Source organism: Melospiza georgiana, chromosome 17 (genome assembly GCF_028018845.1).
Source record: "Melospiza georgiana isolate bMelGeo1 chromosome 17, bMelGeo1.pri, whole genome shotgun sequence".
Taxonomy (NCBI): domain Eukaryota; kingdom Metazoa; phylum Chordata; class Aves; order Passeriformes; family Passerellidae; genus Melospiza; species Melospiza georgiana.
Genome location: NC_080446.1, coordinates 8802500 through 8937528, shown reverse-complemented (window position 1 = coordinate 8937528; position 135029 = coordinate 8802500). Strand labels below are relative to the sequence as shown.

Below are 135029 nucleotides of genomic sequence, written 5' to 3'. Positions count from 1 at the left end.
CTGGTTGTCAGAGGACTGATGTTGTGGTCCTTCATAACACATCCCTTCCCTTCAGTGCCTCTTTATCTGCCCACTTCTCTTTCTCTGGCCAAGCCTCTGTGCTCTTCTCTTCACATATATCTAAATAAAGAAAGAAATCAGAAGAAACAGTGGAGCAGCAGTGATGCCACTATTCCCGTGATCATCATTATTTGTCATATCTACCCTCAGTTATGGTTTGTTTGTGCTGGGTTTTATCCAAAAGCATGGGAATAAGATATTCCTCACCAGAGGGAACACAGAGTGCAGTTTAGGATGTGATGCAACAGGTGGGGGTGTTTCAGGCTGGCAGGGACCATCTCTCCCTGCTTGGCTGGGTGGCAAATCTCTCTGGCCCTGGGCAGGAGGCAGCCAGGGAGCCTCTCACCTGCAAGGAAGCAAAGGCAAAGCGTTTGGTGTCAGTTCAGCCCGGTGACAAGGACAGGAGCACTCCTCAGAAGTGCAGGAGTGGCTTTGCCAGGAAGCTGAACTCCTGGGTGGTGGGACACGGCTGTCAGGAAGCCCGGCCAAATGTCTCAGAGAGCCTGTGACGTGGCACTGCCTCTCCACCACACACACACCATCTGCCACCAGCCGTCCCCAGGCACAGCCTCAACGTGTGCCTGCTCGCAAAGCAAGGCTGCAATTAGCTCAGGGAGAAGTAGGCTGGTACCAAATGCCACCCCACACGAGCTCTGAACTGAGGTGGGGGCACTGCACGGTGCCCTGGCCACCAGTCTGCCCAGTTCACACAACCACCATGTCCATGGGGCAAAATTGCTTCCTCATCAGTGGCTTCCTCACTAAAGTCTGAAGAAACTTCCCTAAAGAGAGAGAGAGGAGAGAGCTCACAGTGATAGGTTGACTCTGGGCTGTGTTGGGGTGGTGGAACACGTGCACGTGCAGCCCATTGCACCTTGGTTTGTTTGAGTAGATTTGGAGCTCAACTCCCCACCCAGAACAGGGTGCATCAAACTGCTGATTCCTCTGCCAGCCTCATTCCTCTTCTGCAGCTCAGGCACTCCTGATTTCCCCATGAGATGCTGCAGGGATGGGTCTGCCTTCCATCCACACCGTGGCTGTGGAATGCACAGCCCAGCATTCCCTCTGGTCCCTGCCATGGGTGCACAAGGTAGGCTGGAACTGGTGTTTGCTTTCTATAGGGCCTGTCTCCCACATGTCCTTTACTTTCTTGATGGTAGAACTCCCCCTGAACTAGAAGAATTTGCCATTTTAATTGAAAACTATTATTGATGAGGGTGTCATAGATTTTACTGTTCTCTACCCTCTCCCTTTCCTCTCTTAATTTTCTTGCTGTTGGAGACAGCCATCTGCTCTTCCTGCCCCAGGGCTCAGCCCTTGGGATTATAATATCTCCAAGCAGTCCTGAGTACAGGAAAGCTATGAGCCAGTAGACTTTGTGAGCACCAGAGTGAGGAAGCCTCATGGGAACAGAGTGAGAAAATAGCAGGCCCAGCCTAATCATCATCTTGGAGCTCTCCCCTCACTTGGGAAGCTGAGACCGGCGGCAGAGAGAAGCTGCTCTGTGTAATCACTGCTGCACATGGAAAACCTGTGCCAGTCATCTTTCTTGGTTCCCAGGCTGCTTGGCACCTGTCTGCCACCCAGCTCAAATCCAGAAACTTTGCAAAGCAAAAGAATGCCAACCTTCTGAACTGCTTAGTAGTGAGTTCCTTCCCAAGAAGGAAAATGTGGCTTTCAATGCAGCTCCTGTTCTCCAGGGGTTTATGGTGATCAGCTGCAGCCTGACAGTGCTGTGAGGACTCCAGCAAAGCCCAGATCTGTGGCACAGTCAGCAGAGGCTGGACAGAAAGAGCTGGAAGCTTAGGATTGCCCCTTGCCTGTCCTTCTGCAGACTGGGGCTCTGGTGCAGCTTCATGGGGCTGATAACTGGTGATAAGGACAGGCTCCAAATCTGCTCAGTCAGCATGGACCTGCTGCAGCTCACAGAGCTGAGGGATGGGGCTGATAACCTGCTGCTCTGCTTCATGGGCACCTCACAGAGCTGAGAGATGGGGCTGATAACCTGCTGCACAGTGAGGGATGGAGCTGATAACCTGCTGCACAGTGAGGGATGGGGCTGATTACTGCTGCACTGCTTCATGGGCACCTCACAGAGCTGGAAGGACTGAGCCCCAGGACTCTTCATCAAAAGGGTGGAATGTCAAGTCCAGCCTGGCCAGGAAAATCAATTCCTTCCTGCCCAAAGGCGGGGTGAGTTCAGCAGGCTGTGCAGTGGACAGTCAGCTGTTTTGGACAGTCAGCTCTTTCTTGGAGAGTAGGGTTGAGCTCCACCATCCAGGGCATTTTCCCTCCTCCCTCAGGAAACAGAACTGTGCTCCACTTTTTCCTCTAAGAACTTTCTTTTCTCCCTGCAGTCTTTAGTTAATGAGACTTCCCCGCTCCAGAAACTCTGAAAAAAAAGGTAAATTGTTGCCAACTTTCTTCAAGATTCCGTTACAAGGAGTCCAATAAAGCACAGGAATAGACCTGATTTGCTAGAAAGTAGGACTTTTTTTCCCCCTAGAGCTTGTTCCTATTGCCACAGAGAAAGCTCCAACACAGTGATCCACCTGCACCTGGGAGTGTGGTAGGAACAAGCCCAGAGGCAGGTGGTGGATCCCTGGCTCAGCAGAGCTCCTGGAGTGCTGGCAAAGGGCTCCATGCTGCTGCTCTGCTCACAATCACCTGGTGGGATTTTCAAGTAGGGCAGATGTACATGAACTCCATTTCTCTGACCCTCCTGTCAGGTATTAGATGCACATGCTGGAGATTGTGTCTGTAAAGGATTGATGTAAACAGAAACTTTATATCAAACAAGAAGAGGTGACAAGGAATGAGCCACAACCTTCCAAAGAGGGAGCTGGGTGTCTGGGAGTTTTCAGGTCCCGGCAGAGTGTTGTACTACTGAGGTGGAAATATGGAAGTTCCACAGCTCCACACCCGGTCAGGTCGCTGTGTCCAGTCCAGGAGGAGCTAGAGCCCACCTGGACTCCCTGGGGAGGGCATCCACACAATCCCTTGTTTACAAAATGCCCATGTAGTGCTGGAGCTGGACACACTGGGATGAGTGCCTGTGCCAGGGAAATGCACTCCCTCAGGGTGACAGGCTGCCTGCAGCCCTGCACAGGTGTGTAGGACAGGAAACCAAGGAGAACAAATATCCTGTTCAAATACTGGAAGACAGTGTGTAAATACCTGAGCTGGGAGCTGGCCAGGATTCTGGGAGCCATAGTGCTGCAAGAGCAAAAGATGAAACACGTGAGGGAGTGATGGATGGGGGAGATGGGTACCAGAGAACCAGGCACAGATTTTTACTCTCTTTAGGAAGGCAGCATCTCTGCACTGTGCCCATTGCTGGAGCTTTGACCCAGCAAGGATGGAGAGAGAGATGTGTGTGCCTGCTGCACCCTTCCCAGCCCCTCCATTGCCCTGCAGAGCTGGGGATGTGCCCAGGGGATGCTCTGGCCCAGGTATCCCTTGTACCATCCCTCACTGCTGTGTCCCAGCCACAGCCCCTCACACAGAGCCCTCAGCAGCTCCACAGGACTCTGTGCACTGGGCATGTCACACCCTGTGCCAGGCCCAAGGTGCATCCACACCTGGACACGGCTGGAATGGCACAAAGCATTTCAGCCAAAGCAATCCCAGAATCTGGTGAGGAATGCAGATGGGTTGGAGCAATGCATCACAAAACCCTTTGGGGCAGAGCAGGGAGTCAGAGCCTTCAGTTGATTGTGGGAAACCCCTGTCCCAGGCCTGTGGTGCTTGCAGAGACCAGCCCACAGTTCCCTCTGTGGAGAAGTGTCAGCCTCCACCATCTCTTCCTTCCCATCCACATCTCCACATATCCCATCACACTTTTCAAGAACCATTTTTCTCCTTAATCACCAGCCCCAAGTTTCAAAGTTAATTGGGGCTGGTGAGGTATAAATAGATGCTGGACCAGATGGAAACTCTGTCGTGATTTATAGCTCACTGAGCCATCACATGTTCCACTTGTACTCTGAGCAAGGGCACCATTAATTATGACACTGCCCAGGCAGATCACAGGGGAGGTTACAACAATGATTTTCAAGCTGAGCACTTAAATATAACCAGGTTGTGACGTTTTGCTGAGTGTGTGAGATGCAGACAGGACCTGCTTGTTGCAGTGGCACCATTTCCAGAGCATTTCTGCAGTGAGCCCCAGGGGAGCTCATGAAGCAGCTATTTTGGTGACTTTTGCATGGACAGAGCCAACACAGCCAGTCCTTTGCAGGGTTTTGTCTTTGTCCAGGCAAACTGCAATAAAGCTGAGGGATATTTTCTAAGTCCTGTGAAGGGAGAAGGGAGAACTGTGCACTCCTGGCCTGAGGAAACCAGAAAAAGAAAGGAGATGTGGGCACCCCATGCTACAAGCTCTGTGTCCTTGCCTCCATGGACCATCATACACCACCCCAGGGCTGCAGTCCAGGCTGATGAGAGCAGAGGAGAGGGACATCTCCTGAGCAGTGTTTTCAGGGGGATGCAAGGATCAAAGGACTTGCTGGAGCTCATCTGGGAGGGTCTGGTGCTGCACCAGTTCTCCTGAGTTTTTCAGGCCTCTTTTTATCACTGCCTGTTTCTCCTTGTAGCCCACGCTTAAAACTTCTATTCAGTTATCCATTGTGAATTGGGATTTTGCTAATTACTGGAAGAAAGGGAAGCTCAGGGCAGAGGGGGTGACAAGTCCTGCCTTTCCCCAAACCCATTCTGCCTCAGGAGCACACTCCCCATCACTTGTGAAGCACCCAGTTCAACAAGAGTGTGCAGTTGTCCTGATTTTCCTGGAACCTGCTGCTCAGAGGTAAAATGAGAACACAAGCCCCAGCCTGCTCTTGCTTTTCAAAAGTATTGACCTCTTGCATTCCCTGCACAGTGCAGCTTCAAAATTCAGACGTGTCACACCCTGCTGCCAGATAGAGAAATCTTTACGAAATCTTCCTTGGGAACTCTTTGCATGACAAACTGAATAAGATGTGCAATTACAGAGCCATGATTTAAGAACTTAAAACCCAGCTAAGCTCAATAGAAGGTATCAGACTTAAAAACAATACGTAGGGAGAATTTAATCTTGCAGGGACTGCAGTTATTTGAGGGGAGAGATTCTGTTTGGGATTAAGAGTCAAATTACTCCACAAGTTTTTATTAAACCTTTATATTTTCAGCTCTACCTTCTTACAGCTGTTTTGGGACAGGAGCTTGATTTTATGATGGGCATAAATCCCCCTGAAATAGTTTGGATTCTCTGAAACAGGCAAAACATGAACAAAATGGATTTGGACTTTATCTGGGCTGCTGACGACTTAGAGCCCACACAAGCATTTCATTAAGGCATGCAATTTTCCAGAAAGCAAAAAGAGATCTAAAAAAAATATCTAATTTCCCTAGTGTTCCTTAAAACCCCAGAGAAGCCTTGAGCACATACACACACCCCTTGCTGTTCTGCATGCACACTCCTGCTGGGAAGTGCATGTCTGAGCATCCTTGTTTTGAATGGATCCCAGCTGACACACCACAGAAACATTCACTTGGGGAAGCAACCTCCTGATTGTCTTAGAGCTCCAGGCAACACAGCCCAGCTCCTCTGGGGGGATGCTGGGTGGGGTGGATGCACAGACAGGGCTCTGTCAGTGCCTGGATCTCAGGATCTCTGCTGGTCACAGTGACTCTGAGATATGTTCGAGTCTCTTTTCCCAGCCCAGCTGTCGAAGAAGGAGTCAGAATTCTTTTGTTCTCATTCTTAAGGTTGTTTATTATTTCTTATCCATAATATTCTTTCTCTGACCTGCTGAGATCTGTCTGGCAGGTCAGGTTGAGGCACACTGGTGTCATCTTTTTATAATAAAAACTACATGTACATTATTTACTATAACTTCCCAACATGTATCACCTATGTTAGACAATGGCTTCTACCCTAAACAAATCTAAAAATACTAACATCACCCAGAAGATGGAGGCTAGGAAGAAGAAGGAAAACGGACAAGAATGCCCAAATTCCTCAATCTTGGGACCCTGAGCCCCCATTCTAAAAACCCCCAAATCTAATTTTCACCCTGTGATAAATTCACTACCAATCTACTTAAATTTTCATGGCTTGTAAATCCTCATATAAGGTTGGTAATTTTTCCCATGGGTCAAGATCAAAGGCACAGGGGTCTTGGTCTCTGTGCCAAGGTCTTTGAGACCCCTGGGCAGGGGCTGGAGCCCTCCAGGGCAGCCAGAGGAATTTCCTGGGTTCCAACACCTGGATGGCCACAGCCCTGGCTGGACACAGGATATGTATCAAATACAGGCTGACCCCAGTGTCTGGGGATGATGGGCATCTGACTCCATTAATTGAATACTGAATAATTGCTTTATTTAAACTATATTATATTATATTATATTATATTATATTATATTATATTATATTATATTATATTATATTAATACTATATTGTAACTATACTATATTAAAGAGATACTATACAAAAGATACTAAATAAAAACCTGTGACTGTCTCCAGACAGCCAGGACACAGCTTGGACCAACTGGCCAAGGAAACAAAACAATCCTCCGCAGAATCCAATTCACAAATCACTTCAGGTAAACAATCTTCCTAACACGTTCCACAGGTGCAAAAACAACAGGAGCAGAGAATACAGATAAGAATTGTTTTCTCTTCTCTGAGGCTTCTCGCTGACTTTCCCAAAAAATATCCTTGTGAAAAGTTGTGCCTGCTTGCTCTCTGTGGAGAGAGCTGTGGTTGCAGATGTGGTTTTATGGTGGTGGGAGGCTGGGGGCTCAGGGGCTCACACCTGTGATTGTATCTACAAATTTCCATCTTCCACCTGACAAATTAATCCAAGCACACAGACATCATGTCCTGGTGTGCAGTGGATGTATCTGTGCAAGACAAATGTTTGGTTTTGAGTGAGCATCATTGCTGTAGCAGAGAGGGCAGGAGCTGGGACAAATGCTTTTCCTCATTGATGCCTCTGATTCAATGGGGTTTTATTCAGCTGGCAGCCAACTCGGGGACTGGGAGCTGAGCTCAGAGCTGAATGGAGCTGGCTGTCCCCAGCTGCAGGGTGGCATCCCTCTCCAGCTGTATGGAGGGTAATGTCATGCTATCAAAACATCCCTGCCTGCAAAAATACCTGGGAAAGGAAAAAATGAGTGTCTGTGGTTTGATGCAGGCAGTGCTGGCCTGGAGGTCCCTGTGCAGCAGCTCCCTGCAGCTCATCCTTGGTGCCATCACCCAGCAGCAAGTGCTCTTCTTGCCAGTGATACTGAACAAACACGCTCCTCTCTCTGCATCTCTGCAAGTGGGGTGACAAATGCAAAGTGCTTTAAGGCCCTCTGTGGGAAATAACTCACTCCTGTTGCCAGGCCTGAGTGTGTGAACATCATTTTGTCTACAGGGACTGCAGGTCCATGCCAGGTGAACATGGGTATAGACCACATGTTATTAAATGAAACACAGAGGCTGGGAGAAGGAAGGAGCAGTCTGAGATGGGGAGCAAAACACCAAACACACACTGAGGTGTTTGCAGGTCTGATCCACGGCACAGAAACCCTTCTCTGCTGTGTCTCTGCAGTGGATCTGTGCCAGCTCCCCACAGGCAGGGCTCCTGTGCAGGCTGTGAGTCCCTGACAGGCCAGGCACTGTCACAGCTGACATGGCAGGAGGAGGAATGCTTCTGTCCCCTTCTGCTCTGCTCCCTATCCCCTCCTGCTCTGCTCCCTGTCCCCTTCTGCTCTGCTCCCTATCCCCTCTTGCTCTGCTCCCTGTCCCCTCCTGCTGCCATGCTGCTGTCTCACCCACTGCTCCATAATGGCTCCTCTTCCCAGCTCTGTTTGCTCCTTTGCTCCTTCCAACCCAGCTCAGCTGCTTTATTCCTGTGGGGATTCTCATGGTGTCCTTAATTTTCTGAGTCTGGCCAATTCCAGCTTGTGCCAGGTCCCAAGGACCTTTTCACCTTTGCACTTTTCATTTGAAAAGGATGAGGCAAAGTGGGGCAGCATTGTGCACCAGGGAGGCTGAGGTGGGTACCAGGGAGCTGCACCTCTGAAATCATCCTGGGTACATGGATTGTTATTATTATTAAATGTTATTTGAGGAGTAGTGTGGTAACACACTGCCATGAAATTGTCCTTGTCACCATGGCTGTGTCACCTGCCATCACAGGCTGATCCAGGCAAAGGCCCCTTTCTGTCCAACAGCTGTGCAAATGCTGTTTGCAATCCCTGGCCTGCAGCACCATCCTCCCTGCCCATCCCTGCTTTTGTGCTGGGCAGCAGAGAGGCAAAGGGCAGGGAAATATTCACCAGGTTCAGGGCTGGCTTCATACCTGGTTCTCTCAGCAGGATGAGCACTTCTCATTTATGACAGAGGGAAGTAATTTGATGTTATCTGCTGACTGCACTCTTCTATCAGCCTGACCCTAACCCTGGTGGTGTGAAGCACTGGCTCTGTGGAGGCAGCTGGCAGGAAAGGAAGACAAGGGCCCTTCCTTGCAGCCCCTTTGCCCAAGCAGCACCATCCTGGTGCAGGGCTGCTCCCTCCTCCCCAAGCCAGCTCCTTGCCAGTGACCCTGGCTCACTCCCACTGCAGTGCTGCTGCTCTGGGTGATTAATTCACTGTGAGTAATTTTGGAGCAGATGATCTCATTCACGTGGTTCCTGCTATTTCCCTGGCAGAGTGGAGAGAAGGGGGAGAGGAGAGGAGAGGAGAGGAGAGGAGAGGAGAGGAGAGGAGAGGAGAGGAGAGGAGAGGAGAGGAGAGGAGAGGAGAGGAGAGGAGAGGAGAGGAGAGGAGAGGAGAGGAGAGGAGAGGAGAGGAGAGGAGAGGAGAGGAGAGGAGAGGAGAGGAGAGGAGAGGAGAGGAGAGGAGAGGAGAGGAGAGGAGAGGAGAGGAGAGGAGAGGAGAGGAGAGGAGAGGAGAGGAGAGGAGAGGAGAGGAACATGATGTCCATGGGAGCTGTCCCTCTGTACATGCTCAGGAAGCCCAGCTCCAGTTTGATGACCACTTAGTGGTACAGTGCTACAGGCAGAGCGGAAGAAAATTTGCTGGCAAATTGGTTTCTCCCAATAGAGAGCAATTTGATCATTTAGCACGATAGGAGCTCACTTATGGCTTTGTAACAAGGCCAGCATTTGGGGCAGCAAGTGGCTCCTGTGGCTGAGGAGCAGCCTGTCTTGCTGGGCTCCTGGGGGGCTGGGGAGGGCCCCCAATGTAGGATGTGGCACTGGAACTCTGGGCCCTTGGGGACTGCCAAGTTCTGCCCCTCCAGGGGCTGGGGAAGCTTTGTGAGGAGCTGCAGGGACTCCCTGCAGTCCACAGTTACCAGTAGGAAGCCCAGTGGATTTAGAAGCCTCCAGCTGCCTGCTGAGAGAGTCAGAGATGTTAAAGAAACCTTTAAAGTGAGGCCATGTTTGGACCTGCACTGAGGTGGCTGCTCCTCACTGGCAGCATGGTGGGTGAAGGGAGAGCGAGGGCAGCAGCACTGCCCTGTCCCGGGGTGCACCACGAGCAAACTGGAGTGAACCCTCTGAAATGGGATGAGATTAACAAAGCAGCTGAATTATTCTAAGCTAATAAACTACCAAGTCCAGATGGCTCCCACTATGAATACTATTAAACAGAAAAACTCAGGGTAAATTAGGAGATTTGAAGCGAAGGCTTTTCTTGTACAGAAGATGCTCTGTGGGGTGAGCAACAGTCTCCTCTCCCTGGCTACCTCCAGGGACAGAGATTTGGTGCTGTTTTTCAGCCCTGGATAAAAAGAACATGTGCTCCTTTTAACTCAATTTCTGCTGTCTTTCCCTTGGAAACCATGCCTGTTGCCTCCTGGCAGTGCCAGGCTCAGAGCCAGGGGGGCATTTTCCTGCCACACACATGCCCCAGCTGCCTGGGATCCATGGGCAAAATTATTTCCCATCCCCAGGAGTGATGTGAGCCCCCAGCCATTTCTGTGTTGGCCCCCTCCCACTGCCTGATAGGATCCCACTCAAAGACTTTCAGCTAAGGGAGCAGAAAACATGAATTTGGTGCCTGAAATCAGCACCAGCAGCCCTGTGCTGTGTTTGCCGTGGGAAGGGCTGGGCTGTATCCCTGCGTGGAGAGGCTCAGCAGGAGGCTGCATTTGAGGGCCAGATCCAAACCACAGCGTGCCAAGGGCTGTTTGTCCATCCCTCAGCCTGGGAAGTGGATCCAGAGGCAGTGAGTGGCGGCAGAGCTGGGGCAGCCCCAGCCCTGAGCTGCTGCAGGCAGTGAGGCAGTGCTAACCAGGGTTCAGGGCACCTGGGACATCTGTGCCATGCAGAGAGGAGTGACAGCTTGTGACATGGGGCTGGCACCTGCCAGAGCAGCTCAGGGCAGGGCAGCAGAGCAGGCAGGACCCAGTGGGTGCTTAGAGACACAACATTTCCTGCCCACTGTGGGGTCTGGCTGAGGATGGACATTTAAAGCACATCCTTGTCCCAAGAGGGAGAAGAAACCACAGCAGGGAGAGAAGGAGCTGGTTTTGCTCCATCCACAGTGCCTGGGGCAAGAGATGGCTGATGTGTTTAGTGTCTGAATTACCCTGATGAGATGTATAAGCTTGTTATTTGTTTTAATTAATGAGAAGGAAACTGTTAGAGTGCCAGAAAGTGTGAAGAGAGGGGGAGCAGAGAGGGGAGATGGGGACATTTGGAAGGGAAGGATCCTATTAATATCTCTGCTGTTGAATGAAAGGTCATTAATGATCCAAAGAAAAATGAGAGTGGAGAAAAACAAGAGAACCAAATCCCTCCCTGCCTCCCATCACCCACGTTGTTAACAGAACATCTTCCAAGCCCTGCTGCAGTCCTGCTGCCCCTTGTTCTCTGCTTTTTTTCTGCTGCCTTTAATCTGCCACCCTCCCCTTGGTGCTGGATGGGGTGGGAGGGTTTCAGGGAAGATGAGAGCTGGTGCCTCACAACACTGACTCCTCAAAACTGCATCCTCCTGCTGAGATCCACAGCAATGTCTCCTGCCTTTGTCCCAGGACCTCACCTGGACACAGCAAGTCTTGATTTCTGCTGAAAGTATTGAAATACCAGCTTTGGAGTGATGTTTGACAGGCGACGGTGCTGCAGCAGGCAGAGAAACCTTCCTTGGTTTATTTCCCTAATTTTTTCTGCTTTTTTCAAGGTTTCCATGACCAGTGTGTGTTCCCAGCCCTGTGCTTGCCCAGGAATTGGTTTGTCACGCCTGAGGTGGAAGCAAACACAGATTAAATTTAAGCTATTTGTTCAGTACCTCAGTTACGCAATTGGACATCACAGATTAGGGAAGGTGACCTCCTGTAGCACAGGGGGGATTTAGTGAGATGTTTGAGCAAATATTACACTTCCTGGGATCCAGCACAGCTCAGGATAAAGCACAAAAAGGGACTGGCTGGCTGCCTCCCTGCACAAGCACCTGAACCCCAGTGATCTCTGCCTTCCCTCAGAGCCTCAGGCTGGAGGAGCCAGGATCTCCAAAGCACGGCCAGCCCTGGCTCTTTTTGCAAGGAGGAAAAGGAGAAAAGAAAAGATAAATGGAAGGAGAAGGGGGGGAATGAGCCTTTGCAGGGTCTCAACCACCTGCTAAACATGACCAGCCCAGGAGATACAGGGTTTTGTTCCAGTCACCATCACCCTGAGACCTTCATGGTGTTGGTAAATCCAAGGCGTGAGGCTCTTGCTTGCTGCAGGGAGGCTCCCAGGGACAGGGCTGGTCTGAGGGCTGTGGCAGTGGGTGGGGAGCAGGCAGAGCAGAGGACACAGCTCGAAGGACCACAGAAAGGTTCATTTGCTCAAGAGGCTACCAATGGACCAGCACTTTAAAATTTCAATCCGTGTGCTTAAAAAAAGAACAGAAAGGAAAGGAGCCAGCCAGGCTTGGTGGTTGCACTGCAAACTGTCAGTGTGTGTTTGTGGAAAGGCTTTTGACTGACAGCAAAGTTGTCAGAGGCCCCTGACGTCAGAGCAGCACAGCGAGGTGCCGAGGGAGCCGAGGGCACCATTGCCAACGGCAACAGCAGCATCAGCTCCTCTGGGTAGCTCTGAGCCCTCCTCCTCCTCCTCCTCCTCCTCCTCCTGGGCTTGGTTTTGGAGCAGACAAGCAGGCTGCCCCAGCACTGATGTGTACCTGCTGCCTGAGGAGCTCCCAGGTGGAGGAGGGAAGGGGAGATGCTCCCTGGATGCTGCACGGCTCTGTGGCCATGGATGTTTGAGAGGGTGACATCCTGGCACAGGCAGGGCAATGCCCAGTGCCACCTCCTTGTCCCTGAGCCCTGATCCCCATGGGCTGGGACAGGCTGGGCTCAGCCTGCACCTGCAAAGGGAGAGGGAAGGGGAGCTGGGATCTCACACAGCACCGAGCCAGAACAGGGCCTGCCTTGCACTTCCCACAGCCCTCCCACTCCTCCAAACCTCACCCAGGGTTTTGCCCACCCAAGTGCTCCACAGCCCCTTCTGTGGCATCAGAAAATTCCTGAATGTGCCAAGTGCCAGAGTGTAACACTAACCCAGGGCCTTCCCACTCTCCTTGCCTGGTTCTGTGCCACCTCCCACACGACCTGAACAAAACCAGGGCTCTACCTGAACAAACCAGGCAAACCAGATGGAGACCAAACCTGTTTCTGCATGCTTTGGCACTGAAAAAATTACAGTCTCTGTGGCCATGGCAAGAGCAGGGCAGAGCTGGGATGGAGGGGGAGGCTGGGGCGAAGGCAGCACGAATGGCTCATGTTTGCTCTCTTGATGTGAGGTCTTGCAAATGGAAATGATTCTCCAGGAGCATCTGTTCCTCAGGCAGGGGCTGTACCATTGCAGGCATCCTCCAGAGACCCCCCTGGCACACTGTGCAGATAAATAAATCAATAAAAGCAGTGGCTGCAGGAAGGGATTTGGCCTTCTTGTCTTGGAAACACCTGGGTCACTCAGAATAATCACCCTGTGGCCGTGGCTGGGTGGGTTTTCAGAGCCCTGAGACACCTGCTTGCTGCTGAAGTGGTTCAGCCCATCTGTTTAATGCTGTGCTAGCTGCAAAATTGTTTCTCTGCTTCAGCTTTAAGTGATGAATTGTTGCCTGAAAGATTATCCTTTGTTTATCTCTGTTCCAGTGACCCCCTTTGCTGCCTCTCCTCTCCCCTCTGCCTGGGCATTGCAGCAGCCAGGGCAGAGGAGCAGGAGAAGTGAGCATTCCCAGGCTGCTGATCTTTCCTCTGAGCCATCTCCATTTCCAGACACAATTCTGCCTCTTGTCCAGGTCATGATTTCTCCAGAACACACAGAGACTGGAAAGGAGTGCCTGAAATATGGAATAGCTGGGAGGAGAAGGGTGGGGAGGAGAAGGGCCCTGTGTGGGCACAGCCTGTGTCACTGCAGCACCTCAGTGCCAGCACTAAGGGCACCTCTGTGGCCCAGCTCAGAGGATTTCCAGCTTTCCCTGTGCCACAGAATGGTCTCTAGAGCAGGAATTTGCCTGCTTGATTTGCATTTGAGATTAATTCCCTTAGAAACATCCTTGGGCCATAACTCTCTCAGAAGGGCCTCCTGGGTTGCTGTTGATATTTGCTGCCCCAAGATGTGCAGGATGTCTCTGCTTCGGCCCATGCAGCTGAAGAACGAGTCTGGACTCTTCAGTTTTCAGTCTTGAGGTCATTTATTAGTTCTTATCTATAAAATTTTCTTCCTGCCCAGCCGAGATCTGCTCAGCAGGGCAGCCACAGGCACTCTGACCACCCCCAAGGCGGTGTTGTCCTTTTATACTACAAACTACAGATATCATATTTACACTTAATTCCCAATACCCATCACCTGTGTTAGACAGTGCACTTCTACTCTAAACCAATCCCAAAGTGCCAACATCACTGCAAAGAATGGAGACCAAGAAGAAGAAGGAGAAAGGCTGGACACGCCCAGATTCCTCCATCTTGTCCCCATAACCCCCATACTAAAAATCCTAAAATCTACATTTTCACCCTGTGATCATTTTGTTATTACACCATTCAAACCTGTGACTTTCATGTCCTCATACAAAGCTGGTTGATTGCTCCAGGGGTCACAATCAAATCCCCAAGTGTTCTGGGCTGTGTGCCAGGGTCTCCGAGCCCCCGGTGGGGTCCTCAGCAACTCTGGGCACCCGGAGGGATGTGCTGAGTTCTGACAAGGGCCAAGTGTTTTCTCTCTGGAATCTGGCATGGCCTGCTGCTCCATCAGTGCAGGTGTGAAACTGTTAAACATCCAAAGCCAGCTGGGTCTCTGACCCCAAACTGAAGGGAGCAGCAACCCCAAGTCCCAAAACCACCTGTGGGAGCCCCCACTTCATTTGTGTGCTCCTGAGAACTGCAGCCTCAATCCCTCTCTATATTCCTGACTCAGGAACCAGGTTTTCATGCAAATAAATTCAGAGAGGAAACGGAGCCATTACAGAAAGGATTGAATCTCACTGAGGAAGCTTTTTGCAAGAATAAAGCGATGAAGTGACAGGATGGATTAGTCTTTAATTTGGTTAAAGCTGGGGTGGCAAATCTGCAGAAGGTCACAGTGACACTAAACAAGTGTCTTGTATTAAACCCAGCTCAAGTTTTCATGTCTTGGTAAAAGAGCTGGAGCATCTATAACTAGTAACAGGTTATTTTTGGCATCCCAACCTATTTTGTAGCTCCCAGGAGGACAAAACTGCTTCTCTTTGACTTTGCAAAGCCTGGATTTCTTTTTGTGTCGGCAGGATGCTGGGATCTGCATTTAAATTCTTCTGACACTGCCTGTCTTAACAAAAACTCCCAGGTCCAGGCAATTACTGCTCTTGCTTGCTTTGCCTGTCCAGTCTAGATGAGGGCTGTGTTCAAAATAACAACACAAAAGCTTTGTTGAGTGACCAGCTCTGAGGGGATTTGAAAGACATGTAGATGTGGTGTTGTCACAGACATATTTTACGAAAAATCCTTTTGTTAGGATCTTTTCTCCTGAGAAGCTGAGAAGCTGCTTTGGAATGTGATTTTGCTGCTTTGGAATGTGATTTGGAGAATTGTTTACCCAGCATGTGAAATTGTTTTTACTTGATGACCAATGACATCCACCTGTGTCAAGGCTGTGAGCAGTCACAAGATTTTATTTTTATTCCATTCTTTGCTTTGCTAGCCTTCTGATGAAATCTTTTCTTCTATTCTTTTAGTATAGTTTTAATATATCATTTTCTTTTAATATAATATATATAAAATAAAATAATAAATCAGCTTTCTGAAACATGGAGTCAAGATTCTCATCTCTTCCCTCATCCTGGGACCCCTGTGAACATCATTCCATGGTTCGTCTTGGAACATGGATTAGTGATGGTGTGGGCAGTGCTGGGTTAAACTGGGCTCAATGATTTTATGGGTCTCTTGAGTGATTCTGTGATTCAATTAAAAGGTGCCACAGCTCTAAAAAGCCTCAATCTTTGGTAGGCACAGTGCTACAAGAGGTTTTTGCCTCCTCACAGGTCTCAGGGGCTCAGACATTTGTTCAAGGGAATCAGCTCTGCTGCCAGAGCTGGGCCATCAGTTGTTACTGCCCTGTTATCAGACAGGTTTCCATGGCTCTCCCCCTTCCTGTGCTGTCCCTTCCTGTGGCCCAGCTGCACCCACACCATGTTCCCACTCTTCCTGAGGCTGTTTGCCAGATGGGTGCCAGATCCCCAGCTCTGCAATGCACAGTGTGACATCTGCTCTGCCTTCCCTCCTGCTTCTCCCAAGTGGGGATAGCCAGAAAAACACTGAAGCCAGCACACACAGAGCCATCAAAATCAAAGTACTTCACAAAATTTACTGCTTTTCACTGGAATTTTTGTTTTGAAACAAAACAAACAAACAAAAAATCTGGCAGAATCAAAACATCTTGTTTCAGTGTTTTCAGAAGAAAGAAAACCTTCCTGTTCTATTCTGAAAAGGCTTTTCACTGCTGAGATTGTTTCAGAAAAGAGCTAAATCAAGCAGAAAGCAAATTAAAAAATCAAAGTCTCTTGGAGATGGATCCAATTTCCAGATTTTTCCCTAACTGGCAGCCAAGAGGAGCAGTGCCCCTTGGGCATCCCAAGGTGCTGGTACAGCCCTGCTCTCCTCTGGCTCCCTGGGTGTTCAGGGAGGGCACAGGGAAGAGCAGGGATGTGACCCAGGGCTAAAACCTGGGAAAACCAGGCAAAATCAGGGAAACCCTACTATTGGTGAGGAGCTTCTTCTCCTCCTCTCATCAAGGACAAACCTCCAGAATAAAGCTGTGCACTGATGAGAGATAAAGAGGACTCAAGATGTGACAAGATCAGATGTCCTAGAGGTGTTCAGATAGCTCCTGCCTCTGCTTGAGGAGGAACTGAGTGGATTTTTCATTGCATCAATGCCCAAAACACTCACAGAACAGAGGTGGGGACAGGAGTGTTCTCACACTGTGAGTCCTGTGCCAGCAAGGTGGGGACAGCAGAGCTGGTGCTGCAGCATCCTGCATCCCAGGTGATGGGAGGAGACCCTTCAGAGCTGGGGCACAGCTCACAGGCTGCTGCTGCAAAATCCATTATGGGAGAATTTGCATGGAATTCAGGGCTCTGGCTCAACCCTGGTTACCCATTACCCAAACATCTCATCTCTTCCTATGTCCATTTCACATTTCCTTCACATATTTGGATGTGTAGGCCCCTCTAACACTCGGTGGCACTATGGAAAGCAGCTTTATTGGGAAGCAGAGCCCCTGGCACAGGGAAGATGGGCAGATGCCTGCAGAGCCGTCAGCTGGAGGTGGGGAAGGTGTGCGTGGGGGGAGCAGCTCCTGCTGGCTGCCCAGGGCTCCACATTGCGTGCATTTTGCCTTGGAAAACAAAAATCAGCATCTGCTCCAATGAGTGATTTGCCCAGGGCAGCAATGCATCTGCTGGAGCAGGAGCACATCTGTGCTCAAGGTAAAAGTGGAGCAGGCAGTGGAGCTGCACAGGAGCAGAGCACAGTCCCAATGGCCCTGGGAAACAGGACATCTCCTGGGGTTACTCACCCAGGCACAGCTCTGCAGGAACTGACACACACAGGTTGAATTTGGCCCTTTGTTCAAGGAAAATGAAAGTGGATTCGAGCCCCTGAACCCCACAGTGAGCTGCCACAGATGCTGAGCAGTGTGTCATCTGCCCATTAAGACCTTGGGCAGGTGCTGCTGGATAAACAAAATCCTCATCTCCTATGGTGCTGTGAATTTTAGAGACACAGGAGAGAAAGAAACAAACAAGGTGTTTACAAAATTTAAAAAACCCAAACAAACCAAAACTAAACCTAGATCTCCAGGGAATGGATTGTGCTGTCCCCTCAGTCCATCAGGGATCCAGCCAGGAGCTGGAACAATCTGTGCTGATGCATCAGGAGCAGTGAATCCCCCCTGCCCATATTTCTACATCCCCCACAGTTTTACTGATATAAACCAAAAGCAATCTCAGACCTTGTAAGACAAGGTAGTTATCTCTACAGCCAGCCAGCAGCAGATTTATTGACCTCTAGGATGCATTCAAACCATATTTGCTTTCATATGACAAGTGTCCTGTTTTATTGAAGCAGCTTTTCAGCAGCCCTGAATCACTGCTGCAACTCCATTTTGTCAGAGGCAAACTGAAGACGTTTTCCACTAGAGTCAAGGCAACTCAGCACAATATCTTTGTGAAATGGGGGATATCAAACCATTAATGATAAGAATTGATGTTAAAAAAGGGCAGATTTTTGGGCAATGATGATAAACACTTCAATAGCTGAACTCTAAAGTGAGGGAGTATTTTTGGCAGCAAAAGCAAAATATGGTAAACTGTTTTACAGTACTTTTACTAAGTATTTGAATGAGTAGGACTAATATTTTGAAGATTGGAAGCAATCTGAATGAACTTGAAAATTTTTCCTTGTGAAAAGTGTGAAATGCAGCCTGAATTGCATTAGGAATGCTGGCAACCATGCCCTGAAACAGACTGAAAAAAAGGGTGAATGATTTGATGAGACTGCAAATGTAAAAAAGAGTTGAAATTAAATGTGAAGAGGGGAATAAAAACAAGACGGGTGAGATAAGAAATGGAGTGATATATTCCAGTACTTGGGGTGAAATATAGTGTCTGTAAAAACATGAAAACATTATCTGGATTTTCACTGGTGCTACCAGTGTATCTTTATAGGCAGATGATAAGAAATATAATAACTCTGAAAGTACTAAAACAATCAATGTAAAAATATATTTCCAAGACATGCTTGTAGTGAATTTCATAGTGTGCTGCTTTAATTTTAAGCTTTCAGAAGATACACATTCTGCCCAGTACAGAATCCCCTACATTTCCTTCTATATTTCCTTCTATAGTTTTCTATACTTAGAGACTTAAGAGAGGAGTTACAACACTTGAAGGAGCAGTCTGTTGATGGCATATATAGATAAGGCATTTTGAAAGGTAGAGCACTTTTTTCACTTTTTTTTTTTATTTTTTTTGGGACTGTCAGAAGACAGAGTTGAGTTGTGAAGCTAAATGTGAGCTTGCTGGTGATAACTACAACAGGTCATTAAGATCTCTGTTTATTTTCAAGCAGATGCAATGTTTTAGGGTATTATGATCAAACATGTGTTGTCACTTGGTTGATCAGCACTGGCCTTGCTTTCAGTTTGTAGTTCCACAGTTTGAGTCACAGCTTTGAACTATTTGTCTTGTGTAGTGTTCTATAGACAATCTGTTAGGGGCTTCTTATGTAACATTATTCCTCTCAAGTTCAAGCAAGAAATGCTGCATCGTGAAGAATGTGCATAATGTATAACAAATTTAGCCCCTCTGCTAACTGCAGACAAGTGAATCTTCCTTTCCTTTGGGGACACAGTTATCACAGCCTGGAGGAAGGAGGAGGGAAAAGGCAAGGAAACAAGAGAAAGGGTTAAAGCAGCTTCTGTGGCAGAGCTATAAACATGGAAACACGTTTCACCAAGCTGTTGTTAGCACCTGAGGTGAAGAAAAGGAATTTTCTCCCTTCTCCATTGGCTCCTAGTGCCTTGCCCAGCACTGTGGGGCACAAAAACGCTTTAGGCTGACACCACCTCCAGTCCAGGTGCAGGCACAGGATGGGAACACATCTGAAATACCCTCAAGTGCTTGCAGGGATTTGTCCCCACAAATTCCAGTTGTGCTGCACCTGCATCACCTCATTCCATAAATCTGCCAATGTCCATCCAATCCCGGAGCAAATCCGTTTGTTACAACATTTACAGGTACTAAAACCCATCTGTAGGAAGCCTCACAGAGGATTATTTCTGTCCTCTTACTAGAAACAGCAGACCCATTTAAAAGAGATATTTCACAGACTGGTTGCCTCCCAGGCTGGGAACTGTGTGCAAAGGAGCTGCAGTCCAAAAGCCACCAACTTCAGCAGCATCCATGGCCCTGGTGGGCCCCTCCTGCAGGGGAGCAGAAATGCTGGGATGAGGCAGGTGGCAGTGAGGAACATTTTGCCTCCACATGGTTATATGTTCTGGCAACTGAAGGGCCCAAATCCTCACATTAAAACTAAATTAAATGACCATTCATTGGGCTGCTGAGAGGTCTCTGCTCTAAGGGATGGTTATGGCAGGGATTGCAGCAAAATCAGGAGGTTGGGGGTGGTTCTCTACCTCTGCTCTGCTCTGGTGAGACCACACCTGCAGAACTGCATCCTATAGTGTCAAGGCATCCCCAAATGAGCAATAATTAGCAGAGACTCCATGATTCACAGAAGGCTGATCAATAATAATCTTTATTAAGAAACCCATTTTTCCTTTATGGACAGTTATCATACAGGTTGACCTAATTGGTCCTCCAATCCAAACACCATCACCATGGGCTAATTAAGAAACCACCTTTTGGTGAACAAATCTCAGTAACACAGTCCCCATGTTCACAATACCAGGTGCTGTGAGTTAATACAAGAATTGTTTCTCATTCTTTTCTCTGATCTTCTCACAGCCTTACCCAGCACAATGCCTGGGAAAGTTGTGTTTCTCTCTGTGGCCAGAGAGCTGCTGCCAGAGCATCCAGCTCTGGGGAACACAACACAAGGACATGGAGCTGCTGGAGTGACACCTGAGAAGGTCCCAAAGATGCTCCAAGGGCTGGAGCCCCTTTGCTCTGGAGACAGGCTGGGAGAGCTGGGGCTATTCAGCCTGGAGGAGAGAAGGCTCTGGGGAGCCCTCAAACCCCTTCCAGTGCCTAAAGGGGCTACAGGGAGCTGGAGAGGGGCTTGGGACAAGGATTTGCATGGATTGACAGGACAAGGAGAGATGGCTTCAAACAGCCAGAGGGCAGGATTAGACTAGATATTAGGAAGAAAGCCTTACCAATGAAAAGTCTTACCTGGCACAGGTTCCCCAGAGAAGCTGTGGCTGCCCCACCTCTGGAAATGTCCAAGGCCAGGCTGGATGGGGCCCAACTTGGTCAAGTGGAAGGTGTCCCTGCCCACAGCAGGGAGATGGAACAAGATGATCTTCAGGCTGCCTCCCAACCCAAAATATTCTGTAATTTCATAAAACCCAAACAAAACCAGCTCCAGGAGCACACTGGACACAGAGCTCATTGGCTGTGTTTCTCCAATGATGTCTGAGCTGGTTTAGTGCTGTCCAGGGCATGGGCAGATCCTGCTATGGAATGCTTTCCAGAGTGGCTGGGAGCTGTTCAGCTCTGAGAGTTTCTGAATGCCAGGTGTGGCAGTAGCTCACAAATGCATTCTTAGCTAAAAAGCTAAATTCACAAACTCAGAACACCAGAAAGATGAAATGTCTGTGATGTTACGATTCTGTTTTCTGTATTCCTTCCAAGAAATGCTGTAGCTGCACAGGTAGCAGAACTTCCCAGTCTTGGCTCTGAATGTTGTTGCTACAACAGTATTTAAATATTTCCTCTCCTTTCCTCGGTGCCTGTGTGAGTGCACAGGGGAATCAGATAGAGACACAGCCCCTGAAGTGCCAGTGAGAGAGGCCAGCCTGAGTCTCTCTAAGCCTGGCCTGGGATGGCTGCCATTCTATTAATATGTAATTTGGCTGGGTAGTTCTGAGCCATCTTAATTCTCCAGCCATCATTACTTTGCTTGGTTATCATTCATACATTTCTATGTGCTAGTTTGCTTGGAGGGAAGAGATTGGACATTTAAAGTGGATGAGTCTATATTTTTGGAATTGGAGCTAAATTACCCACCAGTTGAAGCATCATTGTGTTTTACAATAATTGCTGATTAAAATCCAAATGCACTAAATTCCACCTGTCATTCCCAGCATTGCCTCTGTTGTGACAATGCCAACACCACGAGCCGATATGAATGAAAGGACTGAAGGAAATGGTTTGTCTGCACATTTCCATCCTTTCATTCTGCCACAATCTGCCAAACTCCTCTCCCAAACCCCTGGGAAATTTGCCACAAAATGTCTGCTCTGTCAGATGCTTCATAGAATGAAACCCCTGTGGTTCAGGTTTCCACAGCAGCCTCTGTGGATTTACAGCCACACAGAACAGGCACCCACCTGCCTGAGCTGCACCCCTCTCTCATGTGTGGTCAGTCAGCCAGGTGCTCTAAAACACTGACTATTCATGGAGTTTCCAGACGGGCTTCTCTCTTTTTGGAGGAGTTACACGGGCTGTTTGTGTACATGAGCTCCTGCTCAGTGTCTCTTTTTCTCCCAGCCATGGGATGCGCCCAAGTCCATTTCTTCAGATCTCTTGAACTTGCCTCTGGCTGCAAAACTTTTCTGGACTGGCTAAACTCCCCAGTCCTCTCCTTCTCCTCTTGTGCCTCCCACACTTCTGCATTTTTGGCCTCCTTCTTGCTTTTGATCTTCCATTCTCTTTTTCCTAGATCTCAAGCTTTTCCTCACTGTGCCTAGCCATTTCCCAGCCTGGAGAGCTGGGGAATAGCACAGCCCCCGGGGGAGATGGTTTGTTTATTATAAATCAGGGAAGTGGATAAGCAAGTACTTGCTCTTAACAGTACTTTCTACATGCAGGTGCTTCCTCTTCCCTTTCACATGTGAGTGAATATTGCAACAGACAATGTGTCTGCACATCACCACTACCCTGCACTTCATCAGGCTGGATGCGCATTTTAGTCATCAGAAGAGAATCAGCCTGATTTAACAGCCTTTTACTCATTCTGGCTGGCTGAACCAAATAAAAGCCTGACCCACATCCCAGCATTGAGAAGAACGCAGCGAAGCAGAAGATGGTCTGCTGAGTTATACCCCATGGGAGTGTCCAGCCCATCCAAACTCCTGCTGCCAGGGCTTGGAAGTCACTGAATGGGCTGAACCCATTCAGTTTTAGTAGATACCAACAGTAAGAACAGAGCAGAGCACGTGCTGTGCAGCCTTGAGCTCTCTTGCCTCAGGAAAACCCTGGCTAGACAAACGTGAGAAGCAGCAGGGCTAGCAAGGGACCCGAGGCTGACGGCTCAGCCTCTCATTACTCATCCTCTGGGCTCTGCCTCACCAGTCACTTAGCGCCTTTGTGGGCTTGTTTTTGATAGCTAGAGAGGGCGTGAGAGAGATGTGACTAAAACAACAGGATCTGTGCTCTTAGATGGGCTGTCAGCATTGTGAAAGGCTCCACACAGGTAGCAGCCTGGCTGCTCTTTAGGGCATTATGTGGTTCAGCTGTGACAAACCAGAGCACTCCTGGCTTGCCTGGATCCCAGCCAACAAAGGATGTTGTAAAAACCTGTCTGGCTTATAATTTAATTTTGCTAAGGTTAGAACATTGCTTCTATTAGTGAAAAGCAGGAGGTAGTTTTGAGATTATGGCAGAAAATCTACAGTCAGTTCCTAGCTCCAACAGAGATTTTCCTTATACAGTGTTGGGCAAGCCAAGCAAAACCCACATGCTTTGTACCCTGAACTTGAATTTTAAAAAAATTATATTTCCTTCTGTTCTTTGCCTTGGCTTCTTGGACAGTGAGCACTTGGGGAAGAGCAAGGCTTTCACTCTGTATTTATAAAGGCTTTCACTCTGTATTTATACTATGCCTGGTTCTTTGAGCCATCAGCCTGCAGTATTCCCTCTACACACACAGCAAGAAAGAATAAATAAGTTAAAATATGTATTGTTATGTAAGTGTACAACAACCAAGCCCAGTGAAGCTGTGGCACCTGAGCCAGTAGCTCAGGGCATCCCCCTGCACTGCTGCCATGCCATGGCACCCCAGGCCCTTCTCTGGTGTTCAGTCCCTGGTTCTGGGTATCCATGCTCAGCACATCCCACCCCCTGCCCCCCAGCCTGCCCAGAAGAGCCAAGAGGAACTCCTAAGTGGAATCAATTAGAGCCCTGAAGAGCAGGGATGGTCAAGTCTGTGTTTGTCTTTGGGTGCTGGAGAACATGGTGTGCTGCCAACCATGAGCTGCCTGGCTCCAGCATCAGCTGTGCTCAGAGCAGGGAAGGGGTAGCACCAGACAAGGAGGAGCCCAACCCTCCTCACCCTGAGGAATGCTGTATTTACTCTGAGCAGATTTATGCATGTGTTTTCACTAGCAGGGCTTGTTTCTGTGCTGCATTTGGGCTCCCAGCATGTGGACTACTTTTTGAGCAAGCAGTGGGCAGAGAGAGCAGAAAGAGCAAACATACACAAATCAGAGAGTTTGGTTTTATTTCCAAACAGGCATACACAAAACCATAGGGAGTACAAGAGGGAGAGGGCAGCATATCCTCTTGCTTCAGTATAAAAATGAACTTCCTAGGCTGACCTAGACACCTAAGAGTAAAGGCAAAAATATAAGCTACGTGACTAGTGGGAAGAGAAAGAGCCAGCAGGAAAAATCTATCAGAGCTTTCCATGGTTCAATCAGTCAGAGCCTGCTTCACTGGGGAAACAATCAATTAAGCACTTCCACTGGGGCAGCCACAGACGTGCTGCTCTGGAGGCAGTAAATCTTGGAGTTCATTTGTTCCCGCCTGCACTCTCAGCTTATTTACAGCATCACAGGAATCTTCCCCCCTGTTTATCCTCATTTCTGCAAGTCCCTCCCAAGGATCTTGCAGTCCATGTCGATCAATGAAGAAGAACTCTTAGAGATTAACAATTTCCAGCTTCATTGCAAATCCCCATTTCCCTTAAACAGGCAGCCAAAACAAACAGTTTCCTCCAGGCATCCGGAGGGCATTACTCCTTTAACTGTCCATCCCATTTCCAGCTGTCAGTGCATTTTGGCTCACTTTAAGGCAGATGGTTTTGGTTTAGGAAGTTTTGGCTCAGCCAATAATCAAAGAGCCCTGCAGGACACATATTTGCCCTGGCTCTGAGGAGCAAAATGTAGCAGTGAAATGAGAAGCAGATGACACCAAAGCTAAGGGATGATGTTTAGAGCACTCAGCCCAAGCCACTCTGAGGCAGACAGGAGCAGGGAAGGACTTGAGCATGGCTGGTCCCACAGATATAGAAAAGAGGGAGGTGGAAGATAGCCTGGAAAAATGCACAAAAGGAGCATTTAGAGAGTGACCCAGTGGTGCTGAGTTGTGCAGGTGCAAGGGGTTCAGGCTGTGTCTCTGGCAGATGGATGAGCATGGAGAAAGGTGCACAGAGGTGGGGGGGGGATGATGATGGTCCCCATTAGCACCTCAAAAGGAGGTCTCAAAGCACAAAAGCAGAAGGGTGTTCAGTCCTAGTATGCTGGTGAAGGAAACAGAGTGTTGGAGACAGAGATTAACTCTCCATGCCTGTGTCTGCCATCTCTGTGCTTCCAGGATGTAGTGAAGCAAGCAATTTAGATGGACACAGCATAAAGCTGAGATTAAACTTCTATTCCCCATTTAAATTTTTTATTGCAGTCTTAAATGAAAAAAAAAAAAAAAACAGCTGTCAGCACTTTTAGGTAACTTCTGTGCCTGGCAACCTGGAAGCAAATTTTGATTCACAGATGCCTCTTGCTCCTCTGATCAAATGTGCTGGCAGGACTGGTAGACAGGAGCTGTCTTAACAGTTTTAATGCACCTAAATTTGTGCCTGTAGCTGCTCTTAATGCCTTGATTGGTGCTATTGAAATCTCTTCTTAAACATATGGTAATACATTCCTCACTGATTCCTTTGCCTTTCAAAACTCAGACCTGGAGATATCATTGTCTGTAATAAGTTCATTCTGTTCCTTCTGCTTTACTGCCTGCCTAGCCTAGCTTTGATGAAGTAATTCATATAACTCACCAACTCCAGAGCAAGTTTTGATTAGTTTTTGAATTAAATAGCATGTTTTCTTTTAGGAAGTCCTGCAAACTCATCTTGGCATCTGATATTCAGACGACCTCTGCCATTCTGGATGCATCACCAGTAATGAAGAACCTGGATGTCAGGGCTGAGTACAGTTGGCTGTAATTACCCCAAAACCCTTCATTTGGGCCTCACATTTACCCTCTCTGTCAGCAGCTCCATTTAATCTCCAAGCCTGGGGGGCTTCTAGCTCTTGCCTAGGCTGTAGGTGAGACTGTCTCAGACCTGATCCTGAACTGTTGTTTGGCTTTCCACGCATGACTTTGGAGCTGGTGTGTTGACAGGAGGCACTGCCATCCCCTCCTGCTCTGCCTCCCATGGCAGGGGACTCTGCCTGGCCATAGGTTTGTCCCTGGCACCCCTTCCCTGGGAGCAGCCCTGCTCCTGCTGCTTCTGGGCACCAGCAGCCACAAACACAATTTAGCTCTGATAGGACTTTCAGTAGACAGAAAACTTTTAATGGATTGATGAATTAACTGTTTGAGAATGGAGAATACAGGCTGTTTAGCCACACTTTTCCTAAGGGAGATATCGGACTCTCAATATGCATTTTTGGAGTAGAACAAGCAGGCCTGTCATCTCAGTGGGATGACATTTAGTTATCAGGATGGGGGGACAGACCAAGCATGAGGAACATCTTCCTTTGTTCCCTGAGGGAACAGCAACCTTTTTGTGCAGACAACTAAAACACTCTGTCTAATACCATCCCAGGGTTTTGTTGCACTGAATAAATAAGGCTACTGCTTTCCTTCCCCAAGGCAGGACTGGGAGATGCTGTGATGCCTCTGCCATAGGCAGCACCTGTGGACAGCTGGCAGCCTTGAGCCGCTAATTCTCCTCAAAGCTTGTTGGAAAAAAATGAGACATGGGGAAGGATCTAAAATTCGCTCATTTCACAGAGCACAGCAGCTTCTATCCCACAGGGTGCCGCAGAATGGGCTCAATGCTGAGCCACAACAGGCACCAGCCTTCCTATTTAATGTAACACACCAAGGAAAACCTCCCAGTTTGTGTGCTTTCTGCCTGGGAGCTTGTATACAACCAAATAGTGGCTTTTATATTTTGGGAAGGGGTTTTTTGTGTGTCTAAAGAGAGGTACGTGGGAGAAGGCTGGGAGCCGGGCTGCTCCTCCATTCACACCGGGGTCACTTATATCCCCTCTCTTTCGGAAGAAACCTTCAAGGTTCTGCACCTGAAATCTTCAAGGTTGTTTTCTGCCGTTGCACTCAGTGAGATTAAAGCCAGGACCACGCTCTTCCTCCTGCATCTCCCCCTCTGTCAATTACACTTTCTCGGTGAATAACTGAGAAATAAATACATTTCTGTCTATTTCAGAAATAAATAAATAAATAAAATTCTATTTCAAAAATATAAATACATTTCTATTTAATAAATAAATACATTTCTGCCTATTTCATAAATAAATAAATAAATTTCTGTCAATTTCAGAAATAAATCAATTTCTGTCAATTTCACTTTCCCAGATCAATTCACACGCAAATCTACACCTGCGTTATCCCAATGCGAAGGACCTTCCCGGCCCGGGGAAGGCGAGAACACAACCGGGGCTGCCCCGGGCCGGGCTCGGGGCAGGCGCAGCGCGGAGCCGGGGCCGCTCGGGGCTGAGGGAGCCGGGGCCGCTCAAGGCAGGGGCAGCGCGGAGCCGGGGCCGCCCGGGGCTGAGAGAGCCGGGGCCGCTCAAGGCAGGGGCAGCGCGGAGCCGGGGCCGCCCGGGGCTGAGGGAGCCGGGGCCGCTCAGGGCGGGGGCAGCGCGGAGCCGGGGCCGCCCGGGGCTGAGGGGATTGCGGAGCCGGGGCCGCTCAGGGCGGGGGGATCGCGGAGCCGGGGCCGCCCGGGGCTGAGGGGACCGGGGCCGCTCAGGGCGGGGGCAGCGCGGCCGCGCCGGGCCCGTCCCGCCCCCGGTTCGCGATTGGCGGCGCTGCGGCGGGGCGGGGGCGGGCGGCGCGCAGGGCCGGCCGGGCGGCAGCAGGTGGCTGCGCTCCGCTCCGCGCCGCTCCGTGCTCCCGCTTGCCTTGCCTCGCCTCGCCTCGCCTGCCTCTCCTCTCCTCTCCCCGCCGCCTCAGCGCGGCCCCGCCGCCGCCAAGACGCCGCGGGCCGTGCTTCGAGTGAAGAATGGGGCGGCCAAGCTCGCCAAGCCGCCCGCGGCCGCGGGCGAGACCCCCGGCGGCGCCCCCGGAGCTGGGCTCTTCATGGAGCGGTCGCAAAGCCGCCTCAGCCTCTCCGCCTCCTTCGAGGCCCTGGCCATCTACTTCCCCTGCATGAACAGCTTCGACGAGGAGGACGCGGGTACGGGGGGCCGGGGAGCACCGGGGGGCGGTGGTTCCCGGGGCTGTGTGTCTGGGCAGGCCAGGGTGGGTGTGCTCCGTGTCAGCGCCATCCCCGACCCCGCCGGGCGTTCATCCGTGCGGATGTGCGAGGGATGCTGGGGACCGCTGGATGCGGATGCCTGTGGAGGTTAGAACTGGGGATGTGCTCCAGCGGTGGAACACGCTCCGGCTGCCGATCGATAGGAAACACGGGTTATTTGCAAATGGAGCGGCTCCCGCTCCATCCTCCTTCTGTGAGAATGAAGGGCAGAGCTCAGGGAGGAGGCGTCCATCCTGCCGGGTGGTGTGTCCGCTCTGATTTATACACCATCAACTCTCGGGCTGATTGTTCCCAGGGGTTGTTAGCGCCGTACACCGTGCTGCTTTTGGAGAGACGAATAATGGGATTCCGTTTAAATGAGGGCAGAGTAAATCCCAAAACAATAAGCCTTTCAGAATGGATGCAGTGATTTTTTTTTTTGCCGGCATCAGAAAAACCTTTCTGGCCTCAGTTGGCGGTGGTCATAAAATGCGACCAAGCTTAAAAAAGAGGGGCACTGGTAGGAAAAAGTAGGGAAGGCATTGGGTTGAAGGGGCGAGGAAGGGTGGTGGGAGCTGGGGAAGGTGCGGGGAGTAGAGGGCAGCACAGCCGCTGCGTGGGTAGGGACAGAGGGAGGGAGGGCGTGCGCGGGAGTGGATGGAGAGCGGTCGGTCTGAGAGCCCTCTGTCCATTCCCGGCGCATCCCTGTTAACGGAGGGGTGTTTTTCCCAGAGCACACTGTACTAGGGACTGAACCTGTGAGTCTTGTGAGTGGCAAATAATAAAAAGTTGGTAACTAAGGCGTATTTTAACGCTGACTGTCATGGTTGCATCCCTCAAAATGCCGGCATGCTCCTTTGTCTAGTGGCTCATCCCAAGATGTGCAGATGCCAGCAGGAATACATCAGCCCGCCAGCTGCTACACCTGTAACGATGTTGTTTTTAAAGGAGTTGACGTAAGAATCAATTCATCATCTGTGTGATTAACCTAGACTTGTCATCAGCATCATGCAGGGGTGGCAGGCAGAGGATTGTCTCCTCCAACAGATGTAGTTTAAAAAATTTTTATCTAAAAATTTTGCTGATGATTTATTTGCACTTCAGATTTGGCTGGAATGCCGAGGAGCGTACAAGACAATAACGGGAGCTTTGGGAAGTCTCAGCGCTGTTGCTTCAGGAATGATTGATAGTGAGACATGCTCAAGTATGAGAACCCAGCACAATGCCTGGGACAGCATTTCATTCCCTGGTGTCCAGCCCCTCCTGCCCTGAGCAAGGTGATAGTTTAGCTGAATGCTTCCTCTTCCAGCGCTTAAAAAACAATTTTTGCGCTCAATTTTATTTATTCACGCTTAGTGAATGTTCATGATTGAATGTTAATAAGCTGCTCTTGATACAACACAAGTACTTGTCTCTGAATTAAATAAATCTCCAATTAAAACCTCATTCTCCAGCAGCTTATGGGCAGATCCTGCCTGTGTGAGTTGTCTGGTCAGTGAAGCTGCTGAGGGTGGATTCAGTGCGATGGGGATGTTGCAGTGCTGCTCCTGTATTTCCTGCCTGTGAGTGTATGCTCAGACATGTATGAGCTACCAGCCAGGAGGAACGTGTGCTGCTTTTTATTTTTGGTCTTAAAACTACAAGTGTGTAATTTTCTCAAGCAAGTAGATTACATGGAAGAGAAATTATAAGAGAAATGCTGAAATTGTGCCAGATAAGATTCTGTATTATTCATACCCATGCATGCTTCTGAAATAGTGAGAGATTCTGATCAGTTTGGGTTGCAGCATGATTTCTGTCAAAAAAATGGATCTCGATAGCTCATTCAGGGAGATGAATACTGCACTTGGCAAGATGTTCTCTATAGGAGGAGGCAGAAAAAAAATGAAATTGATCCCAGGGGCATTGACAAAGTAAACAATCCTATTTCAAACAGACACATCATCCATTTTGTCTGAAGCTGAGAACCACATCTTTAAGAGAATAGCCGTCCTACAGAAAAAGGAGAAGAGCTGATAAATGACCACGCTTAAGGGAAATGTGACGTTTTCCTCTGGAAGGAGAAAACAGCCTAATGATTGTTTAAATCTGCAAACAAGAAAAATTCTTGAGGTGTTTCATTTAAGTTACTATGAGTGGGTAATATCAAAGGAGCCTAAAAGGAAATTTACAGATGTGCTGAGAGCCGTGGCTGCATTTGGGCAGTGGTAACAACACCTCTGGCTTCCAGTGTTTCACCCTTTTAGTCTGGAAAAGTGACACTGCTTTTGAAAAATACAGAATATACTTTTACTTATACACTATTTCCCTTCCTGCCATGGCTCTTCTTTGCTGTCTACCTTGTGGACATAGGGTGAGAAGACTCTCCTCATCTTCCACAATTCCTTTGCCTGGTAGACCTGCAGTGTGTCTGGACAGGGTTCTGAGCTGTGAATCTGGGTGCAGATGATCTCTTCATGTGCAGAAACAGGCAGCCAGTGGAGGCAGGAAGGCAACAGAGCAAGAGACAGATATTTGAGTGGTTTCAGAGCATGAGGGTGATGAAGTTTCAGATATTTCATGTCCACATGTCTCTCCAAAGAGGTGGATGTAGACTTCAGGGTTCCAATACCCTTTTCATTCCTCAGCTGCATCTACAAAAGAAGATGCTCTGAGCAAATGCGGAGCTTTTTTTGCCAGGAAGTTGCAGTGGGGCTTTGAAATAGCCAAAATGCACTCAGCAGATCAAGGACTCGGGGTTAATAACTCTTTTGATCTCAGCATGGTAATGTTGCTGGCTTTCCTGCTGGCTGAGTGCCACTGTCTTCGCTCCACTGAGGTCCCCAGCAATGTCAGTGAAGTTTAAGGATTTTTAAACTCCAGTCATTAGCAGAATAATTGTTGGTTTAACTTATGCAAATGTCTATCCTACATTTCAGTTATGGAGCAGTAGAGTAAGAGGAGGTAAAAGTCAGTCATGCACTCTTTGTGGGCACATTTCTAGAATGCCTGTTTCTGACACAAATCTTGTGAACACAAATCTGAGCTGTTCTGACGATCTGCCATACGTTTGGTCTTGGCTGGAATCAGCTGTTTGGAATGCTGATATCCCTGTGGGAACATGTCAGAAGGAGCCAAACTGCTGAGGACTGAACTGCCAAGTGGCAAGGGCGTGTAGGTTAATAACAGGATCCATGATGGCTGTGAGCACCTGCCTTGTAGGCAGCTTATGGTGCACCTGGGTGCAGCTCATAATGAAAGCTGAGGGAATGGGGTGTACGAAATCCCTCTTTGACTGATGGTGGCCTTAGCACAGCCCTCCCCAGTTCAGGATGAAGGTCATCCGTAAGGCTAATGGTGTGGAGGAGAACCATTTTTGTGGGGCATGAGGTTTGGAAATGTAGCTGAAGCAGAACAGAAAGTAAGGATTTTGAAGAGAGTACCAATAACCGACTTAGAGCTGCACATGCAGATCAGGCAGGCTTTGAGCAGGGGAGAGGAGGTGGTTTGAGTAGCTGGGACAGTTGATGTGGCAGTGCTGAACCCGCTGGGAGTTGGGAAATCAGAAGCAGGGCTCAGCTCTGGAGGGGTGACAGCTTCCAGACCAGGACCCTGTGTACTACAGAGGACAGGAACTACACCTAAAGAAAGACAGGTAGGTAAATGCAAAAAAACACTGGAAGGGATGGGTTTCCTTTCTTGTGCAGGATCCAGCAGCGCTGTTCAGGTCTGGGTGTGTGCTCCAGCTGTGCTGTGGCCCAGGTGGGTGAGACCCTGCAGTGCATCAGCTCCTTTCATCCTACACCCTGGTTTTCTATGGAAGGACACCTGCTTGCACTGACAGAAGGCATTTGTAGCATGCCCTGACAAGGATGGAGATTTGGATGTCTGGAATTGTAGCCATGGGTCACACTGCACATGCAGCTCCCCTGGAATCCAGATCCAGCTTGAGCATCTACACCAGGTTCCTTGCACACACAAGTGTGAGGAGCAGGGCTGCTCTGTCAGGCAGCAGGGGAAGGCACAGAGCAGCTCTGAGGGACTGGCAAGTGTCCCTTCCCTGGTCAGGACCTCAGCACAGGGACTGTCCAGCTTGGCAGACCCCTGTCCTTGCTGCAAGACAGGAGAATCAAATCATGTCTCAGCCAGCTGGAACCAAGTGTCTGGCAGAGAGAAAATGGTTTCCAAAGTCAAAATGTCTCCTAGATACTGACAGTAAGCCTTCCTTGTGTCAGCTGCTCATTCAGAAAAGAGTTGAATTAGAGATAAAATTCAGCCCAGGCTGCTGCTTTCACACATTATAAAGTACTGGCAGAGGCACTGTGTTACGATCAATTGCTTTGAAGAGAAACTATGTGAAATACAAATTTAATGGATTGATAAAAAACATTTAAACTATTGGGGTGTAAGAAGGGGCTGTGGATATTTAGGTTAGTTTAGGATATTCTTTTGTTTGGGTTTTATGCATTGAACTTCCTCATAATTTTAAACATTGACCTGCTCTATAATTTCAAACATTAAGTGTTACAAAGCTATTAAATAGAGAGAGCCCCTATGTGTGTTTTCATGTTGCCATGGATATATCTCAGTTGCAGCACTGTATTGGGGTACATATGGTTTAAAAGAAAATTATGATTCAAGACTTAACTAGTCCATTTTTTTTATTTTTTAATATAGCCCAAGTGTGTTAAGTCCTTTTTGTGCTTACTTTGGGTTTGCTTCATCCAGAGTTAATTTTTGGAGCTCTGGAAGCCTCTAACCAGTTTTGTTAGTTGTTTGTAAGATAGGTAGCCGGGCTCATGTGGCAGACACGTAGGGAACAGGGGAAATTATACATCCATCTGGAATGTTAGCTATTTTTTAATCAATGTTTTATAAATGATTGGACAGTTCATTCCTGCAAAGATAGCCCCTAGAGCTCACCTGGGCATGCATTGCCAGCTCTCTGGGTTGGTGCGGGAGGCAGTAAAATCCAGGGGTGCCAGCTCTTTTGGTTGGTACAGGAGGCAGTAAAATCCAGGGCTTTTCCCTGTTCTTGCACAGTAAGGAGTGTATCCTTGGCTGTAGGTTATCCTGGTGATTGTAAGAAATGCCTCTCTCCCTGCTGGGCACATTCTAGCTCTAGGTAAACATGTTTATTTCATAAATGGATTAAGTTGAAATAAAAAAAATGAGAACAGTTCTGGAAGAGCTGCTGTCAAATCAGTCTTCCATCAGAGGAAATTGTATGAAAGGGACCAGCAGCCTGGAAGAGGAGGCTGTGGGTACGACCTGCAGAGGCTGGTGATCCAGATCTGGTTATGAGTTAATCCCAATCCTAAATACAGCGACCGATTCTTTACCTGGTCAGGCAGAGCTGAGCAATCTTTGCTGTCCCTTCCCTGCCCTGAGCACTGGAGCAGCTTTCTGCTCTCAGGCCCTGCTGCTGCTGCACGTGTGCTCAGGGGAGCGCAGGTACAGACAACAGGTTTTGTCTTCAGTGGCCATGGGAGGCTGAGAATGAGTCAGCACGAGGAGCAAGCGATTGGAAACCTTGTCCTTGTTTGTGTTGCTCTCGGTGCTGTGGCTGCACGTGAGAGCCGTGGTGCTGGGCCAGGTTCTTGCTGTGCCTGTGGAAAGGCAAAGCAGGATGTCAGCGTCAGTCGCAGGGCGCTCGCGGTCCGTGGCAGAACCCGGCAGATGGGGACGGGGGGACAGATGGGCGAGCGCGGGGAAGGGTGACGTGGCATCGGCCAGGGCTCAGCGTGCCAGCCTGCCTTCCTGGCCCACCAGCTGCTCCCCACTGCTGTCCCCCATGGGGCATCCTGCAGAGCACCCCCCGACCAGCAGCATCCGCCTGTGCCGTGTTGGGAATTGTTAGAAATGCTGATGTAAGGTGGAGGAAGAGCAGCAGCTGCTAACCCAGGGAGCTCAAGCACTTGTGCCACAAGGTGCTGCCTAGAAGTTTCCTTGGTGGTCAGCTGGGTGTGGGTTTACAGGGGAGAGGGATGTGGATGGGTCATGGGCCGTGATGGTGGCTCTGCTGTCCCCTGAGCTTTTGCAGCACACACGTGCAGCCATGGGGAGCACAGCGTTGTGTCTCCTTCCCTGGAAGGTGGCCTGATGTACTTCTGGATATTCAGAGGATGATGCTGAGTTCAGCTGTGTGTGCAGGAGTTGTTGAGGGTGGGTTAGATGTGACCCCTGCCAGCCACAGGAAAAGGATGTCTCTTTCTCTTGTTCTGCTGTCAGCTGGTTTCCAAGTAGAAGAATCTGTCCCTAGAAAGCTTTCTGTCTAGGAGACACTGTTTTTTTACTGGTTCTATTTCATGTGCAGTTAATTCTAATGCAACATTTATTAATTCAAAAGCACTCTGTTCTCCAGGCAAAAAAAAAAAAAAAATTATCTTTGCTCTGTCAGATTCTTGCATCAGGACAAGTTGTGAAACGCTGTAGCTACTTTGCTTCAACATTCCTGTTTGACAGAATGTGTGGATCTGCTTTGTGTAGGGAAGAATTAAGTTTGATTGGAGTAGTTGTCTCGAGGAATAATTTATCTGTGCAATTGTTTTCTGAAGCACTATTTGCTTATATTTGAATGCCTTCAGTTAGATTAGAAATGTGAACAATTTAATTTAGGAAATGGTCTGTAAGTCATTGATGGTTTTAGTGGGGCAGTGAGACCTGACTCACTCAAGGCTCTCAGCCCTGCCGTCTCCTCCTCTCTCCCACAGACATCTGTTGAGAAGCACCATTAGCATATTTGAATAAGGATTTCTGCTCCTCTGCGGAAGTGTTCAACACATTTTGAATATCCCATCTATCCAGATGATGTTCCTTGGGGTTTGGTTTTATTTTCTGGGAGGTTGCTATACTGTATGGTAACACGTGTCACGACTGGGGTTCTGCAACACAATGATCCATCAGTTGTGCCATTGCTTAAGTCATCTGCTGATGACACACAAATTAGGCACACTCTGCTGTCTGTCAAACCATGCCTTGAAATCTGCATTTAAGTTTTGTCCTTGGCTTGGCTTTTGCAAAACAGCACACGTGTAAAGGCTGAGTAGCCCTGATACAGCCTCCCCACACGGGGGTACAGCAAGCTCTGTAGCCTGACCTTATATTCAGATCCAGCCACAGTTAAATCACTGAGATGGATAATGTTCCACCTTCATGCCATCCGGGTGTTCTATTAGCTTTGTCCAAAACACAGAGCACTCATACAGACTTGCAGAAACCAGTCTAAAATGTCTGAGTGCTCAACAATTTGGAGAGTACACTGTGTACAGAGGTAAATGACACATTTTTCTCAAAACTGTTTTGTGACTAAGAGAAATTTAAGCTATTGTCTGTGTCCTTATTCTTGCAAATGTAGAGGTAGAGGGGTCACTTATATCTGTTCCCTAAGTAACTAATCTACTCCTAATCAGAAGAATAGTTTATCCTAAAATTTAGCTTAAATTTGAATAAAAATAGCGGATTGCTGTTGCATTGCTCCCAGCAACATGGCAAGCAATTGATCACTGCTCTTCAAAGCAACTCTTCACATCACAAAGCTGTTCCTTCTTGTGCCAGTAATTCGAAGCCAAGAAATGGCTGTAATGACAGCTAGTGCTGCCTGGCATCCCTCTCCCTCCTTTTGCTGTTTGGACCAAAGAAAGCTGATGGATGGTTTTGTTTTCATCAGGTGTTTTGGTTTTTTGTTGGTCTTCTTTTTTGTTGTTGTAGGGTGTTCTCTTTTTTTTTTTTAATAAAGCAGTTTTCCAAATGTTGGCCTTCTTGCTGGGCTTGGGATTGTGCAGGAGGAGCAAAATGACTGGTTTTTACATGTGCCTTTAGTGATTTTCTTTGTGTTGATTTGGAGGGCTGAGCTATTTCATCCCATGGATATTGGTCTGAATTCAAAATCTGTTGTTTAGAGAGACCCATGCTTATGGAATATTTGTGGGACTGGGAGGTGGGGTAAATGTCTGTAATGAGATGCTTTATCCTCTGGGCTCCAGGAATGCAGCAATGTTTGTGGATGAATTTGGGCGCTGGAGGAGATGCTCTGTAACTGAGATGAAATGCAGCATCCTTGAAGACCTTTGCATTCAGAGTGGGCTGTTTTGTCAGGCACCTTCTCATCACTTCACTCTGTGATGCTCAGGTCAAGGGACTGCCAGGCTGTCATTCCCATTTAGCAGCTGCAATGAGGATAATCGTGGTTCTTACTGTGCTTCACATTGGTGACATCTGATTGAAGAGGCTACAGTCTCTGTGCCCAAGGAACACGTGGTTGTGTCCCTCTCTGGAGCTGCCCATCCTCTGAGGAGCAGCAGCTCAGCTCTTGGTAGGCTCAGACTTGCAGAATGATCCAGCAGCAGTGTCACCAAGGGACAGGAGTGTGGGGACAGGCTGCCCCTCGCTCAGCTCCCTGGGCAGTGTGGATGAGGCTGACATTTCCCAGTGGTGACAGTTTCCCAGTGGTGTGGGACTTTTGCCAGCTGCCCACCAGCAGTATGCATATTTACAGTTAGCAGGGAATGTATCCTGCCACGTGGATGGAAAACATGTTAATTGTGTTGCAGCCAAGATGTCTAAGAAGATTAAGATTTTTTTTTACCCCTGTTGTAAATCCAGCTCCTTGTTTAGCACTTTTCAGCATCCTGGGAGGATTGTGTGGGTGGGTTTTTCTTTTTTTCTTTTATTGTTACTATTCACCTTTCTTTTCTTGTATTTCATGCATGTTATCACAGCTCCAGTGGAAAGTTAGTAAACCTTCACTCAAGATTGTAAGGTGGCTGCTTTATATCCATATTTGTGTTTTAATCAGATTGTCAGAAGAAAAAAAGAGAAGGCTTTTCCTTTCTAATGCCTGTTGGATTTCCAGCTGCTGTAATTGATTTATTCCTGAAAGTATCATAACAACTCAGACCCAGTAACTTTCCCTGTCCCTTAGGTTTAGGATGTGCTGCTGTCCCTCTGCTGAAGCTCTGCTGCCTCCTGCCCTGAGACCTCTCCAGTAGCCTGTGGGATTAGAGCAACTGCTCTGCACAGCCCTTCCACCTTTATAGCAGTTTGAATTAAATTCACAATAAGGGTAGACAGTGCTCCAGACTAACTTTTGAAGCTTGTCAGTATTCTGCTTTTCCCCAGATCCCTCCAAAGCAGAAGGAATTGCAGGAATTGCTGTCACAACCCACTGTTGCATTACAGTGGTGAATTTGGTATGTTTGCCAAAAACCCAGACATTTTTGTGTGGGTTGGTCCCCACACATCTGCCTTTGTGGATCATGTAGTCCACAGTACATCCCCTCCAGATACAGGATTTTTGTTGTAATGTAAGTAAAGAGGAAAGGCTTAGATCGCGTTATCTAGTGTACCTTGAGATAAAACCAAGCATTCTGCCATGGGCAGTTTCTACTAGAGTCATGCTTGTTTTAAATATTAAATGTGCAAAGTTGGGCTTTTTCAAAAATGCCTATGAGTTTTGGTCTCTGGTATTTGTTGAAAGTGAGTGGGATTTGGCGCTGTGTCTGCTTTTGGCAGTTCAGAAGATCACCCCACTGCTCTGCAAGTGTGGGGCTGAGGCTGCTGCCCTGGCTGTGCAAAGCCAGCTGGAGCAGAGGAGCAGACCCTCTCTGGACCCTGCAGTTCAAGAAGTTGAACTTGGATGGGGGAGTGTAGCATTCACATTCTCTGAAAAAAATCCCTTCACCCAGGACTTTTCTCCTGGGAAGCTGAGAAGCCTCAGAGAAAAGGAAAACGATTCTTATCTCATTTGCTTCTCCTGTGTTGTGCTCACATGTGGAATGTGTTTGGAGGTTGTTTTCCTGCTGGTGATTGTTTCATTGGATTCTGGTGTGAGTTGTTTTGACTCTCTGGCCAATTGGGGCCAGGCTGTGTCAAGACTCTGGAAAGAGTCACAAGTTTTCATTATTAGCTTTTTAGCATTTAAGTAAGTATCCTTTCTGTATTCTTTAGTATAGTACAGTATTGTTTAATATAATATAGTATCATAAAGTAATAAATTGTCCTTCTGAGAACATGGGGTCAGATTCATCATTCCTTCCTGCCTTGGTGGGGACATTCCCAGCAGATACAATAGGGGAGCATTGAGAACACTGGTGTGGAAAGCAGGGCAGGCAGCGCTGGAAGTGGGCGTGCAGGCCAGCGCTCAGCCTGGCAGACAGAGCCTGTTAAATCAGGGTGATTTATGGAGCAGTGGCTGTTAAAAGCTTCCTCGTGCACTTTAGGAAGCGGAGCTGCCAGATTGGTCAAACTCCAATGCCCAGACAGTTTGAATTGGCTGCCGGCTGTGGGAACAAGCGTGGCGAACTCGCACAGCCGCTTCCTCCTGCCTTTGCAGGCTGCCACATCGCCGCTGCTGCTCGCCAAACAGACAGTGTCAAAATGTTACGTGCTATGAGGACATTGCCATGGCAACCTTAGCATCCCATGACACCCGTTCTCCTGCTGTGGTGTCAGCGCAGACTGTGTCGATGCACTTTCCTCCTCCGTCTGGGGCCTTGAGGAGGGCTGTGGTATGGGATCATGTGGATTTCTTCAGTTGTGGGGCTGAGGGTGGAAGAGAGGCTCTCTCTGGGCTTTTGGGTGTCTTAAGTAAGGCAATGATTCCTTCTTTTAGCATAGCAGTGCTCTCATGATCATGGTTGGGCTCAAAAGCACCTGGATCTGCTTTCTGCTGCGCTGAGGAAGCGGCTTTCCCTCCATCAGATGGGCACAGCTGCAGTAGCCGTGTCCTACCTGGCATCAGAGCACCACACTCCTGTCAGGCAGCTCTGAGATCACTCAGTTTGGACAGACACTCTTTGGGACAGTCCTTTGGTCTTGCTTTGGGACGTCCTTTCAGCCCAGAGAAAGCCTGTTGCTGATGTCTGTCTGCAGCCTGCTGGTCTTCTCCCTCCTCCCCTTGCTTAGCAGGAGCCATCAGCTGCCCTGGGCTGGTTTTGGACACCTGCCTCACACCTTTTGGTGGAGTTTCCTCCATGGCTACCTGGAGGTTTCATCATATCTTGATCAATGTTTTGAACTCCCCTAAAAAATATTTCAGTTTTTGCTGCTACCTCTGTGTCCCGCCAGGATTTTCAGTATTCCCCAAGGTTTGTTTTCTCCTTGTCTTCCTATATTTCTGTATTTCTGCCAGGTATTCCAAAATTAGCATCATGGTTTTTTTCCACACGTGTTTATTGGCTCTTTTCCCTTGACATAGGGAAAGCTGTTCTCAATATAAGCTAGAGCTTTGGCAAGAAATAACAAAGGTGGAGATGTTTCCTGTATGGCAGCCTGTAGACCTTCCACCAGTGCACGTTCCTCATTTCTACTTGGTATTTTATTAGAACAAGAGAGAGATCTGGGGTTAGTTATTGTGCATGTGAAGATTCTGCAAATGGCAAGGACAAAGAGATATTTAAATAAGGATTTGCCTGCCCAATGTGTACAGGCTGTGGATGTGCAATTCAAGGAATGTGGGTACACAACAAAGCTGTTTTTCACACAGTGGTGCTACAGCATAAAGGGATCATCTCTGATGGAACCCAGAGCTTGTGATCTTCACATCTGGTCTAAAGGGTCTGAGAGGGTAAATGTGAGGTGTGAGAAAGTACCTGTTGAGGCTAGGGGAAGGAGCAGGACTTGATTTTTCAATAATTTTTGTTTGTCCAGACCACTTCTGAACTGTTTCACAACAATAATTCTCAGCTCTCCTGTCTTGCCCAGTGCTCTGCTTTGAGTCGTGCCAGAGTCCCAAGTTAATAATTCTGTAAACTTGTTTTTCATCTGTTTCCACTGAATTCCTGGCATCTGCCTAGTAACAGGAGTAGGTCTGTTCCTGTGACCTGGCTGCCTAGTCTCTGCAGAAACACTTTTACTGCTCCTGCACAGGAGACACTGCTATGTCCTAAACTCAGTTTTTCCCAAGACCCAATCCAAGCCAAGTGCCTCTAAACCTGGCATCGTGTGGGCGCTATTTCAATATTTTTCTATTTCTGTCTCAGTACTGCCTGGCTTACCTACTAAAACACACTATGAAATATTGCATGGTCGGTTAAGGCAAAATCTGGCTTGTTGCTCTAGGAATAATACCAGGCAAATTATCCACAGTCCATTTTATTTGGTGAATTTGACTGTTTTTCACAGCCTGTTCACTGCAGCTGTCTGCTGCAGAATGGCAGCAAGCTTGTTGGACAGAATGACTGTAAAAATCAGGAAGTCTTATTTCAGGACATAATTTTGTTTAATTTCCTGAAATCTAGAAAGCTGTATATTTTCTAAAACATCTTTGCTCTGGAGCTCTAAGGCTGGGTTTCCAAAGATTACCCATACAGGGTATGCATACCTGCATGAAGAATGTTGGTGAGAGGTTGAATCCTGAAGCAGGGACAAAATGATGGTCTGAAAATGCTTCACTGAGCAAAATATTAATAACTTCACAGGCTTGTGCCAGTTTTGTTAAGAATGTGCTTTTTTATATACAAGCTGACCAAGACAGGAGTGTTCTGTGAATATCAGTTATGCAGATTAAAGCAGCATTTGGCATCTAATACTCAGTTAATGGTTTGAAAACTGGATTTTGCCTGCTTTAATGCTAAACTACTATGTCAGGAAAGATTATCAGCCTGTTATTTCAGTTTGCAAAGGGGGGGAAAAAAAAGCTTAACATTTTGATATAAATACATCTTGGAGGGTTTAGACATCATGAAAGGTTTGGTGACCTGTTCTTTTAACTCCTTATAGTCTTCAAATTTGAGAGGAAATTGCGGTCAAAAGTGAACATTTTATAACCTGCTGGTCTGAAGAGTCAACCTGCTTTTTCCTCTTGACATTCCTCTGCTTAGTCCACTAAGGCTGCAGTGCAGGAAGGGGGAAAAGAGCTGCAGAACTAGGACAGACTTGGGGTATATTTAACAATGTTCTATTTCGATGTGACAACAGCTATCGAACACCTACAAGATTGCAAACTGTGATTCACTCGGAAGCTGATATAACTGATGTCACGTTGTATTAATAGCTACAGAATTGTAACTGCTTTTAGCACTGAGATTCATTAACAGCCTCTACAAACACTCTTGACAATCAGTTGAAAACCTGAAAATATTAGGTGTATGTAAAAATGGATTATGCCATAAAGGAACCTCCCTGTGCTGCCAAATGTGTTTACAGCAAGTTCTTGAGGGTGTTATGCATAATGATTCCTCTTCATCACTTTCAGGAGGTCTTAGTGATAGCAAAAGGTGTTTGAGAACTGATCCACATGCTAAATTAATTAGGAGCTGCTGATCTAATGGGGTTGCATGATGTGAGTGCATTTGCGGATTATGGTGTCCGTGGCATTTTTCTTGGCATGTGGGAGCTGCACAACCTTCCTGCATAGTGCTGATGATGCCTTGTTCCTTCACCTGTTTTAGCTGCACATTTTGGCTTCAATGGGTGTGGCAAACCATGCCTGGACAGAACTCTCCTAGGGATACCAAGTGCAGGGTCTTCTGCTCCCCTCTGAGCTGAGAGCCATGTCTGAGGGGATGGAAGAGAAGGAAATGGCTGTGGAAGAGAAGGAAATGTTCAGTTCTTCCTATCCTTGGAGATACTGAATTAGTAGCTGACAATGGTGGCACATAATGGCCCTCTCTGGCCTCTGTTGGCTCTCCTCTGGGCTGAATGAGCTGGCTGCTCTTCCAGGCTCTTCATGAACTCATCTCTTCATTACACACATGTGGTTTTAAGCTTTGCATCCCCTGCATGACAGGTCGGGACACGGTTGCAGAAGTGAAATGAAGACTGAGGTGCAGGAGAGGAAGTGTTCAGGGTGACATTTGCTCTGTGTCAAGTTGTGTAGTCAAGCTTGTCACTGGGAGTGAATGTGTGGACGTGTAAAGCTGGGCTGACATTTCCATTTCTCTGGGTGTTTCTGAGAGTTGTTCCATCACGATTGGCCACCTACTTTGCTCAGTTCCTTCTTTCCCATATATCACAGTACTTCTCTTCCTTTTGGCCATGAATAATTGCCTTTTCTTTAAGTTTTCAGGTGATATCTGCTGTGTCTCATTAATTTGTCATCAGGTTTTGGCATCTCTCATTTGGATGTGACCTTACTTTTGGTGGCCTGTGACTCTTAGGCTGTGGTGTGCTGACTTCTGGAGATGGAGTCTTCTGAGACTGGTAGGAAAGGTTGGCTCAGGATGCAGCAAAATTGCAAATAACAGTACTTTGAAACCAGTACTGTCTGCCAAGCATGCAAAGCTCTGTATTTGGAGAAGATGGAAACCCTAAGCCTTTTTTTTCCTTTTTCATTGTTCTTTTTTACAAGATTGGAAATCTTGGTTTTGAGTACATTGTTAAATGGTCATTTGCCCTTCCTCTCTAGAGTTACAGGAAGTTGTTCAGATAATTAAGTACAGTTGATAATCTTCCAATAGCATTGTTTATATTTTAAATATCTCAATAGCAAGGGATTCATTGGGCACATAAAACAGCAAGTGATCAAACCACGTCTGGCTCAACATGTCTGTTGAAACAGCCTATGACAGTTAAGGAGTGTAATTAGCAAGACACATAGAATGGGATTGAAAAAAGATGTGAAAATAAGCAGAAGGATTTGAAAAGGATTAAGAATGTTAATGACAAACCAGTAGTTAAATGGTGCATGATTAATGACTGTAGAAGTAAAAGGTTGACTAAATATTGTGACTCTATAATGGCTGCCCCAAAGTTACAGAAGAATACACTGTTCAGAAGAATCCAGACCTGGATTTATATTGACACATATACTGACTCTGGATTTAGACCTGTTTCTTAGACTTGGTTTAGGTGAGCATCCCCTGAGATGCCTTTCATGGTTGACTTGATGACCTGAGATTACTCTTCCATCTTCAATATTGATGATCAGGATCAATATCTCACCACCCCACTGAAATGCTGAATCCCCTTCTGAACTGTGTTACAGGTAGACTGGACAGGCAGTTTGCAGTGTTTCAGTAAAGCTGTTCTGAGGAACATCAGGCTCTGTGCTCAGTAGCTCCCAGCTTACAGAGTTTAGTTTTGTCCCTGAGCACTAAGTTGCTTTGATTTCAATAATTCATCTCCATCCAACTGTTTTATTGTCACTTGATTTATTAATGAGTTGACTCGACACTGTCCTAGTGCTTTCTCACAGCTGAGTGAAACCAAGGGTTGTGCTAAGCACAGATTGTGTGGAAAACACACCATTTCAGCTGGCCCCTGAGGGGCAGCATGGTTAGACTGATGTGCAAGTGCTGTAACTCCCAAACTACAACCTTGTTATCAGTAGCCCTTCCCAGCACTCATTCTCTCTCTCTCTTGTTGTAGAAGAACTTCAGATCATGCTTTCTTTTTTCTAGGAGTGGATTGTTATGGTTAATTGGATAATGTTTGTAGAACAGTGTACAAAACCTGCCAAGGGTCACTGTCCTCGCTGGTATTATTAGAGCTGGAGGAAGACTGCCAGAAGGTATTGATTACTTGGTAAAAATAAACTCTTCAAACTTCTTTGGGTTTTATTCATTGCTGCTTTTTATCTCAGCATCCTGCAAACATTTCAGAGGGTGGATTTGTTTGCCAGAAGATCAAAACAAAATATTGACAACTACTGGTGCCAATTTGTAGCCTCCCGTGTGGGTGGCATCAGAGGAATTTGTGCAGTGCTCTGGGAAGTCTTTCGAGGCTCTGAATCCCCTTGGATCCTGGAAGTGTTGTTTGAGCAAAGCTTCCAAGTGTCCAGGTGGGATAGCCCATTGAGAACCAAGCACAAGAGGATCTCTTTGGGGCTTGTGAAACTCTATTGTGTATAGAAGCTTGTAAAAACTTCCTGAAGCTGACATTTTGATTTCTTTAGTGAAGTCTGTCAATTAACTGAGTAAAGCTGAGCCTTGCAAGGTGCAGTGGGTGCTGCTGAGAGTGCTGTGTCTGGCTGGTGGGAAGGGCTCAGTGCCCTCTGTGTTTTCTAGTTCATCTCTCAGCCATGGTTTACACTTCTCACACACCTCACCGTGGAAAACAAAATGTCACACTTTGAATTCATTAAGCAGCTGTGACTGTTGAAAGGGAAAGCTGTTCCATATGACAGTAAAATACGGGGAGAAGTCACGGATCTGTAGCAGAAAATACATGGGAAAGACAAATACTGTGTAATGTTCAGAAGGGCCAAGTCATGCTTCATAAAGGGAAGTTTCTAAGGAGAATGGATACAACAGGAGGACAATTCAATCAGGAATATGGCTTATGTGATAGGAGGAGGATGCATTAGTCAGTCATGGATCCAGAGGAATAGAATTCCGGAGTGACTTCAAATCAAGTGTGGCCTTGTGGTTTCTCTGATGAAAATATGCAGTTGGAGCAGAAGCAAGATGTTACATCCTTCTCCAAAACAGGCCAAGGACAAAGCACAGACCTCCAAACATCTGCATGTGTTCTGACCTAAAAATTGCTTCAGCAGGGAGACTAAACCAGGCTTTGGTGGAGACTGCAAAGTGCTTTCTGTGCATGTGTCAGACTTGCAAATGGGTTCACTTTGATTATCACAAGTCCCCTTCATGTTCATTCTGAGACACTAAGCTTCTTTGAATGAATATTTGGTGAATGAGAAGTTTTTAAGTGGACAGACTGTCATCCAGCAATCTTAAGAACTGACTTGTCATGGAGCAAAGGGCAGGACTTGTCAAAGCAGACCAGTGGTGCTTGAAGGTCCAGTGCTGGCCTGGCCTGCCAGTCTGCTTCCTCAGGCACAGAGCACCTGCTGGGGCTGCACTGACCAGTCACACTTTGGTAATCTTGAACAGGTACCAGCTGCTTTTCTTTTAAAATTCAGGACAATTCATGAGCAAAGGAAGAGCAAGAACCACCAGCACATGCTGTCAACTCACTCCCTCAGTGCTAGTTGCTCAGGTTTGTTCCAGAAGTAACTGAGATGTGAGCAAGTCTTCCAGCTGCCTGCTGCATAAAGAACGAGTCAAAATGGTTTAAAAAAAAAAGGCAGATGACAGAATTAACATCTGTCTGTTTGGGTACATGGCTGGCGAAAGGGAAGAATGGTGCTAGTGCTGAGAAGTGGCAAAGAGGTTTCTGTTATTGAGATTTTTATTATTTCAATATGTCACAACCCATCAGTAACTGAAAGATGGAGAAAGAGCCATGGGAAATGGGACAGTAAATACCTGCCAGCACAATTTTAATGCTCTTTCAGTTGAGCTGAATGAGTTTAAATGTAGTTGCTTGTTTGAGGAAATCACTGAATTTCAATTTTAATGTTTTTGCTGTTTGGTAGGTTCTCTTGTGGGTATTGCAAAATCATCCCTGATGGTCCAGGCACAGGTGGAGTTACACATGAGCATGGGAGAGGAGTGGCAGATTCTCTGCAGGTGTGATGGGGCTTGCAGAGACCATAGAGGGCACTCAGTTTGCACAAACTAGAGAGCAGGAGAACCTGAAAGCAGCTTAGGAAATGGTTGGGGAACTACTGCAGTCTGAGGACTGATCTCATTTCTCTGCTGTGGCAAAAGGGAAGGAGTAAGAGATCTTTGTGTCTGTCAAGGTAACTGGAGAAAGTCAGGCAAAATTTCTTAGGATGCTTCTTCAGGATGCTCTCCCACCTTCCACTGATTCATGGCTTAGGGACTTTCTCTACTCTTGAATTTTTTCCTCATTGATTTAATCCAGTTTCTTTTTGACCCCTCATAAATGTCCATGAGCACCCCAAAGTCCTGCAGTGAGGAGATGCCCAGCAGTGCCACTGCCCCTGTTGCCTCATAAGAATGTCTGATAAAGTTGGCATGATGAGTTCTTGGCTGTGGGTTGCCACAGAGCCGTGGCAGGGCAGACCCTAATTATAGCACATTATGCTGGTTTAATGACAGTAATAGAAAGTCAATTTATAGGCAAGAGCAAATTGCCTTTTTATATGGGGAGGAGGATAATTCCTCCCATGTGTTGCATTATTAAATTTGTAATCTTCATTTCTAATGCTTTTCAAAAGTGAATATTAACAGAATCTAAAATGCAGCTCATAAATTTATGAGCTGCATTTTTTTTCCCCAAACTCTTCAAGTTCTATAATTTGTCTTAAAAGGTGAACTTCAGCAAGGTTAGGGTTTTTTTTCCTTTCTTTACTTAATAAATTAAAATCCCTTACTTACTACCTACCTCTGGACAAGCTTAAAGGCTCCAAAGATACTGCATTTTAAATAGCAGTAATGGATATCTATTTCCATTCTTGCTGAGTGGAAAGTTCTGAATTCAGGCTTATTCCCTGGTGATGAAAGACACTGGAGAGAAAAAAAAAGTGACACGTTTTCATATGTCATTTGCTAGCAAGGAGGCTGTTATGATGCTCTTTTTTGTTGCCAGGGAAACAGAGCCTTGAACTCTTGTCTCTGCAGGAGGAGGAGGAAAGGATTATTTCACTCCTGAGCTCGATTTGTAATTGTGACTTGTGATCAGAGGCTGTGAATGGGCTGGGACTGAGGGTCTCACCTTCAAGCTCATTTTCAAAACTGTGTGTCCTACCTCCTTCTGTGTGTTTCCCTGTTGGAATGAGTGTGAAGGGTGGGGCCTGGTGGGGTGGGTGGCTGGCACAGGTCGCTGGCACAGTTGCTGTACAGCTGAGTGAAACAGAGTGCTGCGAGCCCAGGTGGTGATGGAAGGGGATTGTACTTCTCTGACCTTGCCAGTAACATCTTGAGAAATCCCAAGGCTTCCTTATGTCTGCCCAGAACAGAAACATGAAAGTTACCTGCAGGTATCAGAAGGGAGGAAGTGACAGTGATGCAGGTGCTTCGTAAGCACGGTGTCCTCTCCTGACCTTCTTCCATTACTGTGGGGAAGTCGTTGCTGGCACATTTTATAAAAATATTGCCATTAAACTTTTTTTTTTTTTTTGTGGTTACATTAAAACTATTTTTTCACTCACACACTGCCCTTTAATGCGTATTTGATCTCACTGAACTGTCAGTGTTGCCTGCGAGGCTGATGCTCTCTGTATCACAATTGCTTCTTCATCTGCTCTCTTTTCTGCTCTCGTAGTAGAGAGAGATAAGCAGGGCACTCTAAAGCATTTTGTTCGTCCTTGCTCCTTCTACAAAATTTGTTCAGAAATATTTGGGACAGATCATGGGATTTTGGTGAACTTTCTGCCAGGTACATGTCATGGAGTAGCTGCAAACAGGCATTGCTTCTCAGGATGCTGTGCTGGTGTGTGGCTGTTGTTCACTGTGTGTGATTAATGCAAATTCAGTTCAATAAGATATTGAACACTGATGTGCCTCTTCTTCACAAGGGACTGATTCTTACTACATCTAGTTGCTGATAATTGAGAAGACGAGATTTTGGTATTGTTCCTAAAGTGTATTAATTAATCTATATTAATCTGATGATTTTTTGCTTCCATCCTCAGTAATCTACATCGAGACATGATATTTTGGTTGGTTTCCCACATTCTGCAGCATCTTTCAGCAGAGATGAACACATCGTGTTTATTTTCCAGCTCTGGCCAAAAGGCTTTTTCTCCTCTATTGAAAGCTCAATACACTGCATAGACAAACAGTGAACTGAATTTCCCAAAGGACTTCAAATAATCTGGGATGTTTTTCTCTCTGAGTGCTGCTTTTGTGCATGCAGCAGGCAGATGTAGGAGGCAGCTATGTGTCTGCCATGTTCATCTGTGGGAGAGTGTGTCACTCCTGTGAGAGCTTGCATGTGTCTCTTCAGGGTTTGGGCTGTGAAATTTTTGCTTGAATGTTTTTTCTTAGGTGTCTGCTAGTTAAATTCCAGTGCCTCTGTTTTTGGTATTGGATGGTGTTTTCCATGTGTGACGGCCTGACTTGTCCCCAGTTGGAGATATCTGTGATGGATGATTGGCAGAGCTGTTTGCAGTGATACAAACTCACTTTGATTTCTTAGTCACCCTGAATGACTTGGCAGCGTAAAGAACCATGGCTCCTGTCCTGCTTCTGGGTATTGAAGCCTGACCTTCCCTTCCAGCTGTCATGAGATATCTGCAATGAGATTACTGCAGTCATGAAGGGCTGGGTGCTCTGCTTTCACTCCACCCCAGCAGAACCTGGCACTTGATCCAGAACCTTGATCCTGAAAGGGATCTGTGTGAGAGAAGCACTGTGAGTGCACTGGATCCATTTGCAGGCTTTTGGGAAATGCAGTCACTCTCTGAGCTCTCCCTTCAGCACCACAGGTGTGCTATAAACAGAGGATTTGTGCAGTTCTTGGTACCATTTGGGAAGAAAAGGGTTCCCTTTCGTGCCCCTGTGGTGTGCTGTGGTGCTTGCCTGGCACAACAGGCACTCCATAGCCATGGACCTGTCATGGGATGTCCCTGTGGGAGTCAAAACAACATGTAGAGTTAGAGAGGAAGAGCATGCTCCTGTAGCATTTGCTACAGGTATTCCATGAAAGCACCTTTGGTGAAGCCCAACACAAGTAGTTGTAGTATCTGGTGAGATTGTCTGCAGTTAGGAACTCAATGCCTGAAGTTGTTTAACTTCTTTGGAAACCAGACCATTGGCTCCCCCCTCTCTGCTTCCATAGTGCATCAAATAATTGCTTCCAAACGGACACAAGTTATTAAGCAGTGTGTATAATTAAAGTTTCACTCCTTGTGAATTTGAGCATTCATTTCCTTAAGGAAAATATGATGGAGTAATTATTACCCAAGCTAAACACAAATCAAATGCTGTTCTAAACACAATTCTGCACGAGGATTCTAGTTTATGAATGACTCCAGGGTTCTGTGTGGCTTTGTGCCTGTTAAGGAAATGGGGCTGTGTTTTTAATTGTATTTATAACGAGTGAACAAAAGGTTGCATGACTCATGCATTGTGCCAAGACTGTTGCTCTCTGCACTCACACACACGTGGTCTTGACAAAGCTGCTCGCTCCTAAAAGAGCATCAGTAGGACAGAAGAAAAGGCAAGAAATCTCATTAATAAATATGGCCTTGTCAGCTGCTTCCTCTGAATTTTGTCTGTCAAAACTAAACTTTACCTGCTGTGTAGTAGCTGTGATTTTGAGGGAGGCAAGTATTTCTTCAATGCTTAAGCTGCTGTCTCGACTTTCTTCCCATCATTACTATGTAGCAGACACTTTCTAGTTTCAGCTAAATTTGGGGGAGACATCCAAGATATGCAGACTTTAGAAATGCTGGAAAAGATGGCTCTGGGTAGAGAGAGAGAGAGAGAGACATAAGCTAGTGCCTCTGGGAGAAAAGGCCTGACACCTAATCTCAGTTTAAAATTCACCTTGTGGATGGAAGCAGACTGCTGGTGCTGAGCATCCAGTGGGACAGAAAGGTGTGTCAGCACCTCTGGCAGGTTTTGGTGGCTTCAGGAGGCTCATGACCTGAGTTCTCTTCTGCAGCAGGGAAGCACAGCTTGCAAACAGGCTGCTGAAGTTACTTTGCCCCTGTTTGCTTCCCAAAATTGAAGAGCCAGATGCTGGGCTCTGCCAGGAGGGGCACTTGGTGAGCAGGCAGGCCCAGCAGGCTCAGGAATGGCACAGCAGCCTCATGCAAAATTTCCTGGCTCGGTGAAGTGTAGGCAGAGCAGCTCTTTCATCTCATGCCATCTTTCTCTACAATGGCTCTTTCTAGTAGCTTTATTTTCATGAATTCACCTCATTTTTGTGATCCTTTTCTAAATCAAGAGGTTTTCTGCAGCTCAGGCTCATTCATATTTCAGAACCTGGACTTAGGCAACATCCTCAGTTATTAATAGTGTGAGATGGATGGCAGAATTAGGACATCAGGGTGCTCTGGTTCAACTCTCTTGTAATTAAGCAGAGAACCTCACCTGGCCTTCACAACTTATGTCGGTTAGCTGGAAGACTTCCAGCCTTGGGGACATAAATTGGCTCAACCTCTAATTCTCCTTGTGAATTAAAACAAGAAGAAAGCCCTGAGATGGTGTTGGCACACTAACCAGCCACTTGTCTTTCTACTTTGATGTTTTCCTGATACCCACATCTTGACAGCTGGCAAAGTTCCAAGAGTTTGGGACTGAGAACATGGAGAGCACCGCTGGTTGATGTTTGTATGTACGGCACTTCCCTCAGCTTTCTAGGGAGTAAATATTACAGTGTTGTAGTTTAAGTAAATCAGTTAAGTTAATTACCTGTGCCAAATGTACTTATTCTCTGAGCCCATTGGGTAAATTTTCCTGGACTTGGGCTGAAGACCCTCTGGGGTTCCCAGATGGGCTGATGTCAGAGGGGAGTTTAACTCTTGGTGAGGCTTAAAACCCAAAATGCAAGAAGTGGAAAGATTGAATCCCCCAGCTGCCATGCAGTGGGAGAGTGTGTGCGTATCTGTGGTTTATTGCACTCCAAGTATCATGGTAAAATTACGTTTTGAAGCCATCACCCCTTGCCCAAGCACAAAAGCAGCAGATGAAGAAGGGTCTGGGATGTGGGATGTCTGTCCCAGATGTGTTCCAGACAACATCAGCAGTTCTGTGCTTGTCTTTCCCTGGAGACCTGGGCTACAGACAGAGCAATGTTCAGGTTTCATTGCTGCAGAAATATTAGAGCAGTGAATTTTCTGGGTGGCTATGGACGTTTCATTTAATCAGACTCTACTGCAAAGCCTGGCAGATGGGGGGAAGAGAAGGGGGCAGTGTGTTCCATTTTCTTATAAAAATAAAAATGCAAAAGCATCCATCAGATAAAGCTATTTGGATCCTGCTGCTGCAAACAAAATAGAGACATGGAAAGAATTCTGAAGAGCTGGATCTAGCTGCAAAGTGGTTCCCATGAAGTACTCTGAAAGAACCAAACATTTTTGTTAGTGTTATGATACTGCAGCTTTTTTGTAGTGAAAAGTGAAACAATTTTTATGGTAGTCACAAACTCTATTTGAAAGTCATTGACAGTGAACATATGTGTTTACCTTTTTGACTGTTGGCTTTCTCTCTTTTGACAGGAAAGGAAAAAATCTCCAAAGGATTTTCCTGGCTGTGTGTTTGCTGCAGAACTTTTTCTTTAGACACTTCTAAATGAAAATTTTGGCCGTTAAATTTTTTATATAGATGAATTATCAAAAAGGTCACAATTAAAAATAGCATCATGGGAACTATTTGGTTTTAACCTCAAAAGGAGGAGAAAAAAATATGTTTAAAATAAGAAAATGGAGCTTTTGAAGAAAGGGGGAGAAATTGATACTCTACCCATGCCCCAGACAAGCTGTAAGAGATAATATCATCTACTGGGGTGGAGACTTGCTTAACTACAGGCACAGCTGGATTTAAACCAAACTGCAGCTCAGACCAGCCTGAAGGAAAAAATGCTGCTTTAAGTGTCTGAGGAGTTGGGGTTTGGGCTGGGTTGTGGGGGACCTGGGGAAGGCAGCCTCAGAGGCTGGTCTTGAAAATAACCCTGTGAATGATTTTCAGTTGTCTTCTAATGGTGATTATGGTCCTTGATCATATTTATTCTGGGTTTCAGCAAAGCAAGCCTTCCAATGCTGTGTGGAACACCTTTGGGAATGATTTTTGGTCATCTTCTAATGGGGGAAGAACAGAAACCTCTGGGTTCAGGGGGAGTTGGTTTGACATCCCCACATCTGAGTGAGGACAGGCCAGTGTGAGCGCTAGGATGAGAAAAAGCTTTTCTGTGCTGAAATATCTGAAATACCCTTGTGGATCAGGAGCAGTGGAGTTGGAGCTGTGCTGCAGTGGGAATTTGGAGGTGTCTCATTGGCATCTCCAGAGGTTTCCCAGGCAGGCAGGGTGTCCTGGCCCTGCTCTGCATTCAGCTGGAGTTGGTAGCTCTAACAGCAATGCAAATAGTTGCTAATTTTACTATTTTTCTGGCTCTCACAAGAAGAGTTGATTGAACTTTCCTAACCCTGTGAATGTACCTAACCTCCACAGATTAGAATTAACATGCTGATTTTTTTTTCTATCTCACAAAGATTCTGTGCTTAATTTGGAAAGAAAGAGTGTGATTTTGTTGGTGTCTGAAACTAGGACAAGGGGAACGAAGCATGCAGCCTGATTAGTGCCCCTGCTTATCCCCAGCCATTTTCTGTCATTCTGGTGGATTACTCAGGCTGTGATGATAGCCTGGCATGTTCTGGAGCACAGTACAAACTGCCTCTCTTTAGGTGCTCATAATTCACACTCCATTAGGATGTTGATGTAGGGAATGCTTGGCAGGATGTCAGGGCTTGCCAGGCATGATGAGATTGAGTTCATCTCGTTAAACTGCATTCTGAAGTGACAATCCAGTATTTATATATATATATATATATTTTCCCTCAGCAGAAGCAGCCTCTTAGGAGAGCACCAGGGCTTGCTCTGAACAGAGCAGCCCTGCAGAGGGGCCCACCCTGTGCTGCCCACCCTGGCAGCCAGCAGCTCAGTGTGTGCCAGGCTGTCACAGGTGTTGGGTATTCATGCAAGGCAGTGGGAAGGCTTCTCTTTCTCTCCTCTGAAGCTGAACAATGGAATTTTTATTCATCTCAGAACTGATTCATGGCACACAAGTCTTAGTACGTGTCACAGGGAGTCAGCGTCTGACTAAACAGGAAAATTTTTTTTTAAACAGTTCAGGAGCAACAATGCAGTGACAAAGTTTCAAGTGGAGAAGTTAATGTGCTGACTCTTTTCTCAGAGTAGCTGAAAGTAGGTAGGAGGTGGAATGGTCAGTGCTTTAGCAGTCTGATGGGGAGCTGAGCTGAGACTCCCACTGCTGCATTTTGCCCACAGACATCCCAAATTGTTGGACTTGGGGACCTCCCTCACCTCAGCAGGTGATATTATCCAGGCAGGTGCTTCATGGGTTTTCTTAATTTATAGCCCCAAACTGTTTCATTTATTCTCAGGGGCAGATCTCCATGGGGAGGAAAGCTAGAAAAACCTCCTGGGGTCAAAACCAAAGAGTGAAGTTAGTGACTGCATAAAATGGAAGGGCTTGTGAGCCTGTGTTTGAGCCAAGGATGGAACAGGCAGATGAACTGAAAGGAGATAGCTCCAGGCAAATCTCCTCTGCAGGCAGCCAGGTCCTGTCCTGGCTCTGCTCTGCCTGATCTACTGCATGCTCTGAAGGCTTCCTTGACTCTGCCAGATGGGTTTTTCTGTGGTCCCTTGCTGGAGCTGTCAGTTCTTCATGCTTCATAAGCTCAGGTTTGTGTTTTGGGGCAAAGCAGGCGATTCATGTGCTGAGGAACCCAGGTGTGAATCCAGGGAGCAGAGTCTGCCCAGGCTGATGCCCTGCAGCATGTTTGGATGGGAATTGTTCCATACTGCTGCACCTGGATAAGAAGAGCAGTGGGGATGCAGTCTCTTTGCTCAAGCTTGGACTGACTTTCTTGGAAAATACAAAATATTATATTTTCCAGAGCTTTGCAACAGGAGCAAACAAAAGTAAGCATCCAAGTGATTTCCCTTCCTGATTTTCCCCCTGGCTCCTCAAGCTGAAGTTTGGGAAAGGATAACAGCTACTTGGTGTCTTGGGTGGCCCATGTTGGTGCTGTATGTCCCTATGCTTTGGGTGCCACTGTGCTCTGTGCTTGGAAGTGGGTGAGTAATTTAGGAGTCAGGCTGATTGAGTTGAAAGTCAGTCAATGCCTAATCTCAGGGCTAAATCAATACCAATTAATTCTAAAGTACAGGAGGGTCTGTAGCACATGCATCATGCTGGGTTCTTTTTGTGATGGTGGCAAGCTGCAATGGAGGAGAAAATTGAAAACAAAGTGGAAAACAGAAGGATTGTAAGAAGTACCTGGGTGGAGGAAAAGGAAATGCTGAGATTAGACAGTGTAGGGATAACAGTGAGAGACACTTCTGTCTCTCAGAAGTGCCATCAATAAACACCTATTGTAGAGTAATAATTATATAATCATGACCTTGTGATGAGTTATTGCCAGACTCACAGATTTTTCAAGACTTGCTGGCCTCTGAGCATGGAGAGGCCTGTCAGCAGCAGAGAGGAAGAGCTTCAAAGAGTTGTGTGTGGGAGTGATGTCAAAGAGGACACGAGGAGTGGTTACTCTTTCCTTGGGGGAGAGAAGGGAGCAGCACTGTTCTTATTTTTCCCACCCCATAATTTCAGGCAAATCCAGTTCTTGGTGGCAACTCTTGCACAGGAGTGGCACCATCCTTGAGAAGAATTGCCTCTTGGTTGGCAGTTGAAAGTTTAGTTAAGAGAGCTCTCCAGAAGAGGCTCTGCTCTGCACAGGGCATCTCCACGGTCACCTTGCTCCTCTTCATTTGTTACTGGGCTGCCTGGAAGGAATTTCTGGTTGGCTGGTCTGGCTTCACTCAAAGATGAGAGGAAACATGATAATGAGATCTAATTCATAATGAATAAAATGATGGGATATAATTAATATCAATCAAGAAGAATGTAGGGAAAATGGGTCTTGTGAGAAATTATTTTTTCGCCAAGTTTTAGAAGACACAGATACTGGGTAAGTGTGGTAAGTATGTTAGGGTTTTGTCCTAGAACAACATGGCCCTAAAAATGTGATTGTGATAAGTGGATTAAAACCTTGCTTCATGTATCAAAAAGCAATTGTCAAGGAAAATCCTCAAAGACTGGAGGGCTCTCTTGAAGGCCTGGTGGTGCTCAGTGTTTTCATTTGATTTGGAGCAAGCATGAGTTTAAACCTCACTTAATTCACAGGTGATGTGGACATCAGATAGAGAGTAAATAGTATTGAGGGTGGGAGAGCTCTATAAAACTGTCTGGAGTTTTGCTTGCTTTCTCTTCAAATAAAATTCCTTTTGTTACGTATTTTTTATTATAATGTTCTGCAAGGTCTTGCCAACAGGACAGGCAAGGGACTGCAGAGCCTCCAGATGAGATGTCTCCTGCAGGAGCTTGCTGTGGTCTTGGGAGATGCCAGCAGAAGTAGTGAAGATGAGAGTACAAGCTGATTTTTACCTCTGTATGCGTTTCTGCACTTAAATGCAGACTTCAGTTCTGTTCTCAAAAGGGCGTTTAAAACCTGGGGAGGTTGTTAGAAAGATTCAAGGCCAGGAGAAAAAAAAATGCCAGAGCATGAGAGACATAGAGTTCTCAGTCTGTTTAACTTGTCAAAATAAGATTGAGAGATAACTCATCTGCACTGCAGAAAAGTCTGTATAGTGAGAACACAAAGCAGCTCTTGGGGTGGAGAAGGGCACTAAAAAAACCTGATGTGTGAAAGCTGAAACCAGGCAAACTTAAGCCACATCTCTAAATGTCAGGTAGTAAAATAAACTGTGCAGGCAAATGGCAGATTCTGCATCTCTTGATATTCTTCACACCCAGAGTGGATAGTGCTTTAGAAGATATTCTTTAGCCAAACATAAATTGTTTGGCTGAGCAGAGCAAAATCAAAGCACCTGTCAGCACTGAGAGCTTGGCAGAGCGACTCCTGGGCTCTTCTGGTTGTTGGCATCAGCGAGGTGCTGTGTATCTTCATCCTGGATATTTGACCAAAAAATTTCTTCTCCCCAAGGTCATCCCAAACTGAAATCCTCTTTTAGTGAGGTGTTGCACTGCAGGCTTGGCTGACTGCTTAACCTCTCTTGTTTGCTGCTTAATTGGAAGAGGTGCAGGGAATAAATCTGGTGACGCTGCAGAAAATGTCGATACTGCTCTTACTCGTTTCAGATACCACTGACAAATTAAGACAAATGATTTTGCCAGGCAACACCCACATAGATGCATTTCATTTACCTTCTGATTGGCAAAGGTGTCAAAGCACAAAGATTTCAGGAAGGGGAGGAGGCACAGCCCCTATGCCATGCTTCACACTGACCAGAGAAGGTTGAGGGTCAGTGACCGTTGCTTGTGAAATATTTTTGGCTCACAGATGAGAAGTGCAGTGTCATCCATATTTATTTCTTTTCCAGGTGTGCTATCCCTGATCTGTCCTACTCTTCCAGCTGATGGGGATAGTTTAGGAACCTGTGCCTCCTTTCTGATGGCATTTCTAGTGCATATGGTGATCTCTTACCCTCTTTCAGTCATGCCTCTGGCTACTGTGGTTTGGGAGCTTGCCTTTTTGACAAAAAAAAACCATTCTCCTTCTGTTTAAAGAAAACTTTCAGCAAAAAGAAACTGTAGGGGGAGAAAGGTTTCTCCAACCTTTCTCTCCAGAATAACAAGAGATCATTTGTAAGATGCAGGAGTTTCTGTGCATCCCTGTCTGGAAGAAGAGGGAGGAACAAAGGATTTTTCCTTTATTTCCATTGTCTTGTTTTACAGAGATTCTCAATTAAACTTTTGCCATTTTTTCCCTCTTTTTTCCCCAATCTGCAAAAGCAATCAGGACTACTAGAAGATGACCCAGCCAGCAGTGGAAAGCTGTGCATGTGGTGGTCTACAGCTGAACTTGCCCTGTGCCAGCTAGATCTCTAGTATAGTGCCCTGGTGCTCCCACAGTGCTGCCTTTCCTTGCCTTTGGGCCCTTCTGCTTTATTTCCCTAGCTTTCAATCAGAAGATAGAATAGAGCAAGCACTTTGTGTTGCTCCAAACCCTTGCTCTGTCCCAAGCCTCTCATTTGCTGCCAGCTGTGGATGAATAGTCTTTTAATTCTGAGTGTCTCCAGGCACATCTTGTTAGATTGGGGAAATAGGAGATTTTTTTTTAAGCAGATGTTGTGTGGCTGGGCAATGGGGCATTTTTAATTTGTTTCCTACATTTATGTCATTTGATGCTTTGACTGTGGCTGCCAGCAGAGCTCTTGTGAGGAGTAACCTAAAGGGCAGGAGGATGAGTGCTCTGAGTGCACACGTGGGGGAAGGATGGGCGCTGGTGCATGTGGGTGACTCAGAGATTGTTTGTGGAGGTGAATGCAAGACAAGTGAAATGGACCATCAAGCCTGCCCACATGGCTGTGGGATGTGCCCTCAGAGGAACCTGCAAACCCCATCAGAGGCTCCAGTGAGCTGCACAAGGCTAAGGAGGGCGAATCAAAGGGAGCTGCTCTGCACTGATTGGGAGAACAAGCATGGCCATTTCACAAAGCTTCGCTTTTGTTGATGCCCATATTGATATTCTTGCCTGAAGGTTTGGGTTTTGAAAGCACATGAGAAATATGTTTTACATTTGTGTGATTTCCTGATTTATACAATGTGCTTCATGCATTGCTCTAGGCACACAAACAGCACAAACTGTAGTTGATGTTAACCCAGAATGTGCAAATTCGATCCCCTCAGCTCACAGGGATGTGTGTACACAGGCTGCACCATATGTGGGGACAGCAGCTGGTACAGAGCCCTGGGGCCAGCACATTTACCCAGTTGGAAACCTCATGATAGTAGAGGAAAAGGTACTTTGCAGCTGTATTGATAGGAAAATTTTGTCTTTGCATTTCCATGTAGATATAATTGGAGAAGTGAGATAGGAAGCATTTCTGGTATCTTACGGAATTTTTTTTCCAAAGTCCCTCTTCCCACCAAGATCTAAAGAAAAGTATTTTAGGTCAAGCAGCCTGCTACAAATAACAGTGTATTTTAGGCAGGTTATTACAGATACCCTCATATTTCCAAAGTAGTTCAGAAAGTGATTCACCAGAAGTTCCACCTGAATATGAGGAAGAACTTCTTTACTGTGTGGGTGCACCGGAACAGGTTGACCAGAAAGTTGTGGAGTCTCCCTCACTGGAGATATTCAAGAACTGTCTTGACGTAATCCTGTGCAGTGTGCTCTAGCATGACCCTGTTCCAGCAGGGAGGATGCATCAGATGACCCACTGTGGTCCCTTCCAACCTCACCCATCCTGTGATTCTTTGAAAGATTTGCTTTCTTTAATATTTGGCAATCCTGAGTTCTCCAGACTCAATAGCTGGGTCATTTCTCCTCTGGAGGTGGTACTCAAAAAAGTTGGAAGGTTTCTGAGAGCACTGTGGGTCAGAGGTTTGTTGCCTGAATCCAGTGTAATGACTGAGCATCTTTAGAGGATTGAGATAATTTTTGCTTTGTTCAGAAAACTTGTAGCAGATGTGTTTCAGGATGAGTGCTTTATGTGGGATGAAATCTGGAGCTTCCTAACACCAGCTACAGCAATTAATAGTAATGGTATTCATTACATATTCATTGCATAACATGGTTTGTTCTGAGAAACAGACTGCTTGAGATGGAGGATGAAAATAGCAGCTGTTAATTTCAGAGGGCTGAGCCTCTGAAGACTGCACCCAGGAGGAACCAGAACCTACTTAATTCCCTCTACGCTGTGGCTGAGGGCGTCTGTCAAGGGGAATAGTCCTCTCCAGGGTTTTCCACTGCTGGTTCCTTTCTGGTGTCACCAGGGAACATTTTGGCTGTGCCCAACCATTCCCCTGTGGCAGGTCTGGGAGGGGGCTCCTGCTTTGACAGCACCTCTGGTGCTGCCTGATCTTTTCCTCCCCTTGATGCCCACCAGGACCTGCCACTCTTTGTGCTGTTCCACACAACCTGAGGCAGCAACATGGGATTTGGGAAAGGCTTGGAGGCATCAGCTGTGCCCGTGGTTGTTGCTGCTGTGTTCCCTGACTGGGTAGCTCTGGGTGTAGCCAGCTGGTGTGGCTGCCTTCTCAATGGGTAATTAATTGGTGTAAATGGTTGGAGCAGGTAGGGGGGGTGTGCATGCTCTAATTATCTGCTGGGCCTGACATGGTGGAGCAGTGAGTGTGTTCCAGAGGTGACTCAGGAGCTGATGATGAAGCAGGGCTGGGTAAGGGAAATGTTATTTCCTTTGTAATAAAGGAATTTTATAATAAAGGAATTTATTATAATTTTTATATATTTATATGTAGATATAAAATATATAAATATAAATATATTATAAATTTTATATATTTATATTTTTATATATTTATAATAATTTATAATATAATAAATGTATAATTTATTATAAAATTTTCTATTTTATAATAAAGGAATACAGAAATATATTTCCTATATAATAAAGGCATTTATTATATAAAAATGCCTTTTACAGATATATATCTCCTACAATAAAGGAATTTATTATAATTTATATATTAATAATATATATGTAATATAATAAATATATAATTTATTATAAAATTTTCTATTTTATAATAAAGAAATATATTTTCTGTATAATAAAGACTGGTCTTCCAAAAGACCTCCTCTGCTTCTCCTTGGCTCTGTGAGTGCAGAGGCTGTGGGAGCAGAGGCTGACAGCGTTCCTCCCGTGTGTTCCCAGATGGTGATGGTCGGAGGCTGAAGGGAGCCATCCAGAGGAGCACAGAGACCGGCCTGGCCGTGGAAATGCCCAGCAGGACCGTGCGCCAGGCCAGCCACGAGTCCATCGAGGACAGCATGAACAGCTATGGATCAGAGGGAAAGTAAGTCATCAAAAAGGAGCTGCCTATTCACTCGTGGGATGCACTGTCCCTGAACCTATTAATTTTCCTGCAGCATGATGGACGATGTGTTTTTCTGACTTGCTGTGCTGCAGGTGTGCTGCCCATGCAATAAGAGCAGATCTCTCTGTCTGCATAGCTGGCACATACTTGACTGTTTATATTCTTCTTTTAGTGTCCTCATTACTCTGAGCTGAAGCAGATACTCATTACTTTTAACCACTTTGCCTTTGGATGAGTAATTCAGGGTCAGTAGCAGAGGCTCATTACTGCTCGTAAATTATAAGCCAGTAGTTTTTAATGTTGCACAATAGTTTCCCATTTCCCCTGTTTCAAAATAGCCCTTTGGTTTGGAGCAGGCAGAAGTTTCAAGGTGCTGAAAAGGGTGGAAGTAATAAAATACATGATAGTGCAGCAAAATTCTCATATCAAGATATATATTCTGGAGCCTGTGTGTACTTCGGTAAAAAACTTAATTTTGTTTCATCTCAGTTATAGTGTCCTAAAAGAATGGGTTTCAGAAAAGATTTTTGACTCCAAGAGAAGTTACAACATGCTTACATTTAGACTTTTTACCAGAGTGCAAAGCAGGGGATATTTAGGCCAGGACTTTGAGACCTGACTTGTCTCCAGTTCTGGTTTTTGTATTTCCATTACTTGAAGCCATATATGGAAATTTAATTATTTTACTAAGATGACTATTCATGGGAATCTTTGGAAGCAAAAAACCCACAGTGTTTAGAGAGGAAGGCAGTACATACCATCTGATTTTGTGCTTTCTAGGTGTGTGGCCACAATGTTTCTATACCTGAAAGGTGTCCTGTTCAAGCCAAGGACTACACTTGGCATCACTGTATGCTCTCTCGAGTCCTGTGTGGTATTCCAAGTACACTGTACAGCTAAAATGCTGAGATAGGCCAAAAGCACTCTCAATTAATGTAATTCTGGTGTTAAATAAGTAACAAGCTGTAAATTAAGGGAGACTTTCTTTAGCTTTAGAAGTAGGCTAATCCTGGAAAGGCATCATAGATCTGTGCTGGAGGTTCAAAATAGTAATGAGGCACAGACTGCGATAGCAATCTTGTCACTCCAAAGCTGTGATGTACCTTATCTCTTCTGTGAGCTGCTGTCTCCAGGGAAATTTTCCTGCTACACCAGCACAGTCCTGTGGCTTGGAGTTCTGCCTCCGCTACTAGATGCAGAGGATTAGTGATTAAGTTCATTCCCTGGGCAATGAGGAGTAAGAATCTGCTTTCATGCAGGGCAAAATTCTTTCTTTTTCATATTTACATAGCTTATCCTCCTGGGAAGGGGTGTAGTTCCCTGGATGGTTTGTGTCCTCTCACTGCTTCCATCAGCTGCTTTCGTGGAAGGGGAGTATTTCTGCCAACAAAATACTGCACCCCTGCAAGTGCTGTCTCACCCTGAAGGCAGGTGACCAGCTGGACAGAAAAAGGAAAAGCCTGTCTTGCAATGCAATTGTCTTTATTAGAACAAGCCTGAGGTTTGGTATTCCAGCCTTGAACCCTGCCAGACCATCCTTGCCAGCACCTCAGCCAGGGATGGGGTGGTTTCTTCCCTTCTCTGAAAAGTGTGATTAAGTGGTTCCTGGATGCTTTGTTCCTGGGTGGGATAATTAATCTCTTCTGGGAACCCGGTGGGAATTGCAGCTATCTGTCTGAGCCACAAGTGATAAGCAAACAGGGCTGAGAGTACAAAGAGCTAAGAGGACTCAATTCTCTTGAAACATGGTGGGAGGGGAGTTTCTCTGCTTTCTTTTCCTGCAGCAAAGAATGGAATTGTTTGGGGAATAGCCTCGAGGAACAGAAATGTGTTCTCCTAAATCAGATTTCTCTTGACCTCTCTCATTTGCTGTAGCTGTCTTCCCAGGGAGGCAGAATGAAGATTCATATGTCTCAGTTAGCTGTGGCAAGTTGATTTTCTTTCTAATAAAAGCTGGGTTTGTGACTGGTGCACATTCTCCCAGGTCAGAGAGTTTTCAGCAGTGACTGTCAAGCCCCTGGTTTTCACCAAGGCAGTGCTATTCTAGCTCATTCCACCATGGATCCCTTTGGTGTGTCCACACCTGGAAAAAGATGGATTCACCTCTCAACTTCCATGTATTCTTATGATCCTTATCAATTTAAGGACTGACAGGACAACTTCCAAAGGTGGCATGCTGAAGTGATCAAAGATTTGTTGAAACTTTGCTGCAGCAGACCTAAATACCTGCCCTCAGCCATACAAACTGCTTTTAGAATGTGTTGCTCACTGACTGCTTTTTGTTGCAGGGAGCTGCTCTGTGCTAGTGCAAGGTATGACAGTTTAAGAATGTTCTGAAGTGCATGATTTTGAGCAATGCTGCTTTCATGTGAACACCAGCATGCATAAAATCCAGATTTTTTTTTCATGGAGAGGCTTATTATGTAGGGATATACCTCTGAGGTATGCTAGGCCTTCTTTTGAATATTCCCTTTACCTGAAAATGAAGTATACTGGAGACTTAACTGGGCTAAATGATGATAAATCTCCTGGAATTAAAGCTCATATAGCATGCCAGGAAACGCTGACATTGTGAACACACTGCTTGGTGTAAATTTTTGCCAGACAAGAAGTCCTCCAACCTTCTTATCCAGAATTTCCATTGCACACTGGTTGTGCACTAGTATAGGAAATGAATATAATAAAACTCAATATGAGACTTTGTAGAAGGAGAAGTAGATATTTACCATGAACAAAGCTGTTTTCAGTCATTCCCATGTCCAGGTTTCATTCCCTCATGCTCTCCCCACCCCTTGTGGGCACCAAGCCTCATGAATCCAGGTGCTGGAGCCAGGCTGGGTTGTGTGCTGCAGGGAGGACAGGGGACACCATCTGTCAAGCCCTCACTGTGTCTGCTGAGTGGTTCTTCACAGCAGACTGGCTCTTAGACTGTGTTTTTCTTTCACTTTCTAGGACTTACCTGCTATTTTGGAGTGATATTTCACCTCAGGGTCTTGCACTTTTTCATCTCTGTGGATCTCAAGCAGCACTGCCACCTTTTAGTTCCCTTTTTGGGGGGGTCTTTATGGCTACAATCTGCCCTCAAACAGGGTATGGAAGTGATGTTCTTCCCCTTTCATTGAAGAACAGATCTGCTGCAGCCAGGTTGGTTGTGCTTTCACGTACACAGATGTTTCCATTCATAATTCATCCTGGAACAATCTTAGCACTGGTTACAAATCCTGCAGCAGGGAATATTTTCTTCTATGTCTATTCTTAAAGATTCGCTTGAGGAAACAGTTGCCCACTGTAGTAAGTGCCTGTGGGGTAGTCTCAGGACACCAGGATTGCTGCAAGGATACAATTCCCAATATAGGAATAACTCACAAACAGCCCTGTGAGATTCAGCAGAATCTCAGCTCCATCCTGGCTCTTGCACCATCTGCATCTTGTTTTGGCTGGATTTTGCTGCAGCTGCACGAGACCATGTACAGCATTCAAAAAGCAGTAGATTCTGGACTTGTATGTAACTTGTTCCTGCCAAACACTTTTCTTCCTGAAAATGGAGCAGAAAGATAAAAATGGACCTGGAACAAAAGCCTGCTAGCTGCCATAGTGCCTAGTGAGTGGTACTCATAGGGCTTTTGTTCTTGCTGGCTACTGCTGAGATGATTAAGTTCTGGAGAGATCAGGTGATTTTTACCTTAGAAAAGCACAGCAGGTAGTGACTAACAAAGACTTGAAGGATTGTTCTCATATTATCTGAGATGAGTGTGCAGGTCCAGTGAGGAAACATCTTGTGGTTTCCATCTCAGCTCCCTTCTCCTTGGTGAGGGCAGTGCTGCCTGAGCCCTGCCCTGTTGTGTCCTGGGCAGGAGCAGGACACAGCCTGGCACAAGTGCCACCTGCAAGGGCATCTCACACCTCTTGGCTTCCTTCTCTCTCTGGTACCAGCTCTGCCCCTGGGCTGGTGTGAGCCAGCCCTGGGACTTAGGCTGGGGGAGCTGCTGCCCTTCTCTGCTTCACTGTGGGATAATAATTAACAGGAAGCAGGAGAAAATACTGGCCTGGGTTGTGACCACATGAAAATTCACTTCCCTTCACCAGAAATTCACATTGCAGCTATTCCCTGAATGTTTCTTGTTTGATTTCCAAAGCCAGGAGACTTCAAGACTCTTTTATAACAGATTATCTTCAGGCCTCTTTTTATCCAAGCCCTTTAAAGAAATGTAATGAAACATACTAATATCAGTTCAGGCTGCAAGAAATCTATGTCTTTTGAGATGGAAACCAGGAAAGGCATGGAGATTATTTCTGTAATATATCAAGAAATTCCTTAGCCTGTTCAGCAGCAGCACATCCTTTTGTGCAGGCAAAGCTTGACCAGAACAGCTTGGAAAGGATGTGACCTTGAGAGCTGTAGTTCCAGCAGGAAATACAGTGAATCCCACCTTCAGCAACCCCTTGGGAGCAGACAGAATTGCTCACTGAAGACAGGTAGCTATCTTTTATTCAGTGCATCTAGATGACTAGTGATTGCTAAAAATGGAGCTAGCCTGGCAAGGTGGGGAAGGGAGTGGGGGAGGTCTTTGTGCAGAATTCACTGCATAGTTTTTATAGCACTGTTTCAGTGGCAGAATTCATAGAGCAGAGCAGAAGGAGCGGGATACGCGAGCGGAGTACAATGTGTTACAGCACAGAAGACAGCACGTCACAGTGCTAAAAATGCTACAGAAACTGGAGTGGCCCAGGGAGAAACAGAGCTTGTTGAGAGGCAGAGTTGGAGATCTTGCCTGGCACAGGAGGGGTGTGCAGTTGGTGGGGTTAGGGTGGGTTTGGGTCATGGAAAACCTTCCCAGCCAAAGTGAAGGCTCCTGCAGCGCTCACATCGGCTTTGACAGGGGCTCTGTGCCCAGTCCCTGGACAGTGTAGCTGCATGCATATTGCTCCTGCACACCATAAATATTTGAAAGATGGGGTAATAGACATTGGCAAGTTCTGCCTTCCTCCTTTCTGATAGATTCTGCTTGGCTCCTGCCTGGGAGATGCAATTTAAAAGACGTTAACATGCAATATGGATGAGTGTGATTGTTACACAGAACATTACTGCTCCCTGAAATTGGAGTTCTGATGGAGTTTTTTTAATGCTCAAATAAAATAACTGTCAAATATGTTATCAGTTTCAGAGGAGACTTCCCTCTCCCCATTTCTTCTGGTTGAAGGAATCTGTTGCTGCCCCTGTTTTAAAGATAGAGCTGGAGAGTTTAGCTCTGTATTAGATGTAGATGTGTGATGTATCAGTTAGCTGTGCAAGTCAAACCACTGAGATGCATGGCTGTGTTTAGGCAACTTGCTTATTAATTTTGGCAAGTTTGTGCCATGAGAGGATAAAGAAAAAGAGGCTTTTTTATTTACAAGAACAGAACAATAATTTCTGAACCCTGGGCCCAGACACATCCCATGCACATACCAGACACAGTGGAGCAGCTCTTTAAGAATGTATCACCTCTAGAGACTTGAGATGATGGCAAATAGGTGTTTGTGTGGATGGTGTAAACGATTCCATGAAAAGAACAAGGCAAAATGTTATCTTCTGAAAATAGCTGTTGTCTGGGTGTGCCAGGGGGTGGCTGTGTTGAAGCTGTCTGGCCTCACCACCTCGCTGAACCCAAAGCAGTGGAGTTCTGTGGGAGCCAAGGTGTGCAATGTGTGAAACAGAGAGACAGGAATGGGGATTTGGTCCAAGGGAAGGACACAAAATTCTCTTCTCCTGAGAGAGCTCCTGGACAAAAGGGTGTTACACCCAGCCTGTGAAGGGAGATGAATGCCTTGCTCTGTATTTCCTCTGCACAGGCACAGCAGTGAGTGTGTGGCCATTACATGTTAGTACAATCAAGACCACTCTCAAAGTCATGTAAGACTTATAAAAAAGTGTGATAGCAAGAGGAATAGAAAGGAGTATGTGGTCTGTTTTTCAAACTGATAATTCACAAATGATGTTTAGGACTGATGTGTAAAGAGGAAAAACTGGGAAAAGATTTGGAAGGAAAAAGTAAAATAATGCACAGGAATAAACTCTCAGGGAAGGATTTTAAGAACAGGTTAGAAAAGCAGCTGTCCTAGATGGTGTAAATAAGGCTGCTCTGGCCCTGGGACCTGGGTGTGACTGGCTGACCTGTGGAGATGCATTCTGACCATATTTCCTGTGAGTATTACAAGATTTTGACAAGCTGATTCTGCAAACGCTCTCAACAGCATAATGGGATACCTGGCATACAGAGTCCCAGGAGCAATTTAAAAATAGATTTAGAAAAGAGGTCGGACAAACTCTGCACGGACAGGAAAAGAAATTAATGATACATTTTCCCTAAAAGTGTCTGCCTCTGCACGCTCTGCATGCTAATCTGCAGCCACCAGCAGGCAGGAGTGTGGAAGGGACTGAGCAGAGCCACATATGCTGTGTGAGAGGGATCAGCACAGCTGCTCTGCATTTTCCTCATGGCATTTTGCATTGAAATCAGTGTTGTCCATCTAAGCATTCAAATCCTGATCAGTTTACAAGCAAACTCTGAAAAGCTGGTTCTCCATCCAGTCATATATAAGGAGCAGCTGCTGTGCCATGAAGGGAGTGACTGCATGATTTGCCCACAGATCTTTGCAAGGAGCAGGTCAGGAAATGCTGCTACCCTGAAGGAGCAGAGAAGCAAGCAGCTGGCAAGGAGCCTTTAAGCCACTCTTTAATTACTCTATAGAGGACAGATCTCATACTCCCTGACCTACAGCATGCAGCACGAGAGCACAGTCTTCAGAGGCTGCACAGATTTTGTAAATAATCAGGATTAGGAATGTTGTGTTTAAAAGAAGGAGGTCTGGGCAGTTTCAGCCCCAGTTTGAGCACACAGCTTCTAAGATCCATAGAATGTAGAATATGCTGAGTTGGAAGGGACCCACGAGGATCCTCGAGTCCAACTCCTGGCCCTGCACAGGACACCCCAGGAATCCACCCTGTGCCTGAGAGCGGTGTCCAAACGCCTCTAGAACTCAGACAGGCTCAGGGCTGTGACCACTGCCCTGGGGAGCCTGCTCCAGTGCCCAACCACCCTCAGGGTGAAAATCCTTTCCCAATATCCAGTCTAACCCTGCCCTGACTCAGCTCTAAACCATTTCTTCAGGATCTGTCACAGGTCATCAGAAGGAAAAGATCACTACCTGCCCCTCTGCTTCCTTCCTGTCATGGGGACGTTGAAAACCACAATGAAGTCTCCCCTCAGTCTCCTCCAGAATGAGCAAGCCATGTTACCTCCAGTGTTTCCCCTCCAGTCCCATCAGCATCCTCGTGGCCTCTTTTGAATAATGTTCTCTAATAGTTCAATGTATTTTTTGTATTGTGGTGCCAAAACTGCCCCCAGGACTTGAGGTGAGGCTGCAGCAGAGCAGGGCAGGACAATCCTCTCCCTTGCTGGCAATGCTGTGTCTGATGCCCAGGACAGGACTGACCCTCCTGGCTGCCAGGGCACTGCTGATCATGTTCAACTTGCCATCAACCAGGACCCCCGGGTCCCTTTCCACGGTGCTGCTATCCAGCTTCTTGTTCCCCTGTCTGTATATACAGCCAGTCTTATTCTGCATATAAACATGTCACAAAAAGACAGAAGGGCTTTATGGCTCTGTCCTCTGTGCCATAAAGCCGGGCCGGTGGTTGGTGCCTGCTCTGCACGGCCCCGCAGGAGTGCGGGAACTGCGGCGCTGCCGTGGGCTGGTGTCTCCCTCTCGCGGCTGGCCCGGCTCCCTCCGTCGCTCGGTGTGTCCCTGCTGTCGCTAGGCGTGTCTCTGATGTCCCTGGCTCCGTCTGTCACTGGCTGTGTCCCTGCTGTCCCCGGCTCCCTGCTGTCCCCAGGTGTGTCCCTGCTGTCCTCGGCTCCCTGCTGTCCCCAGGTGTGTCCCTGCTGTCCCTAGGTGTGTCCCTGCTGTCCTTGGCTCTCTGGTGTCCCCAGGTGTGTCCCTGCTGTCCCCAGGTGTGTCCCCACTGCCATGCCTGCTCTTGTGCCGGGACAGTTCAGGCACAGCAATGGTTATTTGATGCTGGCTTGGTGTTTGCAGCCTGTGCTGAGCCTCGGTGGGAGCTGGTGCCTATGCAGCCAGGGTTAATCTTGCTGCAGGTTTCTGCTGTGTTGGTGGGCTCAGAGATCCCAGGATCAATAGTATCCAGTAATATTATTATTGCTAATATCCAGTGTTATCTTTCTGCTGTCCCTGCTCTGCCTCCTTGCCTACAGCTGAAGACTGTGGTCTGAGCATCCTCCAGCAAAATGTCCTTCATTTGTCCTTGACACGCAGGAGGCATTGCTGACCTCCCTGTGCTCTCCCTCTGCCTTCTGGCCAACAACAGCATTACATTCAACTTAGGACCAATTCCACAGCAAACCCATCATCTTTAACTCTGTTAAAATCATCCCCATTTGGCTGTGGCAGAGCAGAGCCTGTAAATCATGATTAGTGAAAGCAAAGGGCCAGGGAAGAGATAATTAATTTCACTTTGCTGTTCAAAGGCTGCGCTGCCCTTGCTCAGTGGAGGATTTGTGCCCTTTAGACAAAAGGCTGACAAGTGTCACCTGTTAATCTTCTCTGTGTGCAGCTCTTTGCAGCGTGAGATGGTCCTGTCACAGGGCCCTGCTGGCTCTGGCAGCTGCTATTTGCAAGTCAGCTGCAATGCTCTCCCTCTTTATTCCTCTGGCTATTTTTAGCATTTCTCTTTAGATGTAATGAAAAAAAGACATCTCATATCAGTGATAACCAGGTTGTGTGATTGTTCCCCTTAAGGGACAGACGTGTTGGGCAATGGGAGGGGCAGGGCTTTCCAGGATTGCTCCAGTGTGTGTGAAACATCTGCTGGCTGTCACCCAGGGTGGAGACACCGCTGTCACCTGCGGCAGATCCCTTCAGGAGCCTGTCTCCAGCACATCCAGCATGTAGTGGTTCTGCTGGAGAGCTGGTTTCTGCATCAAGGGCAGGTCAGAACAGCTTGATATGTGCAAAGGGCAGGCAGGAAAAGCCTGCTGAGCCTGCAGCATGTTCCAGAGTGGCAGGGAAGGGCTCTTGGGAGCATCAGGGCTGCATTTAAGGAGTTAAAAGAAGTCACAGTGCTCCCTAGAGCTCTTTTCCTCCCTGCTTTAACTGCAGGAAAAACAATTGAGGGAATGGGGAGAGCCTGTCTCAGCGATCTCACCATACATGTCCCCCTCACCTCACCATCCCAGCTTCTCTGAGCGTTTGACAGACAGCTCACCAAGCTGAATTTGAGCATCTGAAATTTAGTCTATTCGGCTGAATCTTTCCGCTTGGGTTTGATCCACATTCATACTAAATTTCTGCCGTTTTATTTTCCCCTTCCCTCTCCCCTCAAGGGAGAAGCAGTAGCTTTCTTGGAGATAGCTTATGATTTTTCCAGAGAGAAATTGTTTCCATTCCAGGGTTATTGGCAATACCCAAATATATGTCCAGGAATTGGTCAAAGCCAAGATTTAGAGCTGCTGCTTCTAGTGTCTAATAAAGCAGGACTGCAAAAGGTCAGCCTCTGTGCAACATAGCAGCCAGTTCCACCAGCTAATGGCATAATCCATTATAGAAGTAATTCCTATGTCTTCCCTTCCCAGTCAAATGTAACAACAGTGGGGAACATTAACTGTCTAATTTAATACTGAGTTTCTTATAGTGCTAGTAAACCCATTAACTAGGGCTGTTATCCAGACTGATTGAGTCTTGACCTTGCCCTGTGTTTTTAAGTGAGCTTTGCCATTCCCTTGGGATCAGCAGCTCCATTCAAGCAGCAGCTCCACTGCCCTCCTTGCAAGGCTCTGTGCTGGTGGCCCAGCCTGGGTGGCCCTGCAGCACTGTCCTGCCCTCTTGCTGTGGATTGCACTGCAGAGCATTCATCATTGCAAGGTCATCCAGAGCTCTGACTCCTGAATTTATGGAGGGTAACAGCAGCCTTTGCTTTGCTGTAAGCACTTCCAGTTGCCATTGGTTCACCTTTACCCCAACAGTCCTTGTTCTTGTGCTTTTTAACACTGTCCTTCATACTCTGCTGCTTTTTTCCTCTATATCATCGATGCAGGCTGCAGCATCAGCTGCTCTGTTAGCAGGTATTTTTGCTTTTTCCTGAGCTTCCCCAGCTGCTGGGCAGAGCCTTTGCTAGCAGCATTCATAGTTAGCATCACATAACAGCTTGGAAGGGACCTTAAATATCATCTGGTTCCAGCCCTGCTGCCATGGGCAGGGACATCTGCTAGAGCAGAGGAGGGATGGGCTGGTGTGAGAGCACAGGTGCCTCCTCTCACACAGGAATAGTGCAGAGCAGTGCTTGGCATCGGCCTTTGATGTGATTCTCCCTGGCAAGTAAGAGGAAATGGTTTATTGAATTGTTTTGAGTGTTCAGGGGCCAGAGGGGTTTCTGTGGGTGGTTTTCTCCCCCCTTTGTGTGTCCTCTGCAATAACATGGCTGAGTTTCCCCTAGAGAGGAATTGCTCCAAGACCTGGTTCTGGGTGTGCTGAGAACTCTCATAGCCCTCAGCTTCGCTCAATCCTGGGCTTCCCCTCCTCTGTCCTGGTCCTCAGCATCTTGCTAATTAGCCCAAGCATCTGTTCTGAGCACAGCAGTGAACATTTCCCTGAACAGCCATGAGTTGTCTTACCAGATTGTTATTTACGTGCTGGTTCAGGTCACACACTCCCCAGGGCAGGAGTGAGACCCGAGTTTGGCCCATTTGTCTTCCATGAGCTGAAGAGAATAAAGAAAACATTTACCTTCTGGCTGATGGTCCATTCATCTTGTGCTGCATCTTACGTCTTTGTCTGTCAGATCTTTCTTTTTCCTGCACTATTTTGAGTTCTCTAGGCACTAGTTTTCATCCTTTTTTGACTGTCTGTGTGCAGCCCAAAATGCCTGAGCCAGCAGGGTCACGGAGTCTCGCTGGTCCTCATGTGCACAGAACTCACTTCTTCCCTCCTTGTATGGGCAAATCACGAGCCTGATAAAGCCTGTCTGGCTCTGGGCTCCCTCTTCTCTGCTTCCCCCATGCCATGTCCCTGCAGATTTTCCAGCCCTGGGGCTCTCTCTCTCTCTCTGTGTGTGCACAGTTTATCCTGGGGAGCCACAAATCAGCAACTCTGCCCTGGTCCCAGGGATGGCTGCCATGGGGGGCTGACAGATGCCAGGTGGGTGGTGGGGCAGGAATTGTGTGCCCACAGGGAGCAGAGTGTGGTCCTGGACATTGAGGATGCACCTTGTGCTGGTAGGGAGTTGGTGTCACAGGAAGCTGAGAAAAATGCTAAGCCTTCTCTGCAACAAATGCCAAATAAATGCTGTTTCTGTTGTATCTCAAAATATCACCTGGAGTGTTTGGTGCAAACAGTGGATGCAGGGTGAAAGAAACACTGAACAGAGGAAAATACACCCAAGCAGAGCCCCTCCCAAGCCTGTCACCCAGGATGCTGAGACTCCCTCATCCCTTTGCACAAAGGTGACATTCGTGAAGAGCTCAAGGGCAGGTTTTTTCATGCTGATGGCTCAGCAGCTCTGCCTGCCCAGCAGCAATAACCAGGTTTCTCAAAGAGCCAGGTCAGACTAGAGGGGAGGTGCAGTATTCTGTGGAAAAGTTGGGCCATTTAATGCAGTGCCCCTGCCACAGGGAGCAAAGCCACCCCATGAACCCATGCTAGTGACATGTCCTCTTCAGTCCCCACGAGTGGTGAGCTGCTGAGGTGTGTGTGCTGGCATCCTCCTTCCCTGTCAGAATAAATAAATACTCCCATGGGGCTGAGAGCAGGTCTGCAAATAGCTGAAATCCCAACCTGAAATTAACACACTGCTGCTTGAATGGGGTTGGAAAATAATTCCTTTTCTTTTTAATGTCTTTTAAATGTAACTGGCTAGCAGGGGGGCACCAGCAAGGCTTTGTGGCTGACTCAGCTGTGTGACAGCCTGCCCACCCCGCAGGCAGGGCTGCTCTCTGCCGTCACTTGTACCCAACCTGCAGCCTCCTCACAGCTTCATTGTGAGAAAGGGATTTGGGGGACGGGGGCTGCATCACTCCCTGGCTAATTGCCCCCATTCAGGGAAGTTTGGAGAAGTGGAGGAGGTTTGTCATTGTGCCTGGCTTTGGCACGCAGCAGGCAGAGAGCAGCGCCCGGCACGGCAGCGTGGGTATCCCAGCACACAGCTCCTGACGTGGCTCAGCAGCTGTGTCATGGCTTGGCAGATGCCTGTGGGACAAATGTAGGTGTCAAATGCTGGCCTCAAGCCTCCTCCTTACCATTTCCAGCAGGTTCTTCTACAACCTCCGAAACAGCTGCGTAAATCAGGGTACAGCTGGGTAAATCTTCATTTGTATCAGTGTACCACCGAGTTTGACTCTTTTGTGTGGCTACACGCACATCCCAGTGCAGTGACCAGTACCTGTAGCTTGCCATGGGCCAACCTCAGTGCCTGGAGATGAGTTTTGGAGGCTCTGTCCTCCCAACAGCTTTTGTTTTGCTGTGGTGGCTGTGGCAGAGACACTGCTGGTGTTTGAGGATGTTGTCCTATTGCCACCCGTGTTCAGATCCTCTTTGTGGCTACAGTTGTGGAAGCAGATATGAAAACCACAGTGTGGGTAGGGTGGATGCTTCTGGTGTTGAGCAGGAGGAAATGAGACCCTCTAATCAAAAAGGAGATGTATTGCTCTGTGTGTGTGATAAATGGATGGGGAATTGAGTCCCAAGGGGATTGATGCTTGCCCTGCTCATCTCACTTTTAACTGCTGCTCTAGATGGATTATTTCCTCTGCAGAAATGAGGATTGGGAAGGAATGGCTACCAAGAGACATCCTATAAGCTATTCTAGCAATCTGTTACCTGGAGAGGTGACAGCCACATATGAGCCTGAGATAGCAGAGATTTTCCTTAGAGACAATTAGTTATAACTAAAGAAATATTGACCAGCTGGTGACTGCAGCCTTTATTGGGGTTTTGAACGAGGAAAGAGATTTTAAATGCATTCCATCTAACCAAACTGTGTGGAAACCATCGAGTTTTGCTCAAAAAAGACTCCATAGACGTCATTCATTTAGAAGATAAATCTGGTTCTTTAGTTACTGAGTTGCTTTAAAATGCAGATTAACCACTAGCCAAAATAATTTTCTCTTGCAGCTTGAATTTCAGTGGAGTCCATCTGGCATCTGCTGGGCAGTTTAGTGACTTCCTGGGGAGCATGGGCCCTGCACAGTTTGTTGGCCGTCAGACCTTGGCCACCACCTCGATGGGTAAGGAGCACAAAGGAGTTGGGTGGCTTTAACTGAGCCTTGAGCAGACAGCTCCTACAAAGCCACCTAATAATGTGTCCAGCATCTGCTGATCTAACACTGTCCTGCTCCATTTCTCTGTTAAATTGAGTGAGCTTGGCTGAAAGGTTTTGCTGACTGCAGCAAATGTGGCATTAGGAGGAGAGCAGCAGCTTTATGCTTTTCTCCCTGAGCTCTGAAAGGCACAGACTGAGTAAAATGCAGCTAAAATCCTGAAAATGCATCTTGTGGGGTTTTTCTTTCTCTAAGACCCATCAGGCTCTGTAAGAATTTTGTTATGGTCCACTATAATTGCATTTTCCAAAGCAGCTTGCAGTCCTAGGTTCTTCCGTTTGGGAGAGATGAGAAGCTTGCTGCCACAAAGAGTAGGAGGCAGAGCCACCAAAGCCATTTTAGAGGGCTCCCAGTGAAGTTTGCTGTAAAAAATGTGGCCTGGAATCGCTGTGGAGCTGCTCCAGAGTAATACAGGAGGAAATCAGGCACATACATGTGCAGGAGGGACATGAAGATTCTTTTTTAAAGATTTTTGTAACCCAAAGAGTATTATTTTGAAAGTCTTCTATATATTTTGACATTTTGGTTTAGGGGATGTGGAAATTGGCTTGCAAGAGCGAAATGGACAGCTTGAAGTGGATATCATTCAGGCTCGAGGACTGACACCAAAACCCGGCTCCAAAACACTGCCAGGTAGGATGTTTTGATCTCCTACAGCACCTCCCTGAGCCCCACCCTCCCACAATGCTTGTGAACCGGGAAAATTTGAATTTTTACTTGGCAGGACTAAGCAGCATATGCGTGGTACTGCAAACGAGGCTGCTTGGGCAAATCTTTTCCCTTCTGTAACTGCCTTCTTTAGAAACACCTGAGACATGCCACACTGTCTTTTCTAAAGTGAGCATGAAGATTTTCTTCATATTTGACCATGTTCTTTGTTCCAGCTGCTTACATCAAGGCTTACCTGCTAGAGAATGGCGTGTGCATTGCGAAAAAGAAGACAAAAGTGGCTCGCAAGTCACTGGACCCTTTGTACAATCAGGTGTTGCTGTTTGCTGAGAGTCCCCAGGGCAAAGTATTACAGGTAAGATGAGCAAGTCTCAGGTCTGCCCCTCTCTCTCTTCCACCTCTCATGGAAGGTACTGAGTCCTGTCATGCTGGTTAATTAACATAGATGAGAAAAAGCCAATGTTTGCATTGAACCAAATGCATTCATTATGAACTTAATAAAGGGAAAGGAATCCCTCTTTCTTCATACTCAAGCTGATGATTATTTGACACCTTGCCAGGTACCATGACTGCCTACCAGGAAATTATTGATTTTTAATTTTTTTTAATTCATTTTTTCCCACCCACTTAGGATGCAAAAATGATCTTGCAGCATGGGTTGCCTTCTATGCTCATACACATTCAGGGCACTCTGCTTTGCCATCACCCAATTACATATCTTACCTTTTTATACCTTTTCTGTTACTGCCATGTGTTTTCTGTCATACTCATATTTTCAACTCTGTACCTATGTTTCCAGAGCAAAGAGTGATTTGCATTGTTAAATCTTATAAAAATAATTTCCATCCAATAAAGCCTGGCTAAAATCTGTTTGTAATACTAATGTAATTAATCCTTGAGTTTCTATTCTTTACCTCCACTGGTGTCTAAATTGCCAGCTAACCTGCTGGACCCTTTTCTTCAGTAACTTCTACCTCATTTACCTTGATTAGGAGCATTTTCCCCTGATGCAACAAAACTGCATTTTTATGACTGGGAAATGGAGTGGGACCTGGCTTGGTCTGCTCTTGCCTTTCATGGGTTTCCTTACCTGCTGCCTTGCTGCCAGGAAAGGCACTTACTCCAAGAATAAATTGAGGAGCTTGGCTTTTTTTGCTAATGGACATGTCACCAAACCCTCTTTGTGCAGTGCCTTGCTCCATCTCCTGCTGAGATGTGAACTTTTGGTTTTTGATTGACATTCATTGTCTCTCCTACCTCATTTTACAGAAAACTGCAGTGTTATGGTTGTAAGGAGCTTAGGGAAAGAAGCTGTCAGGATTATCCAGAGATCACTAATTGTCATCATGACCCATCCTATTCATCCTCTCCTCCTCAGAGCACGGACTCACTCTGCAGTCAGTCGTCACCTTTGTCACGACAGGGCCACCTGGCCAGACCTCCAGCATGCCTAAGCCCATGACCCTCACTGCATTTGTTCTTCCACCCACTGGTCTCCATTGTGTCGTAAGTGTGACTCAGCTTTCCCTGCTCCTCTGCCAGCTCTGTCATTGCTCTTCCCCTGTGTCTGTGAGCTGTTCTTGGCCCTCTGTCCTGCTTGCCCTGCATGTCACTCACGTGTGCCCCTCGTGTCGTGTCGTGTCCCTGGCTCCTGCCCTTCTCCAGGTGAGTGGCCATGCCTCATCTCCATCTGCCCCATGGCACAAGCTCTGTATGCAGAAGTTAAAACATGCTCTTCTCCTCAAACTGTTGGCTTTTGCCCCAAGTTGTTGCCCACCTTTTTTTTTGTTGGTTTATTTTTCCAGATCAGGAGCTCCTCCTCCCCTTATCCTCCAGGCCACCTTTTGGTGTCCAAGGCCTGTTATATGGCAGGACCAGATTTTACCTGCAGGTGTTGGACTGCAGCCCTGAGGAGACTTCTTGCAGGTGCTGCCCCTGCCCAGCAGAATGGTGTCTTATCCACATCCACATTCACATTCACCTCTGCTCCATGGGAGAAAAAAAATCCAATAACATTAGGATTTGTAAACATGCTTAAAATAAAAAAGTAGTATCATCAGGCAGAGCTTTACGTTGCCTGTTGGTAGAGTAAATATTTCTGGTCATCTCAGGCTGTAGCAAAGCTCCAGAAAGTTGGATGAGTCGAAGGATTGGTCAGACTTGTGCTTCCCAAGGAAGTGTGAAAGTTGGAGGATTAACTGTGCTCCCCCTTCTTGTCCCTAAGGTGATAGTCTGGGGAAACTATGGACGCATGGAGCGCAAGCACTTCATGGGAGTGGCCAGGGTTCTCCTGGAAGAACTGGATTTGTCAACTTTAGCAATCGGCTGGTACAAGCTCTTCCCAACCTCCTCGATGGTAGATCCCACCACAGGCCCGCTCCTGCGCCAGTCCTCCCAGCTTTCCCTGGAGAGCACAGTGGGACCCTGCTGTGACAGGTCTTAGTGAGTAAGGAAGGGGGAACTGCTTTTGTTTTTTAAACATGCTGTCAAGGTTTTGTTTGCTGGAACTCTGACCTCAAGCGCAATGCATGTTCAATCAGTTCTTGTGGAGCTGGAAGAGGAGGATAACCCAGTGACCTTAGACAGAAGACGAGGGGGAGGGCACTGTGCCCTCTCCGTCCGAGGAGGAGGTGCCATGGGGCATGAGTCCTAGTTGTCAAATTAGACATACACCTCTTGTTTCACTTCTCTCGCTGTCATTCTTGGACCCTTGTTTCAGATCAATATTAACCCTGGAAAAGTTGCAGCATTCGAAAGAATTTGGGGGGAGTAAGGAATTGATTTCTCTTAGCTGTGCGTGTTAGAAATTTCTAATATGAATTCTTTCACAAGAAAGTACCTGAAAAATTTTGAGGTCATCATCTGGCCTAAAAAAGAGCAGGAACGGAAAGTTTAAGAGGAAGCGTTAGGTCTTTTTATAATGTCTTTCTTTCTGAGAGGAAGAAGAAGAAAAAAACCTGCAACTCTTTCTTTAGAATCAGTTCCCTGTCACTGAGTCATGTTAGCTGTAACACTGTCGTTGCTGTGTTTTCAAACTGTGCCAAATTACCAGCAAGTGTCTTTACTGCATTACGTGTCTAACACTGCTGATGAAGCATACTTGGTGGGAGAACAAGTAGCACCCACTTAGAGCAGACAGTTTAAACAGAGTTCGAGTTTAGCAGGCTAATTAACCACAATTTTGCTCACAAAAAAACCCCAAAACACTAGAAGTGGGAGCTGAACATCACACTTGCAGCTTGAGGTGTTTTGTATTGTCAGATAAGACATTCTGCAGTTTGCTGACTCCCTTACTTGTTGCTGTGCATCTTTCAGTCATGATGTCTTCTATCTCCTGCCTTTTTCCTTCATCTCCTTGGTACTGGTACATATCTGCTGGAGATGCTGCCCTTCCTTCCCAGACCTGAAACAGGACTGTTTGTTTTATTCTGCCATGGGAGAGGAAATGGGGGGTTCTGGGGGTGCACAAGAACAGAATCTCAGTTTGCCATCTGAGATAAAGGTGCTGGAGAGCCCACAACCTTCCCTGTGGAGAGAGGGGAGCTTTAGGCAGTCCTGGCACTACACAGGCATTGACAATTGTCCTGCAGGAGGAGACGTGATCCCCAAAGTACAGAGAGGAATGAGGAGAGTGAGGAATGTGATGGCACAGTGGTCACAGCACGCGTGTTCTGTTCATTAAATGAGTAAAGCACATTTGCTGAGCTGTGGCAGCTGCTGCCAGCAGAGCCATGTGCTGGAGGAAGTGCTCTGGAGCCTTCAGACACTTAAATTATCCAGAATCACAGAGAATCTCCAAAGATTTTCTGTTGATAGCTCTGTTTTGGCTAGGTTTTGTCTTAGTTCCTGAATGAGGATTTGATGACTGCTGTCCCAGAATAAACTTTTAGAGATGTTTTGCTTTGTGGTTTAAAAGTGAAGGTCCCGTGTCCCATGTAGGAATGAGCAGATTCTTGGCCTGTCATAGAGCATTTATTTCTGCATGTGGACCTCAGCTTTTTTAGAGTAAAAGCATGAGTGTTGAGTGGATGGTAAAAGCAGTTGCTTTTGGTCCTAGCTTGTCTATGGCATTTTAAATTATTTTGAGATAAATTACAGGATAGATGCAAAAATTATATAGGCCTTACAATAATCTGTAAAAAAATATATAATATAAAGGAGAGGGAAGGAGGACAAGGGACATAGAATGACTAATTTTTTGAGTCTTCAGTGGCAAAAGCCTCAACATTTCAGATAAATCTCTTAATTTCCTTGATCAAATATGTCTCTGGCCTCTCACTAATTATTTTTTCTAATGTATTAGACAATTTCTATATATTAGCTGAAGAAAGTTTGTTGCATGCTGGTCAAACTATGTTGTGGCGCTCTCTCTTTTATTTTTATTTTTAAAAAAGAAGCACATTTACTGTAATTCAAGTCAGCATCTTTTCCTCTTGGTATGTAGTGAGTACTAGGCAATATTGTACAATATGTGTATGAACTAGAATAGATTAGGTAGATTTAGTGGTTTGTAGCACTGGATCTTTTAATAACTATGACTTTAAAAGGACTGTGGGGAGCTCCAGGTACACACCAGACCTGGCAACAGGGCTTCTGTCTTAAGTTATGCCAGAAGCTTTGTATTGGTACTGAGTTTGGACATTATCTACCAGTAAGAGCTAAGTTAATCCTGAGTTTCCTGTGCCCAGTAAGACGAATGCAGCATTTTTGCAGTTTTTAATGGGGAGTAGGAGACTATAAATGCCAAAAATATTTCCCCAGAAAACTTTGTTTAACGACTGTCTGTCGAAAAGCTCAGTTCTGTGTGCCTGGCAGATGCAGCTTGTCTCTGTTTCCTGCCCCTCTGAAAGCTCTGCAGGCTCAGTGATGATCAATTTAGTTACCACAGGACTCCTTACACCGAGGACTATCTTCCGTCTGGTTTTAATCACGCTGAAGGGTCACTGTCAGGGTGAAATAAAGAAGTTATGGTTCTAGTTGTGTTGTTTTTGTTAACATCTCCAGTTCTGCCATTTGGAGGCAGTTTCACAGTCTGCTCCGTGCGATTTTCTTCTGCATTTTTGACGTGGTTGATTGTGGTCCAGTGCTTTTGTTTGACTCTCTCCAAGTCCTGTTTCTCCCCAGTGAGTGAACCCTGCAATCCCTGGCTGCCAAGCACAGCACAGTCACATGGACTGGCAAGTGCTTCCTTCACAAAGCAGACTCACAGGAGCCCTTCTGCAAGAGCCCACAGGACACACAGTGAGGCTGGGGGAGTTCCATGGTACCCTGCAGTTAAATTCTTGCTTCACCCATACACAATTCCTGCACTGGCCATGGGGTATTGGAGTTAAAAAAGAACTCTGCTAGTTGCCCATCGAATGAAGACTCCCAGTGTAGCATCCAAGACAAGTCTCAGGCTTGGAATAGCCTATGTTTATAAAGCCTAACCCAATTTTACCCAAAAAATTTGGCTGCCCAGTTTCTGTCTAAGGTGATATGGTGTGAGAGTTGGGATTACCAGTGTGGTTGTGTATAAAGCAGTGTTTTGCCATAGTGATGAGCAGCTGAAAACTGAATTTTTGTCCCCTTTGCAATCCCTGGCTGAGTCCTTTCCCGTGCCTGAGTTTTGCTGTTGGTTACAGCCAGGGAGGGAGAGAGGAAGAGCAGGAGACTTAAATAAAAGAACAAAAAGGTGTCACAGTATTTTTGGTTGGTGAGTGATTATGAGGGATGAGACTGAGGAGGGATAAATACCTGCCCAACTCAGGGGTGATTCTCTGTTCCTTGTGCATGAACTGCTACATTGTAAAGGTAATGGGAGCCTTGCTGGTCAAAAAACCCATGGAGAGCCAATCCCTGAATGTTACCTGCATTATGGAAAACAAAGAAATCTTGATGCTGAGAGCAGAATGATCTCTCCCCAGTGGGAATCCCCTGCACACAGGGAGAGCAGCCTTGCATGTGGCTTTGTCCTCTTTGTGCTCTGAGCAAAAAGCAGCCATGACCATGGTCCTGGTTTGTTCAGGAAAAGAAAATGTGATATTTTCCCAGTCTCCTGGTGTTTCTTTCCCTTTGCCCCAACACAGCTGGGATGGCCAAGGTCCTCACTCTGCAATTCCATCCATGGGTCCTCATCCTGCAGCTGGGGCTGCTGGAGCATCCCTTTGCACTGCAGGCACTGTGGGCAGGGTCAGGGCCAGCATTTCTTGGCCATGGATTGTTTCAAAGGACACTGCAGAATTATCTGCTTTGAGTGAAAATATATATTTATTGTTCCTAGCTACCAGATCCTTTATCATTGTACTGTTCTAAATTTGCAGGTCTTCTGGAGTATGAATATCACAAGTTCCTGTAAAGGAGCTGTTTTTAAGATGTTGAGGCAGTTAACAGAATCTCAACCTAGGCATGTTTAGTAATGTTTAGACAGCAAGACAACTTTTTTATGAGACTCATTTTAAGTTAGTTTATTACATGCTGTTGGTAATATTTTAAAACAGGAAAAATATTTTTCTTTAAAGACAAAATGATATGTATGTTTTTTAACAGGTAACATAATTTAGTGTTTTCAAAACTGTTTGATGTTCTTGGTATGAAGTTTACTCATTCTTTTGATTTCTATGTTCCTTGTTATATTTTATCAACTTTTTTCCAAAAGAAAAGAGGCATATGTAAATAAACACCAGAAAAGAGTCCTATAAGAAATTCTGTTCAAACTGGCCATAAAATTATTAGTAAATATTTGTTATTGTTCATTAACTCTCAGCTACTTTGTTGAAAGAATAGATGTTGTATTTTCAAGATGAGAACTACTTAGCTAGTTTTGTCATAATCCTGTACTCTGTATAAAAATCTTTTTATAAACAAAGTCTAATAGGCTACCAAGCAATAATATATTCCATTGGGTGTGCACAGATTGTGACTTGCAGGCTGTAGTACATATTGTTGATACAGTTTATAATTGTCTTCAATCTGAACAACATCACTTTTGAAAAAGATCCATATTAACTTTGATTGTAAAAAAACAAAGACCGGGCTGTTGCCCTGTGAGATATATTCATTCTATAGATTCTCTGTGAGTGTCTGTGCCCATCGACATGAGATCTCTCTTAGGTGAAGAAAGAAACAGCTGTAGGTGACTTCATACTACAGAGGTAAAAAATAGTTTCAGTATACACTTCATGACTGTTTCAATCTCCTGTTTTTCTTAGGCTATCTAGTATTTGTAACTTGACGAGAATGGATCCCACTGCCATTGTAGCCCTGATAAAGCAAAAAAGCCTTTGCACTCTGGGGCCACTTGAGTTCTGCCTGACAGCTGCCTAATTTTCCTCAAGATACCTGGGGCAGGCTAAAGGGAGGGGTTTTTTTCAGAGCAGCAGGTTGGGCTGCTCTTCTTTGAAGGCTCTGTGGGTTATTTTGTCCATTTCATAGGTGGTATTTGTCCATTTTGTTAGAAAATTCCACCCAAGGCAGAGAGGTTGCACCTTTGCAGGGGATCAGGGGGGACCAAGGTGTAAAACAGGCACAGGCTGCTCTGTGCCTTGCTTCAGAAATTTGCTAGTGCTGGGCTCTCTGATTTTTTTAAAGTGACAGGATCAGGATACTGAATTTTAAGTCAGCTCCATCATTGATGCAGTGATAGAATAAAAGAGCTTCAAAACAGCATCCCAGTCCATTGCCTGTGGATTCCTCCCAGCATTTCCCAAGGACAAGTGTCCATGTTGTTCTCAAGATTGCCAGGCTGCTGGCTGTGCAGGCAGCAGGTCCCAGTGATGCTGGGAGCCCCAAGGAATGCTGGAAGAGTTCCTGTTTTTTGTGAAATGCTTTGAAAAGAGACAGAGATGTGTGTGAATGCAAAGTGCCATCAGTAGGGGAGTCCAGGGCCTATTGTCACCTGGAGGGAGCATCTAGAATGAAATTGCAGCTGCCAGATTTGAGGCAAGCATTTGGAAATGAGAATGATCAGTGAAAAGAGGATGATCAGTGAAAAGAGGATGATCAGTGAAAGGATTTTTACCCCAGTGCACACCTGCCAGGGTGTGTGTCTGTGAACACGGTGATTCCACAGGGAGTTTGCAAGTGATTAGGTGTTCTCAGAATGTGGCTTCAGCTCTCACTGCCAGACTCCTCTGCTCAGTGGCCGCGTCCCAGTCACCGCCAGGCAGCCTCAGATCCATCCCCAGCTGCTCACCCAGGACAGCAGCATCACACTCACCCTGGGGAACCTCCACTCTTCCCACAGTACAGGCACCCTCTGCCCTCCCTTGCCCGTGGTAGCTGCTTTTATCCTGGTGGAGGAGAGGAACTGGGGAGTTTCTTTGTAGCATTTGGTTCTTTGCACTTTAGTGGCTGAAACAGAAGGACCTTGCACCAGCCCTTTCCAGAGCACCAGCAAACAGAGGCAGTGACCCCAGGACTTTCCCTTTGTGACTTTCCAGTGGCTAAAATGGCAACCAAAGCAGTCCAGCTTGGCCAGGTGCATGGACAGCCTTGGCATTTACTCTGGGTGTGTTACACGGGCTGAGCCCCCTGTGCAGGGGCAGGGAAGGGCTGTGTCTGGCAGAGAGGCTGTGTGGGCACACACTGAGCCCAGGCACCTGTGAGCTCCACTCACTGAGCCATGGTGGCAGCAGAACCAACCAAGAGAATGACTGAGGCACACCTTGCTGAAGACATCCCACAAGCTCTTCAGGAGCTGGATTTTGTGGTTGCTTGGGCACCAAATGTTAGGATATCTGCCCATGGGGACTCCAGGTCTCACTAAATGCCAGCCTGGAGCTTCAAATCCTTCAGCAGTTTTTTTCTTTGAGGTGTTGCTTCTGACCCAGTGCTTGCACGCTGGTCTCTTCTTTGGTGATTCCATCCTCTTGACCTGGAGCTGGTTTTAGCTTTGGAGCCAGGGAAAGTGAGGTTTGGAGGGTGAATCTTAAGGCATGTTCCCCTAGCCTCACCACACTGGGATTGTCTTCCTCCTGCTCCCTGCCTGGTGAAAGGGCATCCTGGGGATGCAGTGCCTCCCTGAGACCCCTCACGCAGCACTGCCATGGCCTGCCACCCACCAGGGATGCCCATGTCCTGCCAATGTATTCAAACTGCTCCCTTTCCCATCCTTGGAAGGAGCCAGGGCTCCTCTGCAGGGCTGGGCAGCCCAGGCAGGCAGGGTGTGCCATGCCTGACAGCCAGGAGAGGACAGGGAGCTGCCTCTGGGCTGGGAGAAGGGAGCTCCCAGTGAGCTTTCCTCTGCCTTCCCTTTGCTTTCCCCAGCACCCTCTGCTCCCTCCATGGGTCCCCACTGCCCTCTGGACTCGAGGCCTTATCCCAGCCCGAGGGGGCTGAGGCTGCCCACACATCCCTGCACTGACACATCCATCCCCCACGGTGTGGCAGAGCTGGCCTCTGCTCAGGGATGGATCAGCCATCCCCTGCCCATCCCTGCCCCTGCCCCGCTGCCAGGGCCTGGCCACTGCAGGGAAATCTGCTTTCACAGGTTCAACCTTTTTACTTCATTACTCCTCCACAAAACCCAGTGACTTTGCGGGCACACTGCAACACTCCTCTTGCTTTTCCCTAGGAGTGGGGGCAGCTGAGATCTGCTCTTTTTGGCCTCTGCAACCCTCTCCAAAACTTTCTGGAGGTTTTTACCATCATTTGGTGGGGTGTAATCTCTGTGGAGCCAGAGGGAGCACAGGCAATGGAGCTGGCAGCCTGCTAGCCCAGGTGGCTTGGAGGTGCCTGGGCTGCCTTGGGTGGAAGGTGGGACACTGGCCACTCGTCTGTAGTCAGGAGAGGATTCTGCTATACTTTTTTCCTGTCTGTAGGTTTTATCCAGACAATATGTAATGAATAAGTGATTTACAATTCAGTGTTAAGCTAATGAAAACGTTGATAATGGTGATAATAAAACCTTTTTTTTTTCCTATGGTGTGTTGGAGGTTTTCTGTGGAGTGTGTCAGCTCTCTCTCTTGTCACCACTGTTATCTTCAACCTGGGATTTCAGCTGGACCCTTCCTTCTCCTTGTGCCTGTAGGGAATGAGAGCAGCTCAGCCTGGTGTGTCCAGTGCTCTGTGGAAGAGCTGTCACCCTGGCTCCCTCAATCAGCCCCTGCTTCAAACCTGCATTTCCCTGAGCCACTTCTGGATGTAATTTGGCCACGGACATCTCCAGGCACAGAGCTAAGCTTGCTCCTGCTTGTGCTCTGCTCACCACCCCAGTCTAAAGCTCCTGCTGTTTTCTTTTCATGACCCTTCATGGTCAGCCCTGGCCACTCCAGGGTGATTTTGAAACCCTGGAGGTGAAGACTCTACTGGCAGAAAAAAGCCACTCCTGGCCCAGGCTGTTGGGAGCATCCAGGGTGGGTGCAGGGGAGCCTGGGGACCCCAGGGAAGGACCCTCAGATGTTACTGGGTGTGCAGCTGTGCCTGGATGACCTGGAGCTGTGAGCCCTTGGGTGGGAATTGTCTGGGGGATGCTGCTGGAGGGGTCTGTGGAGGAGGTGGTGGTGCTGACAATGGGCACCGTTCTCTGGGCAGCTGCTGCAAGTCCTTGTCCTGTGGGAATGAGGGATCACAAAGCCATAGTTCACTAAGGATTTCTTAAAAGGTGTTTGTCATGCCTCCAAATCCCTCTGCAGGTCACCAGGGTGAGACCAAGGGGCAGCTTCTCACCTGCCCCAGCTACAGTCCCTGGGGGAGCAGTGATGGAAGGGGAGGAGGAAGAGGAAGAGGAGGAGGAGGGTTTCTCCAGAGTGTCAGGGGGCAGCCCAGCATCTCCCACCCTCAGACCACCCCCAGCTTCCCAAGCAGGATGGGGCTCAGGCTGTCACTGAGCAGCCAAGCAGTGCTGCCTGGAAGCTCAGGCCACATGGGAGCAGCAGCTACAGGCAGCTGCTGTCACCTCACCACCAGCACTGCCCTCCAGGCTGTGGAGGCCATACCACCAGCCCTGCTGCCTCTGCTTGGCTGCATCGTGGGCTTTGGGACACAACCACGGAGCCACTGAGCTCGGGCAGTGCCCTGCTGGATCCAGAGGGAGAGTGCAAGGCTGGCTCAGCCTCTGGGGTCAGCTTTTCTCCTGCTTCAGCTCCACCAGAGGTGGATCTCACCAAGGCAATACCACACAGGTGACTTGAGCAGGAATCAAGAACCTGCTTCTTTCCACAGCTGTGGGTGAGGGTGAGAGGTGGCCACTGGGAGGATGTACAAGGCTCAGCGTGGAAAGAGGGAGGGATTTCCCATCTGCTCAGCTCTGATGGCAAAGGGCAGCACAGCAACAGCCAAACCTTGGGCTGAAATCCATGGGGAGAGTGGGGGAGATGGGACGTGGCAACAAAAGGGCTGAGCTGGTGGGATCAGCGTGAAGTGACACGCTGAGGAGCTGAGAGGCCAATGAAAACCTCATTTTTAAGCCCGTTTTCCACACTCACAGCCTGCTTTGTTCCCCCCTCCTCCCCCTTTCCCTTTAAACCAAGGCTCCCCCAGCTGGGGCAGGTCTGGGCTCACTGCTGCAAATGAGGCAGTGGTTGGACCTTGCAGCCCCTGGAATGGCGCCCACCCAAAGGGCCTGGGGAATACCCAGGTGAAGGTGTCACAGACCAGCCCCTGGTGGCAGCCCAGCAGCACCTGCATCCTGCTCTCTGCCTGAGTGCCCACAGGGATTTGGGGTTTGGGGCTTGGACACATCCCTTTGCTCGTCCTTGTGACAAATAATCAAGCACCACATGATGGATTCACCTTTTATTAAGCTGCCACCCAGAACAAAAGGAGGAGAGAGCAAAGCCTGCCCTGAGACCTTTGCAACGCTGGCAACTCTGCATGCTTTCCCCACCAGGAAAAGGGGCTGTTTCTCCACAAAAACCCCCTCAGAGGGTATTTGAAATAGAACTGAGAGTTAAAATGTCTATTATTGGAGGGAAAAAAAATCAATAGAGCTCCTACCACTGTCAGAGCCCTGCTTTCATGCAGATGAGACAGGATAAAGGCCACGCTGGGGTCACCAGCTGGAAAGAGCTGCCCAGGTGTGGCTGTGCAGGTACCACATCCCACACGGGGATGAACGAGGAGATGGGACACCCCCACCTCAGATAACCCCAGCAGCAGCAAGCACAAACCCACGGGCTCACAGGGACTGGGAGGAGGTGAGGAGCCAGCACAGCTGCTGGGCTGCCAGCTGGAGGAAAGGTGGGGAAGGAATGAAGGGGTGATTTTAGCTAAGAAAAAAAAATCTGCTTAGGACCAAGCTGTTAGCAGGTGACTGCAGTTCAGGAGGCTCTCCTTGGGGCTGCCCTCAGTACAGCCTGGGCTCAGCATGGAGGGGAGCTGGGGCTGGGCTGGGCTGGACTGGAGGAGTTCCGCTTCCCCTGGGAATGGGGCACACTGTCCCTCCAGCCATTTCAGCCAGGAGGATCTAGCCATGGTGGGGAGGTGTAAGAGACAAGGTGTGCTGGTGGGCAAGTGGGTGAGTGCATGGGCCTCCAGCTTCCAAAAGCACTGAGCCAGCCACAAACCTGAGCTCAGACCCAAAGGGCTGCTCACAGGAGGTGAAGTTCCTCCATGAAGCTGTCCCCATGTGCTGAGCTTCAGGACTGCAGCCCATTCCCTCCTGCCCACCCATCAGCTGCAATCCTACTCTGTGCCACTGACTTAGCTGCACCTGGGGCCAGGGGACAACTTGGTACTCCCCAGCCTTGCAAGGCTTGCTCACACACACTTTGCTTTTGACACTGTCAGCAAATGCAGCCCAGCCCATGGAGCAAGAGTCATGTGGCAGCAGGCACAGGCAAGGCTCAGCAGGGTGGGAGGGCAGCAATGCAGCCTTTGGGGAGCAGGGAGGTGGGACAGCAAAGCTGCAGCTCACTGGGGTGGGAGGGGGGGGAATTCACATTGGGGTGTGAGGAGGGGGCTCTTGCCAGTCCCAAATGTTTTCCTCCCTACTTGGGAGGAAAAAAACAAAGAAAAACTAACAATGTCACTCAGTGCCTGCAAAAAAGGAATCATTATTTCCCAACAGGATTTAGAGGCTCCTGCTGGGGGCAGGGAGAGGAACAGAAGAAATGAGTAAGAAGAACCTGACATCTCTGTTCTTAATTTATCAGCATGGTAAGACTGGAGCACTGAGTGTGGCTCAGCACACGCTCCTAGATGGATCTCCTCCGCAGCCGGGGGTGCTGCCGGCAGCGGGGGCTGCTGGAGGACAAAGTGCTCCCCGGGGAAGAGCCGGTCTGCCCCCGCGTGCTCAGGGACACCTCGTCGATTTTGTAGGAAATGGAGTTGTAGTACACGGGGTTGGTGTGGCAGCTCAGGGTCTCGGGGTGGGAGGGCGCCGGGCTGCCGCACACCTGGGGCCTGTAGCACAGGCAGGTGCAGAAGGACGGCACCTCGGCCGCAGACACGGCCGACTGCCGCCGCTGCCTCTCGGCCTCCTCCTGCACCAGCGGGATCAGGTTCATCTGGCTCGTCCTGTCCTCTGCGGGGAGAAAAATGGCGTTGCTGCTGCGGCTGTCCTCTTTGGGCTTGAGGTGGATGTTGTTGCGGGCTCTCCTGAGCGAGGCTCGCTCCTCGGCGTCGCGCCGCTCGTCCTCCGAGTTCATGGTGAGGAAGCGCAGCACCACCAGGTTGAGGAAGGCGCCGATGACCGTCAGGCCCACCAGGATGTACATGAAGCTGAAAGCCACGTACGGGGGCTTCTTCTGCAAAGCCTCGTTCTTCTGCAGAGCCACAAAGTCTCCAAAGCCAATAGTGGTCAAGGTGATGAAGCAGTAGTAGTAGGCGTGGAAGAAAGTCCAGCCCTCGAAATAAGAGAAGGCTGCGGCGCCGATGCACAGGGTGCCCATGCAGGACAGAAAGCCCACCAGGACCATGTTCTCCATGGACACATGGGTTGTCCTCATGCCCAGACACTTCTTGATCTTCTTGAGCAGCAGCCTCACGACGGTGTTCATGCGCTCCCCCAGGCTCTGGAACATGACCAGCGTCAGGGGGATGCCCAGGATGGCGTAGAACATGCAGAAGACTTTGCCAGCATCTGTGCCTGGAGCAGCGTGTCCATAACCTGTCAAGGACACAGGGAAGAGGAAAGGTGGCATCAGACCCTCACTGGGGTTTCCATCAAGGCTGCCCTGTGAACAAGAGGAGCAGTAGAAAAATGGAACTGGGGGAAGAATGGAACTCAATAACAGATCTGTAGGCAATGCTAATGGGGCCATGGATGCCCATCCTTTGGGATGATGGCACATTTGTGTAGGCAGAACCTCATTTGACCCCTAAAGAGAGAAGGTACCCTCCTGATAGCCCCCAGTGTCACAGAGGCCAAGAGAAGGCCTAGAGCTGGACTGGGGTCTGCAAGCCTCCTGCAGCTCATGAATAATTCAGAGACCAGGATGCTGTGCCAGGTGTGCAGGGTAACCTGAACCCCACAGCGAGGGGGAACAGAGGCTGTGCAAGATGCTGAGACCAACAGGGCCAGATCACCCTGTGGGGAGAAACACACCCAGCCAGGACCATCCACAGCTGCCCTTGCAGGGGCATTGCCACCTCCCTTGTCACCTCCTCCTCCTCCTCCCAAGCCATCCAGTGTCACAAACATTTGAGTCTCATCTCTATGAGCACTTGCTGTGTGCAACCCTGCACCCCTGTGCTATAGGGACAGTCCCCACAGGAGCAGCTGAGTCTGGAAGGACTTCTGCAGACCCATTCCAGATTTACTCCAGTGTGACTAAAACTCAGACCTAAAGCACCACTGGCCTGTTGGGGAGGAGGGGCTGTGCTGGTTTAGATGCAGGGTAGGGAGCATTTATGCCACTACAGCCCTGTCAGCCCTTTTCCTGGGGACAAGGAGCTCCAGGACAACGAGGTTCTCCTTGAACGCCTTCTGAGATTTAATTTCTCCACCTTGGCCCAAGTTTCAGAGCTGTGACTCAAGGACACACACAATTACACTGTGAGGCACACTGAGGTATTCACTGCATGTTCCAGGCTCCAGTGATTCCGTGCCCACCTCAATTACAGCAGCTTAGCAGAAATTGGTGGCCCCTGACCTCAGAATGAGTAACAAAATCAGAGCAAGGGAGTCACGTGGCGTGGGGAGTAACAGCATCCAAAGGCATCCAAAGGCATCTGAGCCTTTCTTTTGAGTCACTTCTACAAGAAACTACCAGGGTCTGAAACTTCCCTTCTGAAAGTGCCTGCAGAACAGTGCCAGCTCCTTCCTGCGCTACTGCCAGGCCTGCCACAAACAGCTATTTGTATTTTCACTTTCTGCAGGAATGTGTGTGACTTTTGCATGGGGAGCATGGGGAAAAACACCCTCTTGTTACCCCACAGTCTTAAGTGGTGACTTGGCTTCACCTCAGTCCTTGCTGCCCGTGGATTTCCAGGATACTTGGGGAAGGTGTTGCACCCACTGATGGAAGGACCAGAGGAGGATAACCATGTTATCCTGGGCTCCTGAGCACACCTCCTGCTCCAGGAAACTCCTGCATGGGACAGGGCTGAGGGGCTGAGGACAGCATTGTCCTTCACCATGCTGTGCTCACAAGTGCCAGCAGGCAGCAAGGGACCAGCTTCTAATTGCTCTCTCTGTTCACAAATTCACACAACAAAAAATGATGGATTTAATGCCTGCATGCCACATTTCATGAAATAGAGAGCAGGCGGGAGACTGCAGTGGCAAAACCTCCCAGTCAGATCCAAGCTTAATAACTGAGTGCAATCACCAGGTCCCAGGCTACAAGATAATACAATGACAGCAATGAGGATGTAAAGATAATGATCCACAAGAGCAGTAAGTGGAAAAACAATTGTTATACCCTGAGAGACCATTGAAGGAGTGTTTGACTGATGGTTTTGAAATGACAAAGGGAATTAGAAAGAGTAAACACAGATACAACAACATTAAAACTGAGATTTGGAGCACAGCCCAATATAAAGAGATCTAACATGTCAGTGATTGAGAAATACGGCACCTGGGCTCAAATTATTTATCACAGGGGGTGTGTGATAAGCACAGCCATTGTTTGTCACAGCCAACAGGAAAATCATGTAAATGAAGCTATAACCTGTCAGGTGATGATGGGGAATTTTGCTGAAGCTGTTCATCTTCCCCTCCTGCTGGGGTCTGACCTGAGCCATGCCCTGAGCCCACCGTGGTTTGCTGACCATGTGTGTTCCCAGCTGCACAAACCCCACACCACACCCCATGGGAGCACAGGCAAGATACCTGTCCCTCTTCCACCTCTTGTCCTCTGGTAACACAGTGCAGCTCATCCCATCAACCCTTGTCCTGAGGGATGATGCTTCCAGCTACCAGAGGTATTTCAACCATCCCAAGCCCTTTGGGAAGGCTGAAGTCCTGTCCTGAAGAACAGGAGGAGGCTGCTGGCTGTGCCAGGGCAGGATTTGGCCTCAGATTCCTGCCTCCGAAACACATCTGCTGAAATTCCAGCACAGGCAGCGACACGAGCACAGGATCCCTGTCTACCCCCACGGGATGCCAAGGGTGCATGAATTAATCAAAGTGGATTCATTAAACAATGCTCAACTCCCTTGTGACTAATCTCACCTCAATTAAGGCAACCCTCATTCAATTTAGTTTCATCCTCTTGCAAAATTGAAGCGGACAAACCAAGGCACTGGGCTCTAGTATGGATAAGTGGGTCTACAGAGGAGTTTAATGTGATTCAATCACTCCCCTCCAGGCTGATACCCATGTCTCTGCAGGGTTCTGTGCAGGCAGAGCAGCAGGCACTGGCTCGTGGCTCTCTTGGCTCCGTGAAGCAGATCTCACACAGCCAAACACCCAGAGTTCTGAGCCAGCAAAGAAGCCAACAATTCTTGCCCAGCTCTTCACGCAGCTCACTGGCTAGAGCCAGCACAGGGGACAGACACGGCCCCTGCCTCTGCCCTCCCACACCGCTGCCAACTTTGGCAGCTCCTGCTCCAAAGGTTCCTGCAGGAGCTCCCCAGGCTGCTGCCTCCCTGGGACAATGTCGTGTCTTCAGCCCCAGCCACGGCAGCACCCCCAGCACAGGGTGGCCCCAGCCTGCCCATGGGTCTCCTCGCCCACCATGGGCACTGGGGTCCCACAGGGTCAGAGATGTCCCAGCCTTGCAAGGGTGACACCTGCCTCTGCCGAGCAGGCACCCCCAGCCTGCCCTGGAGCTCCCGGGGTACTGAGGCGTGGGGCTGGAGAAGGATGGGGCACGGGGACATGGAGGGACATGGGATGCAGGGGCGTGGGGATGGAGGGACACGGGAGGCAGCGATGGAGGCACACGGGGTGCAGAGGTTCAGCGATGAAGGGAGGCAGGGATGCCGGGCGCGCCGGCCGGGCTGCCCGCACTCACCGATGGTGGTGATGACCGTGATGGCGAAGTAGAAGGAGCCGGCGAACTTCCACTGGCGGCCGGCGCGGTGCGGCTCGGCCTGCAGCACCAGCCGCTCCAGCTCCCGGTAATCGTCGGCGGAGAAGCGGTACTTCCTCCGCAGCTCCCCGCGCTTCTGCTCCAGCAGCCGCTTGCGGCCGCTCTCCGCCTCCGACTCCAGCGCATCGAAGACCGCGGCGCCCACCAGCAGGTAGGAGAAGATGCAGAGGATGAGCGCGGCCGTGCGCAGGTTCTGCCGCTTCATGGCGAGGGGCGGCCGCCGCGCTCAGCCCGGGCTCCGCATGGCCCCACTGCCGCTGCCGCCCCCCGCCCGCCCCCCGCGCAGCCCCGCACCGCCCCCCGCGCACCGAGCGCGCACCGAGCCCGGGCACCGCGCACCGCCCGCGCAGCCCCGCACCGCGCACCGCCCCCCGCGCACCGAGCGCGCACGGCTCAACCCGCGCCGCGCACCGAACCCGGGCACCGCGCAGCGCCTCCTGCCTGCCCCGGGCACCGGCTCCGCCTGCCCCGGCTCCTGCCTGCCCCGGGCACCGACTTCTCCTGCCCCGGCAGTGGCTCCTGCCTGCCCCGGGCATCGGCTCCCGTCTGCCCCGGGCATCGGCTCCTGCGGGCTCCAGCTCGCATGCACACCTAGGCTGGCTCTGGTGTGCCCCGAGCCCTCCCAGCCTGGCAGCCCCGGGCAGAGCCTGGTTGCAGGTGAGCCCTAGCGAGGCCACGGTTCATTCTCGTGCCAGTGACAGCAGTAACATCCCCGTCCCCGAAGCTGCCCCTGGATGCTCCCAGGCTGGAGGAGTTTCTTGTGCCTACACCCTCTCGGCTTGCCCTCTCGAAAGCAAGGGCTTTGGGGCTGTGTGGCTGTTGCCAAGTACCCTGTGGTGTCACCCCTGTGCTATCATCCCTGTGCTATCATCCCTGTGCTATCACCCCTGCATGGCCAGCCCTGGTTCCTGCTGCTCTGCCCAGCTCTGGGCTGCTTCACACCCATGGTGCTGAGAAACACTGAGGTGTTACCTGTGTAATCCATTTGTGTTACCTGTGCAATCTATCTGTGTTATCTATCTGTGCTGTGTTATCTATCTGTGCTATCTGTGTTATCTGTATTATCTATCTGTGCTATCTGTGTTATCTATCTGTGTTAACTGTGTTATCTGTTATCTGTGTTATTTATCTGTGTTATCTGTGTTATCTATCTGTGTTATCTATGTTATCTGTGTTAGCTATCTGTGTTACCTGAGTTATCTATCTGTGTTATCTGGGTTATTTGTCTGTGTTATCTGTCTGCTCTATCTGTGTCAACCTTTTCCCAGCTGGTTACCAGAGCAGAGTCTGGCCTGCTGTGTCCAGTGCTGTTTTAAGAGGGCAGAAAGGAAGAAAAACAGATTCAGTGTTTCTGCTGCTTTCTTTGGCACATTGGTGAGAGGCTGCAGGCACAGGGGATGTGGGGCCTGTCCACCCCGTGCTGTGTGGGGGACAGTGAGCTCAGCCTCTCTGCACTGATGTGCTGTGGACAGCTCAGGTCAGCCCCAAGGAGCAGGGAAGTTAGCTGTGGTACGAGGCAGAGCCCACAAATTGAAGACCCTGTTTCTCATTCCTGGTTACCATAGCTTTTATGTAACTCCTATACTTCACTTTTAAAAATAGAAAGATACTTCTGAGTTGTGTTGAGTTGCAGGCGATAGTATCTCTCAGGAAAATAAACTCTTCTTCTTTTGGCTGGGAATAAAACCCACAAGTGAAAAAAACAACAAGGCTTACATCCCTCTTCATCCATCTTGCTTCTCTCTCTGGAGAGGAGAAGATGCTTTGCTATTTAGTTGTACCAATCAAGGTTTGAACTGGACATAAGAAAAACTTTTAACCATGAAGACAGTGAAACACTGGAACAGACTGGTGGGGGAGGTTGTGGCACCCTGTCACTTGAGGAGTTTAAAAATAAGATAAACAGATGTCTGGGTGTCTGCTGAAAATGCTCTGGGTGCAATGGGTGCTCTCCTGAAGGAGGGGGTGACTCCGTGCTCTCCTAGAGCCCCGTCTATCCCTGTCCTCAGCATTGCCATGGCCAGCAAAGGGACACAGTGGCCTTTCCTACCGTAATTGTGAACTCTTTTTCACCCTGGCCACTTGCCACTTCCCTCCTCCTTGCTGAGCCTCTGTGCCAGCACGATTAGTGAAAGTTGTTATTGGAGAAAAAATAGACTCCAGCATCCATCAGGAGCAGCAAAGCTGTCGGGTGCTGCTCAACATCTCAGAGCTCGCAGGCTCCTAAATCATGGGGCAGAGCCTCTGCTGGAGGAATGTGTCTGCTTTGTTCTCAGCCCTCCTAACAGGGCCTGGGATGCTGTCAAACCTCCAGCCCCAGGCATGTGTGGGCCTCCTGCTCATGAAGATGCACTTCACCTGGTGCTGGTAATTTTTTCCACTGGTCAGCAATGACTTCCCACCTTGGAGACAGGAGCCAGAGCTGCTGACTGAGCTTCTGTTGCAGAGCAAGGAGATCTTATGATGACTGCATCTCTGGGTGCCTGTCACACATATTTTAGGATGGGTTCTGGGGCCTGCAGTGCCTTGCAGATGAAATTCTGGGGTCCCTGGGTGGTATTTGATGCTGTAGCCTGTTATTGAAAGGCAGCTGCTCTGTGCAGATGTTGGGCCAACATGCCATTGTAGGTTACAGCCAGGAAAACCCTGGGAGATGCTCTCCACTGGGTGGGTGACAATAGGCACAAGGTGCTTGCCCAGTCTTTTTAGGAGCAGCATCAATCTCAGCTGATCATCAACTAAATCCTGCACAGTTTGTTTCCAAACCTGTGTTTATGATGAGAGCCAGCAGTGCTTGGGCAGAGATGGTACAGCATGGCTTTCCCAAGGTGCTGCCTACACAGGGAGGGGTCTGTGGGTGGCATTTGCCCCTCTGTGGGGCTGGGGATACTGGGGACAGGAGGAGCATCTCTGCTGACACAGTATGAGCAGCTCTCAGTGCTCCCTTCTGCTAGCCCTGTCCTCTCTGTGGTTTGTGGTGGGCTGACCTTGACTAGATTCAAGGTCTTCTCCTGATCCCAGAAGAAATCTTTACCTTGCAGTGTCTTGGAACTTCCCTCAGCATGGCCTTTCCCTGCTGCCCTGGGAATTACAGAGATTGGGATGTCACTGATTTCTCCTTTTGGAGCTTGCTTTGACCTTTTGAAGGTCAGAGGTGTAGAATAAATGCTGCTCAACGGGAAAAAGAGTAGCAGGATCCATCTGCTAATGAGAACCCCCCAGTAACAAGCCAGGGCTGTGTTTGGAGTGGGACTGGCGGCTTCAAAATTCAGGCTGGATTCAGCCTGCTCTGCCTCTCACTGCTCATACACTGCTTTTTCCTGCCTGCAGTGATCACAGGGATGGGTGGCACCAAACTGTGTCAGATGGCTGTTGAGGAGCCATCCTGTCCTCTTCTCCTGAGACACAGGAAAGTTTCACACTTTCCTGCTGGGAAACCATAAGTTCATCCTTTGTGTTTCCCTGGACTTCACTCTGCTTGAGGAAGGTCAAGCTGGAGCCGTGGGCTCAGGGCAGGCAAGATAATGTACTTTATCATTGATTTTCAGTGAGAAGTTGCATTATGAGATTAAGTGTCTCATTTTTATTGCATGGGGAGGCAAAGAAAAAGCAGGAGCTCTGAAAATAAAGCCTAAGTCCAAGTGCTGTGTTTGTGTGGGGAGGTGCTTGTGACAGGGAGGGAATGTGCCTTTTTCCCAATCCTTTGGAGGTGAACTTTGAGAAGCTGCTTCCTCTGAGGCTGGTAAACAAAGTCAAACCTCATCTGTGTTTAAACCAGTGCCTAATTAATGTGTCTAATTGGCCCACATCTACCAATTCCAGGCTGGCAGGGAGTTTATTAAAAAGCTTTTCTAGTTCTAATGGATTGAAATAAGCAAAGCTGCTTAGCAGTCTCAGATGAAAAGCACTAAACAGGGAACCAGTTTTGTGGATCTGCTTGAGTCAACCCCAACCCCCACCAGGTGTCAGCCCCTTCCCTGGTTTCACCTGCAAGGTGCTCCAGCTCTCTGAGGGCTTGGGGAGCATCCTGATGTACTCTGCTTCTTTTGGTTATTTTTAAACACCAAATTGATGTTTTTGTTTGCTTTAGTAAAAGCATCAGCTATTCTAGCTTTAATGCCACTTACACTTCGATTATAGATAGCCCGGCAAAGCCACAGGGTATTTCTAAAGCAATAGATTAGTTAATTTCCAAAAAGTATTAGGTGTCAGGGTATGGATAACAACCAGCTGCAGGTGCCCAGGTGATGTCCTTAAGCCACAGCAGACTCCAGGCTCTGCTGGGCTGCCCCCAGCCAGGCAGCACCATGAGCTGGGCACAGGGAGAGATCCCTCCTGTCTGCATGCAGGGCCATGGCAATGCCTTCCTCTGCAGACACAGCACCCCTGACTGCTCCAGGCTGGATGGAGTGTTTGCTTCTGTCCCATTGCTCCACAAATCATCCTGTAAAACATCCTCCTGCATGCTAGAGCTGCCTTGGAGCTGTCCTTTGGCCACGCTCAGAGTTACTGCAGGCTCAGGAAGCTCACAGCTTTCCCAGGGCTCTGAGAATTCCTGCAGCCTCCTTCCTGGGCTCTTTGGAGCTTGGATGGCTGCAGGCACTTTGCTCTGCATTGTGATGTGGAAGCTCAGCAAGGGAACCAATGAAGCATTGGATGTAAACTGGTTGTAAATGCAGATTGCCTCCACGTGCTCTCCCATGGAGGCGACTTCCAGGTTTCCAACCCCAGAGCACCTGGACACAGTTCCACCTGTGACTGTCTTCAACCACTTTACCCAGTACCAGCCAGGCTAAAGCTCATCATGCCACCTCCTAATAGCCCAGAACTCATTAGAAAGCCTTTCCCAACTACCTTTCCTACCCAAAATGGGTTCTGTGAGGGGACACACAGCCCCATCCTCCCACCCTGCTCCCCCCAGCAGCCTGATCTGCCAGTGCTTGTACACAAAGCAAACCTGGGCTGGAAATGCTGACAGCACTCTTGAGAGTTGATGGTCACAAACTCTATTTTCAGCCTAATAAGCTTTTTATATGCTTGGAAAGCTGTCAGTTGAACATCAGCCAGGCACAAAGTACCTGCCATAAAGTGCCTGGACCACAACCAAACGGGAAAGGTGCTGCTCTGCTTTAGCAACTTCTTGATCTTGGACGCTTTAGTTCAGTTCATTTATTTTGTTTGAGGATCTTGGCTTTAATTATAAAATAATAAGATAAAATCATAATGCCTCTGCATAAAAATCTGTGGAAATATTTGCTGAGAGCCTGTTAAATCAAAGCTGTTGGCCAGTCAGGATTGGGTTTTGGGGCTGGGAGAGTCTGTGGTGCTGCTGCTGGTGCCAGAGTTGATCAGTCACTGCCAGGAGACCCTGGATCCCTGGGATGAAGGAGAGAGGCTTTGGAAGTGTGTCTGGAGAAGGGTCCTGCTTCTGGGTGAGGTGAGTCTGGAACTGAGCTGCCGTGGCCCCCAGCACAGCCTCAGTGTAGGAACATGGCCCCAGGGAGACCAGGGCTGGAGCCTGGGCATGCCTCTGCTCCCAGCAGCATCACGGTGCTATAAATGACTGCCCTGCATCACAGTCTGTGGCACTGCCAGCAAGGTCAGGCCTGGGGGGGACAAAGGCTCTGGGAAGGAATTACAAATATGTGAGGCTCTTCTGGAGGGTTCCCCGCTGACAGCTTTGCCCCTGTCCTAGGAGGCATGGTAGCACGGCTCTGCAGGGATTGGAAAGGTCCTGGACAGCTGCAGGGATCCTGTGGGAGATCCCAGGGGGAGGGATGGGTGTAGGAGCTCGGGGGGGGGTAGCACGGTGGGGATGGACAGAGATAAGAGATCTCTGCAGCCAGGTCTGGAACCTGGGGTTTATTGCAAAGGGCCTGGGGGCAGGGCCCTGCTGGGAGCTGCCAGCCACAGCTCAGAGCAGGCTGAGAGAGGAGAGGGGGAGAGAGGATGAGAGGATGAGAGAGTAAGAGGGTAAGAGCGTAAGGGATTGTTTTCCCGTTGTTCAGTAACTCAGGTATCTCAAAGCTTGCTTTCATTTCAATCTCACTTATAGTTTCTATATTCTCGAAATCTTTTGCCAGACAATCATATTGATAAGGCTTTCCTGTTTCATCTTCCCCAAGAGATGGGCTCTGCCATGCTGGGTGCCCTCAGTGCAGGGGTCTCTGCCCGCATGCTGGGTGTGCTCAGCGGGCCCTCCCCACCCCATAGCACTGTCCTTCCCCACCGGGGCTGGTGGGGCAGGAGGCAGCCCCTGTGCCTGCCTGGATGTGCCTCAGGCAGGGTCAGAGGTGGTGATTTGCGGAGGGAAACAAAACTTTACAACTTTTGTGAAAGTTGTAAAGCCGGTATGTTTGTTACAGTACTGGACGCATGTGGGAATTGTTCCCTTAAAATGACATGCGTACCTCTGGGAACTCTAGATCCCTTTTTATCTCCCTCTCAAATACATATGCATTCAATTTCACAATAGGTTCATACATATTTATTTCACTGATTTCGCGTGGCACTTGCTTCTAATTCTTCTTTATCAGGTTGCTCTGCTTTGTCTGCCCCCCCTTATCTCTTGTCTTTTGGCTGAAGCAACCTCTCCAAGCCCAGGTCCTTGGTGAGAACAGGCACTCAGACTAAACAGCAAGCTAGAGACTTAACTCAAAGATGTACATTTCACCTAAATCAAAATGGATTTCTACTCTGGAAAATTTCCATTCTGCCTCAGTGTGTGGGTAACTGGGGTGCTGAGCCCTGCTCCGGGCCATGTGGGGCCATGTGGGGCCGTGTGAGGCCATGTGGGGCCGTGTGGGGCCATGTGGAGCCGTGTGGGGCCATGTGGGGCTGTGTGGGGCCGTGTGGAGCCGTGTGGGGCCATGTGGAGCCGTGTGGGGCCGTGTGGAGCCGTGTGGGGCCGTGTGGGGCCATGTGGGGCCGTGTGGGGCCGTGTGGAGCCGTGTGGGGCCATGTGGAGCCGTGTGGGGCCGTGTGGGGCCGTGTGGGGCCGTGTGGGGCCATGTGGGGCCGTGTGGGGCCATGTGGGGCCATGTGGAGCCGTGTAAGGCCGTGTGGAGCCATGTGGGGCCGTGTGGAGCCGTGTGGGGCCGTGTGGAGCCGTGTGGAGCCGTGTGGGGCCGTGTGGGGACATGTGGAGCCGTGCGGGGCCATGTGGGGCTGTGTGGGACCATGTGGAGCCGTGTGGGGCCGTGTGGGGCCGTGTGGGGCCATGTGGGGCCGTGTGGGGCCGTGTGGAGCCGTGTGGGGCCGTGTGGGGCCGTGTGGGGCCGTGTGGGGCCGTGTGGAGCCGTGTGGGGCCATGTGGAGCCGTGTGGGGCCGTGTGGGGCCGTGTGGAGCTGTGTGGGGCCGTGTGGAGCCGTGTGGGGCCGTGTGGGGCCGTGTGGAGCCGTGTGGGGCCATGTGGAGCCGTGTGGAGCCGTGTGGGGCCATGTGGAGCCGTGTGGGGCCGTGTGGAGCCGTGTGGGGCCGTGTGGGGCTGTGTGGGGCCGTGTGGGGCCGTGTGGGGCTGGGGCCGTGAGGGGCCAGGGTGCTGCCGCAGTCCCGTCTGCGGCCCCCTGGGCTCCGCTTCCTGGGCAGACAGTTTACAGCAAATGGCTCCTTTCGATGCTAAAAATAACCCGCTGCCCCACGACTTCAACCGGAGAAAAGTGCATTTATTAGTAAAACTCAAGATGTCCTTTCCTGTTTTTCTCTGAAGAACCGGTGCTGAGAGGCTGATTGAGCTTCCCAGCCAGGCACCAGCTTATTTCAATGCAGGGTTTGATTCCTCCCAGATTCATTTTTCTTCCCCTGCTAGCGATGCTCCGTGGCTGGTCCCACACTCCAGTGGCCAGAACAGCTCTGGGTTTGGGGCCACAAGCGATTTCCCAGCCAAGGGAGCTGTAAATGCCCTGTGAAAGTGTTCCTGCTGCCCATGCCTGAAAGCACAGCAGGTTCCCAGTGGGGAATGAACAGAACAAAATGAAATATCTTGTTTTCTCTTGCAGTGTAAGCACCGTTTTAGGGATGTATTTCTTCCTCCACCTTAAAACTGCAGATTTTACTAAGTCTTGTTTATATACAAAGAGTTTCCAGCTGTTTCTCTCCAGGCTTTTCTCTGGAAGGACTAATTGGGGAGATAAGATAGATCCTCTATGCATTGCAAATGCAAAAACATCCCTGTGTTTGCTTGGCCCAGCTGCTCGTCTCCTGCTCCAGCCTTGGCCCTTCCTTTTCCAGCCATGCTCAGGGGCTGTGTGGTGTCCCTGGGACACAGCAAACCATGGCACAGGAGTCACAACTGTTCCAGGCGCTGGGACACCAGATTTGCCATGAATGTGTCAGAGGGAATTAAATTAACAATAGGCTTTTTGGAGGCAGACAAACCACCTGAGGTAAATGGAGAAATAAACCAGAAGCTTTCTGTGATCTGAAACATTTAACTGACTTTTAGGTGCTTTGTGTGTTTCTTGAGGCAAGAGCTGAGGCAATGACAGGAGGTGATGCTCTGGGTATCCCTTGGGCATCTCCACACAGGCTCAGGGATGGCCATTTGGGGGTTTCTGGCTTGAGAACCACGTGTGAGCAGCCCCCTTTATGGAGGCAAGGAGAACCTTCCCCAGGCTGGGATTGGCAGGAGAGGCTGCAAGTCCAGCACTCATCCCTGTGCTATGCCTTTGGGAGAGGATGTGTCCTGTACTCCCAGCTGAATCTGCTGCTTTGTCCATGAGCCACTCTCTGCTTCTACAAGCCCCACTGGAAAGGAAAATAAAGTTTCAGCTCATGAAGCCTCTCTCCCTCACTGTGGCCCTTGTGTTGCTGGTGTCTGCCCTGGGGCACCCTGCCAGAGCTTTTCCCACATCCCAGCTCAGTGCAGTGGGATAGTGGCTCCAGGGATGGATCTATTGTTTCAGCTTTGCACACAGAAAGATTCTTTCCTCCAACAGCCCTGAGGAAGCTGCAGCATCTCATGCTGGGGTCTTGGATTGCCCCAGGCTCATGGGGGAGCTGCATCCCAAAGGAACTGCACCCCATCTCCTCTGGGCTCTCAGCATGGCACTGTGTGGCCAGCACTACACCCTTTCAAAGAGGGGTTTGTGCCTCCCAACCAAGTAATACTTCATTCAGTGAGAATTCCTGGCTCTTGGCACCCCCACCAGTGAACTGCCCCTGAGCTCTCCTCTGTGCCAGCAGCTCCCCATTGCCATGGGACTGTCCCCCACTGGTGCACTGGACACACAGAGGTTCTGCAGGGTGGGCTGTGCTGGTAGGAGCAGCCTGGGAGCTGTGGTGGGTGGCTCTCCCCACCTTTGCTGGGCACAGATGTGCACCCCTGCACCTCCACATCTGAGCAAAGCAGCCAGGACAGGGTTAATCTGTCTCCTGTCCTTGGATGTCCTGAGCACAGCACGGAAGCAGCCTCTCCAAGGAGGAGCTGTGGTGCCTTTGGAAAGCCTGGGAGCTCTCTGATGCTCCTTAGGGTAAACTTTTTGCCCATAAGCCCAAACAAGCAGAAGAATTTCACGCTGGCTGGGCTGTGCGTTGGCACGAAGGGCTCTTCAGGGAGCCAGATCGGATCTGAGCGTCTCCTGCTCATGACAGAACGGAGGTGTTGGGCAAAATTCAAATGATAGCTTCCTCCCAGGGTGCTGAGGAGGCAGCGCAGGTCGTGGTGCACCGAGCATCTCCCGGGGCTTTCTCGCTGCCCCGCTCCTGTGCTGGCGCCTGCCTCGAGCAGCGATCCGGGGCAAGGAGCTCTTGCTGCGGGGGATATTTAAAGGAACGGCGTAAAAAATGCCACAACTCTTTTAAACGTGGGCTGGGCGAGTCCTCGAGGACAGCTCGGTGCCCGCAGGGTGCACCGCAGTCGCTGTGCAGCGCACATACAAATGCGAGCGGGGCCGGAGCCGCCGAACGCTCCTGCCCTCCCGCCGCCCCGGTCCGCGCAGCGCGGCATCCATCACCTATTTATAACTGCAGGCACCGCAGGAGGGGCGCTGGACTGATGGCTTCACGCAGGCACGCTAAGTGTTGTTCTATTTCTGTGATTTGCTCTCTTCTGCACAAGCTGTTGGTCCCTCGGATGCCAGAGCACTCCGTGTAGTGTAGACAAAGACTCAGCTTTTTCTCTTTTATTAAAATATTCACCAACAGCACCCCAGTGGCAGGTATATTTACTATTTTTCCGAGCTCACCTGGATAATTGCATCTACTATTCCTTCCCAGTCTGATCGATACCCTTGGTAAATAAGATAACCTGTCAGGTCTGTTGTCACTGCAGCCAAAGGTACTTCAGCAATGAAATTGTTTTGCTGAAGGAATAAATGGCTCTCACAGAGTCTGAGGGTGTTGTGACCTTTCATCAGTGACCTGAGTGACTCATCCCCTTTTTCTGTGCACACTGCAGCCTCCCACCACGCTGTAAAAGATGCTCCACCAAAGTCCTACTGCTGGGTGCCTGGAGCAATGGGGACCCAAATCCTGTGGGAGCCTCCTGCTCTGGCTGCTTCTCCTCCAGCTTCACACATGCTCTGGGCTGAGGGTTCTCATGTTATGGCCATGGCCTGCTTGTCCAACAGGGACCTGTGCACCTCCCCAGTGCCACTGTGATGTCCCCAGCACCCCCAGCCCTGTGTGCAGCAGCTCCCCTCTCCCGGGCTGTGAAGTCTCTGACAAAAAGGCACGAGCCCACATCCTCAGCACAGGGCAGCCAACCCACACTTGTTCAGCAATCAGGGCTCCACTGGCCATATCAACACTCCTGAACTGAGTCAGAGCATGATTTTATCTAATGTGTGCAAAATGAAATAAAGAATTAATCAGAGTTGAGTTCTATGCATTTAGATGTTGCTGATAGCAATATTTCCTTCTTGTAGAGTGTTTTGCATGCCAAAAAAACAAACCAGTTCTGCATTTTGGAGGAAAAAATTGGTTGTACATCTGTGCATCTGTATGTGTGCCTGATATTTCTGCCTGACTGGCTTCCCTGGGCTGTCAGCTCAAAAGTTCTCAGTAACATAACAAACCTTGACTGCGTTTGCAACATATCCTCAACCAAGAGCGGTTTATTTAATGAAGCAAGAAATGCTGCCAAATTTCCAGGCTTGATCCTGATCCCATTAGTGTCAGGAGGAGAATTCCCACCATGTTTGATTTATTGGTTGGGTCTAATCTTGATAAAGGAGTTAAAAATCTGCTTTCAGCTTGATTTTGCAGACAAGACCATTGCTCCATGCTGCTGCAGCAGAGAGGCTGTGGGAAGAGCAGATACCACAGGTGAGGTTCCTCTCACTTGCTTTTAGACATCTTCAGAGTCTGGCAACAGATAGCCAAGGGAGGGAAAGGGGAATGTTCAGCTGGTCATAAGGCAGGAGCCCAAAAGGGATGATGATTCAGGAGGTAACCATGGCCCAGCTCCTCCAGTGACACTGGCCCCTTCCTGCCAGCAGCAAATGCTTGTGGGTGGCCCTGCCAATGTCTGGCAGAGTGTTGGGAAAAGGGGAAGAACAATTATGATTGCTCTCTGCCTTCCCTGCCTGTTTACCCAGTCCCAAAAGTTCTTCCCATGCCACAGGTGGCACCTGGGACAGGCTGGGTGCTGCCCTGGTTGCTCCAGGCACAATCCCACCCTCTGGTTCCAGGGATAAAGAGCCCTGGGAGGTTTTGAGAGGGGAGCTGTAGCATCTTAGACAGGATCCATGTGTGAAGATGGAAGAGCTGGACAGCTTTCAGAGGCGTGGGTGTTTTTTGAGGAAAGGAGAAGAGTTCAGAGCTCTGGAGAAGCCCAGATCTGAAGCATGTGTGCAAGGAGCAGGGACCAGGTCTGATCCTAATGTCTCAATCTTCCTCCTACAGAGAGAGAGAAGATCTCATTGGTGCATTTATGCTTTATTTTTGGTTTTCCTCTGGATGAGGTGGGAGCTAGACATTTCAGCACCCTGAGTGGTGCTGAGCTGACTCCTCAGTGTGTGCCTGTCACAGATCACTCCCCACTGGCTGCCTGCAGCCTCCCAGCAGTTTTCTGTCTGCAGAGCACTGGGAAGATCATCACCACTCCCTGAGCAGGCAGGCCCCTGCTCCAGCCCGCAGGCCAGCTGGCTCCCAGGCTCCCATAAAGCTTTAAAAGAAGGCAGACAACTCACAAGTGAAAGCATGAGGTGTTTATTTGCACTGCAGACATATTAACTGCACTGAAAGCCAGCTGTGCTCCCTCCTCTGCCCAGCTAAGGTGGGTCTGTGTAGGAGCAGCTGACAGAGATAAATGTCAGGAAAAGAGCACAACATCCGTCCCTGGGCCAGTGCTTTCCCAGAAAGGGCTCATTTTAACTCACAGTCCACTTCCTTCAGCTGGCCTCCAAAAGCTGCTGCTGCTGCTGCAAATTACATTATTGAATTGAAGTGTTTGAGCTGGTCATAGTGGGTAACACCGAGATAAAAATGAAAAAACTGCTTGGGAGCCTCTGTTAACCTTAACAGCAGAGATCTGTCACCCCTGGTGATGATAAATCTCACCATCACATCCTGCCTTCACAAGCCTTCAGGCCAGGGCTGCTTCTCTTTTTATTTGCACATCTAATTTTTACAAGTCATATCTAATGCCATGTCAAGGCTGGATGCAAGATGCAAGCACCCACCTGAGGATTTGCAAACTCTTTTGGCATTTTCCTGCTGAAAGCAGGAGTTCAGGCTACTGCAGTTATTCACCTTCCAAAATAAAACCCCGACCAATAGCCTCCAAAAACTTTAAAATGCCCATTTGTTAGTTCTGCTATGTGCTCTTCCAAAAGAGAGGAAGTGATGCCAAAAATGTATTTTTCTTCTGCGAAGGAGGTGGGCAGTAGAGGATCCCACAGATCCTGAAACAGCTCAATCACCCAGGAACTGGCACAGCTTGGTAATGTACTTAAAAGCCGATTTTTAAATGAATATTTCCATTTCCAAAGCTCTTCCTCCACTGCAAAAATTTGCCCTCTCAGCTGTTCTGCAATGCAGGACCTCTCCTTAGGTGAAAGAGGGAATGCTGTCTCAAACCCATGTACAGTAGAGGAGGGAGGATGCAGTGGAGGGACAAGGTGTCACTCCCTCCACCCCTCAGTCACACAGGAGCTGGAAAGCAAGGGGATGTTAACCAGCTCAGCCTGCTGCAGCAGAGGCTGGAGGGAAATACTGTGGACTGGAGCAAATGTGATCATCTCTTTCCATAGCCAAAATAGTCGGGTTGAGTAGTTTTGCTTCTGAAATCTGGTCCCAGTTTTCTCTCAGACGCTGACAGTCCTGCCTGTCCCTTGTGTGCACAGAGCCCATGATGCTGCTGTCACCATCTCTGCAAAGCAGGTGGGGGCTGCCCCCAGGGAGGCGCCAAGCACAAGCTGATGTGGCAGAAGCAGGGGGGTGTCAGGTACCTCAGAGCTCGTTAGAAGCCTCCCCCTTACAAAGAAGGTCGTTCCTCTTCTCCTCAGCTGCCTGGCCAGAGGTTTTGCTCCGGAAGGGTGGCCTCAGACACTGTCTGGCACTTTGGCTGATGCTTCTCATTCGTGACCTCCAGTCTTTGCTGGTGATCACATAGAGCAGGGGGTTGAGGGCACTGTTGAGGCTGGCCAGGCCCCGAGTCACCTGGTAGGAAACATAGACATCCTTGGAAGCCTGTGTGCAGGACTCTGGTGGCCGCCAGCGAAAAAACAAGTTGAGATTTCTGAAGATGTGGTATGGGAGGAAGCAGATGGAAAAGAGAACCATGACGAGAATCACCAGCCCGATGCTTCTCCTCCTGAGGCTGGCGTCCACGCTGTCATTCCTGCAGAGCACGAACACCACGTGGCAGTAGCAGCCGATGATGATGAGGAACGGGATGACAAAGCCCGTCACGGTGACAGCAAAGGTGTAGGGCAAGTAAACGTGCAGGTGCTCCTGTCCCGTCGTGTCGTGGCACTTCGTCCTGTTGCCGTCTGCCTTGCTGAAGGCGAGGTCGGGAGCTATCTGTGCGATGACCCAGAGCCACACCGCCACGCTGAGCCACACGGAGGAGGTGGCACCCCGGCACCTGCCCCGCACCTTCAGCGGGTGCACGATGCCCAGGTAGCGGTGGATGCTGATGCAGCTGAGGAAGCCGATGCTGGCGTACAGGTTGACGTGGAAGAGGCTGCGGGTGATGCGGCACCAGGGCTGCCCGAAGATCCACACTCTGCCTTGGCGGTAGTAGCTGACGAGGAAGGGCAGGGTGCTGACATAGAGCAGGTCGGCCAGCCCCAGGTTGCCCACCAGCAGGCTCAGGGGCTGGCGGGCACCCTCCCGGGGCCCCGTGCACAGGTGCCACAGCCCCAGCCCGTTGCCCAGCAGCCCCAGGGGGATCACGGTCAGGTACACGGCGGGCAGGAAGCGCTGGGCGAAGGCGGAATCCACGGGGCAAAGAGCCCGAGTGCCATTGCCGGGCCACGTGGAGAGAGCGTCCGCGGCCATCGGGGGCTGCGCCAGCCGTGCCTGGGTGGCAGAGGGTGGCAGAGCTCGGGGGCACCGGTGCCGCGGCAGCTCCGTGTCCTCCGGCACAGGCTGCGGCTCCCCTCGCCTCTCCGCTCCGGCTGAGCCCGGCCCGGGGCTTCAGGGCGCTGGACTTTCCCCGGGACACGGGGAGGATGTGCCGAGAGCAGCCTCGGCCGAGCGGCTTCCGCCACTCCCCCGGCGCCTCCTCCAGCCCGCTCCGGGCCGGGGTCACCCCCGGCTGGTTCGGGGTGCCTGCAGGGAGCAGGAGGAAGGGAGGAGGCACAGGGAAGCCTGAGGAGGAGAGCCAAAGCTTTCAGCCTGTTCCTGTTCTGTCCCACTCGCGGTCAGGAGAAACCTCCCAGTTATCCACACCGGGGGATGGAAGCTTGCACCCCATGAGCCGCTCTCCCTGCCATTCCTGACAGCCTGTCTCCTGGCTGCGAGGCTCACAAATACCGGGAGGGCACTGGAAGTGTTCCATGGGGCTCCTGCTGCCATCGCCGGTGCCGCGGGCAGTGCCAGCAGGCAGAGATGCACCGGGCTGGCTGCCCCAGCACAGGCAGAGTGAGCCCTGCTCAGGAGCTGCCCCCTCCCTACAGCTGCTCCTGCTGCCTACCTCCATCTCCTCCCCAAGCACAAGAACTCTTTCCCCGTTCCTCCTTCGAGCCGTCCAGACCTGTGCAGGGAGGACGTGAGACGGGCTGTGCCCTTCCTTTCCCGTCACAGGAGACACCCAGATAATGCGAAACTGGACCAAGGACTAAAAGCAGCGACCCCAAAGCAGACCCCGAGGAAGGGCAGCCCCTATCGCATTGCTGAGCCGCTGCTGCAGCATAAACGGGGCCAGAAGTCACTCGGATCTGCAGGCGCGGAAGCTGACGAGGAAGCAATGAGAGGTTTACCCTGAAAAGCCCTTTGGACCTTGGGGAAAGGGCTTGAGGTGAAGGGCTAGGCTCTGGAGAGACCGCGTCCGCTTGCTTTCCGGGAATTGAATCCGGGCAGGGGCGGGAGGAGGCTGGTATCTCACCGGCCAGTGGGGAGGAGGAGGAGGAGGGAGGCTGAGTCCAGCCCAGCCATCCCGACCCGCGTCCATCCCTCCCCGGGAGCGGCCGAGCATCTCCTCTAGACCACGCTCGGGGACACGGTGGGCAGGCCCAAGAGGCAGAAGGGATGGGGGTTAGCTGAGTGTTGAGGGTACCAGTGTGTTTGTTGACTTCAGAAAGCGCTTGCTGGAGCAGATAAGCGGTGGGAAACGTGTGTTATTTCCTGCCGGTGCAGTAAAATCTCACCGTTGTGGGTGTGCCGCCGAGAAGGTGAAGTGTGGAACTGTTTCCTTGTGGTGAAGATACGGCTTTGCTGCGGTTTGCAGATGCTCTGGTGGGTGTGTGCCGCTGGAGTGACAGCAGCAGGGGGGTCCTTGGGGCTGCACCCCTCAGGGAAGTGACCCCGTCCTGCCCTGCTCCTGCCCTGCTCCTGCCCTCTTTGTCTTTGTGTGCTTCAGCTGCTCCTGCAGCCTGGGCTCGGGGTGGCACTTGCAGAGCAACTTTATGGAGCTGTGGAAGGGCAGCAAGACGAGAAGACCAGGAACTTCCCCAGAGCATCAACCTTTGGGGAAACTGAGGCAGAGACAGCAGCTGGCTGGGAGGGCTTCTGTGATCATGGGAACATGAGCTGCTCTCAGCAGTGAGGGCAAAGCTTTCCCTCTCCCAGGAATGAAAGCTTGGAGTTGGTGCCTCCTGCTGTGGGAAGAGAGGAGCAGGGCAGGGCACGGGGAGCTCTGTCCATGGGGAGAGCCCCATGCCCTCCACATCTCCTGTTCCCTGGACCCTTTGGAGGCACAATCACAGAGCTTTTCCCTTGTGCCTGCCTCCTGTGTGTTTTAGGTGTTCATTTGACCCATGGTTTCACTCACAGTCCAGGTGCTACTGCCAGCTCTGCCCAAACATCCGGCATGAGGATGCTCCCCTCTGTATCCTGGCTCTGGCAGGCAGCAGCAGTGCTGATGTCAGGATGAGAACACAGGACCAAGACAGCTCCTGCAAACACACAACCTGAATCATGTGTTTCCAGGAAAAAAAAAAAAAAACATTTGATCTACTTGATTTTTTTTTTTTCAGTTGAGCGCCGCATTCCTGTGCTCAGTTTCTGAAAATGTTTCACTGTAACAAGGGGCTCATCCAGCCCTCTCTCACCCAACTCTATGCATTTAAAATCATCAATCATGAGAATGGCTTGGAACAGCAATTCTGATGCATGTTGTTTACTCATCCAGCAGGACAGTTTTCCTTCAGCTGCTGCGTGTGCTTGCACAGAAATGAGCTGTGCTCTGCTGCTCATCACTGGCTCACGAGTGTGGTTGGCACATCCCAGGCTGTGTGCAGATGTGCCTTGAGGATAGGAGTGAATTTTCTTTCAGTTTGGGGTTTTTTATCCTTACACATCACCTGTGGATGGGGTGGAATATTCCTCTGTTGCCCCACACGAGCAGGCAAAGCCAGGACCCTGCGTCAGAGCCTCAAATAACCACGTTTCCAGGGTAGCAGGGCTTTAGAGAGAAATATTGAGAGACTAGCAATCAAACTGCAAGAGCTGATTTCCCTGTATTCATAGGGAAAAATAACTCTGATTTATTTGGAATCATTAATTCATTATTTAGATGCTTAGTGAATCAGAGAGACATTCTGCAGGGAAAAAAAAAGATAATTATAGCAGAGGTGTGTTGAATCATTTGTTTGAGATGAGAATTGCAGGTTGCTGCCTAAAAAGTGACCTTCTGATTTTTACCATCACCCAGAGGTGGCTAGGCAGGATCTGGGAGTGTGTGACAGCCCTGGCAGCTCACCCAGCCTTGGTGGCCGAGTCCCAACATGCTTGAACAAGAACTGGCTTAGAACCAGGATTTTCAGTACCCACAATGTGTTTTATCCATGTCAGTCGAGGAATATGGTAGTTTTGAAGTCTACATGAGCTTTGGGTCACCACTTGTTTGGCATTGCCACCAGAGAACTGAAAAAGCCAACCCAAGCTGTTTGTTCTGCAATTTGCTGCCTGCTGGAGGTTCACCATGTGCCCCACATCAAACAGAATTAATGATTTGTATTCAGGCTGAGCACCAGATGATTGCAGTAAATAATTCTCTTTGTAGGCAATGTATTACTGCAAGAGCAGTGAGGTTTCTTTTTTTCTTTCTCTTTTTTTTTTTTTTTTTACCCCCAAGAGGTGGCTGAGCCGCATCCTTTACTTTCATTTTCTTTTCAGTTCTTGCAGAGCCTGAGGGAATGAATGAGCTGCCTTGGGCCTGCTGCATTTCTGCTGCTGCAGGGGAGGCTTTTCCTTGGGCTGGAGAGAGGAGCTCCCCCTGCCATTCAGGCTCTGGTCCCTTCAGCCCCAGACCTGCCCTGCTCAGGAGCACAGTGAGCTGGGGATGGTGCTGCACCACGCTGGGGAAATCCCAGCCCAGGGGAATGGAGGAAGTGTGGGCCTGGCAGTAGGAGGGATGAGCTGCAGGGGAGTTTGGGCATTGATTTTTGGGAGCTAAGAGGCTGTTCCTGTGGCTGCAGACACAGCAGCAGTGCCATGCCTGCCCTGCCCTCCTGCACATCCCAGCACTGGAGACCTGGGCACTGCTATGGCCAGGGCTGTGCCATCAGCAGAGCTTATGGCTGGGTTAGAGTGAAGGATTTAACCCAGGATGTAATAAATTGTAATATTGTGTTCAGTGCTTTGATTCACATTTTTTTCTTTTTCCTTCTCTTACTCTAAGCAGCCTGAACTGAAGTGCCTCCAAGCTGCCCCACCCTGTGCCAGGACTTTCCTGCACCCATCGAGCTGGCCCTGAGCAGCAGGGCTGGGCTCACCCTGCACACACAAGCTCCACTCCTGGATGAGCACATCTTTATTTTTAGTTCCAGAAATACCCATCTAAGAAGTCCATCTCTCACCTGGACGCGTCACCCAAACCGCGGCTCCTTCCCAGCTGCGCGTTCCCTCTGCACATCTGTGCGAGGCCGTTAGAGGGCATTTGGGTTTCACTTTCCATCACCCAGAAGCACTTTTCCCTGGGACAAAGTACAGCCAGAGCAGCCGAGCAGCTCTCCTGCGCCGACTCCTGCATGGCTGGAGCAGCTCCAGCCCGTCGGGAGACGGCCCCGACTCATCTTTGCGATTTGTTTTCCCTTTTCCCTGCTTCTCCCTTGGCCCCGGCTCGCGGGGAATGTGCTTGGATGGCAGGCGGGTCTGTCTGCTGCTGTCTGAGCTCCTGGCTTGCCGAAGCCCTGCCAAACCACCAGAGGAGGAGGCCAGGCAGAGCGGGAAGGCTCGTGTTTATTCTGGAGGGATGAGGGGAAGGTGAGTTAGAGCTGCCATCAGCAGGACCCTGCCCGTGCCCGGGAAGGCAGGGTGGGTACCGTGGGCTGGCTGAGCTCCTGCATGGCTGAGCAGCTCAGCCTGGTGTGGCAGTGACTTGTGGGGTCACAGGGAGCTCGGTGACCTGCTCCCTCCCTGGGGGGCCAGGGCGTGAGGGTTCCCTGCAGGGATTTTGGCTTCCAGGTGCTGGAGATGGTCTCTCCTGAAGTCCCTGCAAAGCAGAGCTGCATGATGTGGCAGAGAAGCAGCCCACCTCTTCAGAAGCCTCACTGCTCCAGGAAAGGACCAATTCCTGGTGTCTTGGGTGGTTTATGCTTGGAGCAGGATTTCCCCATTTCCCATTTCATTCAGCCTAAGGAACTCGGAATGCTGCCCAGTACCCCTGCCTGGGACAGCGGGGTGTGCAGAGGAGGCAGGTGATGGGTGACACGGGGATCTTGTTCTCTGCTTCCAGCCTCCTTTGCAGCCAAAGTCCATCCTTTCCTGTTTTCCCAGCGGAAACACCCTCCATCTTCACCATAATCACAGTGCCATGGGTTTGTGCCTGACTCTTTGCAGGATGAGGCGTTGGCTCCAGGGTGAATCCAGGGTGGGCACAGCTACAAACGACCTCCTCTTGCCCTCTGGAAAGGCAGAATGGAATCAGTGGGGACATGGGGAGGGCTGGTGGTGTGTACCCTGCATGTAGCATGGCAGTGCAGGGGGAAAGAATTGAGCAGAAAGTACCACCTGCACACCAGAAAGGCAGAGTAGCACTGTGTCCACACTGGGGTTGTGCCAGGCTAATAAAGGGTGGCAGAAACACCTCCCGTGTGTGCCCAGGGAGCCAGGCAGGAGCTGCAAATCCATCTCTGGCCGTAGGGGCAGAGCTCACCTGCGTGGCATCCACAGAGCTCCTGGATTCGAACATCCAGAGACCCCAACATTCTGGTCAGCACCTCCACGGGCTGTCTCAGGAGATGGCTTATGTGTCCTGAGACACGCTCAGCTCGTGGCTGAGGAGGGCTGATGGGGGCCCACAGGTAAGAATTGCTGGCCTTCCCTTTGTCATCACCCGCGTGCCCCCCGGAGGAGCAGCCCCCAGCCCCACTCACCGCGGGCAGCGCTGCGGGCAGGGCCGGGCAGGGCCCGGCCGAGCAGAGGCGCCGCTGGGTCTCCAGGCGGCACAGGCGGTTCTGGTTGGACACGCGGCTGGCAAAGCCCAGCCCGCAGGTGGCCGAGCAGGGGCTCCACTCCGTGCCCCACGGCGGGCAGGGGTACCGCAGCAGCGGGGACACCGCCCTGGGGGCTGCAAGACACGACACGGGAGAAAGGGGGGTTGGAGGCAGGTGATGTGCACGCTGTGGTGCTGCAGGTAAAGAGACCTGGGAGGTGTCCCCTGCTGGCGTTTCACAGCCTGGGGTGAAGGCGCCATCCCCAGAGATTTCCGTGGGCATCCCTGTCGCAGACATCTTTTATGAGAAATCATCTCCTTAGGATTTTTCCTCCTGAGAAGCTGAGAGGCCTCAGGAACAAAATGTAAACATTGATTGTCTGCTGCTGTGGAATGCAGCAGGTGCATCTGTGATTGGCCCATGTTGGTTGTTTCTAATTAATGGCCAATCACAGCCCAGCTGGCTCGGACACAGAGCCCGAGCCACAAACCTTTGTTGTCATTCTTTCTTATTCTATTCTTAGCTAGCCTTCTGATGAAATCTTTTATTGTATTCTTTTAGTATAATTTTAATGTAATATATATCATAAAACAATAAATCAAGCCTTCTGAAACACAGAGTCAGATCCTCGTCTCTTCCCTCAACCCAAAAACCCCTGTGAACACAGTCACACATCCCCTCCTTGGTGCTGCCCTGCATCTCACCTGCCCTGGCATCGCGGGGCAGGGGCTGCTCCCGGGCACCTTCGCAGACCCACTCGGGGCAGCACTTCCCTGGGATCTCCACGCGCCGGGGGAAGGGGCAGTCGGGGCTGGGCAGCCGCACGTCCTCCTGGCACAGCGGGATGCAGGTGAAGCCCCCGTCCAGGCAGTGGCACTGGATCTTGCAGCTGGGCTGGAAAACCTCCCCGTCTCGGTAGAGCCGGCCATTCACCTCGCAGCCCTCCTCATCGTCCTCAACTGCAAGAGACAGCCGGGGAGCCCGTGAGGGACAGAGGGACAGAGAGATGGGGATGGCAGGGGCAGTGCTGGGGGTAACTGTGGGGCTGGACAAAGGGATTGAGGTGGGGGGATCAAAGAATTGATCAAGTGGTGTGCAGGGCAGACATGGGTGTGCAGCAGCATGTTCATCACTCAGTCCCCTCCCCTTCCCTGGCTTTTCATCTCTCTGTTTTTTCAAAGCTTCAGCTCACAAGCTGTGAGAACCCCCCTGCCCTTTGGCTCTGACCCTGCCTACAGAATTTCCAGGCTGGGAAAAGTTTCTCTGAGATTCCTCTGCAGGACCCCCAGGCTCCAGCCTTGGCATCCCTGGAACCCCCTGTCCATTGTCACTGAAACCACCCTGAATTCTCAGCCAGAAAGCAGCACAAGAGCTGGCAGGAGATGGGGCACAGCCCCACGGCCAAGCTGCATGCACCATCCTCAGGAAAGCTGCTCTCCCAGCCTCACCCCCTCCCCTGGTGGTGCTGAGGGATGTCTGTAGCCATGTGAGGCCATGGCTGGAGCGGGGCTCTGTGCTGGGCTGGACTCTGGGGGTACCCCCGGGGAAAGGGGACACCCTGTGCTCACAGTTGCAGGTGCCTGCTGTCCCCGCAGGTGCTGAGCTGTAGTCACAGACGAGGCCCTGGCTCTGGTCACAGACGTGCAGGAAGTCGCAGGGCTCTCCCAGGCGCCGGGCACAGACCTTGCAGCAGCCACAGCCATCCAGGACCAGCGGGGAGCCGCGGGGACAGCGCGGTGGCACCCAGGGACAGTAGCAGGGCCGCCGGCACAGCTGGGCACAAACCTGTGGGGGCAAAGCTGAATCCATACGGGTGGTTTTGGCTAGCAGCTGCTTTGTCACTGGGACAGCCAGGTAACTTTTGTCACTGGGACAGCCAGGTAACTTTGTCTCAGCCATGGGGACATATTTTTGGTGAAGGGAGGCCCCAAGTCTATGGGAATATCTCAAAGCATCTCAAAGCTACAAAGCTACTGTCCCCTTTGAAGGGCACCTATGGAAAACCATGGAGAATCAAGGATGCTCAGAGGCTCAGCACTCTGAAAGATGGGGTCTTTAGTGTGCCACTGCTCTGAAGACACAGGAGAATGGAGTTACAAGGTGAACAACCCGGGCAGTGGTGGTTATTTAGTGAGGTCAGCAGCCCCAAACAGCCCTGTGGGAGAGAGGAAGGGAGGGAGGTAAAGCAGCCCACCCCCATGCTTGCCCCCAAGGCAGCAGGCTGTGGCCAGCCCAGGAGAGGTGGCTTTGCACCTGAATTCACGTGGGGAGTGCACAGCACCTCACTCCTTACAGTCTCAAGAGCTCTCATTCATGCCAAAACCAGGACATTGCATCAGCAGTGGGGATCTGAAGCCAGGCAGAGCTCACTGCAATCCTCACTGGGCCAGCTGCATCCTCTGCTTGTCCCTGGCTGCAGCATCCTCACCTGGCCTGGCCCACTGGGCAAGGAGCCCAGAGTTAGGCACGTTTCAAGGACTGGGAGCTGCTTTCCCTTGTGCCTAGACTGAGTAATCCCTTTGGCAGGGCTGTGCACTGCAGTCCTCTGCCTGCTCAGCCGATTGTCTGCCAGGGAGGTGCCCACAGGAGCTCACCTGGGCATGTGGATTTTATACCCTTGGCTCATCCTGCTTGCACAACCACCCTGGCCCCACAAGCTTTTTTAGGCAGCTCTTGGGCTCCCGTCCTGTCACATGTGACAGAGCTATTGCACATAGAGCCTGAAGCCACAAGAGCTGGCTCTGCAGTTTGGGAGTGAATCCTCTGCTAGTGAATCTGCAGTTTGGGAGTGAATTCTTCACCAGTGCTGGCCTGACAGTGCTGAGAGCCCCCTGGCAGCCCTGCTGCTCAGCACCATGCACATACTGCTGGATGCAGGGTCAGCACAGCAAACCTGCAGCCAAAACATTCATCCCTGCCCTGGTCTAGGTACTGCTGTGTCTGCCAGGAGATCAATGGGCTCAGCCAGACCATGCAGGTTTTAGATACCACTTTTCTTTTTCTTTCAGTTTCTCCCAGGGGCACCAGGTCTGACATGATGAGTCAGACAGACAGGGTGGCTCCTGCTGCTCTATCTGTTCCCCATTTGCAGCAGTTCAGATGCTTTTCCTGGGGCTGTAGGAGTGTCAGTGCCAATAACTGGAGTTAAAATATGGATTGGGATGGGGTAATCTGGGTCTTGTCCTAGTTCTGCCAGTGAGCAGCATTATTAATGTGGCAGGGACTGAGGGACTGGCTGTGGTGGCCAGGTTTGGGCTGGCAGCACGATGGCCCTTGGTGATTCTCCAGGCACTCGTGAGCACCTGGGGCAGGAATCACTGCTCTGTTACAGCTTGCCAAGGGCATTTTTCATCTTTCAGGAGGTTGTTATTACAAATCAATGTTTTAGAAAGATTAGCCAAGCCATAAATCCATTTCTCCCTGCTCCTTGTAATTTACTTGTCTTTAGATGACAATGTGGCTTCTGTCAGAGATCTGAACTCTGGGAAAAGAGTCAAATAGGCATGACATGGCCACAACATCCCTGCCTGGGGATTTAGGCAGCAATTAGAAATTTGAGCTGAGATGCCCGACATTTTTCAACATTCCTGTTCTCTGCACAGGCAAATATTTTCACACGGAGTCCAAGAGAAAAAAAAAATAAAATTAATAAAACCTCTACAACAACCCAAATCCCATTGGAGGCACTGGCTTGGCGTGAGCATTCCGAGAAGTGGGGAGAGCTGAGTAATGCCAGGGCTGGTGCTCGTGGCTTGGCCCCTGCCTCGGGAGCCTGGGCGGGGATGGAGGAGCCTGCAGGAGCCTGGAGGAGCCCGGAGGAGCCTGGAGGAGCCTGGAGGAGCCGCTGCCGCCCCGCTGCTGCTCGCTGCCTGCCGGGGACCGAGCGCGGAGAGCGGCAGGGGCGCGCAGCGCATTGCCGGCATTCCTGTGCGCTCCGGGCATTCATGGCGAGCCTCGGGCCCAGGAACGCTCCGACCCCGCTGCTGCATCCAAACTCCTCTCCGAGCACAGCTCTGCCCCCTGCGTCAGCACAGCCCGGCTGCCGGGCTCAGGGCTGGTGACACCCCGTCCCTCCTGCAGCCCTCTCGGGGGGCTCCTCGGCTGAAGCTGCCCCGGTGCCCCGAGCGCCTTACCTTGGAGAGGATGCAGAGCAGGGACAGGAACAGGAGCTGCTTCTCCAGCTGGAGGCTCATGCTGCTCTCCCCGTGCCACTTCAGCACATCACCCCCCAGGCAGTTTGGAGGCAGTGTTCGCAGGTTTTTAAAGCCCAGAGTAGGTCCTGCTGGTGTTTATACTCTCCCTGCTCTGATGTCACTCACAGGCTCCAATATAAACATGAGTAGGTTTGGACAGGCCTCAAGATTTTCTTTTTTTTCCTTTCTTTCTTTTTTTTTAAATTTTTTTTATTTCCAGCCCACATTCCAGCTGCCATTTCCACTCTTCTCAAGGTGAGAATATGCTGTCCACAGGGACGAGGAGTGAAGGGAAGGGATGCTGTGCTGTCCCTGGAGAGCAGGTTGGGGAACCAGGCTGCTGGGGTGATCCAGCTCCTTTCCCCTAGCCTGGCAGGGAAGCTTCATGCCCTGTCCTACTGATCAAAGTCTGGCCAGGCAGAGCTGGCACCTTCCCCCTGGGATTTGAAGGGGTTGGCAGGGCTGTCCCTGCTGCTGCTGCTGCTGTGGGACAGTGCTGTGACCAGGCACCAACAGGACATCCACCCCTGTATTTAATGCATGGCAGGCTGTGGAAGAGGGGTCACCCAAAGGAGCTGGAAATGGATTTGATGTGGTGGTGCTGCCACATCATCCCCACCCTGAGAGGGACTGTGGCCACCTGGGGAGGCTGTGGGGTGGGGTGGGATGGTTGGATGCACACTGTGTTGCATTGACTTGATGCAGAGAATGCTGCAGTCGGACCCTGCTGATTTCAAACCTTTTAAATGCAAATTCAGCCCCTGAAGTATTATGATCATCTAAATCAATTGTGACAATTAGAAATCCAAGTTTGGGGAGGAAAAGCAGGTGTCCAACCATTGCCTCCCAATGCTTTCTCATTCTGCCCCGTGCAAGCTTTTCTCTTGTCCCCTGTGACTGAGGATGTGAGGCTGGCTCTTAGGAAAGACAAACCTTAGCACCTCAAGACCTACACTAGACAGAGCCACTTCCCCATATTCCCATTCCCAAACCTTATCACAAGATATGAGAGGACAACTTGTGAGCCCAGAGCTCAAAGGATGCAGGATGTCCTGCAGCCCTCCCTGGCTCCTGCAGGATGAGTTCTGGGGCCAGGACTGCTGCTCCTGTGCTGGCCAGGGGATGATCCTGGTGGCTGTGCTCAGAGTGATGAGAACTGCTGCTGGATATCAGGTCTGTGATGGCCAACACACAGGAGCTGCTGGCTGCTACAAGCAGAACGCCAACACCACACAGCCAAGGGTGATGCCCCATCTCTCCCTCTGGCCTTTGCTCCCTCTGTTTTGCTTTTGTGAATCAGGTTCTCAGTCACCTGAGCAGCAATCCTGGCCTCAGCTCCATATTTTCCAGAGCCTGGAGGGCAGGGCATGGAGCAGGGTGGGCACAGCCCAGCAGGAGCAGGGCAGGGTGAGCTCTCACATCGCCACCCCAAATCTCTGCTGTGGCTGTGCTTCATTAGCTGCAGCCAGGCTGTCAACGAGGTCATGGCAGCTCGTGGGAGCACCAGGACACTTTCCAAAGGCTGCTGTCACTATGCAAGGGCCAGAGCCCCTGCTCTGCATGGTGGAGTCCCAGCTCTGTGCATCACCCAGGCCATGCCTTGAGGTCAGGGAGCTGCTCTGGAGCCCTGCCCGTGGCAGGGGAGGCATGAGGAGGGCACATTGCTCTGAACTCACTGGCAGGGGGTGGTTCAGACCCACTGACAGGTGCTCACAGCCCAAGGGTTTGATACCTGGGGCTGCAGGCACCTCTCATGTTCCACTTTCTGCCCCACAGCTGGTGCCCTCCCACAGCTCAGCCAAATATCCTGGGAGTGCCTTGGGAGAGCCAAAATACTGATCTGGCCCTGCCACCATTAATTATTCCAGCCTTGGGTTTATTAGGGATTCCTGATTAGTGGCCATCAGTTCATTTCCCAGGTAGAAATCAGTGCTGGTGACAGAAATAAAAACCTCTCATTTCCACAATGAGGCCCCCTTGGAGCAGCTGACAGACCCCTGTGTGAGGTCTCAGGGGGCAGCAGGGCACCCCTGGGGGAGGCTGAGGCTCAGGGCTGCCCAGGGGAGCCAGCTGGACATGGGACCCCTGTCCCCTGATGTGTCCTGGCTACAGGGTCAGCTCCTCTCTCTATTCTTTGCTCAGCTCTGAACAAGAGGGGACCTTGCTTCCCTCCACAGGTTTGACATCACCAGGAAGCTGTGAGAGCTCAGGCAGTGACAGAGAGACCCAGTCAAGCCTGAGCCAAGCCAACACCCCCAAGTCAAGCAGTCAGTTGGGGCCAAACCCAGCATCCCATGCCTGGCGAGCTGCCCACACTTCTGATGGCATTGGCAATCCTCTCTGGGACCTGGCTGGGTTTTGGAGGTGCCCAGTGGAGCTGGCTGGAGTTGTACCCACAAATTCTCCCATGATCTGCCTTCCCAGAGAGGATTCTCCATGGGTGACTTGGGCTTTGGCTTCCCTTCTCCCAGCTCTGGGTCCCACATCCCCACCCAGGTCACTGCAGGCAGAGCCTGGCACAGCAATCCAGCCCCTGCAACTGTTCTGATGTGCAAAGCTGCAGCAGAACAGCACATTAGCAGTTCATTTTATAAATGCTGTTATAGCCCTTCCCCTCTGGAGCACATAACCTGTGAGTGTTCTGTACCATACGTGTGATTTCAGAGCAAGTAATTAAGTCCATATGTCTCACTCCACAGTTTCCATGGTATTATTGTCAGGTTTTTTTGGGAGGTTATAATTTTTTTTCTTTTTTTTTTTCTTTTTTTTGTGGTCACTTGTGCAAGAAAATAGTTGATACAGGGATCTGAATACATCTCCTTTGAGTTAGCCACTGGCAAGCTTTGCTGTTTCTATAGAAATGAAGGAACTGCCCCAGTGAATTTACATTTTAGAGTGCTGAGTTCTTCATGTGTTTGCTCTCCTAACGTGCCATCGTGAATAACACAGAAAAGTTTCATTTGCACACCCTGCTCAGCTGAAATTGCATCCATCTGGGGTGGATATTGAGCATATTCTCCCTTAATGCCTTTCCTTTGCTGGAGACTCCTTCACTCTACATCATGTATTAAGCAACCTCCCTAGAGCTGGGGAGGTCAGAGCAGGGTCTGGATGTCCATCTCTGGCAGGCTGTCTGTCTGTCCAGCTCTGTGAGGCTGTTCTGAGTCCTGGATGTGAACATGTGAGTGAGCCCAGCTCCATGGCTTGGTGGGGAGAACAATCCCTTTGCTCCTGCCCAGCTCCATGGCTTGGTGAGGAGAACATTCCCTTTGCTCCTGCCCAGCCCCATGGCTTGGTGGGGAGAACATTCCCTTTGCTCCTGCCCAGCCCCATGGCTTGGTGGGGAGAACATTTCCTTTGCTCCTGGGCACCCAAATCCCCTCCGCAGAGGAGCAGGGCTGCCCATGGAGGGTGGACAGACATCCAGCTTGGAAAAACCAAGAGCCCTGAGCTGAAATGGAGATGCCTCAGGTCTCCTTTGGCTGTTGGACACTTTGGGGTGGCTGCTGCTCATGTTTTTCATGAGACTTCTGGAAAACACCATGGCTTTGGGAAATTTTGAAATATCTCTGCTTTTTGGCAAGATGGGAGAATTGTTTCCTACCAAGAATGAATCTGGCTCCAGTTTCAAACAGCAAGAGCAGAGAGAGGTGCTGATGGCTATTTCCACCCCTGTCTGGGCATTTTTATTCCCTCTGGTTCTCACACCTGAGCTGTTGAGCAGAGCCAGGCTGAGAGGACTGGCCACCCTGAGGGACCAGGGATGGGCCAGGCACTCTTTTACCTTGAGGTCACTGCTCCCACCCTGGGCTGGGATGCAGGGACTGAAAGTATTTACCAGCTGGGGCCCGGCCAAGTGACTTGTGAGAAAAGAATTCAGGGCTGCTGTCCAGGTTCTGATGGTCAGGCAGCGGCACCAGGAGCCTTGGCTGCATCTGGGACCAGCTGAGCCCTCCCAGCTCCCAGCCACGGTGGCAAGGCCAGCAGGGCACGGCCCCTGCCAAAGGAGACACAGGAACCCTGCCTGGCGCTGGCAGCACTGCATCCTTCACCATTCCCCTGAGGTTTTTAGGTAAAAAGAAGCGCTGATAAACGGGGCTTGGGGCTGGTTCTGCTCTCAGAGTCTGACAGTGCCAAGAGGAAGGAGCTGAGTGATTACATGAGGAGCAAATGGACTGTCACAACCAGGAAAAGGCTTGGCTTAGCCAAAATTATAGTGAGAGCTCATCCTTCAGGCTGGGGGTCTTCTCATTAGCACAGCACAGCCTTGCATCAGCTGTTGTGAAGGGACAACAGAGAAACATCAAACCTTGGGCAAAACTTGTGGGAGATTTTTTTTTCCTGCAGTCCAGACAAGAGCAATTCATAATTGTCCCACTAAGTTAAACATTCAGATAACTCAAAGAATAAGACTTTTGTAAAACAAAGCTTGGAAACTTCAGCCAGATGAGGTTTTCCATTGTTATCTGGAAAACAGTGTCAGAAATCATCACATATTCAATATTGTGATCCTCTGGGAGTTAATTTTTTTTATTGAGTATCAAACATCATCAAACATAAATGTTGTTTAAAAATATCACCAGAAGTTTTATCTTTCAGACAAGATATAATCCCCAGATCCTGACCTTGTGTGGTTACTGACAGACCCTTTGTATTTTCCATGGAGCTGGATGGCTCGCTCATGTTTCCTGATCAAATTGCTCATTCTTTTTGGCCATCTCTATTTTTTCTCGTGGTTTAGGGCTAAAATAGACATTGTTTTCCTTCAGTTCTTGTCTTACTCCAGGGTCCTGCATGTTCTCACACAGCTGCCATGTCCCAAAGGGGCTGCAAATGGAGGCACCCACTGATGTGCAGGCAGTGATGCTGGTGGGTGTCTCCAAACTCACCTTGAAATTGTGCCACCCCTGCTCCAGGATGGTTTGGGATGGCTGTGCTCCCTCCCAGCCCTGCTCCAGGATGGTTTGGGATAGCTGTGCTCCCTCCCAGCCCTGCTTTAGGATGGGGATGACTGTGCTCCCTCCCAGCCCTGCTCTAGGAGGGTTTGGGATGGCTGTGCTCCCTCCCAGCCCTGCTCTAGGAGGGTTTGGGATGGCTGTGCTCCCTCCCAGCCCTGCTCTAGAAAAGGTTTGGGGATGGCTGTGCTCCTTCCCTGCTTTCTGTGCCTCTGGGAAGGCTTTGAGGGTGCAAGTGCTGCACACATGGGGCAGTGGTGTTGTGCCTGAGGTGTGTGGTGCTGGAGGAGCTTTGGGTGACAGAGGCTGTGTCTGTCCCCAAATGTCACAGCCCTTCACATTCCCAGGGCTGCTCTTGGCTGGCCAGCAGCAGGAGCAGCTCAGGGTGCTGGGCCAGGGCAGTGCTGGGGAAGGGACAGAGACCTGGGCCAAAGACAGCTGGCACATCTCAAGGGGATGCTCTGAAACCCCTGGCTGTGGCTGGGACCTTCCCAAAGGCAGGGAAGAGGGCATCCCTCAGTGTCCCTGATGACTGGAGGAGCCTGGCTCCTGCAGGAGCTTTCAGCACAGCCCTTGGGCACATTGGGAAGCTGGGCTGGGGGGAATGATGAGCTGCCAGCTCACCCTTCACACCCAGCACATGGAAACCCCAAATGACTGTCAGCACATGGAAACCCCAAATGACTGCCAGCACCCAAGCCAGATGGCAGGGGGACCTGCTCATGCCAAAGGGTTTGCAGGTGAGTCCCACTTCCAAATTCCACCTTGGGGAACAAAGCAATGGCTGGGCTTGCTCTCCATCTTCTGAGCAAGACTGGAAAAGCTGAAGCAAGTGATGCCTCCATGTGCCAAGGAATCCCAGGCCCCCAGCCCTTCCCTACACCCCTCCTGATGCCAGAGACATCTGGAGACATTTCCCAAGCATGAACTTCACATAAACCACCTCCTCTTGTCTCCTTCCCCAGCCAAATCAACAAAGACACGACTGAAACCTTCAGGGTGTGTGTGGGATCCATCTGAGACAAACAAACCTCTGGGTCTCAGCACGGCTGTGGAAGCAGCGATGTCGCCTGGAAAGAATGTACCAGGGAGCAGGAGAGAGAGCAGAGCAGCTGGGCACCAGCTCAAAGATGACTCAAAATCATGGAAAATGATTTCTGATTAATGTAATTACTTCGGCTCCAGCCCTGATCAATATGAGGAGCTAAAATGCTCATAAACCGGCCGAGAATGTGAACTATGCAGAGTGATTTGTAAAAGGTGTTTGGCTCTGGGTGCTCTCTGGGCTGGGTGACCTGGTGCTGTGGGAGAGCAGTGATCTGTTGATTGCAAACTGGTGGCCCCCAAATGAGAATCCCTCCCAAATGAGAATGCCCCCAAATGAGAATCCCTCCCAAGGAACAGGGAGGGGACTGCCCCATCCAGGCCCTGAGCCCAAATAAAAGCAGCCAGCCTGCTTGGCTGGCCTTCTTCTGTGCTCTGACCACAAAGCAACAGCCCAGATTGGTTTTTTAGAGGTTTATGGTGCCCCCAGAGTGTGGGGAGGGTCTGGGGGGCTGGCACCCAGCACAGCCCAGCCAGGGGCTCTGTGTGGGCACTGAGGAGAGCTGCAGGACCATGGGGACACAGCTGGAGAGCACAGTGTCCTCAGACCTGCTGCCTGAGCCTGAGCTGTGCCAGGTGAGTCAATCTGCACTGGAGAGGGGCTTCCTGCTCAGGGCTGTGCCTGAGAGAGCTGCACCACAGCAGAACATCAGGAGGAGGAACCTGGGACATCCCTGGAGACCAAGGCGAGGTCAGATGGGGCTTTGAGAAACTTTGTCAGGTGAAAGATGTCCCTGGCATGGCAGGTGATTGGGAGCTGGATGGTCTTTAAGATCCCTCTCATCTGAAGCCATGCTGTGATTCAAAGATGCCCTGCAGCAGGTGTCCATGAATGATGCCTGTGGCCATATGAAGGTGGTGGGAATATCCCCCTGTGAAAGCAGCTGAGGCTGGGGAAAAGGTGCCCTGGGGCATGGGGGTCTCCCATGGATTGGGGGTTTCTCAGGAAAGGGAAGAATGGCTGTTACAATCCCATTTTTGTCCTGCTGTTCCCCAGGAAGATGGGCTGGGCTGGATGGGGAATTGCAAGGCATTCCTCCTGTAGTTTCAAATCAAGAACCTTTGGGGTGGGTTTCCACCTGCTGCAGGGTTTTGGGGAGAGAAACAGAGAAAGGGAGTGTTTGTTTTCTGTGGCTGTCTGCACCTGGCCATCCTAGGCTGGAGATGGCAGCCTGGCTATGGCTGGGCTTGTCTCAGGAGCTGCTCCCAGCCAGCCTGGGGTCAGCCAGAGCCCCAGGGGAGCATCCCACAAGGCAGCTCCTCTCATGAACCAAGCTCCAGGAAGGACAATGTGGCCTGGGACTGCTGTCAGCAGGCAGCAATTGGAGTGTGGGGAGCAGTGTGTGTGTGGGGCAGCCAGGCTGCTCCTCTGCCCTCCCTGCTGGCCCAGCTGCAGAGAATGTTTTGAGGTGATTTTGCTGCTGTGTATGCTGTCCATGATACTTTTCCAACATTATCTCCATGTTCTTCCTGGGGCAGAGAGCTCCCTAGGCCACATGGAGAAATGCTGGTCTGTGATTTTGCTGCAAACCACACGTAGCATTGTGGCTGGGGTTAGGAGAGCCCTTTCCCCAGCATTTGGCTGCCCTCTCACTCCCCTGCCAGAAGCTGACTGCAGTCAAATCCCGGTTTTTCTCACATTCCATGGTCCTGCTGAGCTGTGGTCTGCCACCCCTGCATCCTGCTGGCCTGCCACCCAGAAATCCTGCTCTGGAGCATCCCTGGGAGGATCAAACACGACCACTTGGCAAGCTGCAGTCCTTGAGTGTGAGGCAATGGGCCCAGGGCTGTCACAGCAAAGGCACATCCTCTGAGCTGTGCAGGAGAGGCCAAGCCAGCCTGGACAAGGGACAAGTGCAGGGGTTCTTATTGGAAAAGCAAGGTGACCCCAAATCTGGGAGAAATTATGCATCTGACTCCATTGATATCAGAAGGCTAATCAATGACTTTATTATACTCTGTTATTCTATACTATATTACACTGCATCTAAACTGAAACTGCACAAGAACTCAACTCAAATCTCATAACTGTCTCCTGACTGACAGGACACAGCTTGCAGAGATTGGTCAAGAAAACAAAATGGAATCCGATTACCAATTCCCTTCAGGTAAAGAATCTTCTACAATGAATTCCACTTGTGCACAAGAGGAGCAGCAATTGAGATAAGAACTGTTTTTTCTTTCTCTGAGGTTCCTCGCTGCAATTCCCAGAAAATCTCCTTGGGAAGTTGTGCCTTGCTTTTCTCTGTGAAGAGAGATGCAGCCACAGGCTCTGGCTCCAGGGGACACCCGCCACTCTCTGTGTGCAGCCCCAGCTCTGAGATCTCACTTTGCTGCTGCCACAGTTCACCTCAGACCCGTGGTACAGCCTCTTCTGCAGAGCAGTCCCTTCTCCAGCAGCTTGGTCAGGATGCTCTGCTCAGCCCAGGGTCCTGCAGTGAAGCAGAGCTGTGCCTCCAGCCTTGGCTGCTGCAGCCTCCCCCCGTAACCCCACCCTACAACCCACAGAGAGGCAGCTCGAAGGTCCTGCATTGTCACACAGCTTCTGCTTGGACCTGGACTCAAAGGTCCTGCATTGTCACACAGCTTCTGCTTGGACCTGGACACCTCCTGATTGTCCACAGGACCACAGGCACCTGCCTTGAGCCAAATTTCATCTCCCAGGACTTGTCTGCAGAGTGAGAGCCCAGCCTTGCTCCTCCTGCCTCTGAACCCTGGTCCCTGGAAACATCTGCAAGGAAATAGCTGAAGGTATTGAAAGGGGAGGCAGGAAACGCTCTGAATATTTTTTTTCCTAAATATAATGACACTAATGTTGCTCGCGGTGCTAAAAATAGAAATGAAGAGAACCTGCCTTTTTCCTGTTTGCTTTCAGCTCTCACTTTCCTGCCTGTCTCTGCATTCTGGGAATCTGCATGAAAATAAACCCAAGAAAGATCTCAGCAGTGTGCAAAGCAGAGCCAGATGAGCTTGGCCTTGGCTCCAGCTTCCCCATTTGGGGCCATGCTCCTCTGTGGAGCTGGGGGAGCCTCAGGCTGTGCACTCCCCACCTCCAGCCCCTGGCCCTGCAGGCTCTGCCCAGCTGCAGTGGGACCAGCACTGACCCAGACCTGGCCACTGTCACTGGAGTGTGGCCACTGCTGCACCTGTGTCCTGGCTCTGCTCACTCTCCTGCCTTTCCCAGGTGGATCAGTGGGCTCTGAGCAGCACTGCTGCTCTTCCTCCATGGCTGACACAGCTCCTGCCCCAGGCTAGATCTGCCAGGGTGCCACCACAGAAGCCCTGGGCAAAATCTCCCTGCTCCCATCTCTTCTGCTGGAGATATTTCTCCAGATGCCTGTGGCACATCCCTCCAGTGTGTACCCATTCCCAGGTCTCTCAGCCTCCTTCCATTGGGAGGATTTTGCTGCCAATTGTAGGGGGATAGAAGATAAGAAAATAAAGATAGTGTAGAAAGTAATCTCACCCCTGAGGAGTTGCAGCTGGGCCAATTATCAAAGATTAGGAGCAGGGCTGACTTTAACAGGACAATGAGAAGAAGAGTGCTATAGAAGAGCGGGGTGGCTGGGTGAGAAGGGAGCTGGGGTCAGTGGCTGCTTTGTGAAGGAGAAAGAGTCAGTTCTTGGAGGAGTTGCCCATGAGGAACACCAAGGAGGCATGAAACTTTTGTGATAAGGAGACAGCAGTATGGAACCCCTACAATAAGGTGACAACAGCCAATCTCTCAGCAGCTCATTACAGAGCAATGGTCATCACTGAATTCAGAGGTGGATGGATTCAAATTCAGCTTTGAGCCAGTCCAGGATTCCCAGAAGCTGCAGGATCAGGTGTGGGAGCCAAATCCCAGTCCTGAGCACAGCAAACTGGCTGTAGTTTCACAGTGTCTGAACAGCAAGGTGCCTTTGATTTGGGAGGCCACACCACAGCCCGGGTCAGCACGGCTGCCTGGTGGCTGCAGGTGTTCACATGAAAAGCTCAGCACTCATTTTTCAGCACAGCAACCCGGGGAATGCGTGTCTTGGATGGAAGCTGCTGCCTGATTTATTACAGCCTCAGCTCGAGGTGGCTCTGGAGAGTCAGGGCTGGCAGAGGATGAGAGGCAGGCGTGTGCAGGGCTGGATTGCAGCACACAGAACGCTGTGCTGAGGCTGCCTGGAATGCACTGAGCCGGAGTGGGAGGATGAATGAGTCCTCTGGCCCGGTTTACATTCCTCTGCCATCCCCAGTTTCTTTCTTGAGCTGGTGAATGGGGAGGGTGGGCAGCCTTGGACTTTTGGTCTGTCTTGGAAATGCATGAGGCAGCCAAGCCCTGGCTCAGAGTGCTGCTGGCGCTGTCCTGGCCACATGAGCACGCTGACAGTGCCAGAGGACTGGCTCCACTGTGTCCAGATGCCACCCCTTGTGCAACACCCCTCCAAAGGCTGACTTTTGCAAGGAATGTTTTGTTCACAACGTGGCAGCTTACAGGGTTGACCTCAGGTTGTTCTTGGTTAGCTGGAAATCAGGTGTTTAAAATGTCGCTGGGCTATTGTGGGTCACTGTCTGGGCCACTTTAGTGTTAAGGAGCCAGTTCTCTTGTACATCACCGTCAAATCTATGCTTGAACCTGGAATGATTGGATTTTAAAAACAACCAGAAGCTTCCCCATGTTTCCCTCCCCTCCACTAGCTGCTTTCCTGGCCCTGGCATATTTCTGGGCCCTGGTAGTTCCCACATTTTGCAGTTTTTGAGCTGCCTCTCCCCAACCAGGCATGTCTGAAGCTGCCAGTGCCCAGTCTCTGCTGGCAGCGAGTGTTCAGGTTTGTCAGCAGCATCCAAAGGGACCATTCATTCACAGGGTGTGACAATGATGGGCTTCATTGGGGTTTCCTGACTGCTTTTGGGGCCCACTTGAGCACTAAACCTGCGGTAGAAGTGGGATTCTGACCCCACCTGGTGCAATCTGTCATGGTGTTAACTGGGGCTGAGCCAGAACCATTGACCCAGGGTGGACTCTGGGAACTGAGAGCCCACCCCATGAGCTCCTGCCCTGCTTAATGCATCTGTCTAGCAGTCCCTCTGTAATGCACAGTGGGGTGACTGCCCTGGATTTACAGGTGGGATCTCTACCACAGGGATTGCCCAGGTGTTCCTCTGGTCCTGCAAGATGTCCCATTCACCCCCCATGTCTTCGGCGTGAGCTGGGAATGACACAAAGCCTTGGCATCCGAGGAGGAGGAAAAAACAGCCCTTGGGAAGGGTTTAGCCATAACCTGTGTGCCCAGGTGCTTGGCTTCTTCACCTGGCCAGGCCGAGCAGACAAACTGAGGGTTCCCAGGGTGGAGGGCAGGGACTGAACCTGTGGTCTGCCTGTGGTGGCCCCACAGCTCCATTGCCCCAATCCTGCAGCCCCAATCCCTTATCCCTGGTTCCTGAGCCCCAGTCCCTTATCTCTGGTCCCATAGCCCCAGTCCCTTACCCCTGGTATCTCAGCCCCAATTCTGCAGTCCCAATCCTTTGCCCTTGATCCCTTATTCCCGATCCCTTATCCCCAATATCTTATTCTGGGTCCCGTATCCCAATCCCTTACCCCTGATCCCTTATCCCTGATCCTTTATCCCCAATGTCTTACCCTCTATCCCTTATGCCAAATCCCTTATTGCCGGTCCCACAGCCCCATTTTATCCTGGGTCACTTATCCCAATCCCTTACACCTGATCCCTTATCCCCTGTCCCTTACCCCGAGCCCCTATTCCCGGCCCCTTACCCCCGATATTTCATCCCGGATCCCTTATATCCCGGTCCCTTATCCCCAGTTCCTTACCCCTGGTCCCTTATTACCAATTCCTCGGACCCGATCCCCGCAGCGCACGGGCTCTGCCTCCCTCTCGTGGCCGCCGGGATGTGCTGGGCTCCCCGTGCCCGCGGGCATTCGGGGCCAGAACCGCCCCTGGGTTCACTGTTCACCCCTCGCTTTTCAGCAAATCCTTTCTGCTGCCACTGGGGGAAGAACTCTTCCTGGGCACTTTTGCATCACACCTGGTTGGAAACAAAGCCAACCTCACCAGAGTCAGTGGCCTAAAAGTTGAGGCTTTTTTATTCCAAGTAATCTGATTTCAATTCTCCTGTCATTGAAGCCAAGAACTAAACAAAACAAGAGCTCCAGGGGAACCTATAAAATATTAATTGAGTCAGGGCCCTAGATTAGATTAATTAAAACATCTCATGCTCATGAAAATTCCAGCTCAAAACAGTGAAGACTGGATGCTCTTCAAGCATTTTTTGCTGAAGCAGAGGCTGTGGCCAGTTGGCCCTGGGGCTTGCAGCCACCTTTGCCATGACAGAGCTCCAGTACACCCAGCAGTACCAGTCCTGCCAGGAGCCAGCACGGGCAGAAATGTGGGAATATCTGGTTATTCCCTTTCTCTGTCTGCTTCTTCTCCCCTTCACCTGCCTTTCTCCACCTGCAGCAGCTCCTGCTGTTGATGTTTCTGGTGCTGCTCAGGAAGTCCTGTCTGAGGAGTCAGCAACTCATGCGAGTGCTCAGTTTGGGATCAGCCAGACCCTCACTGGCATTTCAGGATGAGTGATCTGGACATCCCTGGGATGGCATCTTTGAGTTGGGATCAGGGAAGACAATTTAAGTTACGTTTCTGCTCTTCATATCCTAAATCTGGGCAGGAGAACAGGTCCTGTACCAAAGCCATCTACAGGCAGGGTGCAGCAGTCGCAGGGATGGATCCATGCCAGGACCAAACCCTGCTGTCTGCCAGGTTTGAGGGCTCTACAGGGTCAGGGTGACAGAAGAGTGGGGGCAATCCCCCCAGCTTTGCTTTGCAGGATATGACATGCAAATGTCAGAGCTCTGAAAACACTCATGGGCCTTGTAGCCTCACCTGCTCCATGCCCATGGACCCAGGAGCTGTATTTAAGCTCAGCTTAAAGAAAGCTTCAGACTCTTCCTGGCTGTGCTGGGGCAATGCTGGGCTCCAGTACAGCCCAGTGGTGCCTGGCCATGGGTCCTTTTGTGCTGACTTCCACCTGCTGACGGTTTTCCTGGCTCAGTGTCATCCCTGCACCCTGCTCTGGACCTGCTGGTGCTCCTGGACCTGATCTTAGCCCTGAGGGCCAGACTGACTTCTGGCTTGGCCTAGGACCTGCCCCATCACTGTGATGCTGCCTCATTATCTGTGCTCTTGGTTGGACCTGGCTGCCACCTCTGGTTCAGTGCTGCTCCTTTTTCTGGCCCAACATCTGGGTTTGGGCACAGCCATGAAGATCTGGCCTGAAAAGAAGATCTGGAGATGAAGCTCTGGGGCAATGATGGACTCTTTAGCCCTGGTGTGTGAGTGCTGCTGAGAAGATCAGGGCCCCCCTTCAGCTCTGGCACTGCTGTGTTCCAGCCTGAGCAGGATGCCTTGGGCACAGCCTGTATCCATGGAATTACCCAGCATTAAGTCCCTGGTGTTCTGGGGGTTTGAGTGGATGAAATGCCCTCCTTTCCCCAGCTCTGAGGGGCTCCACCGAGAGCACCTCCCCATGTGAGCTGTATCTCCTGCATCCTGGCAGCAGCTGACCAGCCCTGCTCCCAGCCCTCTCCCCCTTGTCCCACCCAAAATGAGTGTGGGATGAAGGGCTGAGAGCTGAGGAATCCATGAGGAAGCACAAAGCTGCTGCTGTGGGTCCCTGGGGTACGTGGGAATCCACAACCCAACAGACCAGGCTCCAGAAGGGGCTGTCTGGGCACCCTGTGGGGAGGTGAGGAGTGGCATTTGGTTCACCTGGAAGCTCCCAAACTCCCCTGGGCAGGGGATGTGCTGTGCTTTTAGCTGGGGAGATTTGAGGTTTCGTGCTGTGGCAGCAGCCTGGGCTGAGGCTGTGATATTAGAAAGAGTCTGAGGGGGGCAATATTATGCAGATAATTTCTGTTTCCTGGTGCTCCATCCCATCCAAACCATCTCTAAGAAGGTCAGATTTGGCAAAAGCCTTTTCCCTTGCTTTTTCTTTGTGCCATTCCAGTGGGGATGGTGCTGACCCGTGGCAGCACAGTCCTGAGAAACGCTGTCCTCAGCTCCTCTCTGTCCTTCAGTGGCCCAGTGGCAGCGTCTGGCCATGTGCTGATAATCTAATTACCTGCTTACCCTGAGGGCTGGGGAGCAACTCAGCCCTCCACAGTGTGACATGTGCTGTTAAACCCTGGAATCAGAGTCTCTTCTGGGGACAGAGCAGCTTGTCCTGCTGGTCACAGCTGCTGGGTGTGCAGACAGCACCCTGGCCAGAGGTTTCTTTGGGATCTCTGTCACTGCCCAGTGACTCTGTGACTTCTAGGCCATGGAACATGGTGTGACATCTGATCGAGCTCCTTCTCTGGATGTAGCTGTGAGTTGCCTGTGAGGATGGAGACCTGCTCCTCATTCAGCTCTGGATAATGGGGGGAAGAGCTCAGGGGCACTGTGGGTTTGGGGCTGTGGAGCTTTGCATACGTGAAAAAGTGCAAAAGCCTTGGCTCCCCTGGGCCTGCTCTGCAGAGATAAAATCAGAGATGTCAGCCCATGTGTGTCTTTTGGTCCTCATTCAAAAAGTGGACTTGAATAGAGCCATGTGTTCCCTGGCCACAGCTGGGCTTGTGCTCAGCCTGGGAGCTGCATCTGTACTGCCCTGCTCAGTGACCCTTTGCTGGAGCAGGGCATCCTGCTCCCGGTGCAATTCCCTGGAGAGAAGTGCTGCAGGAAGGGGTGGAGGGGGAAATGTGTCCTGGATGGGGCCTGGAACGCCTCCCTCACCCCTCCCCAACAGGGCCAGGCTGTGCTGTGGGCTCAGGGTGCTCAGGGCCAGGCCCAGAAGGGCTCTTCCAGCTCTGTGGAAGAGGGCAGAAATGTGACAATGGGGCACTGGGATCATGTTCCAACCACAGCTTGGACACAGCAGTGCTGTTCCTATGGAGGTTTTGATCTGCAGGTGAGCTGAACCTTTTGAGATGGTGCTAAAAACCCTTAGGAGGAGCTTGTTGTGCCAGACTGGGGTGAATCTGGGTGCAAACCTTGTCTCTGTTGGTGTGTGTTGTTTCCAAGGAGGGCAGCAATCTCAGCAAACAGGGCTGCATTGCTGAGTCACAGCTCTGCTACACCCAGCTGTGATCAGGATGTGTTTATTCTTTTCAGGAACACAAAAGAGGAACGTGTCCCCACGTCCTAATGGCTGGAAATCAGACTGAGCTGCCCTGAGACCTGCCCAGCGTGGTGAGGGAACCCACTGGGATATGCTGGAACATGCCTGGCTCACGTGCTGCTCTTGTCTCTGGGCAGCTCTTTGTGAAATCTGGGCTCAGCACAGGGAGGGACTGCTGTGCACCTGGGCTGGAGTCCCACGGTGTGCAGGCACCACAAGGGTCCCCTGTCCTGCATGGTGGGGTCTCTGGGCACTGACCCAGGCAGGAGGGGGAACCATCCCACTGTAAATAAGGTGGTTCCAAACATTCAAAACCTGCTGCATTGAACCTGCAAGCAGCAGCAGGTTTAGCAATTCCCAGCAGCAAAGTCTTTCCCAGAACCTGAGGCATCATCCATTGCGGTGAAGGTGGTGGGTGCACTCGGCCAGGGCAGCCTGGTACCCACCCACCCCCTTATCTCCTTGATCTTGGCATAAAAGGATGTTGGTCTGGCCTTGGCAGAGATCACGTCCTGGTGAGGTTTTTGTCTCAGCTGCTGTGGCTGGCTCAGCTTTCTCTCAGCTCCTCTTGACAGCACTGGCACAAGAGGAACGGGCCACATCTTGCCCTAGGGTGGAGTTGGCTCCTTGTCTCTACCCACAGGGTGGAGTTGGCTCCTTATCTTTACCCACAGGGTTGAGATTGCTCCTTGTCTTTACCCACAAGAGAAATCCAAGGGCAGCCAGAGCCCAGGAGGAGCTGAGCTGTCTGGCCAGGCGAACCCTGCTTCCATTTGTGATGATAATGGCCTCGTTCTGGGAGCTGAGCACTGGATTTGAGCAGTGACAAAGGCTGACAGAGCAGGTGGAGCAGAGGGCAGGGTGGTGCCCCTGCTGAGGAGAGGCTGCTCTGCACTGCAGGGACTGTGTGCTCCTCTCACCTGGGACCCAAATTGCTGTGTCAGTGGGGCTGCCTTTATCCTTAGACATCCCACAGCTTCCAGGGTGGGCCTTGGAGGCATTTCCAAATCTGAAACACAGACCACTGCTCTTTCCCACAGCCCAAAGCACTGACTGTGTTTCTCTGCCTTCTCTCTGCTTTCTCCCTTTCAAAGCTGTGCCATATACCAGCCCCTGGGGGGTTCATTCTTGTCCAGTGGGATCTGGAGAAGTCCAACTCCCTCCTAGCTCATTTCAGGTAGCATTTTTGTCCAGGAGATGCTCAGAATAGGTTGAAACACACGATGCTGGGTGTAAATTGGCCCTGTGTGTTACAGCCCTAATCTGGTTAGGGGATCAGGGCAGCAGGCTGCCTCAGCCCACGTGGCTCTGCCAGTGGCTGCACCCTGGGCTGTGCCCATGCTGGGCACGTCATCAGCTGGATGTGAATTTCTGTGCTGCTCAAAAATGCCCCAAGATGGGAAAATGCAACCTGTTTAACCCTCTGTTCCCTGGGGTGTGTCTCAGGGGGTTTCTGCTGCGGAGGTTCTGTTTCCAGGTTGGTGTTGTTTTAGGGCTGTGAGGGTTGTGGTTTCCTTGTGAGCAGTGCCAGACAGGAGCCCCCCCAGAGGGCTCTGCCCAGTGGTGCCTCTGAGGAGTCACCAGCCCTCTGAGGAGCTGCTTGCTGGCCCTCTCTGTTTTCTCTGACACCCTTGGCCCTACAGTTGCAATACCCTTAGGAAAAGCCAGCACCCTCTCCCTGCTGATGGGAGAAAGTCTGCTTGAGACCAGGGGGTAGAGCAGGATCTGCTTCTGCTTTTGGAGGCCACTGCTGTGTCTGCTTGCAGCTCCTTTGAGAGCAGAGGGGAAATGAAGTCCCTTTGGGCAGCAGGGTGGATCCTCAGCAGGGTTTTTGCCCTTCCCACTGAGCACAGAGTCCCATGATCCCCAGCAGGAGCCAAAGGGGACACAGCTGAGTTCCCACCAGTGACCCCAGTGATGGCTCACCCTGGGGCAGAGCTTCTCCCTGCCCTGCAGGGAAAGTGCAGAAATTAGATGGGAATTGCTGAGATAAGGCTTTGTTTCAAAACCAAAAATTTTGCAGAAGCAATGGATGTTTGGGCTGAGAATGTCTTCTTATCTGGCAAAGTTGACTAATACAGCATTATGTCATATTTATACATGACACTGGCATTTATACTGATAGAATTAATGAATCTAAACACATTTTCTTCCATTTACCCCTTAGAATGGGCTGCCATGAGATACTGGTATCTGGTAAGAAAAATAAAAAGAAAACAAACCTAAAATAAAAAAAACCCCAACAAACTAACAAAAAACCCCAAACCAAAATAGAAAAGTGCCTTTTTTAAGATCTAGGCCCAGCATAAACATACTTCTTATTATTTTTGGAAAGCTGTTTGCAGGTGTCAGCAGCCCTGACACACAGCTGGTATTAACTTCTGGGGGCAAGAGAAAGGGAACTGGTTTAAATATAGCTCCTGGGAAATAAGCACTGGAATAACTTCCAAGATCAGTTTTACCCTACTTTGCTGCCTGGAATTTTCCCTTAAAATGCAAAAGATAAACAGTTAACCTCAGGGATCAGACACATGTGCAGAGGAGCAGTTGCTTTCCTCCAGGATGGCCCCAGAGCATCCTTGTGCTTGTCCAGAGCACAGCTTGTCCACAAGCACAGCTTGTCCAGACCTTGTGTCTCTCTGGTTTCCAAAGTGGGAATTCACCATTAAAAGACAGATTTGAGGATTGTGGCTGCAGAGAGATGTGGTGCTCTCCTAGGGAAACACAGATTTAAAGCCAACAGCCCAGCAGCTACTGCAGCCACCCGGTTAAGCCAGAGGTAAAGATGGATAAAGTGGATCAGGGTCAGGTCAATTAAAATCAGCCCAAGCTGTGTTTCTAAGGCTCTGCAGCACACTTGTGTCCCATGAATGCACTGTGCTGACACTCCTGGAAAGAGCTGAGTCTGCAGCACACGTGTATTTGCTAAGCAGGAAAAAACCCCATCAAAAACCCCTTACTGCACCATTCCCATTCCCTGACCAGTTCAGCTCCATTTGCCTTTTTCTGACCTTTGCTATCAACTCTCCTCCCAGCAGAAAATTACCCTCAGGCTATTTTTTTTTACCTTGTAATTTCCTCTAATCTCAAATAAATGCTCTAATTGACCTCTGTCCTTCCAGTGTACATGGCACACTGAGCAGGGCTGTGCCCACAAAAGATCCTTGTAAAGCACTGTCTATTTCCACCATTATTTATTTATGGTTGTCATTAAATACAATAAATTACCATTTATTGTATTTATTTATTGTTGTAATTGCTTTGAACCAGAAGTCAGACGTCAAATAGCTGTGAGTCATTATTTAGGCAAAATAGATGTTTTTCAGGTGGCTGATAAAAAACCCCATGATATCCAGGTGAAATGGTCCATGGGAGCCAGAGCTCTCCTTGCCCAGAGGCAGTTTCACACCCAGTGGCTAATTTGTACCCTGCCTGGACCATTTTGTTTGTGCCCCAAACATCCAGAGATGGGAGGAGTGTGTTTTCCAAATTCAGCACTTTAAAAGCTTTGGGAGCTTGAAATGATTTTAAAATATTTAATATAATATTAATAAAATATTTAGTCTATTATATAATAAATATATTCTATATATTTAATGTATATTATTAAATAGATTTAATATTTAAAATATTTAATATATATCTGCTGTTTATTCCTGCTTGTTTTCCATAAGCCTGGTCAGTGCTGCTCCACCCCTTGGCCTCCTGGGAGCCTGAGTGCTGCTGGCCCCACACTTGGCAGCAGCCAATGATTACTTTCCCCTGCCAGTCACTATTTTGTAAAGAATATTTTTGCCTGTTAGCTGTGACTAATGTGCTTTGTCTGTGCAGCATGGAGGCAGTCAGGGCATCCCTGAAAGGTTGTATTTAATAAAAGAGAACATGGTGATGGACCTTCCACATCAGCCAAGCCCTGGGCTATTCCCACAGGCTCCACTGCAGTGCACATACCCAAATAACCTTGGGATTTGAGCTGAAAAACTACTGTTTTCTCAATGCCTACTTGGCTTTGGGGCAGAAATTCCATCACTGCTCTCATGGCAAAGCTGGGGAGGAGTGACAAGGGAGGCTGGTGACATTTCCTTGTGGCATGTCCTGCACTCACTGAGCAGTGCCAGCAGCAGTTTGCAGCCCTCTGTGGCAGCCCAGGGCTGGAGGAGCACCCAGCCTTGCCCATCCCCACAAGCAGAGCTCCGTGCAGCTAATCCCCTGCTGCCAGCTTCCACAAACAGTGTCCATCTGGAGTAAAAACAGCTGGGGAGGGAGATGAGGAAACTTTATTTTGCAACCATTTGTGGTAGTGTTCACAACCACAGCCCCAAGTGCTTTCTCTGCTTACGCACCAGAGCAAATAACAATAGTATTTTTCATTAATATAGGGATTTTTGTCCCCAAGGCTCCCTGCAGGCCCAGCCTGTGGTCTGGGCATGGCCTCACCTGGGCAGGTGAACTCCTGTCATGAAGAACTGAACTGTGGTGCTTGTCTCTGCAGTGATTTTGGAAATACCAGCTGCCTGCTCAGTGCCTCCTGGGAATCTTAGATCTCATCTCACCCAGGGCTGCACATGGGCCGCAGGGATGTTCCCCAAGGCTCCATCCAGGGAAGGTTCCATTTGGCAAATTTGCCTTTAGCTAGATGGGGACACTGGCTCTGGAGTGAGTGGACTCTGCTCTTCCCAGAATCAGAGAATCCACACAGACAGGAGCAGGCAGGGCTACTCTGAAAGCCTCTTTTTCTGGAGATACTTAAAGTCAACCTGGACACAGCCCTGTGTAACCTACTCTAGGTGAAATTGTATTAGCAGGGAGGCTGGACTAAATGATCTCCACAGCTCCCAACCATTCTGTGATTCTGTGGCTTTTTGCCTCACTGTCTTCACAAAGATGTGGGCTGCCATGTGCATCACCCACGGGAGAGGAAAGCAGGAGGCAGAGGAGCAGCATAGAACATGGCCAGGTCACTGAAAATAAGAAGTGGAAGGCTAAGTGTGAATTTGCAGGAGCTGCAAGTAGATGTGGTGGACCAAACTCCATCAGACAAAATAAAGTGAGTCACTAAGCAGCAGGTTTGAGAGCAGGAAAGGTTAAAACAAACATTGTTGAATTGGCTTCAGATTGAAATCAAAGCTGGTGATTGCTTTCCTGTTCTTCAGGCCAAACTATCTTTTTTTTTTTTTTTCAGTTCCATTTTCTGCCACTGTTATCGTTGGATCAGCAGATCCACCCGGGCCACCCTCAAATCCTGAAGGAAACAAAA

General features: G+C 49.6%; 4 protein-coding genes across 4 annotated transcripts; 1 reads left to right on the top strand and 3 right to left on the bottom strand.

The window, feature by feature from the left end:
• The first annotated feature begins 27313 nt into the window (after positions 1–27313).
• RIMS4 (regulating synaptic membrane exocytosis 4) lies at positions 27314–82889 on the top strand. Its single transcript, XM_058036177.1, has 6 exons — positions 27314–27602; positions 58787–58928; positions 72114–72226; positions 72851–72952; positions 73204–73343; positions 75213–82889. Exons 1-6 carry the CDS (start codon positions 27506–27508, stop codon positions 75429–75431), a joined length of 813 nt encoding a protein of 270 aa, XP_057892160.1. The 5' UTR covers positions 27314–27505; the 3' UTR covers positions 75432–82889.
• Positions 82890–84688: 1799 nt separating this feature from the next.
• KCNK15 (potassium two pore domain channel subfamily K member 15) lies at positions 84689–90657 on the bottom strand. Its single transcript, XM_058036168.1, has 2 exons — positions 90310–90657; positions 84689–87017 (listed from the first exon to the last, which is right to left on the bottom strand). Exons 1-2 carry the CDS (start codon positions 90590–90592, stop codon positions 86104–86106), a joined length of 1197 nt encoding a protein of 398 aa, XP_057892151.1. The 5' UTR covers positions 90593–90657; the 3' UTR covers positions 84689–86103.
• A 13123-nt stretch (positions 90658–103780) lies between these two features.
• Positions 103781–104833, bottom strand: LOC131090857 (P2Y purinoceptor 1-like). The gene has a single exon (XM_058036493.1). It carries the CDS (start codon positions 104831–104833, stop codon positions 103781–103783), a length of 1053 nt encoding a protein of 350 aa, XP_057892476.1.
• Positions 104834–107510: 2677 nt separating this feature from the next.
• Positions 107511–114622, bottom strand: CCN5 (cellular communication network factor 5). The gene is made up of 5 exons (XM_058036300.1): positions 114507–114622; positions 111942–112158; positions 111078–111332; positions 110314–110507; positions 107511–109842 (listed from the first exon to the last, which is right to left on the bottom strand). Exons 1-5 carry the CDS (start codon positions 114564–114566, stop codon positions 109819–109821), a joined length of 750 nt encoding a protein of 249 aa, XP_057892283.1. The 5' UTR covers positions 114567–114622; the 3' UTR covers positions 107511–109818.
• Positions 114623–135029: the final 20407 nt, after the last annotated feature.

Excerpts from the sequence above, each read along its gene's own strand:
- LOC131090857 (XM_058036493.1), bottom strand. The coding sequence starts at position 104,833 with ATGGCCGCGGACGCTCTCTCCACGTGGCCCGGCAATGGCACTCGGGCT.
- KCNK15 (XM_058036168.1), bottom strand. The coding sequence starts at position 90,592 with ATGAAGCGGCAGAACCTGCGCACGGCCGCGCTCATCCTCTGCATCTTC. Across the intron at positions 87,018-90,309 it reads CACGGTCATCACCACCATCG|GTTATGGACACGCTGCTCCA; the intron begins GTGAGTGCGGGC and ends TGTCCTTGACAG.
- CCN5 (XM_058036300.1), bottom strand. The coding sequence starts at position 114,566 with ATGAGCCTCCAGCTGGAGAAGCAGCTCCTGTTCCTGTCCCTGCTCTGC. Across the intron at positions 110,508-111,077 it reads GCCCCGCGATGCCAGGGCAG|CCCCCAGGGCGGTGTCCCCG; the intron begins GTGAGATGCAGG and ends CGTGTCTTGCAG. Across the intron at positions 109,843-110,313 it reads TGCCCGCAGCGCTGCCCGCG|AGGGCAAGAGGAGGTCGTTT; the intron begins GTGAGTGGGGCT and ends CTGCCTTTCCAG.
- RIMS4 (XM_058036177.1), top strand. The coding sequence starts at position 27,506 with ATGGAGCGGTCGCAAAGCCGCCTCAGCCTCTCCGCCTCCTTCGAGGCC. Across the intron at positions 58,929-72,113 it reads AGCTATGGATCAGAGGGAAA|CTTGAATTTCAGTGGAGTCC; the intron begins GTAAGTCATCAA and ends TTTCTCTTGCAG. Across the intron at positions 72,953-73,203 it reads CGGCTCCAAAACACTGCCAG|CTGCTTACATCAAGGCTTAC; the intron begins GTAGGATGTTTT and ends TCTTTGTTCCAG.